The following is a 144179-nucleotide window of genomic DNA, read 5'->3' as shown; positions in this document are numbered from 1 at the left end:
ATCTCATCGCTGCAACTCCCCAACGGACTCGGGACAGGCCAAGGTCAAGTCATGCGTCCTCGAAACATGACCCGCCAAACTGCACTTCTTAACATCCGCCCGCTAAACCTGGAAGCCAGCTGCACCAATGTGTTGGAAGAAACACCACTCAACTGACAACCGCAGTCAGCCTGCAGGCACCTGGCCTGCCACAAGGAGTCGTTATTGCATGACAAGCCAAGTAAAGCCCCCCCCTGGCCAGAACCTCCCCTAACCCGGACAACGCTGGCCCTATTGCCGGTGGTGACACAGCCTGGGATCAAACTCTGTAGTGACGCCTCAAGCACTGCGATGCAGTGCCACTCGGGAGGCTCCCACACTATACACTTCCATCAGTAATACTACATCCTCCCTGAGGTTTATGAGTAAGGGGACTGGTATGTCAGTATGTGGCCAAACTAGACAGGACAGAAGTACGGCACATTTGAACTACAATTTGAACAGTAAACTCAAACCTTAACTGCAGAACAAGCAGCTGATGTACTACATGCTCATCAGTTTTGACACCTTTGACCTTTCTAGCGTGGTCACCTAATGACTACTGTATAGAAGCACTGGGAGGAGCATGTAGTAAATCAGCTTATACAATATCGCATCTGAAATGTTCTGAACATTTCAACCCATTGAATACATCCATGGTGGAAGACTTGTGTCTCAGAGTGGAGGGGTGGGAGGGTGTAGGAAAGTTCTATGAGTTTATGAGAGGAGCAGATTTCCCATGCTGCACTCTAGCACAGTCACACGAGACCACTGACCTAGACCCCCTGAAACCTCACTCCCCCCTCTTCCCCTTTCTCCCTCTTCACATTTCTCCCAACCTTCGTCCTGCCTTTTTCTTCTTCCCTCTTCCCTTCTTTTCCTTGTCCTACCCATTCCCTCAGTATCTTCCTTTCTCTCCCACCCCCCTTTATCACCCCTTTCCTCCCATGTCCCTCCCTTTTCCCTCTCTCCACTCCCAGATTCAACTGCCAATTCGCTCGGTCTCCCTCCCTCTATGTGCACACATGTTCTGCACTGTATGTGTGCGCACATGTATGTGAATGTGCTTCCGCAGCATGTATGTGTGTATGTGGGTTGGAATGACAGTGTGTTGAGGGAGAGTGGGAACTCCCTGAGCAGTGATCAGGATGAGCAGGAGGGGCAAGAGGGGTTCCATGAGCGCAGAAACACATTCATGCTTCCCACATGCTGTATTGGCCATGGATCTTAAAGGCCCAAGGCAGTCAAAAATGTGATTCTGTGTTTTATATATTTCCACACGAGGTTATAATAATACTGTGAAATTGTGACACCTAGTGTAAGAGCTGTTTGTAAAGTCCACCTGAAATTTCAGCCTGTTTTAAGTGGGAGCGAGTTTTGGCCTTCCATGGTGACATCAACCAAGCAGTAAATTAGTTAGACCAATAAGACAGTTCCAAACCTCTGCCAAGAACAGCACATTGTGTTTTTCCCTCCCCACCCAAACCACTCCCAGACTGTCCTAGCGTTGCTTTACTAAGAATGTTCGTTCCATCAATTCTAGTTCTATGCTTGCAGTTGTCCCCTCCTACATACCTACAGGGACATGAGCCATAAGGAAATGGTTATGAACAACCAAGGGCTCTATTCAAGCAAAACCACTATCTAGTTGTTTCTGGGGCAGAAATTGATTTTTTTTTTGCATCGTGAAAGAGTGTACTGGAGCATAGACAGAACTTGATGCATTTAGATGAATGAGCAGTGCAAGTGTTCAGATATATATGTAATGTAGCCCACAACTGATGGTCTGTCATTATGTAGAGAATTATTTCACCTCTTGATTTCCTGATCTCTGTATTCATGTTTAGGGATTGAAATTGACTCACTAAGGTAATCTTTATTTGCTGATGTTCTTGGTTGTGCTGAGCCATATCTCTGCAGCATTAGTGGCAGCACATAAACCTCTGAAAACAGCCTTAATATAAAATGTCAGTCTTGGAAACATTGCACTTGCAGCCCTCAGTCTCTTTAAAGATTGAAAACAAAGAATCATCTTCAAGGTGGAACAATATTTTATTTTCACAACCAGACCATCACCTTTAATACATTCCTCCAAACCACTTCTCACCATCAAGAAAATATAAGGTCACTTCCGTTTCAGAGTTAAAGAGGAAGGATTGTGAGAGTCCAAGCATGAATGTACATCATAGCATGTAGGCCGATTTCAAATGTTGTTACAATTCATCAGGTGTACACACCAAGGCAAACGTATTGTCATACATAGTTACCATATATAGTTACTGTAAGTGTTCTGCTATGCAGTGTTATGTCTATATGGCTCAGAGGGCGATGATTGGTACTCACTCTCCTGCCCTGGCCACCCATCACCACATCCCTTTAGTCAACATACACTCAGAAAGAAAAGGCACGTCTGTATTACCTGGGGTCTAATCATTATTCCAAAATGGTTCGGCAACGGAAACTAGAATATCTATTGGACAATTTCAGGTAAGTCCCACCCAGTTTCATTCCGTTTGCGTACGCTTGGTTCTGTTTGGTTACTAGTGAATATATCCCAGGTCTCAGATTATCTGAGTGCTACTTCACAGTCTCCTTAAGCTGCTTAGTTTTCCCTTTAGCCTTCTCAGATCAAAGTTGTATTATTTTTTTAATGCATTTTTTTTCTGCTGCGTCTGCCTTTTTCAGAACGTCATTGTTCTGTTTATTTTTTTTATTTATTTTTTTTAAATACATTTTCTCCGCCCATCTCATATCAGCTCAGTGGACATGTCACCTTCCGGAATGTCGTCTGTATTGACGTCATTGACCATGATGTCGTCGGCCGTCAGGTCTAAGTGCTTGAAGAGTCTGCTTTGCTCAGCTCACTGCCCCTGACATCACACAGAAGCTGCTCTGCCATGGTCGCTGGCTTCTCCGGGGATTCTTTGGACTCTTCCGGGACGGAGACAGAATTCCAGGCAGCCTTTACGTTGTCGTCATAGCATTCTGCATCCCCCAGGTCTGTGGGCTGGTCTGGGGCAGATCTGTGAGAGGGGGGAGCATCGAGGGGCTCAGGGGTCAGCTCAGGGACACCCAGGTCCAGAAGATGGGCGGGGCAGAGGAAGGGCTCTGGGATAGCCTCATGTTCTATGACGACTGGCTTTGGCTCTGGGACGACTGGCTTTGGCTCTGGGACGACTGGCTTTGGCTCTGGGCCGACTGGCACGACTGGCTCTGGGCCGACTGGCACGACTGGCTCTGGGCCGACTGGCACGACTGGCTCTGGGCCGACTGGCACGACTGGCTCTGGGCCGACTGGCACGACTGGCTCTGGGCCGACTGGCACGACTGGCTCTGGGCCGACTGGCACCGGTTTGCTGACTGACACCGGTTTGCTGACTGACACCAGGGGCTCGGGTTCAGGCGGTGCTGGGGTCGGCGCTGGTGCAAGGTCTACCAGTGGGGCGCTCACCGGCTTCTCCAATGGGGGCTCCGTCTCTGGCTGCTTGGGGGGCTCTGGCTCAGCCTCCTGTACCGGTGCTGGCACTGATTCTACTACTGGTTCAGTCGCCTCTGCAACCACCACTGGCTCATCAGGTACTGCCTCCACCACAGCTTCCTGCGTGTCGATTGCCTCCTCTGCAGCCTCCTGCTCAGCTGGTGCGGTGTCCCGTCTCCTGCTGATCTTGTTTCCCATGATGCACCTAGAGACAATGAGACCGGCAGAGTGAGAGAGACCTCAACCATGAGGAGGAGAGGGCCCGACAGCGAGCAGATCAGGAGAGGGGGAAAGGCCATTTGCACACCCAAACTTTGCACCAAGATAAACAACTGGGACAAAAAGTCCTGCTTCCTAAGGGTGGCTGTATCGTCACCTGTTACAGGTTTAACAGGTCTAGTGAATCAGTAATCTAAAGAATCATATTTAGTTTGTTGTCTTGGACACAGGGACTTGCACATGAGCTAATGAACTCAATGGATAAAATACATTCACCTTTCAGTCACAGCTATTCGGTTGTGTGTGCTGGACTTTTCCTTGACCTTGTGCCTTGTTTGATTTTCCCAGCACCAGTGCCCAGTTTGGATGTGCTTATTGGATTAGTACGCCATAAATCACAGGCATCGGTGAGAGCAAGTAAACTAACTGTGGAAATTAGTGATGCACAGATTACATTTTTGGTCGATACCGATATCCAACATTTTCCTTTCGAAAAAAAAAAAACCCTGATACCGATAAGCGATATTTAAAATTTAAGCAGCCTTTTAAGCATTCTAGTACAGTTAAATAATTAACACACATGGACGCAGCGGTCTAAGGCACTGCATCTCAGTGCAAGAGGCGTCACTACAGTCCCTGGTTTGAATCCAGACTGTATCCAATCCGGCCGTGATTGGGAGTCCCATAGGGCGGCGCACAGTTGGCCCAGCGTCAACCGGGTTTGGCCGGGGTAGACCATCTTTGTAAATAAGAATTTGTTTTTAACTGACTTACCAAGTAAAGGTTACACACACACCAAAAAGTTATTTTGTTGGCATTTACGCATGTCCCCATTACCAGTAAAACCCATTTCTTTCACTTACTTGCTGTGCTGTTTCATTGTTCAGTCGTTTCATTCTCAACCAGGATTGCTACGGAACGCCGTTTGGGTCTTTGCGTGTCAAAAAAGAAAACTATGACAAGTAGAAAACACTATTTGACATGTCAAATAAGCTTGTTGACCAATCAGGACATGAATATGGCTGCATGTCACAATACTTTAACGCATTCATAATTTAACGTAGTTATTACACCATCTGTTGTATTTCATGTCACAACAATTCGATACGTATGCTATGATGCTGGTAAAGTTGTCTCGTGCACCTACAGTGCTGGTCATAAAGAAAAGCTAACTAGTTCATAGATGCAAGCAATGTTCTTCCTCAAAAACATACCAAAGCAACAATCTGTTTCAGTAGCTATAAGTTAGCTAACTATAGCTAGGTGTCATCTAAAATAACCCTAATTTATAAGAGTTTTTATTTGATTAATGTTGGTTGGACCCATTTATGTGAAGCTTGCCACAATAAGGATTAGCCACAATGTGGACATTGCGGTTAGCCTTCAAAATAAAAGTATTTGTTTTCATTTGCATCACTGTCAATTACATACTTTTATTTTGAAGGCAAACAGCAAATTCCACTATTGTGCTTAGCTTCTCAACACAACCAAGTCCGGTCAAGCCTCACTAGCCAGATGAAGCTAGCTGGCTGCTTATAACGTTAGCGTTGAGCAACAGGGTTAAGTAGCTGGATAGCTATTTGTCATTAACCTGTTAGGGCTAGGGGGCAGTATTTGCACGGCTGGATAAAAAAAATGTACCCGATTTAATCTGGTTACTAATCCTACCCAGTAACTAGAATATGCATATACTTATTACATATGGATAGAAAACACCCTAAAGTTTCTAAAACTGTTTGAATGGTGTCTGTGAGTATAACAGAACTCATTTGGCAGGCAAAACCCTGAGACATTTTCTGACAGGAAGTGGATACCTGATGTGTTGTATTACCTTGAAACCTATCCCATTGAAAAACACAGGGGCTGAGGAATATTTTGGCACTTCCTATTGCTTCCACTAGATGTCACCAGCCTTTACAAAGTGTTTTGAGTCTTCTGGAGGGAGATCTGACCGAACAAGAGCCATGGAACGATGATGTCCCATTAGACACCTGGCGCGCGAGTTCATGTTGGGTACCCTCGTTCCAATACGTTATAAAAGAGTATGCATTCGTCCACCTTGAATATTATTCATGTTCTGGTTAAAAAAGGCCCTAATGATTTATGCTATACAACGTTTGACATGTTTGAACGAACGTAAATATATTTTTTCCCCTCGTTCATGACGAGAAGTCCGGCTGGCTTAGATCATGTGCTAACAAGACGGAGATTTTTGGACATAGATGAGCTTTTTTGAACAAAACTACATTCGTTATGGACCTGTGATACCTGGAAGTGTCATCTGATGAAGAGAATCAAAGGTAATGGATTATTTACATAGTATTTTCGATTTTAGATCTCCCCAACATGACGTCTAGTCTGTATCGCAACGCGTATTTTTCTGGGCGCAGTGCTCAGATTATTGCAAAGTGTGATTTCCCAGTAAGGTTATTTTTAAATCTGGCAAGTTGATTGCGTTCAAAAGATGTAAATCTATAATTCTTTAAATGACAATATAATATTTTACCAATGTTTTCTAATTTTAATTATTTAATTTGTGGTGTTGACTTGACTGCCGGTTATTGGAGGGAAACGATTTCCTCAACATCAATGCCATAGTAAAACGCTGTTTTTGGATATAAATATGAACTTGATAGAACTAAAAATGCATGCATTGTCTAACATAATGTCCTAGGAGTGTCATCTGATGGAGATTGTAAAAGGTTAGTGCATCATTTTAGCTGGTTTTATGGTTTTGGTGACCCTGTCTTTGAATTGACAAAACATTACACACAACTCTTGTAAATGTACTGTCCTAACATACTCTAAATTTATGCTTTCGCCGTAAAACCTTTTTGAAATCGTAAAACGTGGTTAGATTAAGGAGATGTTTATCTTTCAAAGGGTGTAAAATAGTTGTATGTTTGAAAAATTTGAATTTTGACATTTATTTGGATTCAAATTTGCCGCTCTTGAAATGCACCTACTGTTGATGGAGTGCACCACGGGGGGGACGCTAGCGTCCCACCTAGCCCATAGAGGTTAACTGAAGTTCAATTTCAATAGGCTAACAACAATAGTTACTCACAAGGATTCCTTGTCATTGCTAAGAATAATGAAAATGACTAGTTTCTACTGGTCATTGTTTTCAGGCTGGTTGTATTGTTGCTAGCTAGGTACCAAGCTAAAGCTAGTTACCCCAGAAGTTGCGGTCGAACAAATGATGCTTTATTACCAACGCGGTTTTGCAAACACATCGTTTTTGGCCGGTGTTTGCAGACTTTTTTTTATAGCTTTGACAGTGCTACTGTGTCTTTTTGAAACGCAAAAGACCCAAACGGCGTTCCATAGTATGCATGTCTTGAAGCTAATAGCAGTGACGCTATTACTGTAACTCCGGTAGGGCAACATCTGAAAAATAACACACGGTAGTGTGTACCGGTGCTCGACCAGTCGGCAAACCCACGACAGAGAACGGTTGATTGTCAAGGGCAATGAATTCCATTATCTTGGCTTTAATGGATTTTGCCTTTTGAGTTGTCTCGCTGAAATGTTCTTACTCTTTCAAATGACTGCTCAATCCACACAGCAGACATTGTGGGCTAGGTTAAGTATGCAGTGTTGCACGTGTAGCGCAAAATGTAATTACGGGATGCATCTACATTATATTAGGTATGCACGTCAGCTTTGACATCGGTTTTTCACATCGGCACTTTTCGCTAATATTGGCCGATTCCGATATGTTCCCCAATATATTGTACATCCCTAGTGGAAATAAGTGTTTGGTTACCAACTGAACACCGCTCTCATCGCCACAAGCTAAACCAGTGAGGAGAAGGTGTAGAGAGACAGTAATATCTGAATCAACTTGTCTTATGCTGTCAGGGGTGGGAGGAGATGCAGCATTTAGTCTACTTCTCAAAGTGGTTTATCTGCTCTGTCACCAACAATGAACTGTGGATTTCGAGTTGGCTTATCATCATCTAACCATGGTGAGACTTGGCTGTCACATTACTGGTTCATCAGGGACACATCAGAATCACTGGCAGTTGCATTATCATTCTATTGTACGTGGTATGATTAGTGTGAACTGTCCATGTCACTGAACTTCTGAGTAGTGGAACCCTTTGTTTCTACATGCATTTTTGGACTTAGAAAATGAATGATATATATATATCCACTGATTCTTAAAGAACATAACTTATAAATGCCTTGAGGTTAGTTCAACTGTCATACACCATTTAAAACCCAAAATACAAGCTTGTTTTACTTCAATGTTTGTAAACCATGTAAACAAACACTGTATAGCCTAAAAACATGGTTAAAACTATCCTTTTGATATCATGGATGGTCATCAGTCCTTACATCCTCAGCCCATTCTATGAATTTGAGAGTGGTTTCATTTCTCCAGGCCCATCCCTAAGCTTTGTACCAAAACACAGGTGGGGTGACGTTTGTTATCATTTCAATTAAGGATTCTAGCTTTAACCCATCCTCCCTTCACAAATGACCCATGTCCATTTACTTCAAACAACTTCACTATTCTGCAAGTGGTTGATGCAATTCTGCAGAGACAAAAATGGTAAACTACTATGATCATAAATATTAGGATCATACAGGTTAAGAGGCACTATTGACCTCGATGCATTGGAACATAATGTTCCTTCCCGTGCAGGATCACGTGTTCGCTCTATGGAGCGTTTAGTGTGTGTGTGCCCCCCCCCCCCCCCCCCCCCCCCCGGGGTGGGCGCGCCGAGCTGCAAGCGCACGTGCGTGGTATGTAGGCTACATGTCCATGGGCACCGCGGGTGCATGCGACGATTTAAAACAATCCCCAAACGCGTTGGAGTGAAACTATGCGCTACGAAGAAACAATCGATTCACACACACACACACACTGCTACACACTTGTTTTGCGCTCCAAATAAAGTGCACGACGGATGCGCAAACAGTGAACTTGATTGTCTCAAATAATGCGCGCAGTAAGATTATTTGGGGTTTATACCGTTAAATATTCGTCAAACTGAACATGCACAAAAGCCACTTAACTTAATCAAAGTTATTTATGACCATCAATGTTTCTCTTAGGGTAATCTCATTAACCTAATTACCACCCAAACCACACCTTCCTCCAGCTGCTGTTTACTAGGCAGCACAAAAATGGGTCCCAGTCCGACATCGTCTAAACACAGACAGCCCTCTAAACTCACCCATCACCAAAGTAACCCGAACACCACACTGAGACATCCACGGCTGCGCATAATCATACAACAAATTAGCATTAATCAACGGGGAATGAGCGGACCTTGTGTTCGGGAGATGAAATTGAACGGAGAAAGAACAAAAGAGAGCTGATGAGGTAGGCGGGGTCGCCGATTGCTGAACAAGCTGAAACAGCCTCGAGTGAAAAGCACACTTACATAAAACAGCAGGCTAATCTAAAAATAACAAAACATACATAAACACAATAACTTTTCGACATTGTAGAGAATATATTTACCAACCTTGGTAGCGGAATTAAAACGCGTGCTAGAGAGCGGGGAGTTCTTCTTGCGCTCTCACGACTTGGCGAGGCACGCACAGACTGACGAGAAGGGGAGGAAAGTTTAGTCCGTGTTGTCTGGGATGTGTGTATTTGTGCGCGCGCCCACTGTCGCTCGTACGCCCCGAGACTGTGACCATGTTCCAACAGATAAATGTATCCTTCCTTCCCTCCATCCTTCCTTCCTTATTTCATCCCTACCTTCCACTCCTTCTTGAATGGTCCACTGGTCTGGATGTATGAAAGCTATAAAGTGGAATCTTTCCTTTCACCTGGCCAATCACTTGAGATCAGTGATTTCTCCAGGGAGCTGTTGGAAGGATGCATTATAAAAGTATTGTAAGAACTATATATGTTTTTTTCTCTCAAATAGACAACCTCCTCCTAATGAATGTGATGGAGTGGGCACTAGGCAGTGCATTTTCTTTCTAGCCTCTAGTTTTGCTGAAGGCTTACTGTAAGTAGCTTAGGGTATTGAAAATCAATACATTTACTGGGATGTTTGTCTCTCTCAATTTTTCAAATTTCAATTTAAGGCGCTTTATTGGCATGGGAAACATATGTTTATGCTATACACCAAGTCACTTGGCTCTGTCATATCCTCACATGGTCTCTCCTATCATTGCTATGCAGACGACACACAATTAATCTTCTCCTTTCCCCCTTCTGATAACCAGGTGGCGAATCGCATCTCTGCATGTCTGGCAGACATATCAGTGTGGATGACGGATCACCACCTCAAGCTGAACCTTGGCAAGACGGAGCTGCTCTTCCTCCCGGGGAAGGACTGCCCATTCCATGATCTCGCCATCACGGTTGACAACTCCATTGTGTCCTCCTCCCAGAGTGCTAAGAACCTTGGCGTGACCCTGGACAACACCCTGTCGTTCTCCACTAACATCAAGGCGGTGACCCGATCCTGTAGGTTCATGCTCTACAACATTCGCAGAGTACGACCCTGCCTCACACAGGAGGTGTGGATGTGGCTGGTGGTGCTGTGGTCTGGATGTAGGTCCTCTCGGCGTGGGTCCTCTATGTGTAGGTCTCTCTCTCTTTCGCTCCTCTCTCTCTCACCCCTCTTTCTCTCTCTTTCTCGCTCCTCTCGCTCTCTGTCTCTAGCCTCCTCACACATTTAGGACATGGGTTTCATAAGTTGGTTTGGCCTGTCTCCTGGCGAGCAGTGAACCTATTGCAGGAGATTTTTCTCACGCCGAATGGAATGAATGAAACATAAACATTTGGACTGGCTTGTAATACCCTGGAATGATTGGTCTGAGTTGACAACACTAATTCTCCAGTGCTGTATTTACTATAGTTTGGCCCAGTGTGGTTGGCCCTAACAATCAGAGACATTTGCAGAATGTGACCAACAGGTTTAAACCCAGGACATCTGAGCACCACAACATTGTGTAGTTCACTGAGCTAAGCCGCCATTACCTTGGGGGAGCTAACCCAAGTCTTCATGTCTGAAACAAGGTTACTCATCATTCGACGTAGTTCACCGAAACACCTTTGTTACATACACTATGTTAGACACCAGTGGTTGTGGTTGCAGGGTAAGTTTTTTAACTTCCATGTTAATGCTGTGCCTCTAAGTGAGCGTACCAGAATATTGCCCTGAACCCCTGAGGCCTGCCTTCCTGATACAAAGTACGCTCAATCACAATCTCACTTCCTGTTTGTCCTGGTATCTATTTCCTGGTTCTAGAAGATGGTTAACTTGTTATCAGAGAGGAAGAGGTGAAGTGAGAGGGTTATCTCTTGCCAAAATAAGGCCAATGTGTTTCTATCGGCTTAAGCAGACCTACTCTTGCTGTCTGCCAGGACAACGACTCCCATTGTTAGGGCAGAGACTCCAAGGCTGCCATATTACTATGGCTGACCCAGTAAAGCAATACATTTCACTGCACCTATCCGGTGTATGTGACAAAAAAATTAATTATGAGCACCTTCTTATTATATACAGATCTGTTATCATGTCTGAATGAAAACATGGAAACTGGTAGTAATATCTATTTCCTTGCGCAATAATGTGGTTACTGCAGTAAGGTTAATCATCAGTTCCCATCCTAACACCTTTTACTCAGTATCCATGACTTACAGTCCTCACCATATGTATGCTGAACAAAAATATAAACGCAACATGCAACAATTTCAATGATTTTACTGAGTTACAGTTCATATAAGGAAATCAGTCAATTGAAATAAATTCATTATGCCCCACTCTATGGATTTCACATGACTAGGCTGGGCCTGGAAGGACTTTGAAGCCAGGCCCACCCACTGGGGAGCTGGCCCAGCCAATCCCCACAAAAGGTCTTTATTACAAACAGAAATACTCCTCAGTTTCATCAGCTGTCCGGGTTGCTGGTCTCATACGATACTGCAGCTGAAGAAGCCGGATGTAGAGGTCCTGGCCTGGCGTGGTTATATGTGGTCTGAGTTTGTGATGCCGGTTGCACGTACTGCCAAATTCTCTAAAACGATGTTGGAGGCGGCTTATGGTAGAGGAAGGAACATTACATTCTCTGGCAACAGTTCGCATGGACATTCCTGCAGTCAGCATGCCAATTGCATGCTCCCTCAAAACTTGAGACATCTGTGGCATTGTGTTGTGTGACAAAACTGCACATTTTAGAGTGGCCTTTTATTGTCCCCAGCACAAGTTGCACCTGTGTAATGATCATGCTGTTTAATCAGCTTCTTGATATGCCACACCTGTCAGGTGGATGGATTATCTTAGAAAAGAAGAAATGCTCAATAAGAGGGATGAAAACAAATTGGTGCACAACATGTGAGAGAAATCATTTTTTTGTGCGTATGGATGGGGGAACTTTTATTTCATGGGACCAACACTTTACATGTTGCGTTTATATTTTCGTTCAGTATAGATATTAGTTTGATACAATTTTATGCAATCCATGACTATGGGTGTGTGAGTGTGGTTTAAACATGCATGAAACATAGGAGACTGAATGGGAGAAGAAAAGGTATGACGAGTCAAACTTACGTTCAACACTCCTGTGCTAACTGTTTTTACAATTATGATTTAAATTATATTCATATATTAGTATTTCTGATAACCAGGATTCCCCCTTTTCTTTTTACTTCAGAAAACTAATAATGAAGTGCCACTAGCAACCACCAGTCAGAGACTATATCATGAGCCTACATATGACTCTAGCTTGCTTTCACTATGTCTTCCTATTCCTATTCCAATATGTCTTTCTAAAGTCTTCGAAAGCCAAGTTAACTAACAGATCACCGACCATTTCGAATCCCACCGTACCTTCTCTACTACGCAATCTGGTTTCAGCGCTGGTCATGGGTGCACCTCAGCCACGCTCAAGGTCCTAAACGATATCATAACCGCCATCGATAAAAGACAATACTGTGCAGCCATATTTATCGACCTGGCCAAGGCTTTCGACTCTGTCAATCAATGCATTCTTATCGGCAGACTCAACAGCCTTGGTTTCTCAAATGACTGCCTCGCCTGGTTAACCAACTACTTCTCAGATAGAGTTCAGTGTGTCAAATCGGAAGGCCTGTTGTCCGGACCACTGGCAGTCTCTATGGGGGTGCCACAGGGTTCAATTCTCGGGCTGACTCTTTTCTCTGTATACATCAATGATGTCGCTCTTGCTGCTGGTGATTCTCTGATCCACCTTTACGCAGACAACACCATTTTGTATATTTCTGGCCCATCTTTGGACACTGTGTTAACAAACCTCCAGACGAGCTTCAATGCCATACAACATTCCTTCCGTAGCCTCCAACCACTCTTAAATGCAAGCAAAACTAAATGCTCTTAGAATCACTACTCTGGACGGTTCTGACTTAGAATATGTGGACAACTATAAATACCTAGGTTTCTGGTTAGACTGTAAACTCTTTTCCAGACTCACATTAAGCATCTCCAATCCAAAATTAAATCTAGAATCGGCTTCCTATTTCGCAACAAAGCCTCCTTCACTCATGCTGCCAAACATACCCTGGTAAAACGGACTATCCTACCGATCCTTGACTTCGGCGATGTCATTTACAAAATAGCCCCCAACACTCTACTCAGAAAATTGGATGTAGTCTATCACTGTGCCATCCGTTTTGTCACCAAAGCCCCATATACTACGCACCACTGCGACCTGTATGCTCTCGTTGGCTGGCCCTCGCTTCATACTCGTTGCCAAACCCACTGGCTCCAGGTCATCTATAAGTCTTTGCTAGATAAAGCCCCAGCCTTATCTCAGCTCACTGGTCATCATAGCAGCACCCACCTGTACCACGTGCTCCAGCAGGTATATTTCACTTGTCACCCCCAAAGCCAACTCCTCCTTTGGCCGCCTTTCCTTCCACTTCTCTGCTGCCAATGACTGGAACGAATTGCAAAAATCACTGAAGCAGGAGACTTACGTATATATCTCCCTCACTAACTTTAAGCATCAGCTGTCAGAGCAGCGTACCGATCATTGCACCTGTACATAGCCCATCTGTAAATAGCCCACCCAACTACCTCATCCCCATGTTGTTATTTATTTTTTGCTCCTTTGCACCCCAGTATCTCTACTTGCACATTCATCTTCTGCACATCTATCACTCTAGTGTTTAATTGCTAAATTGTAAATATGTTGTCACTATGGCCTATTTATTGCCTTACCTCCCTAATCTTACTACATTTGCACACACTGTATATAGACCTTTCTATTGTGTTATTGACTATGTTTGTTTATCCCATGTGTAACTCTGTGTTGTTTGTGTCGCACTGCTTTCCTCTATCTTGGCCAGGTCACAGTTGTAAATGAGAACTTGTTCTCAACTGGCCTACCTGGTTAAATAAAGTTGAATTAAAAAAATAGACCAGTAACCCATCCCCTAATTCTGTGTGGTGACCACATCTCTGAGTGGAGATATGAAGTGTTGTTTATTGAGTTCAGAGCCTGTGGAATGATAGGAATCACATCTGGAGAAGAACAGGCTGCTGGTCTGACTGTTGTTGTGTCTTTCAGATCTAGGATAAGCTCTATGATGATGTTACCCTCTCCAGATCCTATCCTTAATCATCATGGATGAAACACAAAACTGACCAATGGACGTGTATGTGTGTGTGGGCACAAGTTATGTCCTCAAACTTTTAATGTTCTGTAATATGTCATGTTTCATGTCTTGTGTGGACCCCGAGAAAAGTAGCTGCTGCTTTCGCAATAGCTTATGGGGATCCAAATAAAATACCAAAATACCCTCACTGACCTAGTCTGCACTGTCATAAGGGAGAGACTGGGGGAGCGATGTGGGGTGTATTCAGTGAGTAAACTGTTCAGAACTTTGCAGATAGAAATGTAATGAATAGATCTGACCTGATTCTCGATTCTACATTAAAAACAATTATATTGGTTCTACACAATACGTTTCTATCTGTTCATTAATGCTGCATCCTCCCTGAGGTTTATGAGTCAGGAAGATCTTGGCAAAGGACAAATGCTCACTAACAGGGATGTAAATACATTTGTGCACAACATTTGAGAGAAATAAGCTTTGTGTGTATGGAACATTTCTGGGATATTTTATGGGACCAACACTTTACATGTTGCATTTATATTTTTGTACAGTATATTTGAACAGTGAAGCTAAAATTCAAATTTTGGCTCTATACTCCAGTACTTTGGATTTGAGATCAAATGTTTAATGTGAGGTGACAGTACAGAATGCCACCTTTCATTTGAGAGTATTTACATACATGCAGTTGAAGTCGGAAGTTTACATACACCTTAGCCAAATACATTTAAACTCAGTTTTTCACAATTCCTGACATTTAATCCTAGTAAAAATTCCCTGTCTCAGGTCAGTTAGGATCACCACTGTCACAGCTGTCTTCAGAAAGGGACCAAAATGCAGCAGAGTTAGTGTTCAGCATCATTTAATTCAAAAAAAGATCACTGGAACACTACAAACCAAGACAATACCGACAGCTCAACAGTACTGCCAGCATAACACACTGAACAGAAACAATTACCCACAACCCCAAAGAAAAACACACACTCCTATATAGGACTCCCAATCAAAGGCAACTCAACACACCTGCCTTCAATTGGGAGTCCTAATCACCAACAACCATTCACACACACAAAACCCCTGCCACATCCTGACCAAAACTAATCCAATTGCTCCCTCTGCTGGTCAGGATGTGACAACCACTTTATTTTAAGAATGTGAAATGTCAGAATAATAGTAGAGAGAATGATTTATTTCAGCTCTTATTTCTCTCATCACATTCCCAGTGGGTCAGAAGTTTACATACACTCAATTAGTATTTGGTAGCATTGCCTTTAAATTGTTTAACTTGGGTCAAACGCTTCAGGTAGCCTTCCACAAGCTTCTCACAATAAGTTGGGTGAATTTTGTCCCATTCCTCCTGACAGAGCTGATGTAACTGAGTCAGGTTTGTAGGCCTCCTTGCTCACGCACACTTTTTCAGTTATGCTCACAAATCTTCTATAGGATTAAGGTCAGGGCTTTGTGATGCCCACTCCAATACCTTGACTTTGTTGTCCTTAAGCCATTTTGCCACAACTTTGGAGGTATGCTTGGGTTTATTGTCCATTTGGAAGACCCATTTGCGACCAAGCTTTAACTTCCTGACTTATGTCTTGAAATGTTGCTTCAATATATCCACATAATTTTGCTCCCTCATAATGCCATCTATTTTGTGAAGTGCACCAGTCCCTCCTGCAGCAAAGCACCACCACAACATAATACTGCCACCCCCGTGCTTCATGGTTGGGATGGAGTTCTTCGGCTTGCAAGCCTCCCCCTTTTTCCTCCAAACATAACGATGGTCATTATGGCCAAACAGTTCTATTTTTTGTTTCATCAGACCAGAAGACATTTCTCCAAAAAGTACGATCTTTTGTCCCCATGTGCAAACCGTTGTCTGGGTTTTTTAATGGCGGTTTTGGAGCAGTGGCTTCTTCCTTGCTGAGCGGCCTTTCAGGTTATGTCGATATAGGACTCGTTTTACTGTGGATATAGATACTTTTGTACCGGTTTCCTCCAGCATCTTCACATGGTCCTTTGCTGTTGTTCTGGGATTGATTTGCACTTTTCGCACCAATGTACGTTCATCTCTAGGAGACAGAACGTGTCTCCTTCCTGAGTGGTATGACGGCTGCGTGGTCCCATGGTGTTTATACTTGCGTACTATTGTTTGTACCGATGAACATGGTACCTTCAGGCATTTGGAAATTGCTCCCAAGGATGAACCAGACTTGTGGAGGTCTACAATCTTTTTTCTGAGGTATTGTCTGTTTTCTTTTGATTTTCCCATGATGTCAAGCAAAGAGGCACTGCGTTTGAAGGTAGGCCTTTAAATACATCCACAGGTACACCTCCAATTGACTCAAATGATGTCAATTAGCCTATCAGGAGCTTCTAAAGCCATGACATAATTTTCTGGAATTTTCCAAGCTGTTTAAAGGCACAGTCAACTTAGTGTATGTTAACCTCTGACCCACTGGAATTGTGATACAGTGAATAATAAGTGAAATAATCTGTCTGTAAACAATTGTTGGAAAAATGACTTGTGTCATGCACAAAGTAGATGTCCTAACCGACTTGCCAAAACTATAGTTTATTAACAAGAAATTTGTAGAGTGGTTGAAAAACGAGTTTTGATGACTCCAACATAAGTGTATGTAAACGTCTGACTTCAATTGTGCATTATATGTCTTACCATTTAGAAATAATAAAAGCATAATAAAAAGCATTTTATGTATCTGGTCCCCCCATTTGAACAAGTCAGAAGTATTTGTAGTATGGTGGTGGGAAAAGTACCCAATGATGATGTAAAAGTAAAGATACCTTAATTAATAAAAATGACTCAAGTACAAGTCACCCAGTAAAATACTACTTGAGTAAAAGTCTAAAAGTATTTTGTTTTATACAGTGCATATACAGTGCATTCGGAAAGTTTTCAGACCCCTTGACTTTTTCCACATCTTGTTACATTATAGCCTTATTCTAAAATTTACTAAATATATATATTTTTCTGCTCATCAATCTACACACAATACCCCATAATGACAAAGCAAAAAAAAAAGTTTTTTACATTTTTGCAAATGTCTAGCAGGTGTCAGTAAAGCACCTTTTATGTGCTTGCTATGTTTCATGCATGAGTCCCTCACTAAATAAATAGCAGTGCTCTGTGCACTGTGAAGGTATGGAATACTTTGAACCAGGAAACTACTCTGTGTAAACAAACAGGCCTAGAACTGAACAGTGGCATAAAACTGCTAAGGTAACGGAAAAAGACAGAATAACTAGCTGTCTGACTTTGATAAAGATAGAATATTACTTGTTAGATACTACTGCACTGTTGGAGCTAAAAACACAAGCATTTCCTTACACCTGTGATAACATCTGCTAAACACGTGTATGTGACCAATAACATTTTATTTTATTTGAATTTTGTTCTCAAAATGTGTTTAGTAGAATTCAGGTTGAGTCTGCATGTAGATGGGGTTAGTTTTTCCTTGTGTAGCAAGTTTTCTTTAATTGCTGCAATGTTATCTAAAGGCCTTTGCAGACTGTATGATATTAGCCATCTTGCGGCAATATTTTTTCCATCGCAAACAAAATATATACGTCGAGGGCAAATTCTTAGGTCGTAAACAATTGCCGAACGTCTTGGCTCGTTCAGTGTGTCAGGGTCTAGGTCTGCCGATATAAATGCAGTGTAGCACATATTTCTCAATGCCAGAAATGCATATAATAGTAACTTTACAGTAAGAGAAAAAAGTATTTGATCCCCTGCTGATTTTGTATGTTTGTCCACTGACAAAGAAATGATCAGTCTATAATTTTAATGGTAGGTTTATTTGAACAGTGAGAAACAGAATAACAACCAAAAAATCCAGAAAAACGCATGTCAAAAATGTTATAAATTGATTTGCATTTTAATGAGGGAGATAAGTATTTGACCCCTCCTCAATCAGAAAGATTTCTGACTCCCAGGTGTCTTTTATACAGGTAACGAGCTGAGATTAGGAGCACACTCTTAAAACCTGTTGGGGATAGGGGGCAGTATTTGCACGGCCGGATAAAAAACGTACCCGATTTAATCTGGTTATTACTACTGCCCAGAAACTAGAATATGCATATAATTATTGGCTTTGGATAGAAAACACCCTAAAGTTTCTAAAACTGTTTGAATGGTGTCTGTGAGTATAACAGAACTCATATGGCAGGCAAAAACCTGAGAAGATTATGTACAGGAAGTGCCCTCTCTGACCATTTCTTGGCCTTCTACACTCTCTTTATTGAAAACAAAGGATCTCTGCTGTAACGTGACACTTCCTAAGGCTCCCATAGGCTCTCAGAAGGCGCCAGAACGTTGAATGATGACTTTGCAGCCCATGGCTGAAAAACAGTAGCGCATTTGGATTGTGGTCGATCTGAGAACAATGAGACGGTTGCGCGGGTGCACGTGAAGAGTCCATTTTAGATTTTGAGTCTTTGAACGGAAAGGACGTTTCCTGGTCGGAATATTATCGCTTTTTTACGAGAAAAATCGCATAAAAATTTATTTTAAACAGCGTTTGACATGCTTCGAAGTACGGTAATAGAATATTTAGAATTTTTTTGTCACGATACGCGTCCACGCGTCACCGTTCGGATAGTGTCTTGAACGCAAGAACAAAACAGAGGATATTTGAACATAACTATGGATTATTTTGAACCAAAACTACATTTGTGGATGAAGTAGAAGTCCTGGGAGTGCATTCTGATGAAGAACAGCAAAGGTAATCCAATTTTTCTTATAGTAAATCTGAGTTTGGTGAGTGCCAAACTTGGTGGGTGTCAAAATAGCTAGCCCGTGATGGCGAGCTATCTACTCAGAATATTGCAAAATGTGCTTTTGCCGAAAAGCTATTTTAAAATCGGACACCGCGATTGCATAAAGGAGTTCTGTATCTATAATTCTTAAAATAATTGTTATGTTTTTTGTGAACGTTTATCGTGAGTAATTTAGAAAATTCACCGGAAGTTTGCGGTGGGTATGCTAGTTCTGAACGTCACATGCTAATGTAAAAAGCTGGTTTTTGATATAAATATAAACATGCATGTATTGTATAACATAATGTCCTAGGAGTGTCATCTGATGAAGATCATCAAAGGTTAGTGCTGCATTTAGCTGTGGTTTTGGGTTTTGTGACATTATATGCTAGCTTGAAAAATGGGTGTCTGATTATTTCTGGCTGGGTACTCTGCTGACATAATCTAATGTTTTGCTTTCGTTGTAAAGCCTTTTTGAAATTGGACAGTGTGGTTAGATTAACGAGAGTCTTGTCTTTAAAATGGTGTAAAACAGTCATATGTTTGAGAAATTGAAGTAATAGCATTTCTAAGGTATTTGAATATCGCGCCACGGGATTCCACTGGCTGTTGAGTAGGTGGGACGATTTCGTCCCACATACCCTAGAGACGTTAAAGGGAGTGCTCCTAATCTCAGTTTGTTACCTGTATAAAAGACACCTGCCCACAGAAGCAATCAATCAATCAGATTCCAAACTCTCCACCATGGCCAAGACCAAAGAGCTCTCCAAGGATGTCAGGGACAAGATTGTAGACCTACACAAGGCTGGAATGGGCTACAAGACCATCGCCAAGCAGCTTGGTGAGAAGGTGACAACAGTTGGTGCGATTATTCGTTAATGGAAGAAACACAAAAGAACTGTCAATCTCCCTCGGCCTGGGGCTCCATGCAAGATCTCACCTCGTGGAGTTTCAATGATTATGAGAACGGTGAGGAATCAGCCAAGAACTACACGGGAGGATCTTGTCAATGATCTCAAGGCAGCTGGGACCATAGTCACCAAGAAAACAATTGGTAACACACTACGCCGTGAAGGACTGAAATCCTGCGCCCGCAAGGTCCCCCTGCTCAAGAAAGCACATATACATGCCTGTCTGAAGTTTGCCAATGAACATCTGAATGATTCAGAGGACAACTGGGTGAAAGTGTTGTGGTCAGATGAGACCAAAATGGAGCTCTTTGGCATCAACTCAACTCACCGTGTTTGGAGGAGGAGGAATGCTGCCTATGACCCCAAGAACACCATCCCCACCGTCAAACATGGAGGTGGAAACTTTATGTTTTGGGGGTGTTTTTCTGCTAAGGGGACAGGAAAAATTCACCGCATTAAAGGGACGATGGACGGGGCCATGTACCGTCAAATCTTGGGTGAGAACCTCCTTCCCTCAGCCAGGGCATTGAAAATGAGTCGTGAATGGGTATTCCAGCATGACAATGACCCAAAACACACGGCCAAGGCAACAAAGGAGTGGCTCAAGAAGAAGCACCTTAAGGTCCTGGAGTGGCCTAGCCAGTCTCCAGACCTTAATCCCATAGAAAATCTGTGGAAGGAGCTGAAGGTTCGAGTTGCCAAACGTCAGCCTCGAGACCTTAATGACTTGGAGAAGATCTGCAAAGAGGAGTGGGACAAAATCCCTCCTGAGATATGTGCAAACCTGGTGGCCAACGACAAGAAACGTCTGACCTCTGTGATTGCCAACAAGGGTTTTGCCACCAAGTACTAAGTCATGTTTTGCAGAGGGGTCAAATACTTATTTCCCTCATTAAAATGCATGTCATTTTATAACATTTTTGACAAGCGTTTTTCAGGATTTGTTTGTTGTTATTCTGTCTCTCACTGTTCAAATAAACCTACCATTAAATTTATAGACTGATAATTTCTTTGTCAGTGGGCAAACGTACAAAATCAGCAGGGGATCAAATACTTTTTTCCCTCACTGTACCTTTACCTTCTCCTTTGTTTCCCATCAGCTTTACGCTCATTTGATCTAAAACCACCGGTCAACACAGTATCAGCACAGGGAGAGGAGCTACCAGTTAACCTAGCTTCAAGATGAGTAGATAGAGGAGCTACCAGTTGACCTAGCTTCAAGACGAGTAGATAGAGGAGCTACCAGTTGACCTAGCTTCAAGATGAGGAGATAGAGGAGCTACCAGTCGACCTAGCTTCAAGATGAGGAGATAGAGGAGCTACCAGTCGACCTAGCTTCAAGATGAGGAGATAGAGGAGCTACCAGTCGACCTAGCTTCAAGATGAGGAGATAGAGGAGCTACGAGTCGACCTAGCTGCAAGATGAGTAAATACTGGAGCTACCAGTCAACTAAGCTTCAAGACGAGGAGATAGAGGAGCTACCAATCCACCTAGCTTCAAGATGAGGAGATAGAGGAGCAACCAGTCGACCTAGCTTCAAGATGAGGAGATAGAGGAGCTACCAGTCGACCTAGCTTCAAGATGAGGAGATAGAGGAGCTACCAGTTGACCTAGCTTCAAGATGAGGCGATAGAGGAGCTACCAGTTGACCTAGCTTCAAGATGCGGCGATAGAGGAGCTACCAGTCCACCTAGCTTCAAGACTAATACACACACAAACGTATGCATGCACACACACACTTACACACATATGTAACGTAAGCAAATGGTCATCAACTTCTGGCCATGTAAGAGTGCAAGCGACAACAGATGTACACCAGCTTCTAATATCACATTTTCTCTCTCCTCTCTCCAGGAGTCGGACAATCAAATCAAACTTTATTTGTCACATGCGCCGAATACAAGTGTAGACCTTACCGTGAAATGCTTACTTACAAGCCCTTAACCAACAGTGCAGTTCAAGAAGAGTTAAGAAAATATTTACCAATAAACTAAAGTAAAAAAAAAGAACACAATAAAATAACAATAACAAGGCTATATACAGGGGGTACCGGTACCGAGTCAATATGTGGGCGTACAGGTTAGTCGAGGTAATTTGTACATGTAGGTAGGGGTGAATTGACTATGTACATATATATATATATATATATATATATATATATATATATATATATATATATATATATATATATATAGATAACAGCGAGTAACAGCGAGTAGCAGCAGTGTACAAAACAAATGGGGGGGAGGGGGGTGTCAATGTAAATAGTCCGGTGGCCATTTGATTAATTGTTAAGCAGTCTTATGAGAGTTCAGCAGTCTTATGAGAATGTTGCTGTGTTCAGTCTGTTGATGATGGTGGCTGTGAGGAGTGTTGTAGCCAACTATAGAGCTACGGATGCAGACATACACTACCGGTCCAAAGTTTTAGAACACCTACTCATTCAAGGGTTTTTCTTTATTGTTACTATTTTCTACGTTGTAGAATAATAGTGACGACATCAACACTATGAAATATATATGGAACCATGTAGAAACCAAAAAAGTGTTAAACAAATCAAAATATATTTTGATGGCAGCTTTGCACACTCTTGGCATTCTCTCAACCAGCTTCATGAGGTAGTCACCTGGAATGCATTTCAATTAACAGGTGTGTCTTCTTGAAAGTTAATTTGTGGAATTTCTTTCCTTATTAATGCGTTTGAGCCAATGAGTTGTGTTGTGACAAGGTAGGGGTGGTATACAGAAGATAGCCATATTTGGTAAAAGACCAAGTCCATATTATGGCAAGAACAGCTCAAATAAGCAAGGTGAAATGACAGTCCGTCATTAGTTTTAGACATGAAGGTCAGTCAACACGGAAAATGTCACAAACTTAGAAAGTTTCTTCAAGTGCAGTCGCAAAAAACATCAAGATCAATCATGAAACTGGCTCTCATGAAGACCGCCACTGGTAAGGAAGACCCAGAGTTTCCTCTGCTGCAGAGAATAAGTTCATTAGAGTTACCAGCCTCAGAAATCGTAGCCCAAATAAATGCTTCACGGGAGTTCAAGTAATAGACATGTCAACATCAACTGTTCAGAGACTGTGTGAATCAAGCCTTTATGGTGGAATTGCTGCAAAGAAATCACTACTAAAGGACACCAATAAGAAGAAGAGACTTGCTTGTGCCTAGAAACACGAGCAATGGACATTAGACCGGTGGAAATTTGTCCTTTGGACTGGAGTCCAAATTGGAGATTTTTGGTTTCAACCTCTGTGCCTTTGTGAGATGCGATGTGGGTGAATGGATGATCTCCGCATGTGTATTTCCCACCGTAAAGCATGGAGGAGGAGGTGTTATGGTGTGGGGGTGCTTTGCTGGTGACACTGTCAGTGATTTATTTAGAATTCAATGCACACTTAACCAGCATGGCTACCACAGCATTCTGCAGCGATACGCCATCCCATCTGGTTTGGGCGTAGTGGGACTATCATTTGTTTTTCAACAGGACAATGACCCAACACAATTCCAGGCTGTGTAAGGGCTATTTTACTAAGAAGGAGAGTGATGGAGTTCTGCATCAGATGATCTGGCCTCCACATTCCCCCGACCTCAACCAAATTGAGATGGTTTTGGATGAGTCGGACCGCAGAGTGAAGGAAAAGCAGCCAACAAGTGATCAGCATATTGTTGGAACTCCTTCAAGACTGTTGGAAAAGCATTCCATGTGAAGATGGTTGAGAGAATGCCAAGAGTGTGCAAAGCTGTCATCAAGGCAAAGGGTGGCTATTTGAAAAATATAAAATATAAAATATATTTGAACACTTTTTTGGTTATAACATGATTCAATATGGGTTATTTAATAGTCTTGATGTCTTCACTATTAAAATTGCAAGAATAAAGAAAAACCCTTGAATGAGTAGGTGTTCTAAAACGTTTGACCGGTAGTGTAGGTCGCAAACAGAGTGTGATGAAGCACATATAGGACCACACACACACACACACACACACACACACACACACACACACACACACACACACACACACACACACACACACACACACACACACACACACACACACACACACACACACACACACACACACACACACACACACACACACACACACACACACACACACACACACACACACACACACACACACACACACACACACACACACACACACACACACACACACACACACACACACACACACACACACACACACACACCAGTTGTGGTCAGGTGTATTGGGGTGGCAGGTAGCCTAGTGGTTAGAGCATTTGGCCAGTAACTGAATGGTTGCTAGATCAAATCCCCGAGCTGACAAGGTAAAAATCTGTTGTTCTGAACATGGCAGTTAAGCCACTGTTCCTAGGCTGTTGTTGTAAATAAGAATTTGTTCTTAACTGACTTGCCTAGTTAAATAAAGGTTCAATTAAAAATAAAAGGAATGTTCACACTGCCCACAAAATGAGATGGAAACTGAGCTGCACATTGTAACCTACTGCCAAATGTATGACCATATTAGAGACACACAGACCCACAAAGAATTAGAAAACAAATCCAATTTTGATAAACTCCCATATATATTAGGTGAAATACCAGTGTGCCATCACAGCAGCAAAATTTGTAACCTGTTACCACAAGAAAGGGGCAATCAGTGAAGAACAAACACCATTGTTGTCAAGCCTGCTCTCGCTCTTCCCCCCTGGCGCTCGAGGACTCCCCGACATTACATTTGCTCAGTACATTGTTTTCACTGAGGAAATGTACAAGTCTGCTGTTAATGATAATGCAGAGGATTTTCCCAAGGTTGCTGTTGACGCATATCACACGGTAGTTATTGGGGTCAAATCAGGAGACGTGGAGGAGGCCGTAGGAGGGCAACAACCCAGCAGCAGGACCGCTACCTCCGCCTTTGTGCAAGGAGGAGCACTGCAAAATGACCTCCAGCAGGCCACAAATGTGCATGTGTCTGCTCAAACGGTCAGAAACAGACTCCATGAGGCTGGTATGAGGGCCCGACGTCCACAGGTGGGGGTTGTGCTTACAGCCCAACACCGTGCAGGACGTTTGGCATTTGCCAGAGAACACCAAGATTGGCAAATTCGCCACTGGCGCCCTGTGCTCTTCACAGATGAAAGCAGGTTCACACTGAGCACATGTGACAGACGTGACAGTCTGGAGACGCCGTGGAGAACGTTCTGCTGCCTGCAACATCCTCCAGCATGACCGGTTTGGCGGTGGGTCAGTCATGGTGTGGGGTGGCATTTCTTTGGAGGGCCGCACAGCCCTCCATGTGCTCGCCAGAGGTAGCCTGACTGCCATTAGGTACCGAGATGAGATCCTCAGACCCCTTGTGAGACCATATGCTGGTGCGGTTGGCCCTGGGATCCTCCTAATGCAAGACAATGCTAGACCTCATGTGGCTGGAGTGTGTCAGCAGTTCCTGCAAGAGGAAGACATTGATGCTATAGACTGGCCCGCCCGTTCCCCAGACCTGAATCCAATTGAGCACATCTGGGACATTATGTCTCGCTCCATCCACCAACGCCACGTTGCACCACAGACTGTCCAGGAGTTGGCGGATGCTTTAGTCCAGGTCTGGGAGGAGATCCCTCAGGAGACCATCCGCCACCTCATCAGGAGCATGTCCAGGCGTTGTAGGGAGGTCATACAGGCACGTGGAGGCCACACACACTACTGAGCCTCATTTTGACTTGCTTCAAGGACATTACATGAAAGTTGGATCAGCCTGTAGTGTGGTTTTCCACTTTAATTTTGAGTGTGACTCCAAATCCAGACCTCCATGGGTTGATAAATTGGATTTCCATTGATTATTTTTGTGTGATTTTGTTGTCAGCACATTCAACTATGTAAAGATAAAAGTATTTAATAAGATTATTTCATTCATTCAGATCTAGGATGTGTTATTTTAGTGTTTCCTTTATTTTTTGAGCAGTGTATAATTACTCCTGTCTAGACATAAATAAATAAAATAATACTTCACCAAGGAGCATGACTAAGCCACAGAGGATCATTAGCTTTTTTTAAGCTGTGGATCGTTTCAAATCACAAGCGTGTAGGCCTATATACCCAGTTTGGGAAGCGTGCGTGGCAATAGGGGAAAGGGCTTGGCTGATTATTGAGATGTGGCTGCCAGTGAAAAGCAATGCATCTAAAATATGTGTAAAGATAGTGTCTTCAGTATAATTTGAAATGTTGAGACAAGAAGAACGGGAGGGGGGTGAATGGCAAAGATATAGGCTCATCTCGCTCCAGAATGCGCTCTGCTCTCCATAATGCGCTGCGTTGTCTCCCACCAATTCTTGCACAGTGTCACGTCCTGACCAGCAGAGGGCGTATTGCTTAGTCTAGGTCAGGATGTGGCAGGGGGTTTGTGTTTGTTAAATGTTGGGTTGATGATTGGGACTTCCAATTGAAGGCAGGTGTGTATAGTTGCCTTTGATTGGAAGTCCTATATAGGTGTGTGTGTGTTTGTCTTTGGGGTTGTGGGGAATTGTTCTGTGTTGAGCCTATGCTTTGCCAGACTGTTGGTTGTTCGTTCATTCTCGTGAGTTCTTTGTTATTTTGGGTGTTCATTTTTGATAGTTAATAAAAGTCAAGATGAGCCTGCACATACCTGCGTTTTGGTCCTCTTCTCTCCAGTACGACATTTTCAAGGATGAGTACGACTTATTTTATGACAGAATTCCCCACCAACAAAGGACCAAGCAGCGGAAGAAGGCTGGCGAGGTAAGGGAGACCGAGAGACACCCCCAATAATTTTTTAGGGGGGGGCACAAGGGCTGTTTGACGGGGCAAGAGCTGCCCGCCAGTCAACAGTCGCCAGAGCTGCCCGCCAGTCAACAGTCGTCATCAGAGCTGCCCGCCAGTCAACAGTCGTAATCAGAGCTGCCCGCCAGTCAACAGTCGTCATCAGAGCTGCCCGCCAGTCAACAGTCGTCAGAGCTGCCCGCCAGTCAACAGTCGTCAGAGCTGCCCGCCAGTCAACAGTTGCCAGAGAGGTCAGACTGCGCTGAACTGCCGGAGTGGCCAGACTGCGCTGAACTGCCGGAGTGGCCAGACTGCGCTGAACTGCCGGAGTGGCCAGACTGCGCTGAACTGCCGGAGTGGCCAGACTGCGCGGAACTGCCGGAGTGGCCAGACTGCGCGGAACTGCCGGAGTGGCCAGACTGCGCGGAACTGCCGGAGTGGCCAGACTGCCCGGACCTGCCGGAGTGGCCAGACTGCCCGGACCTGCCGGAGTGGCCAGACTGCCCTGATCTGCCGGAGTGGCCAGACTGCCCTGACTGTCCCCAGTTGCCAGACTGCCCAGACTGTCCCGAGCTGCCAGACTGCCCAGACTGTCCCGAGCTGCCAGACTGCCCAGACTGTCCCGAGCTGCCAGACTGCCCAGACTGTCCCGAGCTGCCAGACTGCCCAGACTGTCCCGAGCTGCCAGACTAACCCAGACTGACCCGAGCTGCCAGACTGCCCCGACTGCCTGGAACGGCCTGCACCTGAGCCACCGTCCAGGATAGGTGGGTTGGGGAGGGAGGGTGTAGCACAGTGCCGTCGTGGACGGCAGCCACCCTCCCTTCCCTCCCTTATGGTTTAGGGGTTATTGTTTGTTGGGTTTTTGTTGGGGTATTGGGGATTTTCTTGTTTTTCTTTTTTAGGTGCATCCTGGAGTCTGCACCTTGAGGGGGGGGGGGGTACTGTCACGTCCTGACCAGCAGAGGGCGTATTGCTTAGTCTAGGTCAGGATGTGGCAGGGGGTTTGTGTTTGTTAAATGTTGGGTTGATGATTGGGACTTCCAATTGAAGGCAGGTGTGTATAGTTGCCTTTGATTGGAAGTCCTATATAGGTGTGTGTGTTTGTCTTTGGGGTTGTGGGGAATTGTTCTGTGTTGAGCCTATGCTTTGCCAGACTGTTGGTTGTTCGTTCGTTCATTCATTCATTCTCGTGAGTTCTTTGTTATTTTGGGTGTTCATTTTTGATAGTTAATAAAAGTCAAGATGAGCCTGCACATACCTGCTGCGTTTTGGTCCTCTTCTCTCCAGTACGACATTTTTAAGGATGAGTACGTCTTATCCCTTGACACACAGTCATTGTTTTATAGTGTTAATTGTTTGCCCTTTGATTGTTTATTTTCCCCATTACATTAACCACATGCAATGATTTTGAGAAACAAAAACATTATTATTGAAATTGAATTGTTCAACAAATATGCGCATATGAAAATCTCAACTGGCAGGTAGATCGGTAGAAATGGTAAAACCAATTGTAAGCTTCCTCAAACTTGAAACTCACTCACTAGGAACAGACCATTGTGAACAGAGAGCACATTGCTTTGTACTGCATAATTACAATGGGTGTGTGTGAGAGAGATAAGGAGAAGGTGTGTTGTCACTAAGATTGTGCCTATTAAAACTGTGCACAAATAGTCAGCTATGCGTCTTGCTTGCTATGGGCATGAGCAGGCCTGCAAGCCGAGGGCAACAGAATGCTATGTTCCTTATTTTATATTTTTCCCGTTCCCTTTACACCAAGTTTAGAATTGTAAACTAATAGAAAAAAGTGAAGAACTAATTGCAAGCACTGTTCCAGATCACTTGATATCCACCACAAGTGGGAGAGAAGAGAAAGGGAAGAGGGACAGATAGAGAGAGAGACCTGACCTAATTCAAACTAAACTGTCTAAACAGCAGAGAGAGTGTCCGACTCCAAACCCCCACAACTGAATAGATAAGAGCATATCATGTGCACACCGCTTAAAAAACAGAGCTGAGAGCTCTCCATGCACAATGGGGCCCATATATAAATATTCTATGTTTTTTTTCTCTCCCCTACCCCAATCCCATTATCATTTAGATCAATAATGCAACACTAATTGTTACAGTTTTAGCACATCACCACCATGGAGTACTGCAGCACCTTCAGCACCCATACTTCCTGTGGCTATGTACGACTGGAGATAATTCTATTTGGATAGTAGGGTTATAGAAATGTCATCTGAATTGCAAGGGATGGGTAACCTGTTTTGCTGAAAAGCAGGAAGTACCAGTGACTTTCTCAATACGGAAGTGGTCAGATGACACGGATGCTATGCTACAGGTCTGTTTTGATAGCACAGACTGGAATATGTTCCGGGATTCATCCAATGGCATTGAGGAGTATACCACCACAGTCATCGGCTTCATCAATAATTGCATCGACGACGTCGTCCCCACAGTGACCATACGTACATATACCAACCAGAAGCCAAGGATTACAGGCAACATCTGCATCGAGCATAAGGCTAGAGCTGCCGCTTTCAAGGAGCGGGACACTAATCAGGACGCTTATAAGAAAGCTCGCTATGCCCTCAGACAAACCATCAAACAAACAAAGCGTCAATTCAGGATTAAGATTGAATCCTACTTTGACACTCGTCGGATGTAGCAGGGCTTGAAAACTGTTACGGACTACATTTTTACATTTTACATTTTAGTCATTTAGCAGACACTCTTATCCAGAGCGACTTACAGTAGTGAATGCATACATTTCATATATTTTTTTTCTTCCATACTGGTCCCACATGGGAATCAAACCTACAACCTTGGTGTTGCAAACACCATGCTCTACCAACTGAGCCACATGGGAAACCCATATGCGAGCTTCCCAGTGATGCGAGCCTACTAGACGAGCTAAATGCCTTTTATGCTCGCTTTCGAGGCAAGCAACACTGAAGCATGCATGAGAGCACCAGCTGTTCTGGACGACTGTGTGACAACGCTCTCGGTAGCGAATGTGAGCAAGACCTTTAAACAGGTCAACATTCACAAAGCCGTGGGGCCAGACGGATTACCAGGATGTGTCCTCAAAGCATGCGCAGACCAACTGGCATGTGTCTTTACTGACGTTTTCAACCTCTCCCTGACCGAGTCTGTAATACCTACATGTTTCAAGCAGACTCCCATAGTCCCTGTGCCCAAGGAAGTGAAGGTATCCTGCCTAAATGATTACCGCCCCGTAGCGCTCACGTCGGTAGCCATGAAGTGCTTTTAAAGGACTTTGAAAGGCTGGTCAACAGCATCTTCCCGGATACCCTAGACCCACTCCAATTCGAATACCACCCCAACAGATCCACAGATGACGCAATCTCAGTTGCACTCCACACTGCCCTTTCCCACCCGGACAAAAGGAACACCTACATGAGAATGCTGTTCATTGACTACAGCTCAGCGTTCACACCATCGTGCCCACAAAGCTCATCACTAAGCTAAGGACCCTGAAACTAAACACATCCCTCTGCAACTGGATCCTGAACTTCCTGACGGGCCGCCCCCAGGTGGTAAGGGTAGGCAGCAACACGTCTACCATGCTGATCCTCAACACTGGGGCCCCTCAGGGGTGTGTACGTAGTCCCCTCCTGTACTCCCTGTCCACCCACGACTGCGTGGCCAAACACGACTCCAACACCATCATTAAGTTTGCTGACGACACAACAGTGGTAGGCCTGATCACCGACAACAATGAGACAGCCTATAGGGAGGAGGTCAGAGACCTGGCAGTGTGGTGCCAGGACAACAACCTCTCCCTCAATGTAAGCAAGACAAAGAAGCTTATTGTGGACTACAGAAAAAGGAGGGCCGAACAAGCCCCATTAACATCGACAGGGCTGTAGTAGAGCGGGTCGAGAGTTTCAAGTTCCTTGGTGTCCACATCACCATTACGAACTATCATGGTCCAAACACACCAAGACAGTTGTGAAGAGGGCACGACAACACCTTTTCCCAAGCCATAAGACTGCTGAACAATTAGTCAAATGGCCACCGGACTATTTACATTGACACCCCCCCCATTTGTTTTGTACACTGCTGCTACTCGCTGTTTATTATCTATACATAGTCACTTCACCCCTACCTACATGTACAGATTACCTCAACTAACCTGTACCCCCGCACATTGACTCGGTACCGGTACCCCCTGTACATAGCCTCGTTATTGTTATTTTATTGTGTTACTTTTTATTATTATTTACTTTAGTTTATTTGGTAAATATTTTCTTAAATCTTTCTTGAACTGCACTGTTAGTTAAGGGCTTATAAGTAAGCATTTCACGGTAAGGTCTACACATGTTGTATTCGGCGCATGTGACAAATAAAGTTTGATTTGATTTGATGACGAAGCCGGCCACCTTCTCACCTGTTTATCATGTTTCAACAATAACTGCCTGTATGTGTTCATTCCTGCTCTTGGATAAAATGAAAAAAGGATCGGGGAAACACAGAGACGCATGAGTTATCTTGATTTATAATTGTATTGTTGTAGAATGATGACTCCTAGTGCCTGTACACTTTAAGAACTTTATTCTCTATCTCTATTTTTTATCATCTGCTCTGTAACTCTGGATGTATAAATACAGAGTATATGTATATTATTTTTAGGAAACTGTAATTTATAATGTACCTGTGAATGTAATGAGGTGTCCTGTTAGAGGCCCTCATTGTCGTAAACCCTCAGTACCAGGTCATAAAGGCCCACCTTTAGAGATTACCTCATACTCAGAATGACACTGCTCTCTGACAACACATAAAACCCCACAAAGTTGAATGCCAGTTTTTATATGGCAATACCCAAAACCCACAACACAACAGTTACAATAAAATCAGACACACATGCACTCGCTCAGTCACTCACTCAGTCATTCACTCATGGCTGTCGTTCATGCGGGCGCTCCAGTATTTCTGGGACAGACCCACTTGCTCTGTTTTGAAGGGCTGGGCCCGTCGGGGTCTCTGACGGAGATGTCCTGCGACTGGGGCTGCCGGCTGCAGAGGGTCAATGGTCGGAGCATTGTCGTTTACATCCTCCAGCTTAATCACTAGGGACCATGTGCCTGTGGCTGGGACCTCACCTGGAAGAGAGAGAGACAGTAAGGGAATGTGTGTCTGTGAGAGTTGCTGCCAGCATCCATCTATTACTGTATCTATTATAATAAATGTCTGACTAGATGTCTGCATAGAAGATATTGTGTGAATATTTCCGTACCATTATCAATGGCTAGGATGAGAGCTGTGTATGTGCCATCTGTAACAAAAGGAGACTCTCTGTCCATAGGATTCCTGATCTGGAGCTGACCAGTGGTCTCGTTGAGGCTCAGCCACCCACTACGTTCACTGGCCATCCTGTACCTGAAACACACATGCACGCATACGCATACGCACACGCACACGCACACACTAAAATAGAGATAGGCTTTAGCTCAGTGGATTTATAGTCTTGTGTAGCCCAGACGACCCATGTTCAAACCCAGTTGTTCACATATATTATATACCTGACTGTCTGTGTCATGGTGGTGTCTGGGTCAGTGGCTGTATAGAGGACCAGGTCACTGTCCACATGCAGATCACTGTCTACAAGAGACCACCACCTCATTCTCCACCACCACCAACAGACTGAACACAGTAACACTCTCATAGTCCAAATCCTGAGAGACATAAAAAGAGAGAAAGAATTGTCTAAATGACCACATAGGGCATACCTTTCAGAATGAATAAATAATGAATAAATAACCGGTCATAGAACATTGTTATATAACATTGTTATCCTTGGCGGTGGTGATGATTCCCTGGTCTCCAGTGGGTCCAGTGGAGTTGTTGAACTTGCCATCGGTGTCTCCCTGTACAGTTCTGAACCGGCTCCTCCAGGATGGTGAATGGGGTAGTCAGCATCTGTCACTGCCATCACCACCACTAAGGCAGGCATCTGGTTCTCTGGGACTGAGGATGTGTACTGGCAAATAGATGGGAGACAGGGTGGGTGATTAACAGGAGAGTTTCTTGAATGCAAGCAGATGATGATAATCCCAGGAAATTCTAATTGGGTAAACTGATTTGTCCCAGTGTTGTTGGACTTGTACACTTACAGAGTTATATAAATTAATATCTGTGCAGCCTCAGCGACGCTGCCCAGAAAGGGACAGCATCCCGGAGTCGCCTCTTCACTGTTGACGTAGAGACTGATGTTTTGCGGGTACTATTTAATAAAGCTGCCAGTTTAGGACTTGTGAGACGTCTGTTTCTCAAACTAGACACTCTAATGTACTTGTCCTCTTGCTCAGTTGTGCACCGGGGCCTCCCACTCCTCTTTCTATTCTGGTTAGAGACAGTTTGCGCTGTTCTGTGAAGGGAGCAGTACACAGCGCTGTACGAGATCTTCAGTTTCTTGGCAATTTCTCGCATGGAATAACCTTCATTTCTCAGAACAAGAATAGACTGATGAGTTTCAGAAGAAAGTACTTTGTTTCTAGACATTTTGAGCCTGTAATCGAACCCACAAATGCTGATGCTCCAGATACTCAACTAGTATAAAAGAAGGTCAGTTTTATTGCTTCTTTAATCAGGACAACAGTTTTCAGCTGTGCTAACATAATTGCAAAAGGGTTTTCTAATGATAAATTAGCCTTTTAAACTTATAAACATGGATTAGCTAACACAACGTGCCATTGGAACACAGAAGTGATGGTTGCTGATAATGGGCCACTGTACGCCTATGTAGATATTCCATAAAATAATCTGCCGTTTCCTGCTACAATAGTCATTTACAACATTAACAATATCTACACTGTATTTCTGATCAATTTGATGTTATTTGAATGGACAAAAAAATGGGCTTTTCTTTCAAAAACAAGGACATTTCTGGGTGACCCCAAACTTTTGAACGGTAGTGTATATCTACATGATACATACATCACACTTTACACAAATATCTAAACATCCATGCTACATTAACTGGCATACTGTAAGTACTGTATGTCTGGTCCCAAGTCAAATAGATGGGAGTACGGAAAAAAAAAATTTTATGAAATGTATGCATTCACTACTGTAAGTCGCTCTGGATAAGAGCGTCTGCTAAATGACAAAAAATGTAAAAAATGTAAATGTAAGTCTATATCAGTCAGTATCACTCATACTGTGAAGGTCTACACAGTCAGTACACTACATCAGTCACAATACACTACTGCCATTACTGTCACTGTCAATACTGTCACACTGATGAAAGTAAATGGGATTCCTCCATTTTGTTTTCCTATAACAGAGTGCCATGGTGTTACCATACGGTCTGTTTGGCCTTTTGCTCCCGGTCCAAGGGTTCCGTGACAGACAGCCAACCAGTGTTCCTCTCAATCCTAAATTGGCCAATTGGAGGCTGGTCTGCCCCCTGGTCTGTGATCTTAAAACCTCTTAAGGATCGGACCCTTTTTACAGTTATTTTGCCTAAAATGACATACCCAAATCTAACTGCCCGTAGCTCAGGACCTGAAGCAAGCATATGCATATTCTTGATACCATTTGAAAGGAATCACTTTGAAGTTTGTGGAAATGAATGTAGGAAGATATAACACATTAGATCTGGTAAAAGATAATACAAAAGAAAAAAACATGATTTTTTTTCATCATCTTTGAAATGCAAGAGAAAGGCCACAATGTATTATTCCAGTTTAGGTGCAATTTAGATTGTGTCCACTAGATGGCAGCAGTATATGTGCAACGTTTTAGATGGATCCAATGAACCATTGCATTTCTGTTCAAAATGTTGTTTCAAGTCTGCCCAAATGTGCCTAATTGGTTAATTGATACATTTTCAAGTTCATAACTGTGCACTCTCCTCAAACAATAGCATGGTATTCTTTCACTGTAATAGCTACTGTAAATTGGAGAGTGCAGTTAGATTAACAAGAATTTAAGCTTTCTGCCCATATCAGATATGCCTATGTCCTGGGAATTTTTCTTGTTACTTACAACCTCATGCTGATCACATTAGGCACGTTAGCTCAACTGTCCCGTGGGGGGGGTTCACCGAAAAAGCATTTCCACTGCCTTATCGTTACTGGACCTGATCTGAACAACACAAGAAACACACAGCAGTGTGTGTTTGTGTGTGTGCAACAGACACATACCTGCACTATAGGATTGGGGAAATCTTGACAAGTTCGCTCAGTGTTGGATTAAGATCGGGAAAAAATGTTTTGGGGGGGAATGTGTTTGATTGTACCTTTATATTAAAAATATTGGTATAAAAAATGTACCATTGTACCAGAGGCTTTCCTAGTCGATCAGCAAACATTTCTGTAAAATGCCCAACAATAAAGCCTTGTTTTCCTATTTTTTTTATTTGGTTCACGTTGTTTGCATTAGGTGCATTATTTATTTTTAATTTAACCTTTATTTAACCAGGTAGGCTAGTTGAGAACAAGTTCTCATTTACAACTGCGACCTGGCCAAGATAAAGCAAAGCAGTTTGACACAAACAACAACACAGAGTTACACATGGAATAAACAAACATACAATCAATAACACAATAGAAAAATCTATATACAGTGTGTGCAAATGAGGTAAGATAAGGGAGGTAAGGCAATACAATTGGCCATAGTGGCGAGGTAATTACGATATAGCAATTAAACACTGGAGTGAGAGATGTGCAGAAGATGAAAGTGCAAGTAGAGATACTGGGGTGCAAAGGAGGAAAATAAATAAATAAATACAGTATGGGGATGAGGTATTTGGATTCAGCTGAAGTGGTTGGTGTTCCCATTTTGAACTATTTCATGCGTCTGAAGGTACAAACTCTGCCTACCCGGCGGGCATGGAGAGCAATCAAGTGCACTTATAGGCCTACCGCTGGCCAATCAGATAGCTCAGATCACTGTGTCTGCAGCTTCCACGAGCCCACTGCGAAGTTAATTGTCAACTCACTGTGTGAGATTTCAAATCTTTAAGACTGTCAACAAATACAGAAAATATCTGCTGTTTTTATGAGTGAGTTAATGTATAAGATTTTATTCAGCACTGTCAACACTTTATTCAACACTTTTATAAGCCATAAAACTCCTTCTCCCTATCCACTCGTGATACAATGTGTATCGATAGACTTGTGTTGTTATTAGCGACGTTCTCTGGTCATACGAATTGGTGCACGAGTCAGAAGTAACGAAGTGTGGCTCGAGTTTCGGCATCAGCTGGAAGGTGTCGCTTTTTGTTTAGTTAGCGGAGGAAGAGCTTAGGGATGTTGAGAGGCAGCCAATAAGGTTCTCTCTCTCTCTCTCTCTCTCTCTCTCTCTCTCTCTCTCTCTCTCTCTCTCTCTCTCTCTCTCTCTCTCTATCACTGGTCTAAGTTAGTGCAAGAGGCTGCAAATCAAATCAAATCAAATCTATTTGTCACATACACATGGTTAGCAGGTGTTAATGCAAATGTAGCGAAATGCTTGTGCTTCTAGTTCTGACCATGCAGTAATATCTAACAAGTAATATAACCTAACAAATCCACAACAACTACCTTGTACACACAAGTGTAAAGGAATGAATATGAATATGTACATAAAAATATATAAATGAGTGATGGCTGAACGGCATAGGCAAGATGCAGTAGATGGTATGGAGTACAGTATATACATATGAGATGAGTAATGTAGGGTATGAAAACATATAAAGCGGCATTGTTTAAGGTGGCTAGTGATACAATACATCAGGATGGCAAGATGTAGTAGATGGTATAGAGTACAGTATATACATATGAGATGAGTAATGTAGGTTATGAAAACATTGTTTAAAGTGGCTAGTGACATCTGGCTGTGATTGGGAGTCCAAATTGGCCCAGCGTCATCTGGGTTTGGCCGGGGTAGGCTGTCATTGTAAATAAGAATTTGTTCTTAACTGACTTGCCTAGTTAAATAGAAAAAATCAGTCCAGTGCAATAAAAAAAATGCAAAGGATTTATATTTATGCTTCACAAGTAATACAACAAATGATCAATTACCATTGTGATCATAGACCTCACATTTTGAAACATTGGCAGGGCAATTCAAGAATTGCCAATATGCAGTGGTAACGTATTGAGCCTATAGCCTACTGCACAAACTTCATTGCAACATAAATATTTTAATAGGTTAAGGTTGCATAGGCTTAAGTTTTTTAAGTAATGTTTTTTTTTTAAGTCTGAGCGGTAGAATGGAATCTTGGCTCAGAAAAGGTTGATGACCTCTGTACTAGATTATCCGTACATGTTCCCTAAAAGGTACTGAACAGTACCATGAGAGATCATATGTGTACCTCTGAAGGAACATTATGTGCATTTTGATATTTTTGTACACAGCGAACAATTTTGTAACCTAACCTATCCCTTTATTCTCAGAGTGTAGCATGTCAAGTTACAACAAGACACCACATAAACATTAAGATACATTATGCTTTGGGGTGGCAGGTAGCCTAGTGTTTAGAGCATTTGGCCAGTAACTGAATGGTTGCTAGATTGAATCCCCGAGCTGACAAGGTAAAAATCTGTCGTTCTGCCCCTGAACTAGGCCGTTAACCCACTGTTCCTAGGCCGTCATTGTAAATGAGAATTTATTCTTAACTGACTTGCCTAGCTAAATAAAGGTAGAAATAAAATGCTACAAACATGAAAGAAAATCACACCTGAACTGGACCAGGCAATCTGCCCACTTTTCCATGGTGATGATGATCACAATGATCCTCAGGGTTATAGGTCACCAGTATCTGGGCTGCAGTGACCCTTTGACCCCAGGAGGTAGACCCTGACTGGGTTTGTCCCCCAGTTTCAGAGCTCTGTGAACTCTGACACAACCTTGAAGTGGATGTCTGAGGAGCTGAATTCCTGACAGTAGGAAAGACCCACTCTACAATGTTGTGGATAGCTGAGGGATCTGACTATGCCTGATGGACTACTCAGACCTTGACATGAATGATGACTGAGTAGGCTTTAGTATTGACGAGGACTTCTGACTTGAAATTGATATAATACTCAAATAATCCCTTCCCTTCTAACCTTTATCTGTTTTAGCAGACCTGTTAGACCATAAACATAATTTCCACCAATTAGGGAGCGTGTCCATAACATTCAAATCCTGTGCTCATTCAAACACCATTCATATTCATTTAACTTTTTATTGTGAATAAACTCTTACCACGATGACTCTCTATGTCATTAAACTAATGGCGTTGAGTTCTATAAAGTCTGCTTTTATGAAGTTTAAATACAATTTTCACCAAGTTATGACCAGTTATTCTTATTATTAGTGTCTGTAATGGATGTCACTGTTTGATTTGATTTGACCTTTGCCAAGAGCTCTGTCTCTGGGGAGGTGTCTGGTGTCCACTCTAAAGATGAAGTGTTCTGAACTGAAATCTGCCCTACAACGCTTGTCCTTTCCACACAGTCCTGGGGGGATGATAACCTAAAAGGGTGACAGCAGCATACGCACATCCAGTACATTTAACAGGGGCAAAGTGTCTGAAATAGTAGGTTGTGATGGAAATTTCCTCAATATCTGCTATTTGGCAGTACGCCCAGACCCTTGTTTTGAGAACAAAAGATATCTCCGTTTCAAGGTCTTAGCTGAGAGAAGAAGCCTTGTGAGGTATTGGTCTGTCACATAGATGACCCAGTATTGGTTGGTCACGTGTCACGTTCGTCAAAAGGAGCAGACCAAGGCGCAGCATGCGTATAGTTCCACATACTTTATTACAAAGTGAAACTTAACAAAAACAACAAAGAATAAACAAACGTCCAGTACAGAGCGCACTTAGGCACTAACTGAAAACAATATCCCACAACACAGGTGGGAACAATGGTCAACTTAAGTATGATCCCCAATTAGAGACAACGATAATCAGCTGGCTCTAATTGGGAACCATACAAATACCAACATAGAAATAGAAACGCTAGAAAGCCCCTAGTCACGCTCTGACCTATACACCATAGAGAACCCAGAGGGCTCTCTATGGTTAGGGCGTGACAACATGAATGAAGCAAACGTTAATGATGAATTACTTATGAAAAAGCTAAATCATGCAAATATGACCTGTCTGCAGTATATAAAGGAACTAACGGGACTGCCCCGGAAGAGCTCCTGACAGACGTTCACTATGGTGCATCAACTTTGTTGGAACCTCTCCAGCATGCTTACAATAAACAATGATTAAGGTTGACTTTGAGTGTCCCTGTGCAAGACTTTCCATGACAATGTGATGAGAGAAGAATACCTACACAGTGCACACCAATTAAAACTCAGTGGTTGAAACTTGACCAAAATAAAGGATTACAAGTGTAGAAATATCAAAACTCTGGGAAGTTTAATACGACCCTCACAGAATTAAGAGGAACCACAACAGGTGACAAGTGGGCAAACATGCATTTAGGAACAAATATTTCTAAAAGCACAACTCCACACCAGTTACAATTTAAAAAAAAGCTTATGAGATCAACAGTGACTTGTAAATGATTACTCTGGCCTTACCTGCAACAAGAAGAAGCTAAATCCAAACTGTGATCTGGCAAATTGCAACATTTAATTTACGCATGAATTACCCTTTTAGTGTCAAAGTGTCTTGGCTGATAACGTTGACAATGTTGATAAATGCTGATAGGGTAACTGCCAAGGTAACATATAGTTCCTGTAGTGCAGAAATGATGACGCTGTCCTAGTTATTCTCTGTGTTACTGCTCCAAGGAAAGTCTAATCTCTTGGGGCGGGGACTACCTTGTTTACTGGACACATACTGTATACTGTAGTTGTAATGGTTAACTAGTGTTAACCTTTAACTAGCCTAGGAGGAGCAATTCAGAGAAACCCTTCACTCTGTTTGTGCCAGCATAATTGCCTAACATTAGCACACTGCCTAGCCTTCTCACTGTTAATACATACATACATATGGCACTGATGCTTTGCTTACTCACTCCACCACAAGTTGTTGACAAGCTTTCGGAGTGTAATATTCAGTCGGGTCTTTTGAGATATAAAGTTGAAGTCGGAAGTTTACATACACTTAGGTTGGAGTCATTAAAACTCGTTTTTCAACCACTCCACAAATTTCTAGGTTAACAAACTATAGTTTTGCCAAGTCGGTTAGGACATCTACTTTATGCATGACACAAGTAATTTTTCCAACAATTGTTTACAGACAGATTATTTCACTTATTATTCACTGTATCACAATTCCAGTGTGTCAGAAGTTTACATATACTAAGTTGACTGTGCCTTTAAACAGCTTGGAAAAGTCCAGAAAATGATGTCATTGTTTTATCATGATGTCATGATAGGCTAATTAACATCATTTGAGTCAATTGGGGGTGTACCTGTGGATGTATTTGAAGGCCTACCTTCAAACTCAGTGCCTCTTTGCTTGACATCATGGCGAAATCAAAAGAAATCAGCCAAGACCTCAGAAAAAAGATTGTAGACCTCCACAAGTCTGGTTCATCCTTGGGAGCAATTTCCAAACGCCTGAAGGTACCACGTTCATCTGTACAAACAATAGTACGCGAGTATAAACATCATGGGACCATGCAGCCATCATACCGCTCAGGAAGGAGACGCGTTCTGTCTCCTAGAGATGAACGTACTTTGTTGCGAAAAGTTCAAATCAATTCCAGAACAACAGCAAAGGACCTTGTGAAGATGCTGGAGGAAACAGGTACAAAAGTATCTATAGCCACAGTAAAACGAGTCCTATATCGACATAACGCTCAGCAAGGAAGAAGCCACTGCTCCAAAACTGCCATTAAAAAAGCAAGACTACAGTTTGCAACTGCACATGGGGACAAAGATCGTACTTTTTGGAGAAATGTCCTCTGGTCTGATGAAACAAAAATAGAATTGTTTGGCCATAATGACCATCGTTGTGTTTGGAGGAAAAAGGGGGAGGCTTGCAAGCCAAAGAACACCATCCCAACTGTGAAGCACGGGGGTGGCAGCATCATGTTGTGGGGGTGCTTTGCTACAGGAGGGACTGGTGCACTTCACAAAATAGATGGCATCATGAGGATGCAAAATTATGTGGATATATTGAAGCAACATCTCAAGACATCAGTCAGGAAGTTAAAGCTTGGTCTGAAATGGGTCTTCCAAATGGACAATGACCTCAAGCATACTTCCAAAGTTGTGGCAAAATGGCTAGATGTTCCGCTAGCGGAACACCTGCTCCAATATCCAATGATAGGCGTGGCGCGAATTACAAATTCCTCAAAAATCCAAAAACTTCCATTTTTCAAACATATGACTATTGTACACCATTTTAAAGACAAGACTCTCCTTTATCTAACGACACTGTCCGATTTCAAAAAGGCTTTACAGCGAAAGCAAAACATTAGATTATGTCAGCAGAGTACCCAGCCAGAAATATTCAGACACCCATTTTTCAAGCTAGCATATAATGTCACAAACAACAAAACCACAGCTAAATGCAGCACTAACCTTTGATGATCTTCATCAGATGACACTCCTAGGACATTATGTTATACAATACATGCATGTTTTGTTCAATCAAGTTCATATTTATATCAAAAACCAGCTTTTTACATTAGCATGTGACGTTCAGAACTAGCATTCCCACCGAACACTTACGGTGAATTTACTAAATTACTCACGATAAACGTTCACAAAAAACATAACAATTATTTTAAGAATTATAGATACAGAACTCCTTTATGCAATCGCGGTGTCCGATTTTAAAATAGCTTTTCGGTGAAAGCACATTTTGCAATATTCTGAGTAGATAGCCTGGCCATCATGGCTAGCTATTTTGACAGCCACCAAGTTTGGTACTCACCAAACTCCGATTTACTATAATAAAAATTGGATTACCTTTGCTGTTCTTCGTCAGAATGCACTCCCAGGACTTCTACTTCAATAACAAATGTTGGTTTGGTTCCAAATAATCCATAGTTATATCCAAATAGCGGCGTTTTGTTCGTGCGTTCAAGACACTATCTGAAGGGTGACGAAGGGTTACGTGCCTGACGCGTTTCGTGACAAAAAAAAATCGAAATATTCCATTACCGTACTTCGAAGCATGTCAACCGCTGTTTAAAATCAATTTTTATGCGATTTTTCTCCTAAAAAAGCGATAATATTCCGACCGGGAAACCCTGTTTTCGTTCAAAGACGAAAAAATAAAAACATGGTGTCGCCTCGTGCACTCGCCCCAGTCTCATTGTTCTCTGATCGACCACTATCCAAATGCGCTACTGTTTTTCAGCCAGGGCCTGCAAAGCCATCATTCAACATTTTGCCGCCTTCTGAGAGCCTATGGGAGCCGTAGGAAGTGTCACGTTACAGCAGAGATCGTCAGTTTTCAATAAAGAGAGTGTAGAAGGCCAAAGAATGGTCAGAGAGGGCACTTCCTGTAAGGAATCTTCTCAGGTTTTGGCCTGCCAAATGAGTTCTGTTATACTCACAGACACCATTCAAACAGTTTTAGAAACTGTGGAGTGTTTTCTATCCAAATCTAATAATTATATGCATATTCTAGTTTCTGGGCAGGAGTAATAATCAGATTAAATCGGGTACGTTTTTTATCCGGCCGTGAAAATACTGCCCCCTATCCATAACAGGTTAAGGACAACAAAGTCAAGGTATTGGAGTTAATTTGTATAATTTCTTTCCTTCTTAATGCCTTTGAGCCAATCAGGTGTGTTGTGACAAGGTAGGGGTGGTATACAGAAGATAGCCCTATTTGGTAAAAGACCAAGTCCATATTATGGCAAGAACAGCTCAAATAAGCAAAGAGAAACAACAGTCCGTCATTACTTTAAGACATTAAGGTCAGTCAATCAGGATAATGTCAAGAACTTTGAAAGTTTCTTCAAGTGCAGTCGCAAAAACCATGAAGCGCTATGATGAATCTGGCTCTCATGAGGACCGCCACAGGAAAGGAAGACCCAGAGTTACTCTGCTGCAGAGGATAAATTAATCAGAATTACCAGCCTCAGAAATTGCATCCCAAATAAAAGCTTCACAAAGTTCAAGTAACAAACACATCTCAACCTCAACTGTTCAGAGACTGCATGAATCAGACCTTCATGGTCGAATTGCTGCAAAGAGACCACTACTAAAGAATACCAATTTGAAGAGACCTGCTTTAGCCAAGAAACACGAGCAATGGACATTAGACTGGAGGAAATGTGTCCTTTGGTCTGTTGAGTCCAAATTTGAGATATTTGGTTCCAACCGCCATGTCTTTGGGAGACGCAGAGTAGGTGAACGGATGATCTCCGCATTTGTAGTCACCACCTTGAAGGAGGAGGAGGTGTGATGGTGTGGGGGTGCTTTGCTGGTGACACTGTCAGTGATTTTTTTTTAATTCAATGCACACTTAACCAGCATGGCTACCACAGCATTCTGCAGCGGTACGTCATCCCATCTGGTTTGCCCTAAGTGGGACTATCATTTGTTTTTAAACAGGACAATGACTCAACATACCTCCAGGCTGTGTAAGGGCTATTTGACCAAGAACGAGAGTGATGGAGTGTTGCATCAGATGATCTGGCCTCCACAATCACCCTACCTTTACCCAATTGAGATGGTTTGGGATGAGTTGGACTGCAGAGTGAAGGAAAAGCAGCCAACAAGTGCTCAGCATATGTTGGAACTCCTTCAAGACTGTTGTAAAAGCATTCCAAGAGAAGCTGGTTGAGAGAATGCCAAGAGTGTGCAGAGCTGTTTTCAAGTCTACTTTGAAGAATCTAAAATCTAAAATATATTTTGATTTGTTTAACACTTTTTTCGTCACTACATGATTCCATATGTGTTATTTCATAGTTTTGATATCTTCACTATTACTCTACAATGTAAAAAAACGTACAAATAAAGATAAACCCTTGAATTATAGGTGTGTCCAAACTTTTGACTGTTGTTTGAATTTTCAAACTAGTTTTCATTGGAAAGGCAATTAATCCTAATCATTACTCCACATGTTTAATTATATTCTGAGCTGACTTTGCCATGGGTTTTGAAGTGAGCACCTGGCTCACACCCTGGAGCCAGCCCGGTTCCAAAAGGAATGCAATCAACTTTCACCAGGTGCAAAACGCGCCCAACCGGGCGTCCTGGCCAGATTAATCAGATCCCCTCATTGATCAAGTCTCTCTCTCTCTGTGGCCAATCAGAACACATTATCCCTTCCTTAGAGGTGGGCCATATCAGCCTGGAAGTAAACTATGCTTCAGGTGAACTTTGACCGTGTCAGTCTGTGGTGGTGAGGGCGGAAGAGTGAGACGCTGTGAATGACTGACCAACACAAAGCCTTTATGATTTCAGGTCCCTCTCTTTTTTCCCTCTATGAGGTTTAGATGGCTGATTCTATTCTTTGTGGATATGAAAGTTGTTCATGAGGAAGCCAGGCTGTGGACCCATTGCTGCTGAAGGTAAGATAGAGAGAGAAAGGCTGTGATCAGAGTGTGTCTGAATGTGACAGTGTGTGTGTGTGTGTGTATGGGTGTGTGTATGTGAATGTGTGTGTGTGTAGCCTTATATGCCCATTAGATGGGATACGTTTTCCTAATATCTTCAGCTGAAGCTATTACATCATCAAACAGCGACATGTCTCTTACATCATCAGACTGCAACATATGTTTGTTGTCTGCCTTTCTCAGATGACTCAGAACATGTTCCAAGAGGGTCTGTACCATGTTTTTTTTAAGGACCGCACCTCGGGCCACCCACTCACTGTAACCACCAATCAGGAAGAATTTAAAGATGTGCGGATTGGACGCTGGTTTGGGACAGTCGTTAACACCCGCCTCCTTGTCACTGGGGTGAGATGAGGAAAACAAAAAACAACCCTGTGGTTCCTAATCAGTGCCCTGTGACCAAATACTGTTATTAATCAGTTATTATGATTTTACCATGTAGTTTCGTAAATACGTTACCATTTCCTGTGAAATAAAGTGTTACCCAAAACCATCCCTCTAAGGTACTTCTCCTGTCTCTGTCTCTGCCGCACCCCCCTCTCTCTCTGTCACTCTAAGGTTTTGCAGGTCTTTGGTGCCCTGGCCTCCATCCTAACCACAGTAACCTACGCCTGCGTGAGCTTCAACTGTTCCGTCTCCTTGACTACACCAGTCTGGTCTGGCCTGTTTGTGAGTCCTCACTTTTCACTGTCTTATGCAAGACTGTGTTAGCCCACTGAGGTAATGCCTAGGCATCCCCGGTTGACACTGTCTATGTTGTCACTACCTGTTTCAAAATGTTTTTCCCATGATGTGCCCACTGAACACGACCCTGGTATAGATGATGTCACTAGGCTGGTTATTGTGTTGTTACAGTATCTGGCCACTGGAGGGCTGGCAATGGAAGTTCAGAGGAAACCCAACAAACTCAATGTGAGTATATATAGTTCTATTTATTTTTGATTTAACTAGGCATATATAACACAAGTGCTTTATTCAATGAGCGATCTGATTAATAAAAAAATGTACGATATACTTTTTGGATTCATTATCCCAATTTTGAAGTCTCACCCTAGTGAATCTTTTGTGTTGTTCGCCACAGTTAGTAGTGAGTCGCTAAATTCATTGCTTCTGTGATTGTGAAGTGTTTCACCATTTTTTATTTTAAGTTAAGTTGTTATGCTCACTGTTCTGTTAATGTGTTGAACAGGTGACCACATTGATAGGCCTGAACATCTTCAGCCTACTGCTGGGGTGCTGTGCTCTGTTGGCCTACAGCCTCATCACTTCACAGGCTAAAGCACTCTACACAGACCAACAGGTGTGTTGTACTGTCTGTCTGTGTGTGTGTGTGTGTGTGTGTGTCTGTCTTTCTCTCTGTGTGTAACCCCCTCCTTTCTTTGTCTCCCTCCGTCGTCTCCCTTTCAGCGTGCAGGTGTGTACATAGCGAAGGGCAGCTCTATCATGTTCACAGTACAGTGTCTGCTGGCCTCTGTCTACACTCTCTTCCTGTCCTGGAGAGGTCTACGACGGTACAGCGGCCCCCACACTCAGACCTACAACCGTCTAGCACAGGCAAGATAAAATGCACGCAAATGCCAGCACACGCACACACACAACAGCAGCAGCATATACAAACACTAGCACATACGCATGGACGCACATATGCACCTGGCCGAATACACTCACACAATCAAATACATATTGACATGGTCACATGTTTAGATGCACTGGACTTACTAAACAAACATTGAGCTGAACTGGACTCACTAAACAAACACTCTTTTTCACAGGGCCTGGATGAAGACACTAATGAGCCCCTAATGGAAACAGGAGAATTCAGCCTCTGAACCAGCAGACCTATGAGTGTGTGTGCACATGTGTGTATGACACACTATCTTAAGACATTCATTTGATGAGGATGTCAAAGAATATGCAAAATGATGTACCATACTAACATTGTATTTCATTCCTATGACATAAAATAGAGCATCGACAATCAATCCCATTTTGTCTTAGTCACTGAGTTTCAACAAAACCAATTGAATTGTAAATATGTGCAACGGTTGTCGTCTGGAATAGAGGACCAAAACACAGCAGGAATGTGGATGCTCATCTTGTTATTTATTTTAAATAAAAAGAACACAAATAACAAAACAGTCTTGTCAGGCTCACACAGGCAAAACAAGAAACAATCTCCCACAAACACTACACCAAACAAATACCCATATATAGGACTCCCAATCAGAGGCAACGAGAAAACACCTGCCTCCAATTGAGAGTCCAACCCTAATAAACCAGATATAGAAATACAAAAGACCAGAGACCACATAGAAATACAAACAGAACATTACCCAAAAACCCAGAAATAATAAATCAAACGCCCTACTAAATAAACCACCACCCCGAACCACATAAAACAAATACCCTCTGCCACGTCCTGACCAAACTACAATAACAAATAACCCTTATACTGGTCAGGACATGACAATATGTACACATCTATCCAGGAAAAAGATAGTCTATATAAAGTACCAGTCAAAAATTTGGATGCACCTACTCATTCAAGGGCTTTTCTTTATTTTTACTATTTTCTACATTGTAGAATAATAGTGAAGACATCAAACATATGGAATCTAGTAACCAAAAACGTGTTAAATCAAAATACATTTTAGATTCTTCAAATCAAAATAGATTTCACATTCTTCAAAATAGCCACTTTTTGCCTTGATGACAGCTTTACACACATGGCATTCTCTCAACCAGCTATATGAGGTAGTCACCTGGAATGCATTTCAATTAAGAGGTGTGACTTGTTAAAAGTTCATTTGTGGAATTTCTTTCCTTTTTAAATGCGTTTGAGCACATTGTGACAAGGTAGGGGTGGTATACAGAAGATAGCCCTATTTGGTAAAAGATGAAGTCCATATTATGGCAAGAACAGCTCAAATAAGCAAATAGAAATGACAGTCCATCATTACTTTAAGACATGAAGGTCAGTCAATGCAGAACACTTCAAGAACTTTGAAAGTTTCTTCAAGTGCAGTCGCCCAAAACATCAAGCGCTATGATGAAACTGATGAAGACCCAGAGTTACCTCTGCTGGAGAAGATAAGTTCATTAGCGTTACCAGCCTCAGAAATTGAAGCCCAAATAAATGCTTCAGAGTTCAAGTAACAGACACATCTCAACATCAACTGTTCAGAGGAGACTGCATGAATCAGGCCTTCATGGTTGAATTGCTGCAAAGAAAACACTACTAAAGGACACCAATAATAAGAGACTTGCTTGGGCTAAGAAGCATGAGCAATGGAAATCTGTCTTTTGGTCTGATGATTCCAAATTTGATATTTTGGTTCCTACCTCCGTTTCTTTGTGAGACGCAGAGTAGGTGAACGGATGATCTCCGCATGTGTGGTTCCCACCATGAAGCATGGAAGAGGTGGTGTGATGGTGCTTTGCTGGAGACACTGACAACCCAATTGAGATGTTTTGGGATGAGTTGGACCGCAGAGTGAAGGAAAAGCAGCTGACAAGTGCTCATCATATATGGGAACTCCTTAAAGACTGTTGGAAAGCATTCCAGGTGAAGCTGGTTGAGAGAATGTCAAGAGTGTGTAAAGCTGTCATCAAGGCAAAGGGTGGCTACTTTGAAGAATCTAAAATGTATTTTGATTTGTTTAACACTTTTTTGGTTACTAGATGATTCCATATGTTTGATGTCTTCACTATTATTCTACAATGTAGAAAATAGCAAAAATAAAGAAAAACCCTTGAATGAGTAGGTGTGTCCAAACTTGACTGGTACTGTATTTTTCAAAGATCAGTACTGTACTACATACACATGCACTACATTTGTAAAGTAGGTGTTGAGGGTCTTCAAAATGATAAATCATAATGAAAAAGTGTATTAATATCACTTGTTTTTAATGCTACGCTGCATCTGTTTGGTCTATTTGGTCTACACACAGCATGTTTTCAGTTCAGTGGTTTCAAGAACGGTTGAGCACTGCGTCCACGTCACTTCTTGACTGTCTCTTCAGAATGCGGCTGATTACTATGTCCTGTACGAAGATGGCTCTTTCACATTGGGACCAATCTAAAAGAAAGGATTTTGCAGAACAATAATGAGTCGTATGTATACAGGAGAGCTAAATACAGGATCATCGGAAAGAAACATACGGTGTAATAAAGAGTGCAACACAAGCTCTTTATCATTTTACTGTGCCACTATTAAGGTATATTTGTTTTCAGTCACCTTGCATTATCAATGAAACTCAATGACTTGCAATATTAACAAACACAAACACATATTGAATGACATTTGTGATACTCTTGACACTATACCACAACTATACCACTCACCCCACTTTCTCTAGTTTACAGTGTGGATCCTTCTGCAGTGCTTTGAGCAAGGCTTTTCCACGCCCATACCTGTTCTGGTTCAGATCGAGCTCTGTCAGGTGGAAGGGGTTGGAGCTTAGAGCTGAGGCCAGAGCAACACAGCCATCCTCTTTGAACTTACAGTTTGCTACCCTACAGGAAGAGAATCCAGTTATTCCATGTCAGATCAAAAATGATTGTATAAAACTTTTCAGTATAAAGCCCACATCTGCATTGGCTAAGGCTAAGCCATGTAAACCTACTTCAGTGTCTCCAGTTTACACTGTGTTTTCTTCAGTCCAGCTGAGAGTAGCTGTACTCCTGAATCATATAGGTTATTGTCACTCAGGTTCAGGTTTTTCAGACTACAGGAGTTTGAGCTGAGAGCAGTGGCCAGTGCTGCACAGCAATTCTCGGTGAGGTTACAGTTATGCAGACTGGAGGGAAAACAAAAAACACTGAAACTTAGGATGACAACTGTAATATGATAGGAATGACTTTCTAGTTTGTATAATACATCTATAACCATAGCGTTAAATAAATCAAACCCACAACATGGAATAAGCAAATTGCAGTGATTGTAATGTCACAAAGGTTTGTCATGATTAATCACGTCAAAATCTCCAGTTTACAACAGGGATCCACTAGCACAGCAAAGAGCAGATTCATTCCTGGGTCTCCTGGAGAATTGAAACTCAGGTCCAGATCTTTCAGGTGAGAGGGATTTAACCTCAGCGCTGTGGCCAGAGAAGCACAGCCTTCTTCTTTCATACCACAATTACAGAGCCTGCAGAGGATGAAAGTAATTCACTTAGCCATTTCTGAAATTCAATTCAAAGGTTGAGAAAATCTAAAATAAGACAAATAATTGGTGACTTTAAAATCAATAAAAATGGTTCAATTAAATCCAATACCTCAGAATCATCAGTTTACAGTGAGGATTGCCTAATCCTGCAGAGAGCATCATCACTCCTGAATTCCCCAGATAATTGTGATTCAGGTCCAGCTCTCTCAGACTTGAGGTTGAGCTGAGAGCTGCTGCCATTGCCTCACAGCATTCCCAACTCAGTTTACAACAAAACAGGCTGGTAAAAATGTCAACAGATAATGAGAAACAGAATTCTCTCTTAACCACAGTAATTAGTTAAACACTGCCGATTATAAAACTCACCTCAGTTTCTCCAGTTTACAGCATGGATCCTTCAGTCCAGCACAGAGCAGCTTCACTCCTGAGTCTCCTCCATTATTCCTGGTCAGGTCCAGCTCTCTCAGGTGTGAGGGGTTTGATTTCAGGGCTGAAGCCAGAGAAACAAATGCTTCCTCTGAAATGTAACAGTCTGTAAGCCTGCAGAAAGAAATATAATGTTATAACGTCAAAGGATTGGCTGCATTGCTGAATTCTCTGGAATGCTCTTCCCGATAGGAAAAAAGGTTTCTGTGCATGTGCCGGATTTTCTGTACACAGATTCAAATATTATTTTATTTTATTTGTCACATTAGCCGAATACAACAGGTATTACCGTGAAATGCTTACTTACAAGCCCTTAACCAAGAATGCAGTTCAAGAAATATAATTAAGAAAATATTTACTCAATAAACGAAAGTAAAAATAAAAATGAACACAATAAAATAACAATAGCGAGGCTATATACAGGGAGTACCGGTACCGAGTCAATGTGCGGGGGTACAGGTTAGTCAAGGTAATTTGAACATGTAGGTAAGGGTAAAGTGATTATGCATTGATAATAAACAGCGAGTAGCAGCAGAGTTAAAACAAAGGGGGAGGGGGGGGGGGGGGGTATCAATGTAAATAGTCTGTGTGGCAATTTGATTAATTGTTCAGCAGTCTTATGTCTTGGGGGTAGAAGCTGATAAGGAGCCTTTTGGACGAAGACTTGTCGTTCCGGTGCCGGTTGTCGTGCGGTAGCAGAGAGAACAGTCCATGACTTGGGTGACTGGAGTCTGACCATTTTTTGGGCCTTCCTCTGACACCGCCTAGTATACAGGTCCTGCATGGCAGGAAGCTTGGCCCCAGCGATTTACTGGGCCATATGCAATGCCCTCTGTAGCGCCTTACGGTCAGACACCAAGCAGTTGCCATACCAGGTGGTGAGAATACTCGATGGTGCAGCTGTAGAACATTTTGAGGATCTGGGGACCCATGCCAAATCTTTTCAGTCTCCTGAGGGGGAAAAGGCGAGTTGTGGACACCAAGGAACTCGAAACTCTTGACCCGCTCCACTACAGCCCCATCGCAGTGAATGGGGGCGTGTTCGGCCGTCCTTTTCCTGTAGTCCACGATCAGCTCCATTGTTGTCCTGTCTCTGTCCTCCTCCCTATAGGCTGTCTCATCATTGTCGGTGATCAGGTCTACCACTGTTGTGTTGTCAGCAAACTTAATGATGGTGGTGGAGTCGTGCTTGACCACGCAGTTGTGGGTGAACAGGGAGTACAGGAGTGTACTAAGGATGCATGCCTGAGGGGATGATGGTGTTGATGTGAGTCATGACCAGCCTTTCAAAGCACTTCATGGCTACCCACGTGAGTGCTACGTGGCGGTAGTCATTTAGGCAGGCTACCTTCGCTTTCTTGGGCACAGGGACTATGGTGGTCTGCTTGAAACATGTACAGTTGAAGTCAGAAGTTTGCATATACTTAGGTTGGAGTCATTAAAACAGTTTTTCAACCACCACAAATTTCTTGTTAACAAACTATAGTTTTGACAAGTGGGATAAGACATCTACTTTGTTCATGACCAAGTAATTTTTATAACAGTTGTTTACAGACAGATTATTTGACTTATAATTCACTGTATCACAATTCCAGTGGGTCAGAAGTTTACATACACTAAGTTGACTGTGCCTTTAAACAGCTTGGAAAACTCCAGAAAATGATGTCATGGCTTTAGAAGCTTCTGATAGGCTAATTGATATAATTTGAGTCAATTGGAGGTGTACCTGTGGATGTAGTTCAAGGCCTACCTACCTTCAAACTCAGTGCCTTTTTGCTTGATATCATGGGAAAATCAAAAGAAATCAGCCAAGACCTCAGAAAACAAATTGTAGACCTCCACAAGTCTGGTTCATCCTTGGGAGCAATTTCCAAATGCCTGAAGGTACCACATTCATCTGTACAAACAATAGTACGGAAGTATAAACACCATGGGACCACGCAGCCATCATACCACTCAGGATGTAGAGACGTACTTTGGTGCAAAAAGTGCAAATCAATCCCAGAACAACAGCAAAGGACCTTGTGAAGATGCTGGAGGAAACAGGAACAAAAGTATCTATATCCACAGTAAAACGAGTCCTATATTGACATAACCTGAAAGGCCGCTCAGCAAGGAAGTAGCCACTGCTCCAAAACCGCCATAAAAAAGCCAGACTACGGTTTGCAACTGGACATGGGGACAAAGATCATACTTTTTGGAGAAATGTCCTCTGGTCTGATGAAACAAAAATAGAACTGTTGGCCAAAATGACCATCGTTATGTTTGGAGGGAAAAGGGGGAGGCTTGCAAGCCGAAGAACACCATCCCAACCGTGAAAGCACGGGGGTGGCAGCATCATGTTGTGGGGGTGCTTTGCTGCAGGAGGGACTGGTGCACTTCACAAAATAGAGGAAGGAAAATTATGTGGGTTTATTGAAGCAACATCAAGACATCAGTCAGTAAGTTAAAGCTTGGTCGCAAATGGGTCTTCCAAATGGACAATGAACCCAAGCATACTTCCAAAGTTGTGGCAAAATGGCTTAAGGACAACAAAGTCAAGGTATTGGAGTGGCCATCACAAAGCCCTGACCTCAATCCTATAGAACATTTGTGCAGAACTGAAAAAGCGTGTACGAGCAAGGAGGCCTACAAACCTGACTCAGTTACACCAGCTCTGTCAGGAGGAATGGGCCAAAATTCACCCAACTTATTGTGGGAAACTTGTGGAAGGCTCCCCAAAATGTTTGACCCAAGTTAAACAATTTAAAGGCAATGCTACCAAATACTAATTGAGTGTATGTAAACTTCTGACCCACTGGGAATGTGATAAAAGAAATAAAAGCTGAAATAAATCATTCTCTCTACTATTATTCTGACATTTCACATTGTTAAAATAAAGTGGTGAGACTAACTGACCTAAGACTGGGAATTTTTACTCGGATTAAATGTCAGGAATTATGAAAATCTGATTTTAAATGTATTTGGCTAAGGTGAATGTAAACGTCTGACTTCAACTGTAGGTATTACAGAAAATGTCAGTGAAGACACTTGTCAGTTGGTCTGCGCATGCTCTGAGTACACGTCTTGGTAATCTGTCTGGCCCTGCAGCCTTGTGAAAGTTGACCTGTTTAAAGGTCTTGCTCACATCGGCTACGGAGAGCTTAATCACACAGTCGTACGGAACAGCTGGTGCTCTCATGCATGCTTCAGTGTTGCTTGCCTCGAAGCGACAATAAAAGGCATTTAGTCCGTCTGTTAGGCTCACATCACTGGGCAGCTCGCGGATGGGTTTTCGCCTGTAGTCTGTAATAGTTTGCAAGCCCTGCCACATCTGACGAGCGTCAGATCCGGTGTAGTAGGAGTCAATCTTAGTCCTATAATGACGGTTTGCCTGTTTGATGGTTCGTCTGAGGGCATAGCGGGATTTCTTATAAGCGTCCGGATTAGTGTCCCTCTCCTTGAAAGCAGCAGCTCTAGCCTTTAACTCGGTGAGGATGTTGCCTGTAATCCAAGGTTGGGATACGTACGTACGTTCACTGTGGGGACGACGTCGTCGATGCAGTTATGGATGAAGCCCGTGACTGAGGTGGTATTCTCCTCAATGCCATTGGATGAATCCTGGAACATATTCCAGTCTGTGCTAGCAAAACAGTCCTGTAGTGAAGCATCCGCTTCATCTGAACAATTCCGTATTGAGCGTGTCACTGGTCCTTCCCGCTTTAGTTTTTGCTTGTAAGCTGGAATCAGGAGGATAGAATTATGGTCAGATTTGCCAAATGGAGGGCGAGGGGGAGAGTTTTGTATGCGTCTCTGTGTGTGGTGTAAAGGTGGTCTAGAGTTTTTTCCCCTCTGGTTGCACATGTGACATGCTGGTAGAAATGAGGTAAAAAGGATTTAAGTTTGCCTGCATTAACCTCTTGTCGTTCGCCTAGGATAGGGGGCGCTACAGCGATTTTTGAAAAAAATTCGCACCCATTTTAAACGGCCTCCTACTCAAACTCAGAAGCTAGGATATGCATATAATTAATACTTGTGGATAGAAAACACCCTAAAGTTTCTAAAACTGTTTGAATGGTGTCTGTGAGTATAACAGAACTCATATGGCAGTCAAAACCCCGAGACCGATCGTAACAGGAAGTGGAATTCTGAATTGCGGACTCAACTTCATCAGTTTGCCTGTAAATCACACAGTGAGCAATGGTTCATAGAGCATTTCCTATTGCTTCCACTAGATGTCCCCAGTCTTTACAAAGTGATTTGAGCCTTCTACTGTGAAAACTGAATGAATGAGACGCAGTGGAACGTGATCACACGGAGAGGGCCATCACCATTTTGACGCCGGCGCCCCTGGCTACCCTCCCCTTTCGAAACGTTTTGAAACACAATGCAATCGTCCCCTTTGAATCTTATTGGAGCTCTGGTTGAAAAAGGCCCTAAAGATTTATGTTATACAACGTTTGACATGTTTGAACGAACCTAAATAAAAAAAAAATGCATTTTTTCAAAAGTGGAGTCCCGCGCACGACAGAACTTTTGGTGCAGCCTTCAGAACGCGCTAACAAGAACAAGCTATTGGAACATAAAGGATTAACTTTTTCGAACGAAAATACATTTGTTGTGGACCTGGGATTCCTAGAAGTGCTTTCTGATGAAGATAATCAAAGGTAAGGGATTATTGACAATAGTATACAAGACTAGATTTGATATGCGATTGTTCCAAGATGGCGCTGACCTGTAACGGTAGCCTATTTTCTGAGTATCGCAAAGTGTGATTACCCAGTAAAGCTATTTTTAAATCTGGCATTACAGGTGCTTTCAAGAGATATTCATCTATAAATCTTAGAATGACAATATTACATTTTAAAAATGTTTTCGAATAGTAATTTAGTAAATTGTAGCGCTGTTTCACCGGATGCATTTGAGGGGAAATAGTTAGTCAACGTTACGCACCGATGTAAAATGCTGTTTTTATATATAAATATGAACTTTATCGAACAAAAGAATGCATGTATTGTGTAACATGATGTCCTAGGGGTGTCATCTGATGAAGATTGTCAAAGGTTAGTGCTGCATTTAGCTGTTTTTTGGTTATTTGTGATGCATGTGGTTGGTCGGAAAATGGCTACTTTTACGATATACTCCTCTAACATAATCTAATGTTTTGCTTTTGCTGTAAAGCCTTTTTGAAATCGGACAACGTCGTTCGATTCAGGAGAGGTGCATCTATAAAACGATATAACATAGTCCTATATTTGAAAAAATATAAAAATAAATCGTTATGCTAATGGCGATAGGATTTTTCGCTGGTTGTCCGTCTCGCATACGGGACGGAGCCCGACCAGGGGTTAAAGTCCCCGGCCACTAGGAGTGCCACTTCTGGATGAACATTTTCTTGTTTGCTTATGGCCTTATACAGCTTGTTGAGTGCGGTCCTAGTTCCAGCATTGGTTTGTGGTGGTAAATAGACGGCTAAGAAAAATAGATGAAAACTCTTGGTAGATAGTGTGGTCTACAACTTAACATGAGGTACTCTTTCTCAGGCGAGCAATACCGCAAGACTTCTGTTATGGGACATTTTAATTGTATGTGTCCACATAACTGAGTATGTGACTAACCTTGTGAAACTGTAATATTATAATCTCCTGTTTTTCTGAGTATAACTGGGTTGCAAACCAGCTTGCTCCTATGTCCTTGTATAGATAAAAGGAGAACTGAAATTCCTCAAAAGAACAGGGAACTGTAGAGATTTGTGCTTATCACCCAATGCTTCGGAATTCAGAATGTCTGCACTGCACTGCACAGTGTAACTATGTTATTCTCCTGAGCTCAGAAAAATATAGAATATTAGTTTGACTTGGACTCCAGCAAATCCTTAAATTATAATATCCACCACACTTCCTTAATATTAGACATTGAGCACCAGCAGTTATTGACAAATAAACACAGAACAGCTACGTTCTGTCTTGAGGATGCATGGAAAACCCAGCCAACTGCATATTATCTGTGTCGTCATTCAGCCACGACTCGGTGAAACACAAGATGTTACAGTTTAATGTCCCGTTGGTAGGATAGTCTTGAAAGGAGCTGATCCAGGTCATTTTCCAGTGATTGCACGTTGGCCAATAGAACGGATGGTAGAGACGGGTTACCCACTCGCTGATGAATTCCCATAAGGCACCCCAATCTCCGCCCCCTGTACCTCCGTCTTTTTTTCACATGAATGGCGGGGATTTGGGCCTGGTCTCGGAGAAACAGTATATCCTTTGTGTGGACTCATTAAAGAAAAACACTTTGTCCAGTTCGAGGTAATTAATTGCTGTTCTGCTTTTCAGAAGCTATTTTGGGTCATAAGAGATTGTAGCAGCAACCTTATGTACAAAATAAGTTAGAAACAATGCGAAATAACACAATAGCACAGTTGGTTAGGAGCCCGAAAAACAGCGGCCATCCCCTTCGGGGGCATTTTCTTTGGTCAGGCATTTTTGTCTGGTATAGCCTATACATTTCGACATGTTGCACAAAAGACACAATCGACATGTTGTACAACAAACTTCTTTGTCTGTGGGCTATTACAACCTAAGCTCAACACAGACAGGCAGTCTAAATAGATATTTAATGGTCGTAACACATGCATAGACTAATTTGGTTCTTTAGCTCTGGGGAAGATGCTTCCAGTGGTGCTGGATGAGGAAGAACAGGGCAATTAACTACGGTCACACAGCCTCATCCTAATTTTAAACGCATAGCTTAGAGCCACAGAACTTCACAGTTTGACTCTTTCCAAATATAATAAGGAATTATATGAATGAAGTATTGTTGTAAGTCGTATAACTGTACCTCAGTGTCTTGATTTCACAGTGTGGGTCCTCCAGTAAAGCAGAGAGCAGCTTCACTCCTGAGTCTCCTAGGAAATTGTAACTCAGGTCCAGCTGTCTCAGGTGTGTGGGGTTTGACCTCAGAGCTGAAACTAGGGAACAGCAACCGTCCCCGTGGACACTACAGAATGACAGCCTGCACAAAGGAAGGGAAGAGGCCTTCACTCCATCTTGATACCAGCTGTGACAGTAACTTTAGCTAAAAATCTAAACCCCTTTCCTGTTTAGTTACAAATTGTTACAAAAAGACTAACCTCAATTTCAATAGTTCACAACCTGGATGCTCCAGTGCAGCAGAGAGAAGCTTTGCTCCTGTGTCTCCTGCTTTATTGCTGCTCAGGTCCAGCTGTCTCAGGTGTGAAGGGTTGGACTTCAGAGCAGAGGCTAGTGAAGAAAAGCCTTCTTCTGTGACTCCACAGGTTTCAAGCCTTCAGATAAGAGAGGGATATGTTTTTTCTGTTTCAGCTGAGTCTGTACAGTTTGAGTGTCAACCATCAGTATCTCAACTATCTGAAACTCAGATGGTGTCTCCAGGAACAAGATTTAACAACACTATTCTTTATCAGCACTTGCCTCAGTGACTCCAGATTACAAAGTGGATTCCCCAGTGCAGCAGAAAGATTGGCCACTCCTGCATCCTGCAGGTTATGATTGTAGCTCAAGTCCAGTTCCCTCAGGTGTGAGGGGTTTGACCTCAGAGCTGAAGCCAGAGAAGCACAGCCTTTCTCTTCGATTTCACAGTTTGACAGCCTGCAGAGAAGTAGAAAAGAGTTCCACTCTTTCAGCATACATACCGAAGAGCTGAGAAGCTACACAATAATTTGTTTTACTCAACATGTCTACCACAACCAAGTTTATCGTGTTTAATAACAGAAAGGGTCATGTACAGAAATCAATCAATTATAATTAATGAAAAGGCTTAAAATAAAGAGAATCTTAGACTGAGTCATTCATTCTGCTTTGTGAAATATCATCTTCTGTAATTATTTAAAAGAGATTTTTTTACAATGTTTACAATTTATGAAATACAAACGATTAAACATAATTATCACCTCAGCGTTTCTAGGTTACAATTGGTGCTTCTCAGTCCAGCAGAGAGCAGCTCCAGCCCAATACTGTGCAGGTCATTGCGACTAAGATCCAACTCTCTCAGACTTGAAGAGCTTGAGCACAGAGCTGAGGCCAGGGCTTCACAACATGTCCCAGTTAAGCTGCACTCAAACAGACTGAAAAAAGAACATTGGTCCTGTATATTTAATCAAATATTACTCTAAAGTTAACAACGTAACCTGTTGAGTGGAGAGAATACTTACCTCAGTGTCTCCAATTTACAGTGTTGAACCTCCAGCGCAGCAGAGAGCTGCTTCACTCCTGAATCTCCTAGGTTATTGGAACTCAGATCCAGCTCTCTCAGGTGTGATGGGTTTGACCTCAGAGCTGAAGCCAGAGAAGCACAGCCTTCCTCTTGGACTTTACAGCCTGACAGCCTGCAGATAAGTACAAAGGGTTTTACTCTTTCAGGACACACAACAAATAGCTGAGAAGTTACACAATAATTTGTTTTACGAGACAGAATTAATAAATTGGATATAGATGTGTTACCTAAATAACAATAATATCATGTAATAGTCATAATACTCACTTCAGTGTTTCCAATTTACAGAGTGGATTGCCCAGTCCAAGACAGAGCAGTTCCACCCCTGAATCAGTCAGGCCATTGTGACTCAGGTCCAGCTTTCTCAAACTTGAGGTACATGATCCGAAAGACAAGGCCAGATTCTCACAACATCTCCAAGTGATATTGCAAGAATTCATCCTTGGGGAAATAAGGAACATTTGAAAATACCACTCTGTTTTAGTCCAGTGTTTCTCAACTTTAGTCCATAGCCCAGCCCAGGTTTGTATGTTTTGAACATGTATCTGAATCTGAGATAGGACTACCTGTCACTTGTTGAATGTTTATGGGAAGTAGAGGGAGGGAGAGACAAAAAGCAGAGTACTTACAGAGCTGTTTTAGAGGCTTTGATCACTGGCAACAGCCTCATAACGCCTTCGTCTGATCTGACAAATTTATTCAGCTCAAATACATCCAGCTCCTCATCTGAGGACAACATAACAAAGGCCAGAGCAGACCAATGAGAATATGAGAGTTCAACCTCCGAAACACCTCCTGACTTCAAGTAGATTTGGATTTCCTCCACCAGAGAATTGTCGTTCAGCTCATTCAGACAGTGAAACAGGTTGATGCACCTCTCTGGAGAGGGATTTTTCCTGATCCTGTCCTTAATGAAGTCGACTGTGCCCTTGTTGCTCTGTGAGCTGCCTTCTGTCTGTGTCAGTAGGCCTCGAAGGAGTGTCTGGTTGGACTTCAGTGAGAGGCCAAGAAGAAAGCGCAGGAACAGGTCCAGGTGTCCACTCTGACTCGTTAAGGACTTATCCACTGCGCTCTTGTAGATGTTGTCAGGACGAATTTCTTCATACAAGACAATTCCAGTTGAGGAGGATGGTAGTTGGGGTGTTATAACATCCTCATTGTTGTCTTCAAATGAAAGAAACACATACAAAGCAGCAATGAACTCCTGAAGGCTCAGATGAACAAAGCTGTAGACCACCTCCTGGAACATACACTCTTCTCTTAACATCTGTGTGAACACTCCTGAGCACAAAGAAGCTTGTCTGATATCAATGCCAAACTCTTTCAGATCTTTCTCATAGAAGATCAGGTTGCCTTTTTCAAGATGTTCAAAGGCCAGTTTTCCAAGTTTCATAATGATCTCTTTATCCCAGTGGAGATTTGTGTCAGGGTCTTCATGATACTTCCTCATTGTCTGTATTATCTGGAAGATCAGAAACTGTAAGAACATTTGTGTCAGAGTCTTGGGCAAGTCTCCACTTTCTGCTTTACTCAACAGTTTCTCTAGAACAGTGGCTGAGATCCAACAGAACACTGGTATGTGGCACATGATGTCAAGGCTCCTTGATGACTTTATATGTGCAATGATTCTTTCAGCTAGTTTCTCATCACTGACTGTCTTCATGAAGTATTTCTCCTTCTGTTCATCCCTAAACCCTCGTACCTCAGTCACCTGGTCAACACACTCAGGAGGGATCCGATTGGTAGCTGCTGGTCGTGAAGTTATCCAGAGAAGAGCAGAAGGAAGCAGATTCCCCTTTATGAGGTTTGTCAGAAGTACATCCACTGTGGTTGACTTTGTGACATTACAGCAGATCTCATTTCTGTTGAAATTCAGAGGAAGTTGACACTCATCCAACCCATCAAAGATAAACAACACTTTGACTTTTTTAAAGTTGGAAAGTCCTGATTCTTTGATGTCGTCAAAAAAATCATGAAGTAGGTCAATCAAACTGAGCGTCTTTTCCTTCATCAAATTCAGCTCCCGAAAAGGAATTGGAAATATGAATTGTATATCCTGATTAGCATCTCTATCAATCCAGTCCAGAATGAATTTCTGCACTGAGACTGTCTTTCCAATGCCAGCGACTCCCTTTGTGAGTACAGTTCTGATAGTCATGTCCTGTCCAGGTAAGGGTTTAAAGATGTCGTTGCACTTGATTGGTATCTCTTGTGTTGCTGGTCTTCTTAATACTGCCTCAATTTTCATCACCTCATGTTCTTTGTCGACCTCACCACTTCCACCCTCTGTGATGAAGAGCTCTGTGTAGATCTTATTTAGGAGTGTAGGACGTCCTTGTGTAGCTATTCCTGGAAATATTCTTTCAAATGTTCTCTTCAGGTACGATTTCAATTCTGTTTGGCACATTTCAATATTCTCATCTGAAAAATAATAACATTGGTGAATAACGCAAAACATATTTGTTCGTTTTAAACAATTTTAACACAGGTCACAGTTTAATCTTGTAGGAAGTCAGTCAATCAAGTGTTGATGATCGCGAAGCCAATATTTCATGTAATTTACCTTTGTCTTTAGAATTCAGAGTTGTGCTGACATGGACTGCAGAGGGTTCACCTGGGATGAGAGAGCAACAGATCATTAATAGTAACCAATGCCTTCTCATCAGTGTTTTTGTTTTTTGGTGTGGATGTAGAGAGACTCAGCATTGTTTACCATTGCCTGTAGTGTCTTAATTGATGCATAATCAACTGATCCTTACATATGGTAAGCATTATCCTAACCCGCAGCAATGACATTGCATCTGGGCTGAGCTGCGATTGAGGTACTGTCTTTGATTTAACTCATGGGACAGTGATGAATAGCAAACGTGTAAAAAGCCAAGATATCCCAACTTTATACATTGTATTTCTGCAGCACACAGAGGGAGATAGATTATCTTACCTAGATCTTGGACTAGTTGAGGTTGTTGTTCCAGTAGAATCCTGTAAAAGGCTGATTTCACCTTTACCCCTCCAGAATTCAGGGCCTCATACAGCAGTCTCATTTGTTCCTGGCTGGTCCTGGTAGCATGGATATTAGAGTACACCTCCTCATGGATCAGGCACCTCTGGAGTAGGTCATCTGCTATGGGCATCACTATGATAATCCTCTGAATGAGCTCAGCCCTGTGCTTATCCACAAACTGGGCATCTGGGAGTGATGTTAGATATGAGAGATGCAAAGTTATCAAGCCAAGTTATCACATCATCTCTGTGAACCTGCTCCTAAGTGGGTAGGACTAGGAGGGAAGCTTTAAAGATTAGAATATCACGTTTCACAAATATGACTTTACAAACATCTGTCAACGTATCTGGTATGGTCTCTGTGATTGACATTGCAGGGCATCATTCCTGACAGTTTATAACAACTGTGGTCCCCCGGGAACTCTACCCTGGCGGTTGGTAATAGAGGGGAGGTATGTCCTGCGACGTTGGCTCCCTCTGCTGGGAGTACACGGGCTGGGCACCCTGACACGCATGGCTCCAAGTGGAGGTAATACGGGAAAGTGCCAACCAGCCGTGGAGGCACATAAAAGGAGCATTGTGGGGGAGAACAGAGGGACCGACACAGAGCAGATGCTGAGAAGAGCCGAGCCAAACCTACGTGATTTCGTTGTTATGTGTATTTTATTGCCTAGTAAAGCCGTGTTTGCTGACTAGAACCTCCCTGTCTCTGTGTTAATCTCTGTACACTCAACCCAACACCCCACGGTTTACTGCACAACGTTAATCTTTAAGGACAATCATTGCTTTGATTTTGTACAAAACATGGTAGCATTTAACTGTATTTACAATGTATAGACGTATTCTTACAGCTAACCCAAGATAGTTCATATGGGCTATTTAAAATGGAAATCGTTGTCATGTTGTGGGAAAAAGAGGCAAGGTGGGCATAGCCAAGCTCCACTCAGAGCTAGCAATATCCTATTGGCATATTTTAACATGCATTTGCATATTTACTTCAGGGAACGCCTACTCTCTGTATGAGTTTGTACGCCAGAACTTGAAACTACCGTTGCACTCCTTCTAAATAACATTATTTCTAGAGAGTTTGGCAATGACCCAAGTCTAAAAAATTTGTGCACTCTGTTCATAACACATTCTAGTTTTGGGAACGGCAAATTGTGTCGCGATCCGATGTTTCATTTATGAGAAAATAAGCAGAATGTCAACCCAGTTTTATCGTGCTGCATCTTCTCCCTCTGCTTTGCCGCTGGACTTCCTCTCTTTATCAAATAGCGAAAGTGAAATCTTTTCCCTTTGTCTTTTCCCATATACCATTCTTGGAGAAACATGATAAAATCATTCAATATTTGGATAAATGTTATGTCCTTTGCCATATGAAAATAGTTCAGTATCATTTGTGAGTTAAGAGTTGATCACAAAGCCAGTATGTCACATACCATCTGAAATCAAGGCTGCAGACTCAGCCATGCTAGTAGTTTAACCTGGGGAGAGAGAAAGATACATTTTCTTCATCCTCTTTAGCTGTGCTACCAGGACTATTCAACACGGCCCTCAAGTACTGCAGTCATCTGCAGTTTCACAAAGGCTACTCTGTCAGCATGCATAGCTCAACATTGTTAAAACATGGGAAACTGTCCAAAAGCCTTCCGTGTTAAATTAGGCTATTTCCTTACCGTAGTCCCAGGATGTGAGATTTGGAAGCTAAATCGTGTCTGTCTATGGATATCTCCTTGAATGTAAATCTGTTATGCAATGAAACAGTACACCGTCTGTGACTGTATCCAAAATGGCTGCTTAAGTAGTGTTTCTTTTTCTCCAGTCATTTGTTTCTGTTGCCCCTCCCCGTTCAGAAGTTCAGATGCAGGGTGTGTAAATCGAGATAAAGGCTGACTGCTGAAAAGCTGAAGTCAGCCAACCAGTTTTGGAGTATGCCGTTGAAATGATGCTAAGATTTGCCTTCCCCCCTCTTTTGGACATGATCTTACTGTCAGTAATGTAAGAATTTGTAAGATTTTCTACTTAGTGTGCCTCTAACATGCACCAAGCTAACAAACGTTATTACCATGAATTGCAGCTATTACACATGTTTTCCACTAACCAACTAGTTATGTCTCAATGCAGCTTACACAAGCAAACTGATGTTTCCACTTGCAGCACATAACAGGAACTGGCCCAACCACAAGCCTACGGGGGCCCCATCTCGTGATAACAGCAACAGTGTCTGGCATGCTCGACCCTGTGAAAACAGGAACACACACACACACATATATGCCATAGCTTATCCAAGGCACTCACACCCAGATTTAGAGCTTTGATAGAAACTCAACATCATCAGAACATTGCGCAAGATCGCAGGAAGACGCATGAACAGATGGAGCCAATCGACGGTGACAACACCTGGACCTGAGCCAACCAGAGGACCAGGACTTCAAGACTCAACCTACTTTCTGTGTTGTATAAAACATGTAAACAAACTGTTTTAGGGGCTCTCTTCCGCTGGCTCCCTCAGAGCTACTGGAACGAGTCCGTGCACGCTGTACCAAATATCTTCACTCTGAATAAACTATCGCTTGTCATATAATTTAGCGCCTTGTCCGAATCAGTCCTTGACCGACTCTCCCTTCTACTCATTCCATTTACCAACAGAAACTTGGTAGCAGAGGATGGTTCACTAAACAATTGAACCAGACTGGTTGGAGTGGATGAGAGAGGGCGAATTGAGGCAAGGACGGTTCGTGGAGGACGGGTGAAATTACGGGGGAGGACAACCATTCTACTCAACTCGGGAAACTGATCACCTGGCCAGCTTAAAACAAAGGTAAGCAAAACCTGTTAAATCAAACTTTGCATATTGTCGAATAGATATATCTAAATTTTGATCAGTGGTACCGAGTATGGGTAAGAATTCTTGTTTAAATTTATGCATGAAATGACAATGTGATAGTGAAGTAAGGATATCGGGTCAAAATTTTGTGTTGACGTTAGATACGTCCTGGGGTTAGAGACGCCAGTATTATGTGTTGACGTTAGATACGTCCTGGGGTTAGAGACGCCAGTATTATGTGTTGACGTTAGATACGTCCTGGGGTTAGAGACGCCAGTATTTTGTGTTGACGTTAGATACGTCCTGGGGTTAGAGACGCCAGTATTTTGTGTTGACGTTAGATACGTCCTGGGGTTAGATACGCCAGTATTTTGTGTTGACGTTAGATACGTCCTGGGGTTAGATACGCCAGTATTTTGTGTTGACGTTAGATACGTCCTGGGGTTAGATACGCCAGTATTTAGGATGCACTATTCCATATAGTTCGGCTGTGACCGATGAGGAATAGACTCAATTTGGACAAAAATTATTCCATATAGTTCGGCTGTGACCGATGAGGAATAGACAAAATACATGTTAAGAAGTGTTTAAACTGATGTAACTGATAAAATGTATGTGTAAAAATGTTAAATTGATGTAATATGTTGAATAACTGTGGAAATGTATGAGAGTGAGGGTAAATTGCATGCTCCATAACGTCTGCCTCTAACAATTAACACCACATAAATTCTGAATGCACGAGGGAGGAGCTCTGAGCTAAGGCAGAGTAATTGTCTCCAAGGATACATCGCTGAAATAACTTCCAGTGACGGGCTAAGTGTAGTCAGATAGTCTAACATATATACTGATATCACATCCACACCGAAATTAATTAAATATGGCGATCCCTAATACTCCTAAACTGAAATTTAATGATTTTCTGGATCAGAAAATGCAGGACAGGTCAGGGGGAAAAGAACAGTGGAAGTCGATAAAGAAGGTTAGGGAGGGGTTGAAGTTGAAGTGGACGCAGGCAGGTTATCTAGGAGGGGGGCCAACGACTAGGGTCCAGTTGAGCACGATGGAGAGTGGGTTGAGAGAGGCAGTGCAGGAAGCCAGAGACGGGGAGGTAGAGAAGAACAAGAGTCATTTGTTTAAAAAGGAAGGGTTATGCCAGGCCCACCAAGAGAGGGAGGTCATATGCCCCCTCTTGATGTGCACCAGATAGGTATGACAGACTATGTGAGGAAATTGACGGAATTGTCTGCAGCTCTCTCCAAACAGATACACCGTGTCCAAGAGGGGGAGCTGTCGGGAGAGCCGGAACCACCAAGGGTAAAAGTTGGTGACTGGGTAAGGATCAAGGTCCACAAGAGAAAGTGGCAGGATCCCAGGTGGACTGGACCGTACGAAGTGAAGGAGGTTACTTCACACTCAGTCCAGGTCAAAGGTAAATCAGGCGCACCTTGGCACCACCTGACACATTGCACACCAGCCCCAACCCCTTCCAGAACTTTGACTGAAACCAGGGCCGACTTAAGCGCCCTTAATTCGACCCCAACCACTGATCCAGTAGACGAGGGAAATGGGGCCACAGCCCCCTTTTCCACGTCCTAAGGCGTCTAGCCCAGGGAAGGGGTACCTTACTCCCTGGGAGCGGCTGGGGATATCAGCTCCCCTGTTTGTTATTTTTATAATAATTACTGGAGTATCCTTAGGAAATCTCACATGGCTGGTGCAACAACCCACCAACCACAGGATCCACAAACGCTCCACTGACTACACTGACAAACCATGCACTCCAACACAGCAATCACGGTGAAGGACAACATTTCATCTCCTGAGGCAGCGCCTAGGAAGGATGGAGCATGGGGTCCGGTTTGGCTACCTCCCCGCCAACTGTGGATGATACCATCCAGATAGCTACCGGTATCTCCGGGTCCTCTAACAACTGGCTCCTGTTGGCTGAGGAAACTGGGAAGGCAACCCGACGCGATAGCCGAAGGGGAGAGGGAGGACTATGATGATCTGGGAAGTGGGGACGAATCTGCGTACCATGGTGTGGGGGACTCAGACGTCTAACTTTATGTCACGTCTCGGTTGAGACGTGAAGAGAGGGAATCTAAAACTTTTTCCCTAAGAAAAAGTTCCCTTATATTGGCCATGGGCTTCATTGTTTCTGTCACGCCTCAGAAAAGTTACCTTATACTGGGCATTAAATGAATGTTGGCTCTCCTCAATGTGAAGGTTTTAAGTTCCCGGGTGATAACGAGCCCACCTGGTACAATAGTTTAGACTGGGAAGAGCCTGAGGGTTTTTACTTATAGCTGCTTATGTCACGTCTCTTTGGAGACGTGAAGAGAGGGATTTGTAAGAATTTGTAAGATTTTCTACTTAGTGTGCCTCTAACATGCACCAAGCTAACAAACGTTATTACCATGAATTGCAGCTATTACACATGTTTTCCACTAACCAACTAGTTATGTCTCAATGCAGCTTACACAAGCAAACTGATGTTTCCACTTGCAGCACATAACAGGAACTGGCCCAACCACAAGCCTACGGGGGCCCCATCTCGTGATAACAGCAACAGTGTCTGGCATGCTCGACCCTGTGAAAACAGGAACACACACACACACATATATGCCATAGCTTATCCAAGGCACTCACACCCAGATTTAGAGCTTTGATAGAAACTCAACATCATCAGAACATTGCGCAAGATCGCAGGAAGACGCATGAACAGATGGAGCCAATCGACGGTGACAACACCTGGACCTGAGCCAACCAGAGGACCAGGACTTCAAGACTCAACCTACTTTCTGTGTTGTATAAAACATGTAAACAAACTGTTTTAGGGGCTCTCTTCCGCTGGCTCCCTCAGAGCTACTGGAACGAGTCCGTGCACGCTGTACCAAATATCTTCACTCTGAATAAACTATCGCTTGTCATATAATTTAGCGCCTTGTCCGAATCAGTCCTTGACCGACTCTCCCTTCTACTCATTCCATTTACCAACAGTAAGCTCATTGTCAAATAAAATAAAATAAAATAAAATGTTATTCGTCACATGCTCCGAATACAAGAGGTGTAGACCTTACAGCAATATGCTTACGTACAAGCCCTTAACCAACAATGCAGTTCAATAAATAGAGTATTTAGTAAATTAACTAAAGTAAAACATTTTTTAAATAACACAAGAAAATTACATAACAATAACGAGGCTATATACAGGGGGTACCGGTACCGAGTCAATGTACCTGGGTACAGGTTAGTCGAGGTAATTTGTAAAGTCACTTTGCATAGATAATTAACAGCAAGTAGCAGCAGTGTAAAAACAAAGCCTGGGGGGTCAATGTAAATAGCCCATGTGGCCATTTGATTAATTGTTCAGCAATCTTATGGCTTGAGGGTAGAAGCTGTTAAGGAGCCTTTTGGTCCTAGATTTGGCACTCCGGTACTGAATGCCGTGCGGTAGCAGAGAGAACAGTCTATGACTTGGGTGATGGAGTCTTTAAACATTTTTGGGGCCTTCCTCTGACATCGCCTAGTATATAGGTCCTGGATGTCAGGAAGCTTGGCTCCATGATGTACTGGGCCTTACACACTACCATCTGTAGCGCCCTACGGTCACATGCTGACCAGTCCGCTCGTGTGCGTCTGCGTGCGCCATCGCGCGCATTTTGATTTTTGTCTCCCCACACCAGAGGTGATCAGGAAACGCAGGTTGAAATATCAAAGCAAACTCTGAACCAATTATATTAATTTGGGGACAGGTCAAAAAGCATTAAACATTTATGGCAATTTAGCTAGATAGCTAGCTTGCTGTTGCTAGCTAATTTGTCCTGGGATATAAACATTGGGTTGTTATTTTACCTGAAATTCACAAGGTCCTCTAATCCAACAATTTATCCACAGATAAAACGGTAAACCAAATTAGTTTCTCATCATCTCTCCACTTTCCTTCAGGCTTCTTTTTCTTCTTTAGACTTTATATGGCGGTTGGCAACCAACTTTACGGCGCATTACTACAACTGACTGGAGTGTGGACCTCATATTTCAATCACCCACGTGGGTATATGCTCCTACAAACTAATGAGGAGATGGCACGTGGGTGTATGCTTCTAAAAACCAATGAGGAGGTTTGAGAGGCAGGACTTGCAGGCGTTGAGCGTCACAAATATAACAAAGTTTGACGTGAGCTGTGTGGCCAGCTTGTCAGATGCCGAGCAGTTGCCATACCAGGCGGTGTGCAACCGGTCAGGATGCTCTCAATGGTGCAGCTGTAGAACTCTTTGAGGATCTGGGGACCCATGCCAAATCTTTTCAGTCTCCTGAGGGCGAAAAGGTGTTGTTGTGCCCTCTTTACAGCTGTTTTGGTGTGTTTGGACCATGATAGTTCATTGGTGATGTGGACACCAAGGAACTTGAAACTCTCGACCCGCTCCACTTCAGCCCTGTCGACGATAATGGAGGCCTGTTCGGCCCTTTTGTTTCTATAGTCCACGATCAATCTTGCTCACATTGAGGGAGAGGTTGTTGTCCTGGCACCACACTGCCAGGTCTCTGACCTCCTTATAGTCTGTCTCATCGTTGTCGGTAATCAGGCCTACCACTGTTGTGTCGTCAGAATACTTAATGATGGCGTTGTAGTCGTGTTTGCCCACGCAGTCGTGGGTGAACAGGGAGTACAGGAGGGGACTAATCACGCACCCTGAGGGGCCCCTGTGTTGAGGATCAGCATGGCAGATGTGTTGTCGCCTACTCTTACCACCTGGGGGCGGCCCGTCAGGTTGTCCAGGACACAGTTGCAGAGGGAGGTGTTCAGTCCCAGGGTCCTTAGCTTAGTGATGAGCTTTGTGGGAACTATAGTGTTGAACGCTGAGCTGTAGTCAATGAGCAGCATTTTCACATAGGTGTTTATTTTGTCCAGGTGGGAAAGGGCAGTGTGGAGTGCAATTGAGATTGCGTCATCTGTGGATCTGTTGGGGCGGTATGCGAATTGGAGTGGGTCTAGGGTTTACAGTGGTGTTGATGTGAGTCATGACCAGCCAAATTGACTGTGAATGATTCTGTCGTTTGATTGGTTTGTTTCCAAATGTCATTGGGTCCATGATGTACTGCCAATCTGGAAGTTTCCAAAACTCACAGAAATGTTTACAGCTTCAGTTTAAACTAAGTGTAAGTTTAGGGGTCAACAAGATTGACCTACATATGGCCAATGCTATAACCAGTACATTTTTAGATTAACCTTTTTAAATGTATTTTTTCTCAAGCGCAGCCAATGTGATAAGACAACTCGCGACTGGATCAAGATGTTATGAGTGCCTGTTATTGCAAAATGTGATATGTAAACAACGCTCCAGTGGGAGGAGCTAGGCATGTTGACGTTTGAGCACTGGGACACATATTATTATTGAGACAGGTCTTTCATTTTTCCACGATGGTTCTGTGTAGTTAATTTAGTCTATGACTAAGTAAAATATGTTTGAGTAGCGAACAGGGAAACAACAGATTCCAGACAGTTCTCAATATAATATTTTTTTTCCTGAGGGGGGTGTTGTTTACCTGCATTCTTTGGATGTTTTACTGACCAACTACAGTGCTTGAAATACATTGTGATTCTTTACACCAATGCAATGCTTACACCAATCCATGAGTAGAGAGATGGACCATCGGTATGCAGCCATCAGGGGACTTCAGTGACAGGCGGGATGCATCCCAAATGGCACCCTATTCCCAATAGATATTGCACTCATTTTAACCATGGCCCACTGGGCTTCGGTCAAAGTAGAACATTATATAGGGTGCCTTTAGGGACACATTAGTCTGCAGATAGTCATTGTGATTGATTAGTTGCATTGCAGTTGTGTGTGGTTTTGTTGCCATCAAGCCTCATCTATTCTTGGTATGGAAAAACTGATGACGAAATGCCTAAAACTTTACGAAATCATTTGGGAAAGAAGTCACACTTCCAGTTCGCATGAACCTTTAAGTTACTGTCCAACACAGATACAATGGTCACATCAGACTGTACAAAAGCATACATTAATTCTCAATGTCTTAACCTGTCTGGGCTAGGGGGCAGTATTTTCACGGCCGGATAAAAAAGGTACCCGATTTAAACTGGTTACTACTCTTGCCCAGAAACGAGAATATGCATATTATTAGTAGATTCGGATAGAAAACACTCCGAAGTTTCTAAAACTGTTTGAATGGTGTCTGTGAGTATAACAGAACTCATATGGCAGGCAAAAACCTGAGAAAATTCCAAGCAGGAAGTGGCCTGTGTGACAATTTGTAGTTCTCCTTTTGCTTTTCTATCAAAACTACAGGATCTGTGGGGTTACGTGACACTTTCAAAGGCTTCCATTGACTCTCTAAAGCCTTCTGAAACCAGATTGAGGCATCTCCTGTCTCTGGGCAGAGTATATCAACTCAGTTTGTCAGTGGTCTGCCTGGTGACTAAGAGATTGGAAATGCGCATTCACGAGACCACGCCATTTTTTATTTTCCTTTTTGAATGAATACACTATTGTCCGGTTGGAATATTATCGCTATTTTACGAGAAAAATACCATAAAAATTGATTTTAAACAGCGTTTCACATGCTTCTAAGTACGGTAATGGAACATTTAGATTTTTTTTGTCTTGATATGCGCTTGCGCGTTACCCTTTGGATAGTGACCTGAACGCACAAACAAAACTGAGGTATTTTGACATAACTACGGATTATTTGGAACAAAAACAACATTTCTTGTCGAAGTAGCAGTCCTGGGAGTGCATTCTGACGAAGAACAGCAAAGGTAATAAAATGTTTCTAATACTAATTCTGAGTTTAGTGTGCCCCGAACTTGGCGGGTGTCAAATTAGCTAGCCATGATGGCTGAGCTATGTACTCAGAATATTGCAAAATGTGCTTTCGCCGAAAAGCTATTTTAAAATCTGACATAGCAATTGCATAAAGGAGTTATGTATCTATAATTCTTAAAATAATTGTTATGTATTTTGTCAATGTTTATCATGAGTAATTTTGTAAATTCACCGGAAGTTTTTGCTGGGAATGCATGTTCTGAACATCACACGCCAATGTAAAAAGCTGTTTTTGGATATAAATATGAACTTGATTGAAAAAAACATACATGTATTGTATAACATAATGTCCTAGGAGTGTCATCTGATGAAGATCATCAAAGGTTAGTGCTGCATTTAGCTGTGTTTTGGGTTTTTGTGACATATATGCTTGCTTGGAAAATGGCTGTGTGGTTATTTGTGTCTATGTACTCTCCTAACATAATCTAATGTTTTGCTTTCGCTGTAAAGCCTTTTTGAAATCGGACAATGTGGTTAGATTAACGAGAGTCTTATCTTTCAAATGGTGTAAAATAGTCGTATGTTTGAAATATTGAAATTATTGCATTGAAACTGCCAAAGGTCCAAAAGTATACAGAATGGTGTCGTCTGCGTAGAGGTGGATCAGAGAATCACCAGCAGCGGGAGCGACATCATTGATGTATACAGAGAAGAGAGTCGACCCGAGAATTGAACCCTGTGGCACCCCCATAGAGACTGCCAGAGGTCCGGACTGGCATTCTCTATGGGGGTGCCACAGGGTTCAATTTCTTTAAATTACGGATTGCCTCTTATCCGCTTGTTGTCCTCTTACGCCATAGTTTGTAAAAAAAAAATGTTGGACCCACAAAGATTTACATGTTAAAATCGCCACTGCAGCTGTATACTTTTGAGTAACATATCAGAGAGACCGAGGGGTAAAACGAGTGTAATTTGTAATAGTGAAATAGTGTAGTCTGTGAATCACTTTGTATTGAATAAGTTGGTGTTGGGAGTTTATAGAAAAGTATTGTCAGTTAGTGGGGGGGGGGGGGGGGGGGGGCATGGTTATGGCAAATAGGAGTACAGACAGAGGTCTCCGGAAGACCGAATGTTTTCCTTATTTGATAAAAAAATTTTATGATTTTTTTTTGCATGAAGTTGTTGGCAGTAATACCTGTAGGGGATTTAGTTGATGAAAAGAGAAGTGCTGGAAGAAAGGTGTTGTGTATTATCTTGTTCAATAGCGAGCCATGAATTGGTGGAGGGATCTACCACGCCAGGGTATGCATCCTGCCAATAAACTCTGGCTTCCATCCTAACCACAGTAACCTACGCCTGCGTGAGCTTCAAATGTTCCGTCTCCTTGACTACAACAGTCTGGTCCGGCCTGTTTGTGAGACCTCACTTTTCACTATCTTATGCAAGACTGTGTTAGCCCACTGAGGTAATGCCTAGGCATCCCCGGTTGACACTGTCTATGTTGTCACTACCTGTTTCAAAATGTTTTTCCCATGATGTGCCCACTGAACACGACCCTGGTATAGATGATGTCACTAGGCTGGTTATTGTGTTGTTACAGTATCTGGCCACTGGAGGGCTGGCAATGGAAGTTCAGAAGAAACCCAACAAACTCAATGTGAGTATATATAGTTGTATTTATTTTTTATATAACCTTTATTTAACTAGGCATATATCACAAGTGCTTTATTCAATGAGCGATCTGATTAATCAAAAAATGTATGATATATTTTAGAATTTATTATCCTAATTTTGAAGTCTCACCCTAGTGAATCTTTTGTGTTGTTCGCCACAGTTAGTAGTGAGTCGCTAAATTCATTGCTTCTGTGATTGTGAAGTGTTTCACCATTTGTTATTTTAAGTTAAGTAGTTATGCTCACTGTTCTGTTAACGTGTTGAACAGCTGACCACACTGATAGGCCTGAACATATTCAGCCTACTGCTGGGGTGCTGTGCTCTGCTGGCCTACAGCCTCATTCCTACACAGGCTACAGCACTCTACACAGACCAACAGGTGTGTTGTACTGTCTGTGTATGTGCGTGTGTCTCTATCTCTGTGTATAACCCCCTCCTTTCTTTTTCTCCCTCCGTCGTCTCCCTCAGCGTGCGGGTGTGTACATAGTCAAGGGCAGCTCTATCATGTTCACAGTAGTGTCTGCTGGCCTCTGTCTAGACTCTCTTCCTGTTCTGGAGAGGTCTACGACGGTACAGCGGCCCCCCACACTCAGACCTACAACCATCTAGCACAGGCAAGATCAAATGCACGCAAATGTCAGCACACGCACACACACACACACAGCAGCATATACACATATACAAACACTAGCACATACGCATGGACGCACATATGCACCTGGCCGAATACACACTCACACAATCAAATACATATTGACATGGTCACATATCTAGCTGCACTGGACTTACTATACAAACAGTCTCTTTTTCACAGGGCCCGGATGAGGACACTAATGAGGCCCCTAATGGAAACAGGAGAATAAAGCCTTTAAACCAGCAGACCTGTGTGTGTGTGTGTGTGTGCGCGCGCATGTACGTCAAACTATCTTAAGATATTCATTTGATGAGGATGTCTAAGAATATGCACAATGATGTACCATTCTAACATTGTATTTTATTCCTATGACATTAAATAGAACATTGACAATCAATCCCCTTATACAATGTGTATAAAACCTTGTAAATATGTACACATATATCCAGGAAAATACATACGCCTATATATTTTTCAAAGATCAGTACTGTACTGCATACAAATGCATTATATTTGTAAAGTAGGTGTTGAGCGTCTTCAAAATGATAAAGCATAATCAAAAAGTGTATTAATCTCACTTGTTTTTAATGCTACGCTGCATCTGTTTGGTCTATTTGGTCTACACACAGCATGTTTTCAGTTCAGTGGTTTCAAGAACGGTTGAGCACTGTGTCCACGTCACTTCTTGACTGTCTCTTCAGAATGCGGCTGATTACTATGTCCTGTACGAAGATGGCTCTTTCACATTGGGACCAATCTAAAAAAAGAAAGGATTTTGCAGAACAATAATGAGTCGTATGTATACAGGAGAGCTAAATACAGGATCATCGGAAAGAAACATACGGTGTAATAAAGAGTGCAACACAAGCTCTTTATCATTTTACTGTGCCACTATTAAGGTATATTTGTTTTCAGTCACCTTGCATTATCAATGAAACTCAATGACTTGCAATATTAACAAACACAAACACATATTGAATGACATTTGTGATACTCTTGACACTATACCACAACTATACCACTCACCCCACTTTCTCTAGTTTACAGTGTGGATCCTTCTGCAGTGCTTTGAGCAAGGCTTTTCCACGCCCATACCTGTTCTGGTTCAGATCGAGCTCTGTCAGGTGGAAGGGGTTGGAGCTTAGAGCTGAGGCCAGAGCAACACAGCCATCCTCTTTGAACTTACAGTTTGCTACCCTACAGGAAGAGAATCCAGTTATTCCATGTCAGATCAAAAATGATTGTATAAAACTTTTCAGTATAAAGCCCAAATCTGCATTGGCTAAGGCTAAGCCATGTAAACCTACTTCAGTGTCTCCAGTTTACACTGTGTTTTCTTCAGTCCAGCTGAGAGTAGCTGTACTCCTGAATCATATAGGTTATTGTCACTCAGGTTCAGGTTTTTCAGACTACAGGAGTTTGAGCTGAGAGCAGTGGCCAGTGCTGCACAGCAATTCTCGGTGAGGTTACAGTTATGCAGACTGGAGGGAAAACAAAAAACACTGAAACTTAGGATGACAACTGTAATATGATAGGAATGACTTTCTAGTTTGTATAATACATCTATAACCATAGCGTTAAATAAATCAAACCCACAACATGGAATAAGCAAATTGCAGTGATTGTAATGTCACAAAGGTTTGTCATGATTAATCACGTCAAAATCTCCAGTTTACAACAGGGATCCACTAGCACAGCAAAGAGCAGATTCATTCCTGGGTCTCCTGGAGAATTGGAACTCAGGTCAAGAGCTTTCAGGTGAGAGGGATTTAACCTCAGCGCTGTGGCCAGAGAAGCACAGCCTTCTTCTTTCATACCACAATTACAGAGCCTGCAGAGGATGAAAGTAATTCACTTAGCCATTTCTGAAATTCAATTCAAAGGTTGAGAAAATCTAAAATAAGACAAATAATTGGTGACTTTAAAATCAATAAAAATGGTTCAATTAAATCCAATACCTCAGAATCATCAGTTTACAGTGAGGATTGCCTAATCCTGCAGAGAGCATCATCACTCCTGAATTCCCCAGATAATTGTGATTCAGGTCCAGCTCTCTCAGACTTGAGGTTGAGCTGAGAGCTGCTGCCATTGCCTCACAGCATTCCCAACTCAGTTTACAACAAAACAGGCTGGTAAAAATGTCAACAGATAATGAGAAACAGAATTCTCTCTTAACCACAGTAATTAGTTAAACACTGCCGATTATAAAACTCACCTCAGTTTCTCCAGTTTACAGCATGGATCCTTCAGTCCAGCACAGAGCAGCTTCACTCCTGAGTCTCCTCCATACGTCCTGGTCAGGTCCAGCTCTCTCAGGTGTGAGGGGTTTGATTTCAGGGCTGAAGCCAGAGAAACAAATGCTTCCTCTGAAATGTAACAGTCTGTAAGCCTGCAGAAAGAAATATAATGTTATAACGTCAAAGGAGTGGCTGCATTGCTGAATTCTCTGGAATGCTCTTCCCGATAGGAAAAAAGGTTTCTGTGCATGTGCCGGATTTTCTATACACAGATTCAAATAAAATAAAATAGTATGTCACATTTGCCGAATACAACAGGTATTACCGTGAAATGCTTACTTACAAGCCCTTAACCAAGAATGCAGTTCAAGAAATATAATTAAGAAAATATTTACTCAATAAACGAAAGTAAAAATAAAAATGAACACAATAAAATAACAATAGCGAGGGTATATACAGGGAGTACCGGTACCAAGTCAATGTGCGGGGGTACAGGTTAGTCAAGGTAATTTGAACACGTAGGTAAAGGTAAAGTGATTATGCATTGATAATAAACAGCGAGTAGCAGCAGAGTTAAAACAAAGGGGGGGGGGGGGGGGGGTATCAATGTAAATAGTCTGTGTGGCCATTTGATTAATTGTTCAGCGGTCTTATGTCTTGGGGGTAGAAGCTGTTAAGGGCCTTTTGGACAAAGACTTGTCGCTCTGGTGCCGGTTGTCGTGCGGTAGCAGAGGGAACAGTCCATGACTTGGGTGACTGGAGTCTTTGACCATTTTTTGGGCCTTCCTCTCACACCACCTAGTATACAGGTCCTGCATGGCAGGAAGCTTGGCCCCAGTGATGTACTGGGCCATATGCAATGCCCTCTGTAGCGCCTTACGGTCAGACACCGAGCAGTTGCCATACCAGGCGGTGAGAATACTCGATGGTGCAGCTGTAGAACATTTTGAGGATCTGGGGACCCATGCCAAATCTTTTCAGTCTCCTGAGGGGGAAAAGGCGAGTTGTGGACACCAAGGAACTTGAAACTCTTGACCCGCTCCACTACAGCCCCATCGCTGTGAATGGGGACGTGTTCGGCAGTCCTTTTCCTGTAGTCCACGATCAGCTCCATTGTTGTCCTGTCTCTGTCCTCCTCCCTATAGGCTGTCTCATCATTGTCGGTGATCAGGTCTACCACTGTTGTGTTGTCAGCGAACTTAATGATGGTGATGGAGTCGTGCTTGACCACGCAGTCGTGGGTGAACAGGGAGTACAGGAGTGTACTAAGGATGCACGCCTGAGGGGATGATGGTGTTGATGTGAGTCATGACCAGCCTTTGAAAGCACTTCATGGCTACCCACGTGAGTGCTACGGGGCGGTAGTCATTTAAGCAGGCTACCTTCGCTTTCTTGGGCACAGGGACTATGGTGGTCTGCTTGAAACATGTACAGTTGAAGTCGGAAGTTTGCATATACTTAGGTTGGAGTCATTAAAACAGTTTTTCAACCACTCCACAAATTTTTTGTTAACAAACTATAGTTTTGACAAGTGGGATAAGACATCGACTTTGTTCATGACCAAGTAATTTTTACAACAGTTGTTTACAGACAGATTATTTGACTTATAATTCACTGTATCACAATTCCAGTGGGTCAGAAGTTTACATACACTAAGTTGACTGTGCCTTTAAACAGCTTGGAAAACTCCAGAAAAAGATGTCATGGCTTTAGAAGGTTCTGATAGGCTAATTGATATCATTTGAGTCAATTGGAGGTGTACCTGTGGATGTAGTTCAAGGCCTACCTTCAAACTCAGTGTCTTTTTGCTTGATATCATGGGAAAATCTAAAGAAATCAGCCAAGACCTCAGAAAACAAATTGCAGACCTCCACAAGTCTGGTTCATCCTTGGGAGCAATTTCCAAATGCCTGAAGGTACCACATTCATCTGTACAAACAATAGTACGGAAGTATAAACACCATGGGACCACGCAGCCATCATACCACTCAGGATGTAGAGACGTACTTTGGTGCAAAAAGTGCAAATCAATCCCAGAACAACAGCAAAGGACCTTGTGAAGATGCTGGAGGAAACAGGAACAAAAGTATCTATATCCACAGTAAAACGAGTCCTATATTGACATAACCTGAAAGGCCGCTCAGCAAGGAAGTAGCCACTGCTCCAAAACCGCCATAAAAAAGCCAGACTACGGTTTGCAACTGGACATGGGGACAAAGATCATACTTTTTGGAGAAATGTCCTCTGGTCTGATGAAACAAAAATAGAACTGTTGGCCAAAATGACCATCGTTATGTTTGGAGGGAAAAGGGGGAGGCTTGCAAGCCGAAGAACAACATCCCAACCGTGAAAGCACGGGGGTGGCAGCATCATGTTGTGGGGGTGCTTTGCTGCAGGAGGGACTGGTGCACTTCACAAAATAGAGCAACATCAAGACATCAGTCAGTAAGTTAAAGCTTGGTCGCAAATGGGTCTTCCAAATGGACAATAAACCCAAGCATACTTCCAAAGTTGTGGCAAAATGGCTTAAGGACAACAAAGTCAAGGTATTGGAGTGGCCATCACAAAGCCCTGACCTCAATCCTATAGAACATTTATGCAGAACTGAAAAAGCGTGTACGAGCAAGGAGGCCTACAAACCTGACTCAGTTACACAAGCTCTGTCAGGAGGAATGGGCCAAAATTCACCCAACTTATTGTGGGAAACTTGTGGAAGGCTCCCCAAAATGTTTGACCCAAGTTAAACAATTTAAAGGAAATGCGACCAAATACTAATTGAGTGTATGTAAACTTCAGACCCACTGGGAATGTGATAAAAGAAATAAAAGCTGAAATAAATCATTCTCTCTACTATTATTCTGACATTTCACATTCTTAAAATAAAGTGGTGAGACTAACTGACCTAAGACTGGGAATTTTTACTCAGATTAAATGTCAGGAATTATGAAAAACTGAGTTTAAATGTATTTGGCTAAGTTGAATGTAAACTTCTGACTTCAACTGTAGGTATTACAGAAAATGTCAGTGAAGACACTTGTCAGTTGGTCTGCGCATGCTCTGAGTACACGTCTTGATAATCTGTCTGGCCCTGCAGCCTTGTGAACGTTGACCTGTTTAAAGGTCTTGCTCACATCGGCTACGGAGAGCTTAATCACACAGTCGTCCGGAACAGCGGGTGCTCTCATGCATGCTTCAGTGTTGCTTGCCTCGAAGCAACAATAAAAGGCATTTAGTCCGTCTGTTAGGCTCACATCACTGGGCAGCTCGCGGATGGGTTTTCGCCTGTAGTCTGTAATAGTTTGCAAGCCCTGCCACATCTGACGAGCGTCAGATCCGGTGTAGTAGGAGTCAATCTTAGTCCTATAATGACAGTTTACCTGTTTGATGGTTCGTCTGAGGGCATAGCGGGATTTCTTATAAGCGTCCGGATTAGTGTCCCTCTCCTTGAAAGGAGCAGCTCTAGCATTTAGCTCGGTATGGATGTTGCCTGTAATCCAAGGTTGGGATACGTACGTACGTTCACTGTGGGGATGACGTCGTCGATGCAGTTATGGATGAAGCCGGTGACTGAGGTGGTATTCTCCTCAATGCCATTGGATGAATCCTGGAACATATTCCAGTCTGTGCTAGCAAAACAGTCCTGTAGTGAAGCATCCGCTTCATCTGACCAATTCCGTATTGAGCGTGTCACTGGTACTTCCCGCTTTAGTTTTTGCTTGTAAGCTGGAATCAGGAGGATAGAATTATGGTCAGATTTGCCAAATGGAGGGCGAGGGGGAGAGTTTTGTATGCGTCTCTGTGTGTGGTGTAAAGGTGGTCTAGAGTTTTTTCCCCTCTGGTTGCACATGTGACATGCTGGTAGAAATGAGGTAAAAAGGATTTAAGTTTGCGTGCATTAACCTCTTGTCGTTCGCCTAGGATAGGGGGCGCTACAGCGATTTTTGAAAAAAAAAAGCGCCCATTTTAAACGGCCTCCTACTCAAACTCAGAAGCTAGGATATGCATATAATTAATACTTGTGGATAGAAAACACCCTAAAGTTTCTAAAACTGTTTGAATGGTGTCTGTGAGTATAACAGAACTCATATGGCAGTCAAAACCCCGAGACCGATCGTAACAGGAAGTGGAATTCTGAATTGCGGACTCAACTTCATCAGTTTGCCTGTAAATCACACAGTGAGCAATGGTTCATTGAGCATTTCCTATTGCTTCCACTAGATGTCCCCAGTCTTTACAAAGTGATTTGAGCCTTCTACTGTGAAAACTGAATGAATGAGACGCAGTGGAACGTGGTCACACGGAGAGGGCCATCACCATTTTGACGCCGGCGCCCCTGGCTACCCTCCCCTTTCGAAACGTTTTGAAACACAATGCAATCGTCCCCCTTGAATCTTATTGGAGCTCTGGTTGAAAAAGGCCCTAAAGATTTACGTTATACAACGTTTGACATGTTTGAACGAACCTAAATAAAAAAAAATGCATTTTTTCAAAAGTGGAGTCCCGCGCACGACAGAACTTTTGGTGCAGCCTTCAGAACGCGCTAACAAGAACAAGCTATTGGAACATAAAGGATTAACTTTTTCGAACGAAAATACATTTGTTGTGGACCTGGGATTCCTAGAAGTGCTTTCTGATGAAGATAATCAAAGGTAAGGGATTATTGACAATAGTATACAAGACTAGATTTGATATGCGATTGTTCCAAGATGGCGCTGACCTGTAACGGTAGCCTATTTTCTGAGTATCGCAAAGTGTGATTACCCAGTAAAGTTATTTTTAAATCTGGCATTACAGGTGCTTTCAAGAGATATTCATCTATAAATCTTAGAATGACAATATTACATTTTAAAAATGTTTTCGAATAGTAATTTAGTAAATTGTAGCGCTGTTTCACCGGATGCATTTGAGGGGAAATAGTTAGTCAACGTTACGCGCCGATGTAAAATGCTGTTTTTATATATAAATATGAACTTTATCGAACAACAGAATGCATGTATTGTGTAACATGATGTCCTAGGGGTGTCATCTGATGAAGATTGTCAAAGGTTAGTGCTGCATTTAGCTGTTTTTTGGTTATTTGTGATGCATGTGGTTGGTCGGAAAATGGCTACTTTTACGATATACTCCTCTAACATAATCTAATGTTTTGCTTTTGCTGTAAAGCCTTTTTGAAATCGGACAACGTCGTTCGATTCAGGAGAGGTGCATCTATAAAAACGATATAACATAGTCCTATATTTGAAAAAATAAAAAATAAATCGTTATGCTAATGGCGATAGGATTTTTCTCTGGATCTCACATATGGGACGGAGCCCGACCAGGGGTTAAAGTCCCCGGCCACTAGGAGTGCCACTTCTGGATGAACATTTTCTTGTTTGCTTATGGCCTTATACAGCTTGTTGAGTGCGGTCCTAGTTCCAGCATTGGTTTGTGGTGGTAAATAGACGGCTAAGAAAAATAGATGAAAACTCTTGGTAGATAGTGTGGTCTACAACTTAACATGAGGTACTCTTTCTCAGGCGAGCAATACCGCAAGACTTCTGTTATGGGACATTTTAATTGTATGTGTCCACATAACTGAGTATGTGACTAACCTTGTGAAACTGTACTATTATAATCTCCTGTTTTTCTGAGTATAACTGGGTTGCAAACCAGCTTGCTCCTATGTCCTTGTATAGATAAAAGGAGAACTGAAATTCCTCAAAAGAACAGGGAACTGTAGAGATTTGTGCTTATCACCCAATGTTTCGGAATTCAGAATGTCTGCACTGCACTGCACAGTGTAACTATGTTATTCTCCTGAGCTCAGAAAAATATAGAATCTTAGTTTGACTTGGACTCCAGCAAATCCTTAAATTATAATATCCACCACACTTCCTTAATATTAGACATTGAGCACCAGCAGTTATTGACAAATAAACACAGAACATCTACGTTCTGTCTTGAGGATGCATGGAAAACCCAGCCAACTGCATATTATCTGTGTCGTCATTCAGCCACGACTCGGTGAAACACAAGATGTTACAGTTTAATGTCCCGTTGGTAGGATAGTCTTGAAAGGAGCTGATCCAGGTCATTTTCCAGTGATTGCACGTTGGCCAATAGAACGGATGGTAGAGACGGGTTACCCACTCGCTGATGAATTCCCATAAGGCACCCCAATCTCCGCCCCCTGTACCTCCGTCTTTTTTTCACATGAGTGGCGGGGATTTGGGCCTGGTCTCGGAGAAACAGTATATCCTTTGCGTGGACTCATTAAAGAAAAACACTTTGTCCAGTTCGAGGTAATTAATTGCTGTTCTGCTTTTCAGAAGCTATTTTGGGTCATAAGAGATTGTAGCAGCAACCTTATGTACAAAATAAGTTAGAAACAATGCGAAATAACACAATAGCACAGTTGGTTAGGAGCCCGAAAACAGTGGCCATCCCCTTCGGGGGCATTTTCTTTGGTCAGGCATTTTTGTCTGGTATAGCCTATAAATTTCGACATGTTGCACAAAAGACACGATCGACATGTTGTACAACAAACTTCTTTGTCTGTGGGCTATTACAACCTAAGCTCAACACAGACAGGCAGTCTAAATAGCGATTTAATGGTCGTAACACATGCATAGACTCTAATTTGGTTCTTTAGCTCTGAGGAAGATGCTTCCAGTGGTGCTGGATGAGGAAGAACAGGGCAATTAACTTCAGTCACGCAGCCTCATCCTAATTTTAAACGCATAGCTTAGAGCCACAGAACTTCACAGTTTGACTCTTTCCAAATATAATAAGGAATTATATGAATGAAGTATTGTTGTAAGTCGTATAACTGTACCTCAGTGTCTTGATTTCACAGTGTGGGTCCTCCAGTAAAGCAGAGAGCAGCTTCACTCCTGAGTCTCCTAGGATATTGTTACTCAGGTCCAGCTGTCTCAGGTGTGTGGGGTTTGACCTCAGAGCTGAAACTAGGGAACAGCAACCGTCCCCGTGGACACGACAGAATGACAGCCTGCACAAAGGAAGGGAAGAGGCCTTCACTCCATCTTGATACCAGCTGTGACAGTAACTTTAGCTAAAAATCTAAACCCCTTTCCTGTTTAGTTACAAATTGTTACAAAAAGACTAACCTCAATTTCAATAGTTCACAACCTGGATGCTCCAGTGCAGCAGAGAGAAGCTTTGCTCCTGTATCTCCTGCTTTATTGCTGCTCAGGTCCAGCTGTCTCAGGTGTGAAGGGTTGGACTTCAGAGCAGAGGCTAGTGAAGAAAAGCCTTCTTCTGTGACTCCACAGGTTTCAAGCCTTCAGATAAGAGAGGGATATGTTTTTTCTGTTTCAGCTGAGTCTGTACAGTTTGAGTGTCAACCATCAGTATCTCAACTATCTGAAACTCAGATGGTGTCTCCAGGAACAAGATTTAACAACACTATTCTTTATCAGCACTTGCCTCAGTGACTCCAGATTACAAAGTGGATTCCCCAGTGCAGCAGAAAGATTGGCCACTCCTGCATCCTGCAGGTTATGATTGTAGCTCAAGTCCAGTTCCCTCAGGTGTGAGGGGTTTGACCTCAGAGCTGAAGCCAGAGAAGCACAGCCTTTCTCTTCGATTTCACAGTTTGACAGCCTGCAGAGAAGTAGAAAAGAGTTCCACTCTTTCAGCATACATACCGAAGAGCTGAGAAGCTACACAATAATTTGTTTTACTCAACATGTCTACCACAACCAAGTTTATCGTGTTTAATAACAGAAAGGGTCATGTACAGAAATCAATCAATTATAATTAATGAAAAGGCTTAAAATAAAGAGAATCTTAGACTGAGTCATTCATTCTGCTTTGTGAAATATCATCTTCTGTAATTATTTAAAAGAGATTTTTTTACAATGTTTACAATTTATGAAATACAAACGATTAAACATAATTATCACCTCAGCGTTTCTAGGTTACAATTGGTGCTTCTCAGTCCAGCAGAGAGCAGCTCCAGCCCAATACTGTGCAGGTCATTGCGACTAAGATCCAACTCTCTCAGACTTGAAGAGCTTGAGCACAGAGCTGAGGCCAGGGCTTCACAACATGTCCCAGTTAAGCTGCACTCAAACAGACTGAAAAAAGAACATTGGTCCTGTATATTTAATCAAATATTACTCTAAAGTTAACAACGTAACCTGTTGAGTGGAGAGAATACTTACCTCAGTGTCTCCAATTTACAGTGTTGAACCTCCAGCGCAGCAGAGAGCTGCTTCACTCCTGAATCTCCTAGGTTATTGGAACTCAGATCCAGCTCTCTCAGGTGTGATGGGTTTGACCTCAGAGCTGAAGCCAGAGAAGCACAGCCTTCCTCTTGGACTTTACAGCCTGACAGCCTGCAGATAAGTACAAAGGGTTTTACTCTTTCAGGACACACAACAAATAGCTGAGAAGTTACACAATAATTTGTTTTACGAGACAGAATTAATAAATTGGATATAGATGTGTTACCTAAATAACAATAATATCATGTAATAGTCATAATACTCACTTCAGTGTTTCCAATTTACAGAGTGGATTGCCCAGTCCAAGACAGAGCAGTTCCACCCCTGAATCAGTCAGGCCATTGTGACTCAGGTCCAGCTTTCTCAAACTTGAGGTACATGATCCGAAAGACAAGGCCAGATTCTCACAACATCTCCAAGTGATATTGCAAGAATTCATCCTTGGGGAAATAAGGAACATTTGAAAATACCACTCTGTTTTAGTCCAGTGTTTCTCAACTTTAGTCCATAGCCCAGCCCAGGTTTGTATGTTTTGAACATGTATCTGAATCTGAGATAGGACTACCTGTCACTTGTTGAATGTTTATGGGAAGTAGAGGGAGGGAGAGACAAAAAGCAGAGTACTTACAGAGCCGTTTTAGAGGCTTTGATCACTGGCAACAGCCTCATAACGCCTTCGTCTGATCTGACAAATTTATTCAGCTCAAATACATCCAGCTCCTCATCTGAGGACAACATAACAAAGGCCAGAGCAGACCAATGAGAATATGAGAGTTCAACCTCCGAAACACCTCCTGACTTCAAGTAGATTTGGATTTCCTCCACCAGAGAATTGTCGTTCAGCTCATTCAGACAGTGAAACAGGTTGATGCACCTCTCTGGAGAGGGATTTTTCCTGATCCTGTCCTTAATGAAGTCGACTGTGCCCTTGTTGCTCTGTGAGCTGCCTTCTGTCTGTGTCAGTAGGCCTCGAAGGAGTGTCTGGTTGGACTTCAGTGAGAGGCCAAGAAGAAAGCGCAGGAACAGGTCCAGGTGTCCACTCTGACTCGTTAAGGCCTTATCCACTGCGCTCTTGTAGATGTTGTCAGGACGAATTTCTTCATACAAGACAATTCCAGTTGAGGAGGATGGTAGTTGGGGTGTTATAACATCCTCATTGTTGTCTTCAAATGAAAGAAACACATACAAAGCAGCAATGAACTCCTGAAGGCTCAGATGAACAAAGCTGTAGACCACCTCCTGGAACATACACTCTTCTCTTAACATCTGTGTGAACACTCCTGAGCACAAAGAAGCTTGTCTGATATCAATGCCAAACTCTTTCAGATCTTTCTCATAGAAGATCAGGTTGCCTTTTTCAAGATGTTCAAAGGCCAGTTTTCCAAGTTTCATAATGATCTCTTTATCCCAGTGGAGATTTGTGTCAGGGTCTTCATGATACTTCCTCATTGTCTGTATTATTTGGAAGATCAGAAACTGTAAGAACATTTGTGTCAGAGTCTTGGGCAAGTCTCCACTTTCTGCTTTACTCAACAGTTTCTCTAGAACAGTGGCTGAGATCCAACAGAACACTGGTATGTGGCACATGATGTCAAGGCTCCTTGATGACTTTATATGTGCAATGATTCTTTCAGCTAGTTTCTCATCACTGACTGTCTTCATGAAGTATTTCTCCTTCTGTTCATCCCTAAACCCTCGTACCTCAGTCACCTGGTCAACACACTCAGGAGGGATCCGATTGGTAGCTGCTGGTCGTGAAGTTATCCAGAGAAGAGCAGAAGGAAGCAGATTCCCCTTTATGAGGTTTGTCAGAAGTACATCCACTGTGGTTGACTTTGTGACATTACAGCAGATCTCATTTCTGTTGAAATTCAGAGGAAGTTGACACTCATCCAACCCATCAAAGATAAACAACACTTTGACTTTTTTAAAGTTGGAAAGTCCTGATTCTTTGATGTCGTCAAAAAAATCATGAAGTAGGTCAATCAAACTGAGCGTCTTTTCCTTCATCAAATTCAGCTCCCGAAAAGGAATTGGAAATATGAATTGTATATCCTGATTAGCATCTCTATCAATCCAGTCCAGAATGAATTTCTGCACTGAGACTGTCTTTCCAATGCCAGCGACTCCCTTTGTGAGTACAGTTCTGATAGTCATGTCCTGTCCAGGTAAGGGTTTAAAGATGTCGTTGCACTTGATTGGTATCTCTTGTGTCGCTGGTCTTCTTAATACTGCCTCAATTTTCATCACCTCATGTTCTTTGTCGACCTCACCACTTCCACCCTCTGTGATGAAGAGCTCTGTGTAGATCTTATTTAGGAGTGTAGGACGTCCTTGTGTAGCTATTCCTGGAAATATTCTTTCAAATGTTCTCTTCAGGTACGATTTCAATTCTGTTTGGCACATTTCAATATTCTCATCTGAAAAATAATAACATTGGTGAATAACGCAAAACATATTTGTTCGTTTTAAACAATTTTAACACAGGTCACAGTTTAATCTTGTAGGAAGTCAGTCAATCAAGTGTTGATGATCGCGAAGCCAATATTTCATGTAATTTACCTTTGTCTTTAGAATTCAGAGTTGTGCTGACATGGACTGCAGAGGGTTCACCTGGGATGAGAGAGCAACAGATCATTAATAGTAACCAATGCCTTCTCATCAGTGTTTTTGTTTTTTGGTGTGGATGTAGAGAGACTCAGCATTGTTTACCATTGCCTGTAGTGTCTTAATTGATGCATAATCAACTGATCCTTACATATGGTAAGCATTATCCTAACCCGCAGCAATGACATTGCATCTGGGCTGAGCTGCGATTGAGGTACTGTCTTTGATTTAACTCATGGGACAGTGATGAATAGCAAACGTGTAAAAAGCCAAGATATCCCAACTTTATACATTGTATTTCTGCAGCACACAGAGGGAGATAGATTATCTTACCTAGATCTTGGACTAGTTGAGGTTGTTGTTCCAGTAGAATCCTGTAAAAGGCTGATTTCACCTTTACCCCTCCAGAATTCAGGGCCTCATACAGCAGTCTCATTTGTTCCTGGCTGGTCCTGGTAGCATGGATATTAGAGTACACCTCCTCATGGATCAGGCACCTCTGGAGTAGGTCATCTGCTATGGGCATCACTATGATAATCCTCTGAATGAGCTCAGCCCTGTGCTTATCCACAAACTGGGCATCTGGGAGTGATGTTAGATATGAGAGATGCAAAGTTATCAAGCCAAGTTATCACATCATCTCTGTGAACCTGCTCCTAAGTGGGTAGGACTAGGAGGGAAGCTTTAAAGATTAGAATATCACGTTTCACAAATATGACTTTACAAACATCTGTCAACGTATCTGGTATGGTCTCTGTGATTGACATTGCAGGGCATCATTCCTGACAGTTTATAACAACTGTGGTCCCCCGGGAACTCTACCCTGGCGGTTGGTAATAGAGGGGAGGTATGTCCTGCGACGTTGGCTCCCTCTGCTGGGAGTACACGGGCTGGGCACCCTGACACGCATGGCTCCAAGTGGAGGTAATACGGGAAAGTGCCAACCAGCCGTGGAGGCACATAAAAGGAGCATTGTGGGGGAGAACAGAGGGACCGACACAGAGCAGATGCTGAGAAGAGCCGAGCCAAACCTACGTGATTTCGTTGTTATGTGTATTTTATTGCCTAGTAAAGCCGTGTTTGCTGACTAGAACCTCCCTGTCTCTGTGTTAATCTCTGTACACTCAACCCAACACCCCACGGTTTACTGCACAACGTTAATCTTTAAGGACAATCATTGCTTTGATTTTGTACAAAACATGGTAGCATTTAACTGTATTTACAATGTATAGACGTATTCTTACAGCTAACCCAAGATAGTTCATATGGGCTATTTAAAATGGAAATCGTTGTCATGTTGTGGGAAAAAGAGGCAAGGTGGGCATAGCCAAGCTCCACTCAGAGCTAGCAATATCCTATTGGCATATTTTAACATGCATTTGCATATTTACTTCAGGGAACGCCTACTCTCTGTATGAGTTTGTACGCCAGAACTTGAAACTACCGTTGCACTCCTTCTAAATAACATTATTTCTAGAGAGTTTGGCAATGACCCAAGTCTAAAAAATTTGTGCACTCTGTTCATAACACATTCTAGTTTTGGGAACGGCAAATTGTGTCGCGATCCGATGTTTCATTTATGAGAAAATAAGCAGAATGTCAACCCAGTTTTATCGTGCTGCATCTTCTCCCTCTGCTTTGCCGCTGGACTTCCTCTCTTTATCAAATAGCGAAAGTGAAATCTTTTCCCTTTGTCTTTTCCCATATACCATTCTTGGAGAAACATGATAAAATCATTCAATATTTGGATAAATGTTATGTCCTTTGCCATATGAAAATAGTTCAGTATCATTTGTGAGTTAAGAGTTGATCACAAAGCCAGTATGTCACATACCATCTGAAATCAAGGCTGCAGACTCAGCCATGCTAGTAGTTTAACCTGGGGAGAGAGAAAGATACATTTTCTTCATCCTCTTTAGCTGTGCTACCAGGACTATTCAACACGGCCCTCAAGTACTGCAGTCATCTGCAGTTTCACAAAGGCTACTCTGTCAGCATGCATAGCTCAACATTGTTAAAACATGGGAAACTGTCCAAAAGCCTTCCGTGTTAAATTAGGCTATTTCCTTACCGTAGTCCCAGGATGTGAGATTTGGAAGCTAAATCGTGTCTGTCTATGGATATCTCCTTGAATGTAAATCTGTTATGCAATGAAACAGTACACCGTCTGTGACTGTATCCAAAATGGCTGCTTAAGTAGTGTTTCTTTTTCTCCAGTCATTTGTTTCTGTTGCCCCTCCCCGTTCAGAAGTTCAGATGCAGGGTGTGTAAATCGAGATAAAGGCTGACTGCTGAAAAGCTGAAGTCAGCCAACCAGTTTTGGAGTATGCCGTTGAAATGATGCTAAGATTTGCCTTCCCCCCTCTTTTGGACATGATCTTACTGTCAGTAAGCTCATTGTCAAATAAAATAAAATAAAATAAAATGTTATTCGTCACATGCTCCGAATACAAGAGGTGTAGACCTTACAGCAATATGCTTACGTACAAGCCCTTAACCAACAATGCAGTTCAATAAATAGAGTATTTAGTAAATTAACTAAAGTAAAACATTTTTTAAATAACACAAGAAAATTACATAACAATAACGAGGCTATATACAGGGGGTACCGGTACCGAGTCAATGTACCTGGGTACAGGTTAGTCGAGGTAATTTGTAAAGTCACTTTGCATAGATAATTAACAGCAAGTAGCAGCAGTGTAAAAACAAAGCCTGGGGGGTCAATGTAAATAGCCCATGTGGCCATTTGATTAATTGTTCAGCAATCTTATGGCTTGAGGGTAGAAGCTGTTAAGGAGCCTTTTGGTCCTAGATTTGGCACTCCGGTACTGAATGCCGTGCGGTAGCAGAGAGAACAGTCTATGACTTGGGTGATGGAGTCTTTAAACATTTTTGGGGCCTTCCTCTGACATCGCCTAGTATATAGGTCCTGGATGTCAGGAAGCTTGGCTCCATGATGTACTGGGCCTTACACACTACCATCTGTAGCGCCCTACGGTCACATGCTGACCAGTCCGCTCGTGTGCGTCTGCGTGCGCCATCGCGCGCATTTTGATTTTTGTCTCCCCACACCAGAGGTGATCAGGAAACGCAGGTTGAAATATCAAAGCAAACTCTGAACCAATTATATTAATTTGGGGACAGGTCAAAAAGCATTAAACATTTATGGCAATTTAGCTAGATAGCTAGCTTGCTGTTGCTAGCTAATTTGTCCTGGGATATAAACATTGGGTTGTTATTTTACCTGAAATTCACAAGGTCCTCTAATCCAACAATTTATCCACAGATAAAACGGTAAACCGAATTAGTTTCTCATCATCTCTCCACTTTCCTTCAGGCTTCTTTTTCTTCTTTAGACTTTATATGGCGGTTGGCAACCAACTTTACGGCGCATTACTACAACTGACTGGAGTGTGGACCTCATATTTCAATCACCCACGTGGGTATATGCTCCTACAAACTAATGAGGAGATGGCACGTGGGTGTATGCTTCTAAAAACCAATGAGGAGGTTTGAGAGGCAGGACTTGCAGGCGTTGAGCGTCACAAATATAACAAAGTTTGACGTGAGCTGTGTGGCCAGCTTGTCAGATGCCGAGCAGTTGCCATACCAGGCGGTGTGCAACCGGTCAGGATGCTCTCAATGGTGCAGCTGTAGAACTCTTTGAGGATCTGGGGACCCATGCCAAATCTTTTCAGTCTCCTGAGGGCGAAAAGGTGTTGTTGTGCCCTCTTTACAGCTGTTTTGGTGTGTTTGGACCATGATAGTTCATTGGTGATGTGGACACCAAGGAACTTGAAACTCTCGACCCGCTCCACTTCAGCCCTGTCGACGATAATGGAGGCCTGTTCGGCCCTTTTGTTTCTATAGTCCACGATCAATCTTGCTCACATTGAGGGAGAGGTTGTTGTCCTGGCACCACACTGCCAGGTCTCTGACCTCCTTATAGTCTGTCTCATCGTTGTCGGTAATCAGGCCTACCACTGTTGTGTCGTCAGAATACTTAATGATGGCGTTGTAGTCGTGTTTGCCCACGCAGTCGTGGGTGAACAGGGAGTACAGGAGGGGGCTAATCACGCACCCTGAGGGGCCCCTGTGTTGAGGATCAGCATGGCAGATGTGTTGTCGCCTACTCTTACCACCTGGGGGCGGCCCGTCAGGTTGTCCAGGACACAGTTGCAGAGGGAGGTGTTCAGTCCCAGGGTCCTTAGCTTAGTGATGAGCTTTGTGGGAACTATAGTGTTGAACGCTGAGCTGTAGTCAATGAGCAGCATTTTCACATAGGTGTTTATTTTGTCCAGGTGGGAAAGGGCAGTGTGGAGTGCAATTGAGATTGCGTCATCTGTGGATCTGTTGGGGCGGTATGCGAATTGGAGTGGGTCTAGGGTTTACAGTGGTGTTGATGTGAGTCATGACCAGCCAAATTGACTGTGAATGATTCTGTCGTTTGATTGGTTTGTTTCCAAATGTCATTGGGTCCATGATGTACTGCCAATCTGGAAGTTTCCAAAACTCACAGAAATGTTTACAGCTTCAGTTTAAACTAAGTGTAAGTTTAGGGGTCAACAAGATTGACCTACATATGGCCAATGCTATAACCAGTACATTTTTAGATTAACCTTTTTAAATGTATTTTTTCTCAAGCGCAGCCAATGTGATAAGACAACTCGCGACTGGATCAAGATGTTATGAGTGCCTGTTATTGCAAAATGTGATATGTAAACAACGCTCCAGTGGGAGGAGCTAGGCATGTTGACGTTTGAGCACTGGGACACATATTATTATTGAGACAGGTCTTTCATTTTTCCACGATGGTTCTGTGTAGTTAATTTAGTCTATGACTAAGTAAAATATGTTTGAGTAGCGAACAGGGAAACAACAGATTCCAGACAGTTCTCAATATAATATTTTTTTTCCTGAGGGGGGTGTTGTTTACCTGCATTCTTTGGATGTTTTACTGACCAACTACAGTGCTTGAAATACATTGTGATTCTTTACACCAATGCAATGCTTACACCAATCCATGAGTAGAGAGATGGACCATCGGTATGCAGCCATCAGGGGACTTCAGTGACAGGCGGGATGCATCCCAAATGGCACCCTATTCCCAATAGATATTGCACTCATTTTAACCATGGCCCACTGGGCTTCGGTCAAAGTAGAACATTATATAGGGTGCCTTTAGGGACACATTAGTCTGCAGATAGTCATTGTGATTGATTAGTTGCATTGCAGTTGTGTGTGGTTTTGTTGCCATCAAGCCTCATCTATTCTTGGTATGGAAAAACTGATGACGAAATGCCTAAAACTTTACGAAATCATTTGGGAAAGAAGTCACACTTCCAGTTCGCATGAACCTTTAAGTTACTGTCCAACACAGATACAATGGTCACATCAGACTGTACAAAAGCATACATTAATTCTCAATGTCTTAATTGACATTGAAAGCATAGTCTTCCCTTTATACACCATTTCAATAAGGAAAGAGAAAGTCAGTTTCCCATCCAGTATTAAATTATGGCTTAGACAATATCCATGGCTATAGAGGGAACAACATCCCCGCTCCTCTCGATTCAATTCAATTCAAGGGGCCTCTCTCTCTCCCCCACCAGAGTTTTATGACTTAACCAGTCTGGGCTAAGGGGCAGTATTTTCACGGCCGGATAAAAAACGTACCCGATTTAAACTGGTTACTACTCTTGCCCAGAAACGAGAATATGCATATTATTAGTAGATTCGGATAGAAAACACTCCGAAGTTTCTAAAACTGTTTGAATGGTGTCTGTGAGTATAACAGAACTCATATGGCAGGCAAAAACCTGAGAAAATTCCAAGCAGGAAGTGGCCTGTGTGACTATTTGTAGTTCTCCTTTTGCTTCTTTATCAAAACTACAGGATCTGTGGGGTTACGTGACACTTTCGAAGGCTTCCATTGGCTCTCTAAAGCCTTTTGAAACCGGATTCAGGCGTCTCCTGTCTCTGGGCAGAGTATAGCAACTCAGTTTGTCAGTTGTCAGCCTGGTGACTAAGAGATTGGAAATGCGCTTCACGAGACCACGGCATTTTTTCTTTTCCTTTTTGAATAATACACTATTGTCCGGTTGGAATATTATCGCTATTTTACGAGAAAAATACCATAAAAATTTATTTTAAACAGCGTTTGACATGCTTCTAAGTACGGTAATGGAACATTTAGAATTTTTTGGTCTTGATATTCGCTTGCGCGTTACCCTTTGGATAGTGACCTGAACGCACGAACAAAACTGAGGTATTTTGACATAACTATGGATTATTTGGAACAAAAACATTTCTTGTCGAAGTAGCAGTCCTGGGAGTGCATTCTGACGAAGAACAGCAAAGGTAATAAAATGTTTCTAATACTAATTCTGAGTTTAGTGTACCCCGAACTTGGCGGGTGTCAAATTAGCTAGCCGTGATGGCTGAGCTATGTACTCAGAATATTGCAAAATGTGCTTTCGCCGAAAAGCTATTTTAAAATCTGACATAGCAATTGCATAAAGGAGTTCTGTATCTATAATTCTTAAAATAATTGTTATGTATTTTGTCAACGTTTATCATGAGTAATTTTGAAAATTCACCAGAAGTTTTTGCTGGGAATGCATGTTCTGAACATCACACGCCAATGTAAAAAGCTGTTTTTGGAAATAAATATGAACTTGATTGAACAAAACATACATGTATTGTATAACATAATGTCCTAGGAGTGTCATCTGATGAAGATCATCAAAGGTTAGTGCTGCATTTAGCTGTGTTTTGGGTTTTTGTGACATATATGCTTGCTTGGAAAATGGCTGTGTGGTTATTTTTGTCTATGTACTCTCCTAACATAATCTAATGTTTTGCTTTCGCTGTAAAGCCTTTTTGAAATTGGACAATGTGGTTAGATTAACGAGAGTCTTATCTTTCAAATGGTGTAAAATAGTCGTATGTTTGAAATATTGAAATTATTGCATTTTTGAGGTTTTTATATTTCGCGCCACGCTCTTCCACTGGCTGTTGAATAGAGTGATGTCCCACCTAGCCCAGACAGGTTAACAACCGGATCGTAAATACCTGGCAGAAATCCTCCTTTCTGCTCTGTAGTATTGAGTTAAAAATCCTTTGTGGGTAGAGAGACTCTGGCCTAAAATACTTTAACATCAAAAGATTGGACATTGAAACAATATTTCTAACTGAAATAATGTAGGAAATGGTCTGGAGGGACTTAAAGAACAATCATGTCAGATCAGTTATTGTTCTGTGATATCATTAACCTCTTACATCTAGATGTTCCGCTAGCGGAACACCTGCTCCAATATCCAATGATGGGCGTGGCGCGAAATACAAACTCCTCTAAAATCCGAAAACTTCCATTTTTCAAACATATGACTATTTTACAGCATTTTAAAGACAAGACTCTCGTTAATCTAACCACACTGTCCGATTTCAAAAAGGCTTTACAGCGAAAGCAAAACATTAGATTATGTCAGCAGAGTACCCAGCCAGAAATAATCAGACACCCATTTTTCAAGCTAGCATATAATGTCACAAAAAACAAAACCACAGCTAAATGCAGCACTAACCTTTGATGATCTTCATCAGATGACAACCCTAGGACATTATGTTATACAATGCATGCATGTTTTGTTCAATCAAGTTCATATTTATATCAAAAAACAGCTTTTTTACATTAGCATGTGACGTTCAGAACTAGCATACCCCCCGCAAACTTCCGGTGAATTTACTAAATTACTCACGATAAACGTTCACAAAAACATAACAATTATTTTAAGAATTGTAGATACAGAACTCCTCTATGCACTCGATATGTCCGATTTTAAAATAGCTTTTCGGTGAAAGCACATTTTGCAATATTCTGAGTAGATAGCCCGGCATCACAGGGCTAGCTATTTAGACACCCAGCAAGTTTAGCCTTCACCAAACTCCGATTTACTATTAGAAAAGTTTGATTACCTTTGGTGTTCTTCGTCAGAATGCACTCCAGGACTTCTACTTCAATAACAAATGTTGGTTTGGTCCAAAATAATCCATAGTTATATCCAAACAGCGGCGTTTTGTTCATGCGTTCAAGACATTATCCGAAGTGTAAATAAGGGTCACGAGCATGGCGCATTTCGTGACAAAAGATTTCTAAATATTTCATTACCGTACTTCGAAGCATGTCAACCGCTATTTAAAATAAATGTTTATGCCATTTTTCTCGTAAAAAAGCGATAATATTCCGACCGGGGAAGCGTGTATACGTAAAAGAGAGAGAAAATAAAAGCATGGGATCCCCTCGTGCATGAGCCTGAGTCTCATAGTACTGTTACTGGCCACTATCCAAACGCGCTAATGTTTTTCAGCCAGAGCCTGCAAAGCCACGATTCAGCTTTTTGCCGCCTTCTGAGATCCCATGAGAGCCGTAGGAAGTGTCACGTAACAGCAGAGATCCCCTGTAATGGATAGACATAATCAAGAAGGGCAAGAAATGGTCAGACAGGGTACTTCCTGTACAGAATCTTCTCAGGTTTTGGCCTGCCAAATGAGTTCTGTTATACTCACAGACACCATTCAAACAGTTTTAGAAACTTTGGAGTGTTTTCTATCCAAAGCTAATAATTATATGCATATTCTCGTTTCTGGGCAGGAGTAATAATCAGATTAAATCGGGTACATTTTTTATCCGGCCGTGAAAATACTGCCCCCTAGCCATAACAGGTTAAGGACGGTATAACCAAATAACGGTAACTCTGCAAATGTATACGTCCCACAACTAAATGTTGTGGAACTTATATGATTAAATATGAAACTATTTGTGAGAAGAATTAATGTGATTTTAGCCTTCGAAACGAGATAATTGTTTTTCATGTAAAGTTTTACCCAGTCAGTAACCCCGCGAGCACAGACATTATGCCAAAAGTTTTTTCCCCAGTGTTTTTAAAAAGACTCCTAATGAAATATACATTAGACCAGACAGCTACACGGCTGAGAAATTGTTTAAAAGTAGAGACCAGTATACGGACGGTAAGCCGTACGTCACAAATTGTTTAACCTCTCTAGGGTATGTGGGACGAAATCGTCCCACCTAATCAACAGCCAGTGGAATCCTGTGGCGCAATATTCAAATACCTTAGAAATGTTATTTCTTCAATTTCTCAAACATATGATTATTTTACACCATTTTAAAGACAAGACTCTCGTTAATCTAACCACATTGTCTGATTTCAAAAAGGCTTTACAACGAAAACAAAACATTAGATTATGTCAGCAGAGTACCCAGCCAGAAATAATCAGACACCGATTTTTCAAGCTAGCATATAATGTCACATAAACCCAAACCACAGCTAAATGCAGCACTAACCTTTGATGATCTTCATCAGATGACACTCCTAGGACATTATGTTATACAATACATGCATGTTTTGTTCAATCAAGTTCATATTTATATCAAAAACCAGCTTTTTACATTAGCATCTGACATTCAGAACTAGCATACCCACCGCAAACTTCCGGTGAATTTACTAAAATACTCACGATAAACGTTCACAAAAAACATAACAATTATTTTAAGAATTATAGATACAGAACTCCTTTATGCAATCGCTATGTCCGATTTTAAAATAGCTTTTCGGCAAAAGCACATTTTGCAATATCCTGAGTAGATAGCTCGCCATCACGGGCTAGCTATTTTGACAGCCACCAAGTTTGGCCCTCACCAAACTCCGATTTACTATAAGAAAAATTGGATTACCTTTGCTGTTCTTCGTCAGAATGCACTCCCAGGACTTCTACTTCAATAACAAATGTTGGTTTGGTTCAAAATAATCCATAGTCATGTTCAAATATCCTCTGTTTTGTTCGTGCGTTCAAGACACTATCCGAAGGGTGACGAAGGGTTACACGCCCGACGCGTTTCGTGACAAAAAATTCTAAATATTCCATGTCAACCGCTGTTTAAAATAAATTTGTATGCGATTTTTCTCGTAAAAAAGCGATAATATTCCGACCGGGAAACCCTGTTTTCGTTCAAAGACGAAAAAATAAAAACATGGTGTCGGCTCGTGCACGCTCTCCCAGTCTCATTGTTCTCTGATCGACAACTATCCAAATGCGCTACTGTTTTTCAGCCTGGGCCTGCAACGTCACCATTCCCCGTTCTGCCGCCTTCTGAGAGCCTATGGGAGCCGTAGGAAGTGTCACGTTACACCAGAGATCCTCAGTTTTCAATAAAGAGAGTGTAGAAGGCCAAGAAATGGTCAGAGAGGGCACTTCCTGTAAGGAATCTTCTCAGGTTTTTGCCTGCCAAATGAGTTCTGTTATACTCACAGACACCATTCAAACAGTTTTAGAAATTTTAGGGTGTTTTCTATCCAAATCAAAATTATATGCATATTCTAGTTACTGGGCAGGAGTATTAACCAGATTAAATCGGGTACGTTTTTTATCCGGCCGTGCAAATACTGCCCCCTATCCCCAACAGGTTAAAACTACTAGACCAGAAAGCGTGGAGCTGTGGCTACACGTGTAAAATGGTTAGACTCTACCAGACCAGAAAATGGTAAGACCCTCTGAAACTCAACAGAGAAGAAGAAAACTTGACGTGCACCGCCTGCAGGTCTGCATGTAACATAGTCTAGGAAACTCGATCGAAGACGAGAAAAGAACATTTCCTATCAAACGATGTATCCATTCTAACAGACACTTCCAAAACATAGGAAACCTACTACAACTACTAAGGACATGGTGACTTACACAACCAGAGACTTTCTGTCTAACTATTCGTCACAGACTGATCGGGCGATTTCAACGGAGTGAGACGACAAAGACATACAAGCGTAAATATGTACATTGCATTTCGAGATCCGAATGAGCAGTTGTTAGGGTGCTAAATATCCATATTTACGATGAGCGTATTATTCAACTATATGTACGATAGTGGAATTCTATTGTCTCTCCTTCTCCTGCACTTCTTTTCTCACCCCTTTTCTTGTGTAACCAGCCGTCATATCGGGTTAGCCCACTAGGGACTTTTCATTGCATTATGTAGTAATTAATGTATAATCTATCATGTGTGTTTGTTTATGTAATTATGTGTGATTATTTAGTTAGTTAGTAAATATATAATTAAGACAGTTTGTGTATCGCTGAGTCATTATGTAGACTAGGGTTCGTGCAGATTTAACGGATAATGCGATGTTCAGAATGAGACTGATATGAGGTAAAAATACATTAATAAGTGACTGTTATCTATAGATATGAATATATTTTATAAGAGTTTAATTCGGGAGATAGTAACTCGTTAAATTCGTTTTTCCGTGGTGCCCCAAGTTACTGAGTTAATTGTTACATGAAGAATTGAATCACGTAATCAATTAAACATAGTTAATTGATTTGAATAAAATAACGGTCAACAAAAAAATAAATGGTAGTCACATCACAACACTGGGGTAAGTGACTTGAGGGGGAGACAGAACCAGTGGAGCAACAGGCAGGTTGCAGGTAGAGGGCTGCCTCAGCCATGGTCCTAGAGCCTCAGGCAGGGGAGAAAGAGAAAGAGATAAGGGGGGGTTAGTGAAAGCATGCGCAAGACCTCAGTACACCTCAAGCACTGGTCGAGAATAATAAATAGTGTGGCTGTAAACACTCAATAACAATAAACAATACCAGAGTTTTCATTTTTATTTATTGATTATTATTTTTCCCCTTTATTTAACCAGGTAGGCTAGTTGAGAACAAGTCCTCATTTACAACTGCAACCTGGCCAAGAAAAAGCACAGCAGTTAGACACATACAACAACACAGAGTTACACATGGAATAAACAAACATACAGTCAATAATACAGTAGAAAAAAGAAAATTCTATATACAGTGAGTGCAAATTAGGTAAGATAAGGGAGGCCATGGTGGCGAAGTAATTACAATATAGCAATTAAACACTGGAATGGTAGATGTGCAGAAGATGAATGTGCAAGTAGAGATACTGGGGTGCAAAGGAGCAAGATAAATAAATAAATACAGTGTGGGGATGAGGTAGTTGGATGGGCTGTTTACAGATGGGCTATGTACAAGTGTAGTGATCTGTGAGCTGCTCTGACCGCTGGTGCTTTAAGCTAGTGAGGGAGATAAGAGTCTCCAGCTTCAGTGATTTTTGCAGTTCATTCCAGTCATTGGCAGCAGAGAACTGGAAGGAAAGGCGGCCGAAGGAGGAATTGGCTTTGGAGGTGACCAGTGAGATATACCTGCTGGAGTGCGTGCTACGGGTGGGTGCTGCTATGGTGACCAGTGAGCTGAGATAAGGCGGGGCTTTACCTAGCAGAGACTTGTATATGACCTGGAGCCAGTGAGTTTGGCGACGAGTAAGGAAGCAATGGCCAGCCAACGAGAGCGTACAAGTCTCCGTGGTGGGTAATATATGGGGCTTTGGTGACAAAACGGATGGCACTGTGATAGACTGCATCCAATTTGTTGAGTAGAGTATTGGAGGCTATTTTATAGATGACATCGCCGAAGTCGAGGATCGGTAGGATGGTCAGTTTTACGAGGGTATGTTTGGCAGCATGAGTGAAGGATGCTTTGTTGCGAAATAGGAAGCCGATTCTAGATTTAATTTTGGGTTGGAGATGCTTAATGTGAGTCTGGAAGGAGAGTTTACAATCTAACCAGACACCTAGGTCTTTGTAGTTGTCCACATATTCTAAGTCAGAACCGTCCAGAGTAGTGATGCTGGACAGGCGGGCAGGTGCGGGCAGTGATCGGTTGAAGAGCATGCATTTAGTTTTACTTGCATTTAAGAGCAGTTGGAGGCCACGGAAGGAGAGTTGTATGGCATTGAAGCTCGGAGGGCCTGTTGAATCACCAGCAGCGAGAGCGACATCATTGATGTATACAGAGAAGAGAGTCGGCCTGAGAATTGAACCCTGTGGCAACCCCATAGAAACTGCCAAAGGTCCAAAAGTATACAGAATGGTGTCGTCTGCGTAGAGGTGGATCAGAGAATCACCAGCAGCGAGAGCGACATCATTGATGTATACAGAGAAGAGAGTCGGCCCGAGAATTGAACCCTGTGGCACCCCCATAGAGACTGCCAGAGGTCCGGACTGGCATTCTCTATGGGGGTGCCACAGGGTTCAATTCTTGGGCCGACTCTCTTCTCTGTATACATCAATGATGTCGCTCTCGCTGCTGGTGATTCAACAGGCCCTCCGATTTGACACACTGAACTCTATCAGAGAAGTAGTTGGTGAACCAGGTGAGGCAATCATTTGAGAAACCAAGGCTGTTGAGTCTGCCAGTAAGAATGTGGTGATTGACAGGGTTGAAAGCCTTGGCCAGGTCGTTGAATACGGCTGCACAGTAATCTCTCTTATCGATGGCGGTTATGATATCGTTTAGGACCTTGAGCGTGGCTGAGGTGCACCCATGACCAAATCTAAAACCAGATTGCATAGCGGACAATGTACGGTGGGATTCGAAATTGTCGGTAATCTGTTTGTTGACTTGGCTTTTGAAGACCTTAGAAAGGCAGGGTAGGATAGATATAGGTCTGTAGCAATTTGGGTCTAGAGTGTCTCCCCGATGACCGCGGCAGCTTTCCAATCTTTGGGAATCTCAGACAATATGAAAGAGAGGTTAAACAGGCTAGTAATAGGGGTTGCAGCAATTTCAGTAGATCATTTTAAAAAGAGAGGGTCCAGATTGTCTAGCCCGTCTGATTTGTAGGGGTCCAGGTTTTGCAGCTCTTTCAGAACATCAGCTATCTGGATTTTGGTGAAGGAGAAATGGGGGAGGCTTGGGCGAGTTGCTGTGGGGAGTGAAGGGCTGTTGACCGGGGTACGGGTAGCCAGGTGGAAAGCATGGCTAGCCGTAGATAAATGCTTATTGAAATTCTCAATTACAGTGGATTTATCGGTGGTGACAGTGTTTCCTAGCCTCACTGCAGTGGGCAGCTGGGAGGAGGTGCTCTTATTCTCCATGGACTTTACAGTATCTGTCAATAATCCCACCGAAGGTGGCTCCCCTGCCTGCTCGGGCGGCGCTCGGCGGTCGTCGTCGCCGGCCTACTAGCCGCCGCTGATCCCTTTTTCCTTTTCGGTTGGTATGTCTTATTTTTTGCACCTGTTCCTTATTTGTGTATCTTGATTTGTGGTTATTTAAGCCTGTTTAGCCCGCCCAGGTTTGTGCGGGATTATTTTCGTCAGTGTGCTTTTTTTTGGATGTGCTGGCGATCTGCTTGAGTTGTTTTCTTTCCGAACTGTGGACCCGTTGTGTATGGGTTGGGCACTTAGTTCTCACGCCTGTAGTGTTGGCATCGACCGTTGTCAAACCAGAGAAAAATAAAACTCATTTTTCTTACCTCTGCTCTCTGCACCTGACTCCTACCACCACTCCTAGCAATCGTGACAGTATCCCAGAACGTTTTTGAGTTTGTGCTACAGTATGCAAATTTCTGCGTGAAAAAGCCAGCCTTAGTTTTGTGGTTTGTGGTGGTAAATAGACGGCTAAGAAAAATATAGATGAACACTCTCTTGGTAGATAGTGTGGTCTACAACTTAACATGAGGTACTCTTTCTCAGGCCAGCAATACCTCGAGACTTCTGTTACTGGACATTTTAATTGTATGTGTCCACATAACTGAGTATGTGACTAACCTTGTGAAACTGTCCTATTATAATCTCCTGTTTTTCTGAGTATAACTCTGGGTTGCAAACCAGCTTGCTCCTATGTCCTTCTATAGATAAAAGGAGAACTTATTTTATAATATCCACCACACTTCCTTAATATTAGACATTTCCTAACTGCCTGTGTATATTTGTTCCTAACTTCCCTGAAAAGTTGCATATCACGGGGGCTATATGATACTAATGCAGAACGCCACAGGATGTCTTTGTGCTGGTCAAGGGCAGTCAGGTCTGGAGAGAACCAAGGGCTATATCTGTTCCTGGTTCAACATTTTTTGAAAGGGGCATGCTTATTTAAGATGGTGAGGAAGGCAATTTTAAAGAATGACCAGGCATCCTCTACTGACGGGATGAGGTCAATATCCTTCCAGGATACCCGGAACACAACTTATTTCATGCCCTAGTCGAGCAAAAATGAATAGTGTTGTTCTGGACATCCAAAGATTTCAGCTAAACAGCGCCACACTCGGGCAGAAAAAAACAGAATGTTCTATCCTCTGTGAGAACAAGTTGTTTTGTACTTTTTATATCCATTCCCTCCCGGCTTTAGCTACCTACCCTGGCAATTTGCTAATTTCCATGTGAACGTATTGTCATTGCAACAAAGCAAACAGCTATAAGTTTTAGTTATGAACCACACCTAAGAGTGTTCCTTAGAGCAAAGCAAGAAACAGATCTTGAGCCAAGTTACGTGACACAGAGCGCCCGCTCCCTCTCGTCAGAAAATATACAAACAAATATCACAAGTCCACTACTAGTTACTTTCACTGACTCAACTGCACCCAACTCCTTTCCCACCTACTATGAAACCACAAATGGATCTGCCAAAAAGGCGAGGATCCACTTTCTCCAAAAATGCCACTTCTACTGGACCAGATTCTTATTTATCATGTCCATTGATGTCAGTCTTGGGTTCCAAGATCTTCCCCACACCTTCCACCTCATATTATATATACAGTACATATTATATATGTAGCAGTGGAGGCTCCTCAGAGGAAGAAGGGGAGGACCATCCTCCTCAGTGAATTTCAATTTAAAAAAAAGTAAAACATTTAAATTCGTTTTAATGCTTGTCATGTGAAGAGAAATAATGAAGAGAAATTATAGATTAAACGTATATGTGTTCATTGGCCATTGGACATAAACATTACACAACAAGTTGGAAATAGAAAATTCAACAATGAGTGATTTGGTTTGGAAGGAATCAGTGGCTAACTGCAAGCATTGCAAAGCAATCACTAGCCTGCTATTCACTGGAGTGGGTGTGTGGTCTGAAATCTGGCTTTAACGGTCTCTTTTCCAAGTCAACATTGGCCATACTGTCAATCCATCCTGATTTCTGCCGCGCTCAAAGCAACTGCTAACTCGGAACAGGGAAATCTGATTTCAGTGAGTTCAAAGACAACTGGGAACTTGGGAAAAAACGAGCTCCGACTGGGAAAATATGTTGTGAACGGTTATCCAACTCGGAATTGTAAGTCGGGAACTCGGGCCTCTTTCTAGAGCTATGACCTGAAGATCACTGACGTCTTCATGATTCGACTTGGTTTTTTTCTGAGTTCCCACTTGTCTTGAAAGCATCATAAATCCAGAGAATGACAGACTTTGACGACAAAGTTTGATGACAAAATTTGCTCACGAAGGACCTCCGTGCCACCTTCCTGTTCAAGTGAGCACAGCACAAAAAGTTGAGTCCAAAAATGCATCGTATGCTGCTGCCAGGGAGATATGTATACTGTAGCCATGAAAGTAATACTAAGTAAGTAATACTAAGTGTAAGAACGTCCCATGTTCTGAATTCGCTGTACATTTCAAAAGTGCTGAACAAATAGTTATAATGACTACGTCCAACCTAGCTCGCTCATTAATGTCTTTAAATTACGGATTGCCTCTTATCCGCTTGTTGTCCTCTTACGCCATAGTTTGTCAAAAAAATGTTTTGGACCCACCAAGATTTACATGTTAAAATTGCCACTGCAGCTGTATACTTTTGAGTAACTCTCAAAAATATCATGCCAGAACGTGTGCAGTTTGGGGCATGACCAGAAGAGGTGACCTAGGGTACCCTCGGCAGACTTGCACTTAGGGCATATCAGAGAGACCAAGGGGTAAAACGAGTGTAATTTGTAATAGTGAAATAGTGTAGTCTGTGAATCACTTTGTATTGAATAAGTTGGTGTTGGGAGTTTATAGAAAAGTATTGTCAGTTAGTGGGGGGGGGGGGGGGGGGGGGGGGGGGCATGGTTATGGCAAATAGGAGTACAGACAGAGGTCTCCGGAAGACCGAATGTTTTCCTTATTTGATAACATTTTTTAACTATTTTTTTTGCATAAAGTTATTGGCAGTAATACCTGTAGGGGATTTAGTTGATCAAAAGAGAAGTGCTGGAAGAAAGGTGTTGTGTATTATCTTGTTCAATAGCGAGCCATGAATTGGTGAAGGGATCTACCACGCCAGGGTATGCATCCTGCCAATAAACCCTGGCCTCCATCCTAACCACAGTAACCTACGCCTGCGTGAGCTTCAACTGTTTCCGTCTCCTTGACTACACCAGTCTGGTCCGGCCTGTTTGTGAGTCCTCACTTTTCACTATCTTATGCAAGACTGTGTTAGCCCACTGAGGTAATGCCTAGGCATCCCCGGTTGACACTGTCTATGTTGTCACTACCTGTTTCAAAATGTTTTTCCCATGATGTGCCCACTGAACACGACCCTGGTATAGATGATGTCACTAGGCTGGTTATTGTGTTGTTACAGTATCTGGCCACTGGAGGGCTGGCAATGGAAGTTCAGAGGAAACCCAACAAACTCAATGTGAGTATATATAGTTGTATTTATTTTTTATATAACCTTTATTTAACTAGGCATATACCACACAAGTGCTTTATTCACTGAGCGATCTGATTAATCAAAAAATGTATGATATACTTTTTGAATTCATTATCCCAATTTTGAAGTCTCACCCTAGTGAATCTTTTGTGTTGTTCGCCACTGTTAGTAGTGAGTCGCTAAATTCATTGCTTCTGTGATTGTGAAGTGTTTCACCATTTGTTATTTTAAGTTAAGTAGTTATGCTCACTGTTCTGTTAACGTGTTGAACAGCTGACCACACTGATAGGCCTGAACATCTTCAGCCTACTGCTGGGGTTCTGTGCTCTGCTGGCCTACAGCCTCATTCCTACACAGGCTACAGCACTCTACACAGACCAACAGGTGTGTTGTACTGTCTGTGTGTGTGCGTGTGTCTCTATCTCTGTGTATAACCCCCTCCTTTCTTTTTCTCCCTCCGTCGTCTCCCTCAGCGTGCGGGTGTGTACATAGTCAAGGACAGCTCTATCATGTTCACAGTAGTGTCTGCTGGCCTCTGTCTAGACTCTCTTCCTGTTCTGGAGAGGTCTACGACGGTACAGCGGCCCCCCACACTCAGACCTACAACCATCTAGCACAGGCAAGATCAAATGCACGCAAATGTCAGCACACGCACACACACACACAGCAGCATATACACATATACAAACACTAGCACATACGCATGGACGCACATATGCACCTGGCCGAATACACACTCACACAATCAAATACATATTGACATGGTCACATATCTAGCTGCACTGGACTTACTATACAAACAGTCTCTTTTTCACAGGGCCCGGATGAGGACACTAATGAGGCCCCTAATGGAAACAGGAGAATAAAGCCTTTAAACCAGCAGACCTGTGTGTGTGTGTGTGCGCGCGCATGTACGACAAACTATCTTAAGATATTCATTTGATGAGGATGTCTAAGAATATGCACAATGATGTATCATTCTAACATTGTATTTTATTCCTATGACATTAAATAGAACATTGACAATCAATCCCCTTATACAATGTGTATAAAACCTTGTAAATATGTACACATATATCCAGGAAAATACATACGCCTATATATTTTTCAAAGATCAGTACTGTACTGCATACAAATGCATTACATTTGTAAAGTAGGTGTTGAGCGTCTTCAAAATGATAAAGCATAATCAAAAAGTGTATTAATCTCACTTGTTTTTAATGCTACGCTGCATCTGTTTGGTCTATTTGGTCTACACACAGCATGTTTTCAGTTCAGTGGTTTCAAGAACGGTTGAGCACTGCGTCCACGTCACTTCTTGACTGTCTCTTCAGAATGCGGCTGATTACTATGTCCTGTACGAAGATGGCTGTTTCACATTGGGACCAATCTAAAAGAAAGGATTTTGCAGAACAATAATGAGTCGTATGTATACAGGAGAGCTAAATACAGGATCATCGGAAAGAAACATACGGTGTAATAAAGAGTGCAACACAAGCTCTTTATCATTTTACTGTGCCACTATTAAGGTATATTTGTTTTCAGTCACCTTGCATTATCAATGAAACTCAATGACTTGCAATATTAACAAACACAAACACATATTGAATGACATTTGTGATACTCTTGACACTATACCACAACTATACCACTCACCCCACTTTCTCTAGTTTACAGTGTGGATCCTTCTGCAGTGCTTTGAGCAAGGCTTTTCCACGCCCATACCTGTTCTGGTTCAGATCGAGCTCTGTCAGGTGGAAGGGGTTGGAGCTTAGAGCTGAGGCCAGAGCAACACAGCCATCCTCTTTGAACTTACAGTTTGCTACCCTACAGGAAGAGAATCCAGTTATTCCATGTCAGATCAAAAATGATTGTATAAAACTTTTCAGTATAAAGCCCACATCTGCATTGGCTAAGGCTAAGCCATGTAAACCTACTTCAGTGTCTCCAGTTTACACTGTGTTTTCTTCAGTCCAGCTGAGAGTAGCTGTACTCCTGAATCATATAGGTTATTGTCACTCAGGTTCAGGTTTTTCAGACTACAGGAGTTTGAGCTGAGAGCAGTGGCCAGTGCTGCACAGCAATTCTCGGTGAGGTTACAGTCATCCAGACTGGAGGGAAAACAAAAAACACTGAAACTTAGGATGACAACTGTAATATGATAGGAATGACTTTCTAGTTTGTATAATACATTTATAACCATAGCGTTAAATAAATCAAACCCACAACATGGAATAAGCAAATTGCGGTGATTGTAATGTCACAAAGGTTTGTCATGATTAATCACGTCAAAATCTCCAGTTTACAACAGGGATCCACTAGCACAGCAAAGCGCAGATTCATTCCTGGGTCTCCTGGAGAATTGGAACTCAGGTCAAGATCTTTCAGGTGAGAGGGATTTAACCTCAGCGCTGTGGCCAGAGAAGCACAGCCTTCCTCTGTCATATCACAATTACAGAGCCTGCAGAGGATGAAAGTAATTCACTTAGCCATTTCTGAAATTGAATTCAAAGGTTGAGAAAATCTAAAATAAGACAAATAATTGGCGAGTTTAAAATCAATAAAAATGGTTCAATTAAATCCAATACCTCAGAATCATCAGTTTACAGTGAGGATTGCCTAATCCTGCAGAGAGCATCATCACTCCTGAATTCCCCAGATAATTGTGACTCAGGTCCAGCTCTCTCAGACTTGAGGTTGAGCTGAGAGCTGCTGCCATTGCCTCACAGCATTCCCAACTCAGTTTACAACAAAACAGGCTGGTAAAAATGTCAACAGATAATGAGAAACAGAATTTTCTCTTAGCCACAGTAATTAGTTAAACACTGCCGATTTATAAAACTCACCTCAGTTTCTCCAGTTTACAGCATGGATCCTTCAGTCCAGCACAGAGCAGCTTCACTCCTGAGTCTCCTCCATTATTCCTGGTCAGGTCCAGCTCTCTCAGGTGTGAGGGGTTTGATTTCAGGGCTGAAGCCAGAGAAACAAATGCTTCCTCTGAAATGTAACAGTCTGTAAGCCTGCAGAAAGAAATACAATGTTATAACGTCAAAGGAGTGGCTGCATTGCTGAATTCTCTGGAATGCTCTTCCCGATAGGAAAAAAAGCGTTTGTGCATGTGCCGGATTTTCTATACACAGATTCAAATAAAATAAAATTGTATTTGTCACATTAGCCGAATACAACAGATGTAGACCTTACAGTGAAATGCTTACTTACAAGCCCTTAACCAACAATGCAGTTCAAGAAATAGAATTAAGAAAATATTTACTCAAAAACTAAAGTAAAAATAAAAATGAACACAAAATAAAATAACAATAACGAGGCTATGTACAGGGAGTACCGGTTCCGAGTCAATGTGCATAGTTAAAACAAAGGGGAGGTTGGGGATCAATGTAAATAGTCTGTGTGGCCATTTGATTAATTGTTCAGCAGTCTTATGGCTTGGGTGTAGAAGCTGATAAGGAGCCTTTTGGACAAAGACTTGTCGCTCTGGTGCCGGTTGTCGTGTGGTAGCAGAGAGAACAGTCCATGACTTGGGTGACTGGAGTCTTTGACCATTTTTTGGGCCTTCCTCTCACACCACCTAGTATACAGGTCCTGGATGGCAGGAAGCTTGGCCCCAGTGATGTACTGGGCCATATGCAATGCCCTCTGTAGCGCCTTACGGTCAGACACCGAGCAGTTGCCATACCAGGCGGTGAGAATACTCGATGGTGCAGCTGTAGAACATTTTGAGGATCTGGGGACCCATGCCAAATCTTTTCAGTCTCCTGAGGGGGAAAAGGCGAGTGGTGGACACCAAGGAACTTGAAACTCTTGACCCGCTCCACTACAGCCCCATCGCTGTGAATGGGGGCATGTTCGGCCGTCCTTTTCCTGTAGTCCACGATCAGCTCCATTGTTGTCCTGTCTCTGTCCTCCTCCCTATAGGCTGTCTCATCATTGTCGGTGATCAGGTCTACCACTGTTGTGTTGTCAGCGAACTTAATGATGGTGGTGGAGTCGTGCTTGACCACGCAGTCGTGGGTGAACAGGGAGTACAGGAGTGTACTAAGGATGCACGCGTGAGGGGATGATGGTGTTGATGTGAGTCATGACCAGCCTTTCAAAGCACTTCATGGCTACCCACGTGAGTGCTACGGGGCGGTAGTCATTTAGGCAGGCTACCTTCGCTTTCTTGGGCACAGGGACTATGGTGGTCTGCTTGAAACATGTACAGTTGAAGTCGGAAGTTTGCATATACTTAGGTTGGAGTAATTAAAACAGTTTTTCAACCACTCCACAAATTTCTTGTTAACAAACTATAGTTTTGACAAGTGGGATAAGACATCGACTTTGTTCATGACCAAGTAATTTTTACAACAATTGTTTACAGACAGATTATTTCACTTATAATTCACTGTATCGCAATTCCAGTGGGTCAGAAGTTTACATACACTAAGTTGACTGTGCCTTTAAACAGCTTGGAAAACTCCAGAAAAAGATGTCATGGCTTTAGAAGCTTCTGATAGGCGAATTGATATCATTTGAGTCAATTGGAGGTGTACCTGTGGATGTATTTCAAGGACTACCTTCAAACTCAGTGCCTTTTTGCTTGATATAATGGGAAAATCAAAAGAAATCAGCCAAGACCTCAGAAAACAAATTGTAGACCTCCACAAGTCTGGTTCATACTTGGGAGCAATTTCCAAATGCCTGAAGGTACCACATTCATCTGTACAAACAATAGTACGCAAGTATAAACACCATGGGACCACGCAGCCATCATACCACTCAGGATGTAGACACGTACTTTGGTGCAAAAAGTGCAAATCAATCCCAGAACAACAGCAAAGGACCTTGTGAAGATGCTGGAGAAAACAGGAACAAAAGTATCTATATCCACAGTAAAACGAGTCCTATATTGACATAACCTGAAAGGCCGCTCAGCAAGGAAGTAGCCACTGCTCCAAAACCGCCATAAAAAAGCCAGACAACGGTTTGCAACGGCACATGGGGACAAAGATCATACTTTTTGGAGAAATGTCCTCTGGTCTGATGAAACAAAAATAGAACTGTTGGCCAAAATGACCATCGTTATGTTTGGAGGAAAAAGGGGGAGGCTTGCAAGCCGAAGAACACACTCCCAACCGTGAAACACGGGGGTGGCAGCATCATGTTGTGGGGGTGCTTTGCTGCAGGAGGAACTGGTGCACTTCACGAAATAGAGGAAGGAAAATTACGTGGGTTTATTGAAGCAACATCTCAAGACATCAGTCAGGAAGTTAAAGCTTGGTCGCAAATGGGTCTTCCAAATGGACAATGAACCCAAGTATACTTCCAAAGTTGTGGCAAAATGGCTTAAGGACAACAAAGTCAAGGTATTGGAGTGGCCATCACAAAGCCCTGACCTCAATCCTATAGAACATTTGTGCAGAACTGAAAAAGCGTGTACGAGCAAGGAGGCCTACAAACCTGACTCAGTTACACCAGCTCTGTCAGGAGGAATGGGCCAAAATTCACCCAACTTATTGTGGGAAGCTTGTGGAAGGCTCCCCAAAATGTTTGACCCAAGTTAAACAATTTAAAGGCAATGCTGCCAAATACTAATTGAGTGTATGTAAACTTCTGACCCACTGGGAATGTGATAAAAGAAATAAAAGCTGAAATAAATCAATCTCTCTACTATTATTCTGACATTTCACATTTTTAAAATAAAGTGCTGAGACTAACTGACCTAAGACTTGGAATTTTTACTCGGATTAAATGTCAGGAATTATGAAAAACTGAGTTTAAATGTATTTGGCTAAGGTGAATGTAAACTTCTGACTTCAACTGTTAGTATTACAGAAAATGTCAGTGAAGACACTTGTCAGTTGGTCTGCGCATGCTCTGAGTACACGTCTTGGTAATCTGTCTGGCCCTGCAGCCTTGTGAACGTTGACCTGTTTAAAGGGCTTGCTCACATCGGCTACGGAGAGCTTAATCACACAGTCGTACGGAACAGCTGGTGCTCTCATGCATGCTTCAGTGTTGCTTGCCTCGAAGCGACAATAAAAGGCATTTAGTCCGTCTGTTAGGCTCACATCACTGGGCAGCTCGCGGATGGGTTTTCGCCTGTAGTCTGTAATAGTTTGCAAGCCCTGCCACATCTGACGAGCGTCAGATCCGGTGTAGTAGTAGTCAATCTTAGTCCTATAATGACACTTTGCCTGTTTGATGGTTCGTCTGAGGGCATAGCGGGATTTCTTATAAGCGTCCGGATTAGTGTCCCTCTCCTTGAAAGCAGCAGCTCTAGCCTTTAGCTCTGTGTGGATGTTGCCTGTAAACCATGGTTGGAAAATGTACGTACGTTCACTGTGGGGACGACGTCGTCAATGCAGTTATGGATGAAGCCGGTGACTGAGGTGGTATTCTCCTCAATGCTATTGGATGAATCCTGGAACATATTCCAGTCTGTGCTAGCAAAACAGTCCTGTAGTGAAGCATCCGCTTCATCTGACCAATTCCGTATTGAGCGTGTCACTGGTCCTTCCTGCTTTAATTTTTGCTTGTAAGCTGGAATCAGGAGGATAGAATTATGGTCAGATTTGCCAAATGGAGGGCGAGGGAGAGATTTGTATGCGTCTCTGTGTGTGGTGTAAAGGTGGTCTAGAGTTTTTTCCCCTCTGGTTGCACATGTGACATGCTGGTAGAAAAGAGGTAAAAAGGATTTAAGTTTGCCTGCATTAAAGTCCCCGGCCACTAGGAGTGCTACTTCTGGATGAACATTATCTTGTTTGCTTATGGCCTTATACAGCTTGTTGAGTGCGGTCTTAGTTCCAGCATTGGTTTGTGGTGGTAAATAGACGGCTAAGAAAAATATAGATGAAAACTCTCTTGGTAGATAGTGTGGTCTACAACTTAACATGAGGTACTCTTTCTCAGGTGAGCAATACCTCGAGACTTCTGTTATGGGACATTTTATTTGTATGTGTCCACATAACTGAGTATGTGACTAACCTTGTGAAACTGTCCTATTATAATCTCCTGTTTTTCTGAGTATAACTGGGTTGCAAACCAGCTTGCTCCTATGTCCTTGTATAGATAAAAGGAGAACTGAAAAGATGCTTCCAGTGGTGCTGGCCCAAGAACAGGGAACTGTAGAGATTTGTGCTTATCACCCAATGCTTCGGAATTCAGACTGTCTGCACTGCACAATGTAACTATGTTATTCTCCTGAACTCAGAAAAATAAAGAATCTTAGTTTGACTTGGACTCCAGCAAATCCTTATTTTATATTATCCACCACACTTCCTTAATATTAGACATTGAGCACCAGCAGTTATTGACAAATAAACAAAGAACAGCTACGTTCTGTCTTGAGGATGCACGGAAAACCCAGCCAACTGCATATTATCAGTGTCGTCATTCAGCCACGACTCGGTGAAACACAAGATATTACAGTTTAATGTCCCGTTGGTAGGATAGTCTTGAAAGGAGCTCATCCAGGTAATTTTCCAGTGATTGCATTTTGGCCAATAGAACGGATGGTAGAGAGGGGTTACCCACTCGCCGATGAATTCCCATAAGGCACCCCAATCTCTGCCCCCTGTACCTCCGTCTTTTTTTCACATGAATGGCGAGGATTTGGGACTGGTCTCGGAGAAACAGTATATCCTTTGCGTGGACTCATTAAAGAAAAACACTTTGTCCAGTTTGAGGTAATTAATCGCTGTTCTGCTTTCCAGAAGCTTTTTTGGGTCATACGAGATGGTAGCAGCAACCTTATGTACAAAATAAGTTAGAAACAATGCGAAATAACACAATAGCACAGTTAGTTAGGAGCCCGAAAAACAGCGGCCATCCCCTCCGGGGGCATTTTCTTTGGTCAGGCATTTTTGTCTGGTATAGCCTATAAACTTCGACTTGTTGCACAAAAGACATGATCGACATGTTGTACAACAAACTTCTTTGTCTGTGGGCTATTACAACCTAAGCACAACACAGACAGGCAGTCTAAATAGCGATTTAATGGTCGTAACACATGCATAGACTCTAATTTGGTTCTTTAGCTCTGGGGAAGATGCTTCCAGTGGTGCTGGACGAGGAAGAACAGGGCAATTAACTACGGTCACACAGCCTCATCCTAATTTTAAACGCATAGCTTAGAGCCACAGAACTTCACAGTTTGACTCTTTCAAAATATAATAAGGAATTATATGAATGAAGTATTGTTGTAAGTCGTATAACTGTACCTCAGTGTCTTGATTTCACAGTGTGGGTCCTCCAGTAAAGCAGAGAGCAGCTTCACTCCTGAGTCTCCTAGGAAATTGTTACTCAGGTCCAGCTGTCTCAGGTGTGTGGGGTTTGACCTCAGAGCTGAAACTAGGGAACAGCAACCGTTCCTAAGGACACTACAGAATGACAGCCTGCACAAAGGAAGGGAAGAGGCCTTCACTACATCTTGATACCAGCTGTGACAGTAACTTTAGCTAAAAATCTAAACCCCTTTCCTGTTTAGTTACAAATTGTTACAAAAAGACTAACCTCAATTTCAATAGTTCACAACCTGGATGCTCCAGTGCAGCAGAGAGAAGCTTTGCTCCTGTGTCTCCTGCTTTATTGCTGCTCAGGTCCAGCTGTCTCAGGTGTGAAGGGTTGGACTTCAGAGCAGAGGCTAGTGAAGAAAAGCCTTCTTCTGTGACTCCACAGGTTTCAAGCCTTCAGATAAGAGAGGGATATGTTTTTTCTGTTTCAGCTGAGTCTGTACAGTTTGAGTGTCAACCATCAGTATCCCAACTATCTGAAACTCAGATGTTGTCTCCAAGAACAAGATTTAACAAAACTATTCTTTATCAGCACTTGCCTCAGTGTCTCCAGATTACAAAGTGGATTCCCCAGTGCAGCAGAAAGATTGGCCACTCCTGCGTCATGCAGGTTATGATTGTAGCTCAAGTCCAGTTCCGTCAGGTGTGAGGGGTTTGACCTCAGAGCTGAAGCCAGAGAAGCACAGCCTTTCTCTTCGATTTTACAGTTTGACAGCCTGCAGAGAAATAGAAAAGAGTTTCACTCTTTCAGCATACATATCGAAGAGCTGAGAAGCTACACAATAATTTGTTTTACTCAACATGTCTACCACAACCAAGTTTATCGTGTTTAATACAGACAGTAACAGAAAGGGTCATGTACAGAAATCAATCAATTATAATTAATGAAAAGGCTTGAAATAAAGAGAGTATCTTAGACTGAGTCATTCATTATGCTTTGTGAAATATCATCTTCTGTAATTTTTTACAAGAGATTTTTTTTACAATATTTACAATTTCTGAAATACAAACGATTAAACATAATTATCACATCAGCGTTTCTAGTTTACAATTGGTGCTTCTCAGTCCAGCAGAGAGCAGCTCCATTGTCCTGATCAGTAAAGGGGTATTTTGTTATTGTAGTTTGGTCAGGACTGGCAGGGGGTGTTTGTTTTATGTGGTTCGGGGTTTGTTGGTCTATGTGTTTATGTAAAGGGGTGTTTGTTTAGAGTGTTCCGGGGTTTAGGTTAATGTTCAATGTTAGTATATTTCTATGTTCTAGTCTAGTCTTTCTATTTCTATGTTTAGTTTATGGGTTTGACCTTCAATTGGAAGCAGCTGCTCCTAGTTGCTTCTAATTGAATATCTTATTTAAGAGGGGTGTTTTTTCTATGGGATTTGTGGGTAGTTGTCTCCTGTTTAGTGTCTGAGCACCTGATAGAACTGTTAGTGTCGTTAGTTTTGTATACATGATTTGTTTGTATTCCTTCTTCAACGTTAAAAAGAAGATGAGTATACACGTTCCCGCTACGTTTTGGTCTGATCATTATGACACCCGTTACATACAGCCCAATACTGTGCAGGTTTATGAAATACAAACGATTAAACATAATTATCACCTCAGCGTTTCTAGTTTACAATTGGTGCTTCTCAGTCCAGCAGAGAGCATCTCCAGCCCAATACTGTGCAGGTCATTGCGACTAAGATCCAACTCTCTCAGACTTGAAGAGCTTGAGCACAGAGCTGAGGCCAGGGCTTCACAACATGTCCCAGTTAAGCTGCACTCAAACAAACTGAAAAAAGAACATTGGTGCTGTATATTTCATCAAATATTACTCTAAAGTTAACAACGTAACCTGTTGAGTGGAGAGAATACTTACCTCAGTGTCTCCAATTTACAGTGTTGAACCTCCAGCGCAGCAGAGAGCTGCTTCACTCCTGAATCTCCTAGGTTATTGGAACTCAGATCCAGCTCTCTCAGGTGTGATGGGTTTGACCTCAGAGCTGAAGCCAGAGAAGCACAGCCTTCCTCTTGGACTTTACAGCCTGACAGCCTGCAGATAAGTACAAAGGGTTTTACTCTTTCAGGACACACAACAAATAGCTGAGAAGTTAATCAATAATTTGTTTTACGAGCCAGAATTAATAAATTGGATATAGATGTGTTACCTAAATAACAATAATATAATGTAATAGTCATAATACTCACTTCAGTGTTTCCAATTTACAGAGTGGATTGCCCAGTCCAAGACAGAGCATCTCCACCCCTGAATCAGTCAGATCATTGTGACTCAGGTCCAGCTTTCTCAAACTTGAGGTACATGATCCGAAAGATAAGGCCAGATTCTCACAACATCTCCAAGTGATATTGCAAGAATTCATCCTTTGGGAAATAAGGAACATTTGAAAATACCACTCTGTTTTAGTCCAGTGTTTCTCAAACTTTAGTCCATAACCCAGCCCAGGTTTGTATGTTTTGAACATGTATCTGAATCTGAGATAGGACTACCTGTCACTTGTTGAATGTTTATGGGAAGAAGAGGGAGGGAGAGACAAAAAGCAGAGTACTTACAGAGCCGTTTTAGAGGCTTTGATCACTGGCAACAGCCTCATAACGCCTTCGTCTGATCTGACAAATTTATTCAGATCAAATACATCCAGCTCCTCATCTGAGGACAACATAACAAAGGCCAGAGCAGACCAATGAGAATATGAGAGTTCAACCTCCGAAACACCTCCTGACTTCAAGTAGATTTGGATTTCCTCCACCAGAGAATTGTCGTTCAGCTCATTCAGACAGTGAAACAGGTTGATGCACCTCTCTGGAGAGGGATTTTTCCTGATCCTGTCCTTAATGAAGTCGACTGTGCCCTTGTTGCTCTGTGAGCTGCCTTCTGTCTGTGTCAGTAGGCCTCGAAGGAGTGTCTGGTTGGACTTCAGTGAGAGGCCAAGAAGAAAGCGCAGGAACAGGTCCAGGTGTCCACTCTGACTCGTTAAGGCCTTATCCACTGCGCTCTTGTAGATGTTGTCAGGACGAATTTCTTCATACAAGACAATTCCAGTCGAGGAAGATGGTAGTTGGGGTGTTATAACATCCTCATTGTTGTCTTCAAATGAAAGAAACACATACAAAGCAGCAATGAACTCCTGAAGGCTCAGATGAACAAAGCTGTAGACCACCTCCTGGAACATACACTCTTCTCTTAACATCTGTGTGAACACTCCTGAGCACAAAGAAGCTTGTCTGATGTCAATGCCAAACTCTTTCAGATCTTTCTCATAGAAGATCAGGTTGCCTTTTTCAAGATGTTCAAAGGCCAGTTTTCCAAGTTTCATAATGATCTCTTTATCCCAGTGGAGATTTGTGTCAGGGTCTTCATGATACTTCCTCATTGTCTGTATTGTCTGGAAGATCAGAAACTGTAAGAACATTTGTGTCAGAGTCTTGGGCAAGTCTCCACTTTCTGCTTTACTCAACAGTTTCTCTAGAACAGTGGCTGAGATCCAACAGAACACTGGTATGTGGCACATGATGTCGAGGCTCCTTGATGACTTTATATGTGCAATGATTCTTTCAGCTAGTTTCTCATCACTGACTGTCTTCATGAAGTATTTCTCCTTCTGTTCATCCCTAAACCCTCGTACCTCAGTCACCTGGTCAACACACTCAGGAGGGATCCGATTGGTAGCTGCTGGTCGTGAAGTTATCCAGAGTAGAGCAGAAGGAAGCAGATTCCCCTTTATGAGGTTTGTCAGAAGTACATCCACTGTGGTTAACTTTGTGACATTACAGCAGATCTCATTTCTGTTGAAATTCAGAGGAAGTTGACACTCATCCAACCCATCAAAGATAAACAACACTTTGACTTTTTTAAAGTTGGAAAGTCCTGATTCTTTGATGTCGTCAAAAAAATCATGAAGTAGGTCAATCAAACTGAGCGTCTTTTCCTTCATCAAATTCAGCTCCCGAAAAGGAATTGGAAATATGAATTGTATATCCTGATTAGCTTCTCTATCAATCCAGTCCAGAATGAATTTCTGCACTGAGACTGTCTTTCCAATGCCAGCGACTCCCTTTGTGAGTACAGTTCTGATAGTCATGTCCTGTCCAGGTAAGGGTTTAAAGATGTCGTTGCACTTGATTGGGATCTCTTGTGTCGCTGGTCTCCTTAATACTGCCTCAATTTTCATCACCTCATGTTCTTTGTCAACCTCACCACTTCCACCCTCTGTGATGAAGAGCTCTGTGTAGATCTTATTTAGGAGTGTAGGACGTCCTTGTGTAGCTATTCCTGGAAATATTCTTTCAAATGTTCTCTTCAGGTACGATTTCAATTCTGTTTGGCACATTTCAATATTCTCATCTGAAAAATAATAACATTGGTGAATAACGCAAAACATATTTGTTCGTTTTAAACAATTTTAACACAGGACACAGTTTAACCTTGTAGGAAGTCAGTCAATCAATTGTTGATGATCGCGAAGCCAATATTTCATGTAATTTACCTTTGTCTTTAGAATTCAGAGTTGTGCTGACATGGACTGCAGAGGGTTCACCTGGGATGTGAGAGCAACAGATCATTAATAGTAACCACTGCCTTCTCATCAGTGTTTTTGTTTTTTGGTGTGGATGTAGAGAGACTCAGCATTTATTACCATTGCCTGTAGTGTTTTAATTGATGCATAATCAACTGATCCTTACATATGGTAAGCATTATCCTAACCCGCAGCAATGACATTGCATCTGGGCTGAGCTGCGATTGAGGTACTGTCTTTGGTTTAACTCATGGGACAGTGATGAATAGCAAACATGTAAAAATCCAAGATATCCCAACTTTATACATTGTATTTCTGCAGCACACAGAGGGAGATAGATGATCTTACCTAGATCTTGGACTAGTTGAGGTTGTTGTTCCAGTAGAATCCTGTAAAAGGCTGATTTCACCTTTACCCCTCCTGAATTCAGGGCCTCATACAGCAGTCTCATTTGTTCCTGGCTGGTCCTGGTAGCATGGATATTAGAGTACACCTCCTTATGGATCAGGCACCTCTGGAGTAGGTCATCTGCTATGGCCATCACTATGGTAACCCTCTGAATGAGCTCAGCCCTGTGCTTATCCACAAACTGGGCATCTGGGAGTGATGTTAGATAAGAGAGATGCAAAGTTATCAAGCCAAGTTATCACATCATCTCTGTGAACCTGCTCCTAAGTGGGTAGGACTAGGAGGGAAGCTTTAAAGATTAGAATATCACATGTTTCACAAATATGACTTTACAAACATCTGTCAACGTATCTGGTATGGTCTCTGTGACTGACATTGCAGGGCATCATTCCTGACAGTTTATAACAACTGTGGTATCCCGGGAACTCTACCCTGGCGGTTGGTAATAGAGGGGAGGTACGTCCTGCGACGTTGGCTCCCTCTGCTGGGAGTACACGGGCTGGGCACCCTGACACGGATGGCTCCAAGTAGAGGTAATTAGGGGAAAGTGCCAACCAGCCGTGGAGGCACATAAAAGGAGCACTGTGGCACACCGTGGGGGAGAACAGAGGGACCGACACAGAGCAGATGCTGAGAAGAAGAGCTGAGCCAAACCTACGTGATTTCGTTGTTATGTGTATTTTATTGCCTAGTAAAGTCGTGTTTGCTGACTAGAACCTCCCTGTCTCTGTGTCAATCTCTGTATGCTCAACACCCCACGGTTTACCGCACAACGTTAATCTTTAAGGACAATCATTGCTTTGATTTTGTACAAAACATGGTAGCATTTAACTGTATTTACAATGTATAGACGTATTCTTACAGCTAACCCAAGATAGTTCATATGGGCTATTTAAAATTGAAATCGTTGTCTCGTTGTGGGAGAAAGAGGCAAGGTGGGCATAGCCAAGCACCACTCAGAGCTAGCAATATCCTATTGGCATATTTTAACATGTATTTGCATATTTACGTCAGGGAACGCCTACTCTCTGTATGAGCTTGTACGCAAGAACTTGAAACTACCGTTGCACTCCTTCTAAATAATATAATTTCTAGAGAGTTTGGCAATGACCCAAGTCCAAAAACTTAGTGCACTCTGTTCATAACACATTCTAGTTTTGGGAACGGAAAATTGTGTCGCGATCCGATGTTTCATCTATGAGAAAATAAGCAGAAGGTCAACCCAGTTTTATCGTGCTGCATCTTCTCCCTCTGCTTTGCCGCTGGACTTCCTCTCTTTATCAAATAGCGAAAGTGAAATCTTTTCCCTTTTTCTTTTCCCATATACCATTCTTGGAGAAATGTGATAAAATCATTCAATATTTGGATAAATGTTATGTCCTTTGCCATATGAAAATAGTTAAATATCATTTGTGAGTTAAGAGTTGATCACAAAGCCAGTATGTCACATACCATCTGAAATCAAGGCTGCAGACTCAGCCATGCTAGCAGTTTAACCTGGGGAGAGAGAAAGATACATTTTCTTCATCCTCTTTAGCTGTGCTACCAGGACTATTCAACACGGCCCTCAAGTACTGCAGTCATCTGCAGTTTCACAAAGGCTACTCTGTCAGCATGCATAGCTCAACATTGTTAAAACATAGGAAACTGTCCAAAAGCCTTCCGTGTTAAATTAGGCTATTTCCTTACCGTAGTCCCAGGATGTGAGATTTGGAAGCTAAATCGTGTCTGTCTATGGATATCTCCTTGAATGTAAAACTGTTATGCAATGAAACAGTACACCGACTGTGATTGTATCCGAGATGGCTGCTTATGTAGTGTTTCTTTTTCTCCAGTCATTTGTTTCTGTTGCCCCTCCCCGTTCAGAAGTTCAGATGCAGGGTGTGTAAATCGAGATAAAGGCTGACTGCTGAAAAGCTGAAGTCAGCCAACCAGTTTTGGAGTATGCCGCTGAAATGACGCTAAGATTTGCCTTCCCCCCTCTTTTGGACATGATCTTACTGTCAGTAAGCACACTGTCAAATAAAATAAAATGTTATTAGTCACATGCGCCAAATACAACAGGTGAAATGCTTACTTACAAGCCCTTAACCAACAATGCAGTTCAAGAAATAGAGTTAAGAAAATATTTAGTAAATTAACTAAAGTAAAAAAAATTACAATTAAAGGTAACACAAGAAAATTATGTAACAATAAGGAGGCTATATCGGTACCGAGTCAATGTGCTATGGGGAACAGGTTAGTCAAGGTAGCAGAAGTTTAAATTGATGAATTGTTCAGCAGTCTTATGTCTTGGGGGTAGAAACTGTTAAGGAGCCTTATGGTCCTAGACTTGACACTCCGGTACAGCTTGCTGTGCATTAGCAGAGAGAACAGTCTATGACTTGGGTGACTGGAGACCGTTTTTTGGACATTCCTTTGACACCGCCTAGTATTTACAGTACCAGTCAAAAGTTTGGACACTGTAATGGCTTGGTAGTCATGGTGAAGGAATGAGGCACAGGAAGCAGCGAGCACAGGGTAGTGGCGTATTTAATGTACACTCACACACAAAACAAATATTCCCAAACACAGGGGAGAAAACACACACGGCGTAAAACAGCGCCGACACGAACATGAGCCGTCAGTAACGAAATAATCCCGCACAACACGGAAGCGGACCAGCTAAATTAAATAGCCCCGCTAATTACACAAACTAAACACAGGTGCACAAAACCAAAAAAAGGGAATCAGTGGTAGCTAATAGGCCGGTGACGACGACCGCCGAGCGCCACCCGAGCAGGAGGGGGCGCCACCGTCGGTGGGAATCGTGACAGTACCCCCCTCCTGACGCGCGGCTCCCGCAGCGCGCCGACACCGGCCTCGAGGATGACCCGGAGGGGCGATGGAAATCCTTCAACATGGATGGGTCCAAGACGTCCTCCGCCGGCACCCAGCACCTCTCCTCTGTGCCGTACCCCTCCCAGTCCACGAGGTACTGCAGGCCCCTCGCCCGGCGTCTCGAGTCCAGAATGGCCCGTATGCTGTACGCCGGGGACCCCCCGATGTCCAGAGGGGGTGGAGGGACCTCCGGCACCTCACCTTCCTGCAGGGGACCAGCTACCACCGGCCTGAGGAGAGACACATGAAACGAGGGGTTAATACGGAAATAGGAAGGGAGTTGTAACCGATAACACACCTCGTTTATCCTCCTCAGGACTTTAAAGGGTCCCACACACTGCGGCCCCAGCTTCCGGCAGGGCACGCGGAGGGGCAGGTTCCGGGTCGAGAGCCAGACCCTGTCTCCGGGTACAAACACGGGTGCCTCACTGCTGTGGCGGTCAGCACTCCTCTTCTGCTGTCCACTGGCCTCCTTCAGGGAGTCCTGGACGGCTCTCCAGGTCTCCTTGGAGTGCTGTACCCAGTCCTCCACCGCAGGAGCCTCGGTCTGGCTCCGGTGCCATGGTGCCAGGACCGGCTGGTAACCCAAAACACACTGAAACGGTGACATGTTAGTAGAGGAGTGGCAAAGTGAGTTCTGGGCTAACTCAGCCCAAGGAATGTACCTCGCCCACTCCCCTGGCAATACGACCTCAGAAACCTGCCCACTTCCTGGTTCACCCTCTCCGCCTGCCCATTGCTATCGGGGTGATAACCGGAGGTCAAACAGACCGATACCCCCAGCCGCTCTATAAACGCTTTCCAGACCCTGGATGTGAACTGGGAACCTCGATCAGAGACAATGTCCTCCGGCACCCCGTAGTGCCGGAAGACGTGGGTAAATAGGGCCTCCGCAGTCTGCAGGGCCGTAGGGAGACCGGGCAACGGGAGGAGATGGCAGGACTTAGAGAACCGATCCACAACCACCAGAATCGCAGTGTTCCCCTGAGAGGGGGGAAGATCTATCAAGAAATCTATAGACAGGTGCGATGGCCGTTGTGGAACGGGGAGGGGCTGTAACTTCCCTCTCGATAGATGCCTAGGAGCCTTACTCTGAGCGCACACCGAACAGGAAGAGACATAGGACCTCACGTCCTTAGCCAAGGTGGGCCACCAGTACTTCCCCCTGAGACTCCGCACTGTCCTCGCCACCAGCCTAGACGCTGGAATGATGGGAGTTGGATCGATGGGCCGGTCCTCTGTGTCATAGAGACGGGACAGCGCGTCGGCTCTAGTGTTCAGGGAACCCGGTCTATAGGAGATAGTGAAACTAAACTGGGCGAAGAACATGGCCCACCTTGCCTGATGTGGATTCAGTCTCCTCGCTGCCCGGATGTACTCCAGGTTTCGGTGGTCGGTCCAGATGAGAAAGGGGTGCTTAGCCCCCTCAAGCCAGTGCCGCCACACCCTCAAGGCTTTTACCACCGCTAGCAACTCCTTGTCCCCCACATCATAGTTACGCTCCGCCGAACTGAGCTTCTTCGAAAAGAAAGTGCAGGGGCGGAGTTTCGATGGCATACCCGAGCGCTATGATAGCACGGCACCCACCCCAGCCTCGGATGCGTCCACCTCCACTATGAATGCTAGAGACGGGTCCGGGTGCGCCAACACGGGTGCGTCGGTAAACAGCGTCTTCAACTTCTTGAAGGCTCCGTCCACCTCCGTCGACCATCGCAAACGCACTGGCCCCCCCTTCAGCAGTGAGGTAATGGGAGCCGCTACCTGGCCAAAACCCCGGATAAACCTTCACCGTGGTTGGAGTCGGCCAATTACGCACAGCCTTAAGGCGGTCACACTCCATCACCACCCCCGTGGTGGAAATGCGATAACCCAGAAAGGAAACGGCTCGTTTGGAAAACACACATTTCTCAGCCTTAACGTATAGGTCATGCTCCAGCAGTCTACCAAGCACCTTGCGCACCAGGGACACATGCGCGGAGCGGGTGGCGGAATATATCAGAATGTCATCGATATAGACAATCACGCCCTGCCCGTGCAGGTCCCTGAGAAAAACGTCAACAAAGGATTGAAAGACGGCTGGAGCATTTTTCAACCCATACGGCATGACGAGGTACTCATAATGGCCTGATGTGGTACTAAAGGCGGTTTTCCACTCGTCTCCCTTATTGATACGCACCAGGTTATACGCGCTCCTGAGATCCAGTTTTGTGAAGAACTTTGCTCCGTGAAATGATTCCACCGCCATAGCGATGAGGTAGTGGGTAACTAAACCCCACCGTGATAGCGTTTAGACCTCTGTAATCAATGCACGGACGCAGACCTCCCTCCTTTTTCTTCACAAAAAAGAAACTCGAGGAGGCGGGTGAGATGGAGGGCCGAATGTACCCCTGTCCCAGGGATTCCGTGACATATGTCTCCATTGCCGCCATCTCCTCCTGTGACAAGGGGTACACGTGACTCTTGGGAAGCGCAGCGTTAACCTGGAGATCTATCGCACAGTCCCCCTGTCGATGAGGTGGTAATTTAGTCGCCCTCTTTTTACAGAAGGCGATCGCCAAATCGGTGTATTCAGGGGGGATGCGCACGGTGGACACCTGGTCTGGACTCTCCACCGACGTGGCACCTATGGAAACTCCTAGACACCTCCCTGAACACTCCTCTGACCACCCCTGGAGAACCCCCTGGTTCCACGAAATACGGGAATTGTGACCAGCCAGCCAGTGGACCCCCAGCACCACCGGAAACGCAGGCGAATCAATAAGGAAAAAACGAATGCGTTCCTTATGATTCCCCTGCGTTACCATGTCCAGTGGCACCGTAGACTCCCTGACTAGCCCTGACCCTAATGGTCGGCTATCTAGGGAGTGCACGGGGAAGGGGGAATCTATCGGCACCCGCGGAATGCCCAGCTTAATGGCAAGTTCACGATCCATAAAGTTCCCAGCTGCGCCTGAATCGACTAGCGCCCTATGCTGGGAAGAGGGAAATAATTTAGAAAACAAAACAGGTAAGAACACGTGACCAACAGGGGGTTCTGGGTGAATCTGGTGCTGACTCACCTGGGGTGACCGAGAAGTGTTCTGCCTGCCCTCTCGACTCCCAGACTGGCTCCTCCAGCACCGGTCGGCCGTGTGTCCTCTCCGACCACAGCTGGTGCAGGAGGAGCCACCTCCTCCGGTGCCCCTTGGCACGGCCCCCCCTACCTCCATAGGGGTAGGGACGGGGGTGCACTGAGGTGGAACGGGCAGGACCCTCTCCGAACGCCCGCGGGCAGCCAGCAGATTGTCCAGACGAATGGACATGTCGATGAGCTCGTCCAGGGATACAGCGGCATCTCAACAGGCCAGCTCCCTGCGGACGTCCGCCCGGAGACTGCATCTGTAGGTAGGGCCCTATGAGGGCCCTGTCGTTCCACCCCGCCCCAGCAGCCAAGGTCCTGAACTCCAACGTGAAGTCCTGAGCACTCCTCGTCTCCTTCCTGAGGTGGAACAGCCGTTCACCCGCCGCTCTTCCTTCCGGAGGGTGGTCAAACACGGCCCGAAAGCGGCGGGTGAACTCTGGATAGTGGTCCCTCGCCGAGTCTGGGCCATTCCAGACCGCATTAGCCCACTCCAGAGCTCGGCCCATCAGGCAGGAAACGAGGGCACTCACGCTCTCCTCTCCCGAGGGTGCAGGTCTGACGGTGGCCAGGTACAGCTCGAGCTGGAGCAGAAATCCCTGGCACCCAGCCGCCGCCCCATCATACTCCCTCGGGAGCGCCAAACGAAGCGCGCCAGAGCCAGACGTAGTGGGAGGAGGAGGTGGCTGCATCGGAGGAGCCGGAGGTGGAGAGAGGAGACCACTTCTCTCCCATCAGTCCATCCTCTCCATCATCTGGTCCATCACGGATCCGATGCGGTGGAGGACCGTAGTGTGGTGGAGTACGCGTTCCTCCATCAAGGGAAGAGGGGTGGCCGCTGCTTCTGCTGATTCCATGCCTTTTCGTGGTGCGGGATTCTGTAAAGGCTTGGTAGTCGTGGTGAAGGAATGAGGCACAGGAAGCAGCGAGCACAGGGTAGTGGCGTATTTAATGTACACTCACACACAAAACAAATATTCCCAAACACAGGGGAGAAAACACACATGGCGTAAAACATCGCCGACACGAACATGAGCCGTCAGTAACGAGATAATCCCGCACAACACGGGAGTGGACCAGCTAAATTAAATAGCCCCGCTAATTACCCAAACTAAACACAGGTGCACAAAACCAAAAAAAGGGAAAACCAAAAAAGGGAATCAGTGGTAGCTAATAGGCCGGTGACGACGACCGCCGAGCGCCACCCGAGCAGGAGGGGGCGCCACCGTCGGTGGGAATCGTGACAGACACCTACGCATTCAAGGGTTTATCTTTATTTTTTTACTATTTTCTACATTGTAGAATAATAGTGAAGACATCAACACTATGAAATAACACATATGGAATCATGTAGTAAGCAAAAAAGTGTTAAACATATCAAAAATTAAATTAGATTTTAGATTTTTCAAAGAACCCACCCTTTGCCTTGATGACAGCTTTGCACACTCTCGGCATTCTCTCAACCAGCTTCAACTGGAATGCTTTTTCTACAGTGTTGAAGGAGTTCCCACATATGCTGAGCACTTTTTGGCTGCTTTTCCTTCACTCTGCGGTCCAAATCATCCCAAACCATCTCAATTGTGTTGAGGTCTGGTTATCGTGTAGGCCAGGTCATCTGATGCAGCACTCCATCACTCTCCTTCTTGGTCAAACAGCCCTTACACAGCCTGGAGTAGTGTTGGGTCATTATCCTGTTGAAAAACAAATGATAGCCCCACAAAGCGAAAACCAGATGGGATGGCGTATCGCTGCAGAATGCTGTGGTAGCCATGCTGGTTGTGTGCCTTGAATTCTAAATAAATTACTGACAGTGTCACCAGCAAAGCACCCCCACACCAAAATACCTCCTCCTCCATGCTTCATGGTGGGAACTACACATTCGGAGATCATCCGTTCACCAACTCTGCGTCTCACTGCGGTTGGAACAAAAAATCTCACATTTTGACCAAAATCAGACCAAACGACAGATTTCCGCAGGTCTAATGTCCATTGCTGTGTTTATTGGCCCATCCAGTCTCTTCTTCTTATTGGTATCCTTTAGTTCTGGTTTCTTTGCAGCAATTCGACCATGAAGGCCTGATTCACGCAGTCTCTGAACAGTTGATGTTGAGATGTGTCTGTTACTTGAATTCTGTGACGCATGTATTTGGGCTGCAATTTCTGAGGCTGATAACTCTTATGAATTTATCCTCTGCAACAGAGGTAACTCTGGGTCTTCCTTTCCTGTGCCGGTCCTCATGAGAGCCAGTTTCATCATAGCACTTGATGGTTTTTACGACTGCACTCGAAGAAACTTTCAAAGTTGTTGAAATTTTCCAGATTGACTGACCTTCATTTCTTAATCATGTCTTAAAGTAATGATGGACTGCCGTTTCTCTTTGCTTATTTGAGCTGTTCTTGCTATAATATGGACTTGGTCTTTTGCCAAATAAGGCTATCTTCTGTATACCACTCCTACCTTGTTACAACACAACTGATTGGATCAAACGCATTAAGAAGGAAAGAAATTTGACAAATTAACTTTTAACCAGGCACACCTGTTAATTGAATTGCATTCCAGGTGACTACCTCATGAAACTGGTTGAGAGAATTCCTAGAGTGTCCAAAGTTGTCATCAAGGCAAAGGGTGGCTACTTTGAAGAATCTCAAATATATAATATATTTTGATTTGTTTATCACTTTTTTTTGGGTTACTACATGATTCCATATGTGTTATTTCATAGTTTTGATGTCTTCACTATTATTCTACAATGTAGAAAATAGTCAAAATAAAGAAAAACCCTGGAATGAGTAGGTGTGTCCAAACTTTTGACTGTACTGTATATATTTTTTATCCAGTCATATAAATACTTCAAACAGCCTAACTGACCGCTCGGAGGCCTCCGCATGTTCTTTAAGCACACCGTTGCCTCATTTTGTATCACATTCTAATGATAAAACTGGGGGAGACAAATGCAATTTCAGAATGTGGGTGTGACATGTCCCCCCGTCCCCAGTTAAAGTTGCGCACCTGGCTGGAGACATACCACAGGCCCAATCCAACTGCGAATTATTCTGTATTTTGATTGGTTTGGTTTCCAAATGTCATTAGGTCCATGATGTGCTGCCAATCTGGAAGTTACTGAAACTCACACAAGATTTTACAGCTTCAGTCTAAACTAAGTTTAAGGTTAGGGGTTAAGAAGATTGACCTACATAAGGCCAATGCTATAACCCGACTATTCCCTGGGGTACGCGCAATGCCGTCGGGGCTATGCCAAATAAAAATGTGATTCACATTTTCAAACAGTCCATTTAGATTTTCCAATGGGGATATACATTTGGGTGATGTTTTTTTTCTCACCTGAGTAGCCTCGTTTCTCTGCTAAAAATACAATTAAACCATCTAGTGTTCAGTGAAATAACAACACAAAGTCAACCACAGGTAGTCTAGTCAAATAATTAACATCCAATCACATTAACTGTTCCTCTCTAGCGGGAATTCCACTACTGGTCCTTATGTAGCCAAACGTAGCTGCTGCTCATTCCGTTTGCCCGAAAATGGATAAATGGTTCAAAAAAGTAAGGCCCACGTCCATAGAGACACGCTACTACCAGCAGTACTACATCTGCACCTGTCGACAACAGAAGTTGTTCTACTTCCACGAGCACATCCAATACTAGCATCAGTAGTTTTACATTTGTTGTTAGCCAAGCTAGCATGGACACTGACAGTTGTGAATCTGATGCAGCCGAAGAGCTACTGCCCCCTTACCCGGGAAAGCACCGAACAACAGACAGGGACGTTGGACCATCGAAGAGGCACAAATATGATGAGAACCACATTGATTTTAGGTTCACTTATATTGGGAGTAGTGCCTTTCCTCGGCCACAGTGTGTTATATGTGTAAAAGTATCTCACAACTCAATGAAACCTTCACTCTTGCGCAGACATTTAGAAATGAAACATGCCAATTTGAAAAATAATCCACAGCAGTTTTTTGAGCGAAAATTAAGATGACTTTTGAGAACTAAGACATGTATAAAAGCAACAGATACCATTAATAAGAAGGGGCTAGAAGTGTCTTATATGGTGAGCTACCAAGTGTCTAGGACAGGCAAGCTCCATACTATTGTGGAGGACTTAATTCTTCCTGCTGCCGCGGATATGGCTTGAACAATGCTCGGGGAAAAGGCCAAAAAAACTATACAGACAATGCCTCCATCTAACAACACTGTTTCACGATGCATCAGTGACATGGCAGGAGATGTTTTGAAACAATTACTGCTTTGCATAAAAGCCAGTGAATTCTACAGCTGGATGAGTCAACAGACGTGGCGGGCCTGGCACAGATCCTGGTATATGTCCATTACGTTTATGGGGGGGGTCAATTAAGGAAGTGTTGTTGAATTATTGTAATCAAAAGGAGACACTTTTACATTTATTTAAAACAAGTAAACTTTATTCGTTAATTACTACAATAATGGAGCTTTTCAACAAGCCCCCCGTAGGTGATTCATTGAGAGCCTAACCAGCAGGACTAAGCCACAGCATTTTAAAGAAAAGCATCCTCCTGGATGTTCATGATAAATCACAGATGAGAGAATTCATACAAAGGCACATTTTGCTCTCATGCAACAGACATGAAGATTTACATGGCGCCAAATATCTGCCTCTAGTTCATTTACTGCTTGCTTGTACAAAAATGCTAACGCAACCTAGAATACTAAATCCTTTCTTTAAAGAAACTGGAGATTGTTTCGCACTGTTACCGACAGACAGGCACACAGACACTAATCATGGAATGGAATGTTGTCTCCATTCCATCGTAAATCCGCTGTTAGTGTTAAATCTCCCAGAGGCCCACTCAGTCTACACACACAGATGAGAGTGTTCTAAAAAAACTATTATGTTGCATAAAACAACCATTTTATGCAATAACAGTACCATAACATAATCGTGTAATTTCTGTTCTGACATTTCCCCATTTTGAGAGTCCTCTCAACTTAAAAGAAATTTACAAGATGTAATATATAGAAAACGTAGAAAATGCATACATTCTTCATAAAACAAGAAGCATAAAATCAATAATTCATTGCATGGATTCATGTACGTGACCGGCTGCTATAGCACTGGCTCAGCCTCCTCCCAAGAAAATTAACACTGTCTCCCATTTCAACCTCCAACACATATTCTAAGCATTCAACCAATTTGTCTGGGAAGGTCATGATACACAGTCACCTGCACGTACCCATGAAGAAAAACAAAAGATGCATACAGTTTATATGATTCAAGGCTATATCTTCATAGACAGTGAAAATCAAATATTTAATGCATAATGCAGTGCATGCAACAATGGAGTTTAATAAAATCATCTTTAGTTATCTATCACACTCCAATGGATCAGCATGGTGGAAATATCTATTTCCATCCAAGAAACTAAAATGAGCATATCTTGTTGGACAAATCCAGTTAGTGACTCCTGGTTTAAGTAAAATGTATTCCGTTGGTGCCTAATGAACATGACCCAAGACAAGCATCATGATTCCACTATTTATAAGGCAACTCCTATAGTCTCTATGTGCCATTAACACCATACCTGCTATAGTTCCTGAGTGTTATCACTATCATCAAAAATGTCATTTGGTAATGGAAATAAGTAAAATAGATTAGGATCAGTTTTACTCTCCCCATTCACCAATCAATCCATCAGTTTTAACAATCATTCAGTTTCCAAATCATAATCAAAACCCAATTAATTATCCAACCAAAATTTTAAATGACTTAGGACCAATCACTCAAATCCCTCAATTTAACACACATCAACATTGGCAGAATGTACATTTATATTAACATACAGTAAAATGATCAGATAATTCAAGTATTAACTTTATTATCATAATTATAATTACAGATCAGTATCCTAATGCATTCTTAATCTAGATTACTACAATTTTAGCACTGTGTAGACCTCTACAATCAACCTGATACCCCAAAATAAATGATTTTAGACAAGTCTAAATCAATTTTGGGCACAGTTTAAAAAAAAAAAAAATTCACCTTTATTTAACCAGGTAGGCAAGTTGAGAACAAGTTCTCATTTACAATTGCGACCTGGCCAAGATAAAGCAAACATACAACACATACAACAACACAGTAACACATGGAGTAAAACAAACATACAGTCAACAATACAGTAGAAAAATAAGTCTATATACAATGTGAGCAAATGAGGTGAGATAAGGGAGGTCAAGGCAAAAAAAGGCCATGGTGGCGAAGTACAAAGTATTTGAAAAGTATTTAAAAAGTATTTGATCCCTTGCTGATTTTGTATGTTTGCCCACTGACAAAGAAATGATCAGTCTATCATTTTAATGGTAGGTTTATCTGAACAGTGAGAGACAGAATAACAACCAAAAAATCCAGAAAAACGCATGTAAAAAATGTTATAAATTGATTTGCATTTTAATGAGGGAAATAAGTATTTGACCCCTCTGCAAAACATGACTTAGTACTTGGTGGCAAAACTCTTGTTGGCAATCACAGAGGTCAGACGTTTCTTGTAGTTGGCCACCAGGTTTGCACACATCTCAGGAGGGATTTTGTTCCACTCTTCTTTGCAGTTCTTCTCCAAGTCATTTAAGGTTTCGAGGCTGACGTTTGGCAACTCAAACCTTCAACCTCCACAGAGTTTCTATGGGATTAAGGTCTGGAGACTGGCTAGGACACTCCAGGACCTTAATGTGCTTCTTCTTGAGCCACTCCTTTGTTGCCTTGGCCGTGTGTTTTGGGTCATTGTCATGCTGGAATACCCATCCACGACCCATTTTCAATGCCCTGGCTGAGGGAAGGAGGTTCTCAATCAAGATTTGACGGTACATGGCCCCGTCCATCGTCCCTTTGATGCGGTGAAGTTGTCCTGTCCCCTTAGCAGAAAAACACCCCCAAAGCATAATGTTTCCACCGCCATGTTTGACGGTGGGGATGATGTTCTTGGGGTCATAGGCAGCATTCCTCCTCCTCCAAACATGGCGAGTTGAGTTGATGCCAAAGAGCTCCATTTCGGTCTCATCTGACCACAACACTTTCACCCAGTTGTCCTCTGAATCATTCAGATGTTCATTGGCAAACTTCAGACGGGCATGTATATGTGCTTTCTTGAGCAGGGGGACCTTGCGGGCGCTGCAGGATTTCAGTCCTTCACGGCGTAGTGTGTTACCAATTGTTTTCTTGGTGACTATGGTCCCAGCTGCCTTGAGATCATTGACAAGATCCTCCCGTGTAGTTCTGGGCTGATTCCTCACCGTTCTCATGATCATTGAAACTCCACGAGGTGAGATCTTGCATGGAGCCCCAGGCCGAGGGAGATTGACAGTTCTTTTGTGTTTCTTCCATTTGCGAATAATCGCACCAACTGTTGTCACCTTCTGACCAAGCTGCTTGGCGATGGTCTTGTAGCCCATTCCAGCCTTGTGTAGGTCTACAATCTTGTCCCTGACATCCTTGGAGAGCTCTTTGGTCTTGGCCATGGTGGAGAGTTTGGAATCTGATTGATTGATTGCTTCTGTGGACAGGTGTCTTTTATACAGGTAACAAACTGAGATTAGGAGCACTCCCTTTAAGAGTGTGCTCCTAATCTCAGCTCGTTACCTGTATAAAAGACACCTGGGAGCCAGAAATCTTTCTGATTGAGAGGGGGTCAAATACTTATTTCCCTCATTAAAATGCAAATCAATTTATAACATTTTTGACATATTTTTATTTTTTGTTGTTATTCTGTCTCTCATTGTTCAAATAAACCTACCATTAAATTATAGACTGATCATTTCTTTGTCAGTGGGCAAACGTACAAAATCAGCAGGGGATCAAATACTTTTTTCCCTCACTGTACAATATAGCAAGTAAAACACTGGAATGGTAGATTTGCAGTGGAAGAAAGTGCAAAGTAGAAATAGAAATAATGGGGTGCAAAGGAGGAAAATAAATAAATACAGTAGGGGAAGTGGTAGTTGTTTGGGCTAAATTATAGATGGGCTATGTACAGGTGTAGTAATCTGTGAGCTGCTCTGACAGCTGGTGCTTAAAGATAGTGAGGGAGATAAGTGTTTCCAGTTTCAGAGATTTTTGTAGTTCGTTCCAGTCATTGGCAGCAGAGAACTGGAAGGAGAGGTGGCCGAAGGAGGAATTGGCTTTGGGGGTGACCAGTGAGATATACCTGCTGGATGGCGTGCTACAGGTGGGTGCTGCTATGGTGACCAGAGAGCTGAGATAAGGGGGGACTTTACCTAGCAGGGTCTTGTAGATGACCTGGAGCCAGTGGGTTTGGCGACGAGTATGAAGCGAGGGCCAGCCAACGAGAGCGTTCAGGTCACAGTGGTGGGTAGTATATGGGGCTTTGGTGACAAAACGGATGGCACTGTGATAGACTGCATCCAATTTATTGAGTAGGGTATTGGAGGCTATTTTGTAAATGACATCGTCGAAGTCGAGGATCGGTAGGATGGTCAGTTTTACGAGGGTATGTTTGGCAGCATGAGTGAAGGATGCTTTGTTGCGAAATAGGAAGCCGATTCTAGATTTAATTGAATTGGAGATGTTTGATGTGAGTCTGGAAGGAGAGTTTACAGTCTAACCAGACACCTAGGTATTTGTAGTTGTCCACATATTCTAAGTCAGAACCGTCCAGAGTAGTGATGCTGGACGGGCGGGCAGGTGCAGGCAGCGATCGGTTGAAGAGCATGCATTTAGTTTTACTTGTATTTAAGAGCAGTTGGAGGCCACGGAAGGAGAGTTGTATGGCATTGAAGCTCGTCTGGAGGGATGTTAACACAGTGCCCAAAGAAGGGCCAGAAGTATACAGAATGGTGTCGTCTGCGTAGAGGTGGATCAGAGACTCACCAGCAGCAAGAGCGACATCATTGATGTATACAGAGAAGAGAGTCGGCCCAAGAATTAAACCGTGTGGCACCCCCATAGAGACTGCCAGAGGTCCGGACAGTTGACCAACCCCCCCATTCAGGCATTGATTCTTCTAGCGTCTTTGTCATTGCATTCAGATAGCTTTACAGTTCAATGTGGATGGCCCATGATAATGTTCCAATTTCAATGTCTCACCTGAACCACCACCACCTTGACCACCCATTATGTCTTGTCCATTTGTCAACGAGTATACCAGCAACATAAGAGAAGTTTGGAACATATTTCTCCCCATGCTCACTCCACGTGGACTCCTGTCACACTCCTGAGAGAAAAGACATGAGAGAAAAAACAGCTTAGATTGGATGCTGTACACCGGTTGCTGGCTCAGACTCAGGTCTCTCATAGAAGTGGTGCGGACAGGGCCGTATCGAACGCCTTTGTCACTTTTCTTCATCCAGTTAGAGGGGGTTTTAAGGTTCACACCGTTCTCGTGGTCAAATTATCCCTTTCATGCATTGAGACACCGACTGTGACCTAGAGAGAGGAAAGATTAGGACAACAGTTTAGTTCAGTTAATTTTTGATTCAGGAAATCCAGACAAGCATTGACTATATTATTATTATTATTATAACTTTTGACAATTATTCTTAATAACAATGTCTAAATATATGTCAAAGAGAATAACAACACATTCTATTGAAACATGTTTTTCAAATTGGCTTATACTCCCCATCACACTATCAAGTCCATCGCAGAGCCACAGGATTAGGAAGTTAGACCACATCCCAACAATCCAGCAGACCTAATCTGTTTTGTATCGAATTAGAATCATAACCCTTAATAACTGCATAAAGAAAAATAATTGTACCCATTGTCATGTCCTGACCATAGTAAGTTGTTATTTTCTATGGTAGAGTAGGTCAGGGCGTGACAGGGGGTGTTTGTCTGTTTTTGTATTTCTATGTTCAGGTTCTAGTTTTGTATTTCTATGTTGGTTTTGTTTGGTATGATCTACAATTAAAGGCAGCTGGTTGTCGTTGTCTCTAATTGGAGGTCATATTTAAGTTGATGTTTGTCCCACCTGTTTTTGTGGGTGATTATATTTTGAGTAGTGTGTTTTCCTCTCTGCGTCACGGTTTGTTGTTTTCGTTATTTCAAGTTTTGGTGTTTTGCATTATGTTTCACGGTTAAATAAAATATGTGGAACTACGAACACGCTGCGCTTTGGTCCGATCATTCAGACAGCCATGACACCCATACGATCATAGTAAAATAGACTTAAGACAGCCTACCCTTAGTTAAAGGTAACGCCCGCTCCTTCTTCCCGTAAGTCCAAATCACAAATATGGCTAAGAACTATAAACTTCAACATAATTATCAATATTACAAATGACCTTCAAATCAGTATTACAAATGACCTTAACTTCATTATCCACATGGCTTTCCAGTGAGGGTGATCAAACCGCACTGGAAAATCAGGACAAGAGGTCACACAAACCCTTCAAAGAAGTGTTTCTTGCTATATTAGACTAATGAAAAACAGTCAAACATTTCATACATTTTGTATCCCAGGTTTCCAGTAAATTTCCAGTATGTCTTATAAAAATAATTTGGGTGTTCAATTAAAACTCAGAAAATAAAATATTCCGAAAATTCAATGTATGTGTGTGTCGCCCCTTTAAGATACCTTGGCACGAAGACAAATGGAAAACTCACTAAACCCAAATGAAAGAACACTTAACAAATAAATCAAACAGTATTTTAAAAACACCAACAAATAGTCATAACAAGTGTGTTGTGTGTGGGTATTTGCAAACCTTAAGGTAAAAACAAACAATAAATGGCCAGGCCTTATATAATTTGGTAGTTTACGGTCTCAATCTCACTCACTTCTCTCCCCAAGACCATAGAAACATTTCAAAGAGACAAAATTACCACCCCCATTCTCCTCCGAGAGAAAGTGTACAATTCATCAATATTCACTATACTACATCTTAATCAGCACCCCAAAGTTGTAACTACAAACAAAACATAATAATGATAAGTCCACTGTACTCCCTCAAATCATTAATCATTTGTTTTAATCTACCCCAACGTTTATGTGCGTTTCATTTTGCATGTGCTACCCTTAGACACAGCAAAATGTATCTCGCCACCGAGTCTAACAATTCCCTCCAATATGATATATGACTGGCCTCTCTTTACCATAACCATATAACAATATCCTGGTATCGTTACTAAATGTAATACTTTTTTTTCTGTCGCAAATGTAGTCAATTTCTCAGCATAAGGAATCAGTGATATTTGATCCCAGGCATCTATTAAAAAGTTGTTTGCGACGTGGTCTCCTACGTCTCCCTTAACATACATACTGCTTGACTAGTTGGGGCAAAGCTTGCTGTACAACATTAAAACCCATTCAGTCTGTATACAAACAGGCTCTCAAAGTGCTTGATAGGAAGCCCAATAGCCATCCTCACTGTTACATCCTCAAAAAGCATGAGTTCCTGATTTGGAAAAATCTTGTGCAATACACCAATGCATGTATTGTATTCAAGATCCTAAATGGCCTGGCTCCCCCTCCACTCAGTACTTTTGTTAAACAGAAAACCCAAACCTACGGCAGCAGATCCACAAGGTCTGCCATGAGAGGTGACTGTATCGTTCCCTTAAGGAAAAGTACCTTAAATCAATCTGCTTTCTCTGTGAGAGCTTCCCATGTCTGGAATACACTGCCATCAGACACACACAATTGTACCACTTATCACACCTTCCCCAAAAACATGAAGACATGGCTAAAAGATAATCAGATTAGTGAACATAATCCATAGTTGTGTATTTCCACTTTCATTGTTGTCTGTGTGATGACCCTCCCATTCAGTCTGCCGTATTTTCTCTCTTTGCTCTTGTTTCCTGATTAGGATGCCGGTGGGTGGAGTTGGGAGGGTCGTCAGCTACATGGGAAACACCTGGGCCCGGGTGTGTCCCAGGATAAATAGACCTCTTCCACAGTCATTGTGGAGATTCTCTCCATGCAGACATTTGTGTTGTGGCAGTGTTGATTTGTGTTGTGGCAGTGTTGATTTGTGTTGTGGCAGTGTTGATTTGTGTTGTGGCAGTGTTGATTTGTGTTGTGGCAGTGTTGATTTGTGTTGTGGCTTTTTGGTTGTTTGCTTTGACACCCTTCAACACCCTGCATTATTACATTTATGCATACGAAACACTCCCTTACATTACTGACTACACACACACACACACACCATTGTTTATTGTTCTTAGTTTAGTTAATAAATATATATTTTGATATTCCTTGTCTCCATGTTGTCTCCCTTTTGTTGTGAACTCTGAGCCGGTTCGTAACAAGTGGGGGCTCGTCCGGGATCTTGAACGGATTGTGTTTGGGAGAAAACGTAGAGGTATGTTAAATTCTATAGGTGCTTTGTTTGTATAGTTTGGTGCTCAGTACTGGTTGTCTTTGTTTGTGTGCTGTGTTGGAGAGAGTACATTGGTTAGTTTCCAGGCCCCTGCCCAGCCTGGAAACGCTTGTTCTACTCGCTGTTGGGACATCGGTCTGAGGAGGTGAGTACAATCAGCTGTGTACCTCAGTGGGAGATTTGGATAGGGTAGTGAAACTTACTACCCGGAACTATAATCTTTTTCCCCTGATGGGCTTAGCGATGTGTTTAATTTTTGGAATATGTTGGGCATTGTTAATGTTTTATTTTTGTGTGGTGTCTGGATTGAGCAGTTGTCTCAGGGGCACATCCGTGGCTTGGTGGTATCTGCCAGCGAGCTGGGGGGTTACTTTCTTGCCAGCGGGCTACAGTGCATAATTACCCACTGCAAATCTGCATGAAGACTAGGGTTGAGTTATTGTAGGTTTTGGGGAAGCTCCATATCATCTCTCTTCTGTGGTGCCCAGAGGATTGTCACTTCTCTCGCGGTCTGGTGTGTTCCGCAGAGGGTAAGAGTGATGTATTTTCTTCTGACTATGGCATCTAATGTAGATGAGTTTATTCGCTTTCCATCAGAGGAACTGTTAGAATGATGTACTAAAGAACAGCTGTTGAAGGTTGCTGAACACTACAAGGTTGAAATTAGTGATAAATGTCTAAAATTCTATTAGGTTAATATTGAAGGCCAATCTGATGAGTGGTATTCTTGAAGTTACCACTGGGGCAGCCTCTGCTGAGGACTCGCCGTCTCCCCAATATGTTACAATGGCCGCTCCATCGGTTAGTTCTAGTGGTCGTCTTTTTGAACAGCAAAAATAACTGCTTTTGTTACAGCTAGAGCACGATCGTGAGAAGCTAGAGCATGATAATGTAAAGTATGAAATAATTGGCTGCTGATCGGTTAAAATATGAAATGGAATTGGAATTAAAACAGGATATGGAACGTGCTAAAATCACGCTGCGACTAGAGCTGGATAGGGAAAGAACTCTCAGGGGAGAGTTTGCTCTGGGAAGGTGACCCAGATTTACCTAGGGGACGTTCCTCTTTTGGTCGTGCCCCAGACACATTTGATTTGTTTGACCGTGTTGCTAACGCTAGGAGTTGGCCTGATTCTGACCGCACTTTAATGTTGCAGTGTGTGCTGACTGGTAAAGCGCAGGAAGCATATTCAGCTCTTAGTGTAGCCGACAGTGTCAGTTATGATAAGGTTAAAACGGCTGTGTTACAGATTTATGAATTGGTCCCTGAGGCTTACCGCCAACGATTTAGAACTTTAAAAAGGGATGATAAGCAGACTCATGTTGAGTTTGCGCAATAATTATCTTCAGTTTAATTGCTGTTCCACCTCTGCAGTTATGACTTTTCAAGGGCTGTGTGATCTGATTATGTTAGAGCAATTTAAGTACACAATCCCTGATTGTATAGCGACGTACATTAACGAACGTAAAGTTAAAACTGTCGCTGAAGCTGCAGTTTTGGCGGACGAATATGTTTTGACTCAACTGTTTTTGCAGAACCCCGTATTCGGAGTGAGTGGAGGCGTTCGGAGAGATTTGGGCCTCGCTCACCGAGAATCTGGTTCACGTGCTGAGTTTTATTCAACTAGGGTTGAGCCTGACTCCCGTAGTAAAACTGACTTTGGTCAAGAGTCACTACTGTCAAGGCTCAGGTCATTGGAAAAACGAAAGTCCGGTTCTTAGGTCTAAGGATAAATTCAGTACAGGTGCTTTTGTTAAATCTAAGCCTACTGTGTTAGCTACGTGTGTTCCACATCAGTTTGCTCCTGACACATTGTCTCATGCCCAGGGGCATGTGAAAGTCCATATTGATGCAGACTTTACCTTTCATTATGGAGGGTTTTGTGTCTCTGTTAGGAAGTAAGAATCTAGTGCCAGTGACGATCCTAAGACACAGGTGCCTCTGAATCATTTGTGTTGGAATCTGTTACCCTTCTCTGCTGAGACTGATTCTGGGAATAGGTTTGAACACTGTCAGTTCCATTGCATAGACTAATGATGGATTGTGGACTGGTGAAAGATGAGGTTGTTGGGGGGGTGCGTCCTTCATTGCCTATTGAGGGTATCGACGTTATCCTTGGGAATAACTTGGCTGGTGAGCTTGTGGCCTGTCGTGTTTCCATCTCTAGTGGTTTCCACTAAGCTGTCAATTGTAGGGATTTCTGATGAGGGTGCGCAGAGTTTCCCAGAGGTGTTCTCTGTGTGTGCAGTGACGCGTTCAATGATTCTTGGCGAACTGGTCACTTCGCCGATAAATGAGAACACCACAAAGAAGTCTGTCACTGTTTCCCCCGTTATCTGTATCCCGCTCTGATTTAATCGATGCGCAACGGACTAACCCCACATTAGTTGCGTGACCAAATTGTGCCTGTGGAACAGTTGGGAGATGTTGCACATGGCTATTTTTCTCCAAGAGGATGTCCTGATGAGAAAGTGGGTGTCTATGGTAGTTGTTTTCTGGGGGAGACGATTAGTCAGGTTGTTGTACCGGTTAAGTTTCGTGAGTTGGCGTTGACAACTTCTCACAACGACGTTGCTGGACATATGGGCGTGAGGAAAACCTACAATTGTATATTAATACATTTATTTTGGCCTAGATTGAAGAGATGTTTCTGATTTCATCACCTTGACACCTGTCAGTTAACTGGTAAACCTAATCAACCTATTAAGCCGGTACCACTGTTTCCGACTCCTGTACTCAGTCAACCTTTTGAGTACCTGATTATTGATTGTGTTGGTCCTCTGCCTCGTTCCAAGAAGGGTAGTAATTATTTGTTGACTGATGTGTCAGACCACTAGGTTTCCTGCTGCCTATCCTCTCCGGTCTATCACGACTAAGTCTGTTGCAAGCTTTGACTCAGTTTCTCTCACTGTTTGGAATCCCTAAGGTCTTTCAGTGATCAAGGATCTAATTTCACCTCTAATCTTTTTGGTCAGGTTCTCCAACAGCTCCATATTAAACACATTTTGTCTAGCGCCTATCACGCGCAAAGTCAAGGAGCACTGGAACGTTTCCATCAAACACTTAAGTCTTTGTTGAGAGCTTATTGTACTGAGATGGATTGGGAGGAGGGGTTGCCTTGGTTGTTAGCCGCCAGGGAGGTTTCACAGGAGAGCACGGGTTTCAGTCCAAATGACCTGGTGTTTGGACATAGGGTGTGTGGACTTATATCTGTTCTCCAGGATGACTGGAAGTCTCCCGAGCCGCCTCAGTCCCTGTTATTGTATGTGTGATTTCTGGCGACGCTTGTATGCCGCTGGTGAAATGGCTAAACAGAAGCTATCATCTTCACAGGAGAAGATGAAGGGTACATTTGATCGCAGAACTGAGCCTCGTCACTTTAGTCCGGGTGATCAGGTTCTTGCTCTGCTGCCAATTGTTGGTTCTCCTTTTCAAGCCAAGTTTCAAGGGCCATATGCAGTGGTGCGCCAGTACACTGAGCAAAATTATCTAGTTGCCACTCCAGAACGGAGGAAAGCACCAACTGCGCCATGTACATTTGTTAACCATATTATGCACGTTCCTCTGAGACTGAACAGTGGGAGTCTACAGAGGATGGTAAACCTGTTATTTTGGCTGATACTGTTACTTCCCTTGGTTCTTGTCATGCTAGGTCTGTGCACGAGGAGGATGTTCCTGGTCCCGAAGATTGAAAAATTCAGACACTGGATATTTTGGACAGCCTTCTTACTCATCTACCTGTTGATGGGCGGAAAGAGGTGATTGGTCTGATTCAGAAATTTCCAGGTTTGTTTTCTAATACACGTACAAACTTGAGAGGGCATGATATTGACATTAGAGATGCTGATGAGATTTGTCAGCGGTTCTATAGAGTTTCTGCAGAGAAACTGCGTTGTCTGGATGCTGAGGTCAGGTACATGCAGGAGAGTAAGATAGCAGAGCCTTCTTTCTCCAGTTGGGCTTCTCCAGGTATCTTGGTCAGTAAACCGGATGGAACAATCAGATATTGTACGGACTACCATAAGGTAAACGGTGTCACTAAGCCAGATTCATTTCCTCTTCCTCGGATGGAGGACTGCGTAGATCAAGTCGGCGCAGCTAAGTTTGTGCAAATTTGACCTGTTAAAGGGCTATTGGCAGGTGCCACTGGCGAGTAGGGCACGTGAAATCTCTGCCTTTATTACACCCTCTGGTTTGTACTCGTATTTGGTTATGAGTTTCGGCCTGCGTAATGCACCTGCCACTTTTCAGCGACTTATGAACAGGGTTGTCGCCGGTCTGGCCGGGTGCGCTGTTTATCTAGACGATGTAGTGATATATGCAGATACCTGGGAGGAACATCTGTCCTGTATTCAAGCCTTGTTCGAACGTCTGGCTGTTGATTTCCGTTGTGGTAGTGTTGTGGCTTTTTGGTTTGCTTTGGCACCCTTCAACACCCTGCATTATTACATTTATGCATACAAAACACTCCCTTACACTACTGACTACACACACCATTGTTTATTGTTCTTAGTTTACTTTAGTTAATAAATACATTTTGATATTCCTTGTCTCCACGTTGTCTCCCTTTTGTTGCGAACTGAGCCGGTTCGTAACATCTGTAGCTGGTGAGGTGTAGCAACACTTTGTTGCTTTTATATATTTTGTAAGGAGTGAGCTGAGAGTCGGGAAGCAAGTTCAGGGAGTGAGTTTTTTTAATAAAATAAACGGAACATAATACAAAACAAGAAACACTAACAGCACACAGTCAAGAAACAGAAACAATGATGCCTGGGGAAGGTAATCAGGGAAGTGATGGAGTCAGGTGAGTCTGACGACGTGCAATTGCGCATAACGATGGTGACAGGTGTGCGCCATAAACGAGCAGCCTGGTGACCTAGAGGCCGGAGAGGGAGCACAACAGTTTTGTTGCTTTTTATGGTATTGCTCTGTCGGTGTGTTGCTTGTTCTTGCTTATTCTGTTGCTCTGCGTAAAAACATTCTCAACAATGTTCTGCGCTTACCTCTATCTTAAGGTTAAAAACAAACTTGACAACTTTCTCTCCTCGTTCGGCTTCACACTAATGAAATGTCCAAGACTGTAAAAGTAACATGTAATGTGCCAAATGTATAAAATACAGTCAATCCATAAGGAAAAAATACATTTCGGAATACCAGAGCCTTTTCCTGCCCACAACTTCAGTTCTTTGCAGTTGTATCTTGCAATAAGTAATACCCATGTTCCGATATCAATTATGATCATGGTCACAGCTCTATCGCAATTAGTTACTCGCTATTATTAGAATTCGTTAGATGTTAACTGTCCCTTATTCGATTCAGTTATTTAAATACGACTCCATTCTCAATGTTATTCCAGCAGACCATTTAGGCAACAGACAAAGCGTATTACATCGGAATCACCATTCATGTTGAATTGAAATAACAAAGAAATCCAGCAAATAACCCAATTACGATGGTTTGTAGTCTTAACATCTGGCACATAATGACACAATTGCCAGAAATAGCCCTACAGGTCTTATATCGGCTGAAAGATTAACAAGAATTTAAGCTGTCTGATTTACAGTAGCTATTACAGCAAACATGCGATTGAGGACGGCGCCCCACATCAAAATATTTTTCCACCGGCACAGGTTTCATACATTCACATATAACGATCAAATATTCACTTACTTTTTGAATATCTTCCTCTGATTTGTCATCCAAGGGTCCCAGCTATAACATGTAGTGTTTTGTTAGATAAAATCCTTCTTTATATCCCTTAATCAGTTTAGTTAGCGCCATCGATTTGAGTAATCCACTCGTTCAACTTGCAGAGGAAGGAATCTGAAAATCTACCCCTAAACTTTGTTTCAACAAGTCAAAATATATTTCTATGTACTCGTCAGATAACCTAAAATGTAATCAAACTATAATATTGATTTCGGAAGGAAGTATGTTCAATACGAAACCGATTTTAGCAGATGCGTAATTTCTTCATGGTGTGCGCAAACACGTATTTCCAAAACTGTCCTTCTACTAAAACGTATTTCTTATTCGTGTTTGAAGTTACAAGCCTGAAACCTTGAACATACACTGCTGGCACCCTGTGGAAGCCATAGGAATTGCATCCAGGGAGCTAATTTACAATATGACCTTTCTCTTGCATTTCTAAGAGGATGGTCTCTAAAAATATATTTGGATAGTCTCATGCCATATCTATTGTTACATTCTCCTACATTATTTTACATTTCTTCAAATTTCAAAGTATTTTCTTTCCAATGGTACCAAGTATATGCATATCCTGGCTTCAGGGCCTGAGCTACAGGCAGTTTACTTTGGGCATGTCGTTCAGACAGGAAATGGAGAAAAAGGAGCCTATCCCTATTAATTACTGCAGTAACGGAGCTTTGTCAACGAGCCCCCGTAGGCGATTCGTTGAGAGCCCAACCAGCAGGACTAAGCCACAGGACTAGAGGCCCACTTTCTGTCCACACACACATGTGTTCTAAAAAAAAATATTCTGTTGAATAAAACAACCATTTGATGCCTTAACCTGTTGGGTCTAGGGGGCAGCATTTGCACGTCTGGATAAAAAAAATGTACCCGATTTAATCTGGTTACTAATCCTACCCAGTAACTAGAATATGCATATACTTATTATATATGGATAGAAAACACTCTAAAGTTTCCAAAACTGTTTGAATGGTGTCTGTGAGTATAACAGAACTCATTTGGCAGGCAAAACCCTGAGACATTTTCTGACAGGAAGTGGATACCTGATGTGTTGTATTGACTTTAAAGCTATCCCATTGAAAGACACAGGGGTTTAGGAATATTTTGGCACTTCCTATTGCTTCCACTAGATGTCACCAGCCTTTACAAAGTGTTTTGAGTCTTCTGGAGGGAGATCTGACCGAACAAGAGCCATGGAACGGTGATGTCCCATTAGACACCTGGCGCGCTACTTCATGTTGGGTACCCTCGTTCCAATACGTTATAAAAGGCTATGCATTCGTCCACCTTGAATATTATTCATGTTCTGGTTAAAAAAGGCCCTAATGATTTATGCTATACAACGTTTGACATGTTTGAACGAACGGAAATATATTTTTTCCCCTCGTTCATGACGAGAAGTCCGGCTGGCTTACATCATGTGCTAACGAGACGGAGATTTTTGGACATAAATGATGAGCTTTTTTGAACAAAACTACATTCGTTATGGACCTGTGATACCTGGAAGTGACATCTGATGAAGAGAATCAAAGGTAATGGATTATTTACATAGTATTTTCGATTTTAGATCTCCCCAACATGACGTCTAGTCTGTATCGCAACGCGTATTTTTCTGGGCACAGTGCTCAGATTATTGCAAAGTGTGATTTCCCAGTAAGGTTATTTTTAAATCTGGCAAGTTGATTGCGTTCAAAAGATGTAAATCTATAATTCTTTAAATGACAATATAATATTTTAACAATGTTTTCTAATTTTAATTATTTAATTTCTGACGCTGACTTGACTGCCGGTTATTGGAGGGAAACGATTTCCTCAACATCAATGCCATAGTAAAACGCTGTTTTTGTATATAAATATGAACTTGATAGAACTAAAAATGCATGCATTGTCTAACATAATGTCCTAGGAGTGTCATCTGATGGAGATTGTAAAAGGTTAGTGTATCATTTTAGCTGGTTTTATGGTTTTGGTGACCCTGTCTTTGACTTGACAAAACATTACACACAACTCTTGTAAATGTACTGTCCTAACATACTCTAAATTTATGCTTTCGCCGTAAAACCTTTTTGAAATCGTAAAACGTGGTTAGATTAAGGAGATGTTTATCTTTCAAATGGTGTAACATAGTTGTATTTTTGAAAAATTTGAATTTTGACATTTATTTGGATTCAAATTTGCCGCTCTTGAAATGCACCTGCTGTTGATGGAGTGCACCACAGGTGGCACGCTAGCGTCCCACCTAGCCCCAAGAGGATAACAGTATCATAAAATGTTTTTAATTTCTGTTCTAACAGAAGACATCCTCTTGTGCAAACCACTGGAAACTAGGACAACAGGAGAGGATATTTTTCAAGTACTGGAGTGCATTGTGACATCAAATGGACTTTGGTGGTCAAGATGTGTTGGTATCTGTACTGATGGCACAAACGCCATGTCAGGGAGACATAGTGGAGTGGTAACGCAGTTGCTCCTGATGCCACTTGGGTACACTGCAGCATCCATCGAGAGGCTCTTGCTGCCAAGGGAATGCCTGACAGCTTGAAAGACGTTTTGGACACTACAGTGAAAATGGTTAGCCAAGACCTCAGAAAAAACATTGTAGACAATTTCCAAATGCCTGAAGGTACCATGTTCATTTGTACAAACAATAGTACGCAAGTATAAACACCATGGGACAACGCAGCCGTCATACCGCTCAGGAAGGAGACGCCTTCTGTCTCCTAGAGATGAACATACTTTGGTGCGAAAAGTGCAAATCAATCCCAGAACAACAGCAACGGACCTTGTGAAGATGCTGGAGGAAACGGGTACAAAAGTATCTATATCCACAGTAAAACGAGTCCTAAATCGACATAATCTGAAAGGGCGCTTAGCAAGGAAGAAGCCACTGCTCCAGAACTGCCATAAAAAAGCCAGACTACGGTTTGCAACTGCACATGGGGACAAAGATCATACTTTTTGGAGAAATGTCCTTTGGTCTGATGAAACAAAAATAGAACGGTTTGGCCATAATGACCATTGTTATGTTAAGAGGAAAAAGGGGGAGGCTTGCAAGCCGAAGAACACCATCCCAACCGTGAAGCATGGGGGTGGCAGCATCATGTTGTGGGGGTGCTTTGCTGCAGGAGGGACTGGTGAACTTCACAAAATAGATGGCATCACGAGGTAGGAAAATTATGTGGATATATTGAAGCAACATCAAGACATCAGTCAGGAAGCTTGGTCGCAAATGGGTCTTCCAAATGGACAATGACCCCAAGCATACTTCCAAAGTTGTGGAAAAATGGCTTAAGGACAACAAAGTCAAGTCCTGACCTCAATCATATAGAACATTTGTGGGCAGAACTGAAAAAG

The 144179-nt window shown here is 42.8% G+C and overlaps 5 protein-coding genes and 1 long non-coding RNA gene across 9 annotated transcripts; 2 read left to right on the top strand and 4 right to left on the bottom strand.

Moving 5' to 3' along the window:
• Window positions 1-2051: 2051 nt before the first annotated feature.
• LOC106573476 (uncharacterized) lies at window positions 2052-9351 on the bottom strand. 2 transcript variants are annotated; one of them, XM_014148563.3, is made up of 2 exons: window positions 9199-9351; window positions 2052-3701 (listed from the first exon to the last, which is right to left on the bottom strand). In XM_014148563.3, exon 2 carries the CDS (start codon window positions 3692-3694, stop codon window positions 2849-2851), a length of 846 nt encoding a protein of 281 aa, XP_014004038.3. In that variant the 5' UTR covers window positions 3695-3701; window positions 9199-9351; the 3' UTR covers window positions 2052-2848. The 2 variants fall into 2 exon arrangements, with proteins under 2 accessions (XP_014004038.3, XP_014004039.3); XM_014148564.3 differs by lacking the exon at window positions 9199-9351 and adding an exon at window positions 8905-9030.
• A 21905-nt stretch (window positions 9352-31256) lies between these two features.
• Window positions 31257-33446, bottom strand: si:dkey-30c15.12 (cadherin-1). The gene is made up of 3 exons (XM_082962663.1): window positions 32294-33446; window positions 32008-32150; window positions 31257-31873 (listed from the first exon to the last, which is right to left on the bottom strand). Exons 1-3 carry the CDS (start codon window positions 32455-32457, stop codon window positions 31665-31667), a joined length of 516 nt encoding a protein of 171 aa, XP_082818789.1. The 5' UTR covers window positions 32458-33446; the 3' UTR covers window positions 31257-31664.
• Window positions 33447-43965: 10519 nt separating this feature from the next.
• On the top strand, window positions 43966-46209 carry tmem253 (transmembrane protein 253). The gene is made up of 7 exons (XM_014148566.3): window positions 43966-44182; window positions 44411-44572; window positions 44786-44896; window positions 45083-45139; window positions 45417-45527; window positions 45635-45781; window positions 46000-46209. The coding sequence occupies exons 2-7, from the start codon at window positions 44411-44413 to the stop codon at window positions 46054-46056; spliced, it is 645 nt and encodes a 214-aa protein (XP_014004041.3). The 5' UTR covers window positions 43966-44182; the 3' UTR covers window positions 46057-46209.
• Window positions 46210-46309: 100 nt separating this feature from the next.
• Window positions 46310-88323, bottom strand: LOC106597893 (uncharacterized). The gene is made up of 32 exons (XM_082963253.1): window positions 88128-88323; window positions 87891-87935; window positions 86390-86638; window positions 86012-86062; window positions 84078-85869; window positions 83716-83889; window positions 83387-83560; window positions 83126-83299; window positions 82647-82823; window positions 82328-82501; window positions 82036-82209; window positions 75197-75370; window positions 74940-75110; window positions 74639-74812; window positions 74289-74462; window positions 74008-74178; window positions 62495-62535; window positions 60994-61242; window positions 60616-60666; window positions 58682-60473; window positions 58320-58493; window positions 57991-58164; window positions 57730-57903; window positions 57251-57427; window positions 56932-57105; window positions 56640-56813; window positions 49761-49934; window positions 49504-49674; window positions 49203-49376; window positions 48853-49026; window positions 48572-48742; window positions 46310-48305 (listed from the first exon to the last, which is right to left on the bottom strand). The coding sequence occupies exons 2-32, from the start codon at window positions 87919-87921 to the stop codon at window positions 48290-48292; spliced, it is 8094 nt and encodes a 2697-aa protein (XP_082819379.1). The 5' UTR covers window positions 87922-87935; window positions 88128-88323; the 3' UTR covers window positions 46310-48289.
• LOC123727806 (uncharacterized) lies at window positions 62981-66821 on the top strand. Its single transcript, XR_006759722.2, has 2 exons — window positions 62981-63876; window positions 65132-66821. It is a non-coding gene; the product is annotated as an uncharacterized LOC123727806 (long non-coding RNA).
• Window positions 88324-104764: 16441 nt separating the features above from the next.
• On the bottom strand, window positions 104765-118625 carry LOC106573405 (uncharacterized). Of its 3 annotated transcripts, XM_045697120.2 has the most exons (17): window positions 118471-118624; window positions 118234-118278; window positions 116722-116970; window positions 116344-116394; window positions 114410-116201; window positions 114047-114220; window positions 113718-113891; window positions 113457-113630; window positions 112398-112574; window positions 112079-112252; window positions 111787-111960; window positions 106414-106587; window positions 106156-106326; window positions 105855-106028; window positions 105505-105678; window positions 105224-105394; window positions 104765-104957 (listed from the first exon to the last, which is right to left on the bottom strand). In XM_045697120.2, exons 2-17 carry the CDS (start codon window positions 118262-118264, stop codon window positions 104942-104944), a joined length of 4050 nt encoding a protein of 1349 aa, XP_045553076.2. In that variant the 5' UTR covers window positions 118265-118278; window positions 118471-118624; the 3' UTR covers window positions 104765-104941. The 3 variants fall into 3 exon arrangements, 2 of the variants coding, with proteins under 2 accessions (XP_045553076.2, XP_014003900.3); XM_014148425.3 differs by lacking the exon at window positions 118234-118278 and having other exon boundaries at window positions 118471-118603; XR_001321339.3 differs by lacking the exons at window positions 104765-104957; window positions 105224-105394 and having other exon boundaries at window positions 105556-105678; window positions 105794-106028; window positions 118471-118625.
• Window positions 118626-144179: the final 25554 nt, after the last annotated feature.

The sequence above is a fragment of the Salmo salar genome, chromosome 16 (assembly GCF_965601325.2).
Source record: "Salmo salar chromosome 16, fSalSal1, whole genome shotgun sequence".
Lineage (NCBI taxonomy): Eukaryota > Metazoa > Chordata > Actinopteri > Salmoniformes > Salmonidae > Salmo > Salmo salar.
This window is presented reverse-complemented; position numbering and strand designations above follow the sequence as displayed.

What these genes read in the sequence shown, in the direction of transcription:
- LOC106573476 (XM_014148563.3), bottom strand. Translation starts at nt 3,694, where the DNA reads ATGGGAAACAAGATCAGCAGGAGACGGGACACCGCACCAGCTGAGCAG.
- si:dkey-30c15.12 (XM_082962663.1), bottom strand. Translation starts at nt 32,457, where the DNA reads ATGTCTCTCAGGATTTGGACTATGAGAGTGTTACTGTGTTCAGTCTGT. An exon ending in ACCATGACACAGACAGTCAG is followed by an intron (nt 32,151 to 32,293) that starts GTATATAATATA and finishes TGTGTGTTTCAG; the next exon opens with GTACAGGATGGCCAGTGAAC. An exon ending in CATCCTAGCCATTGATAATG is followed by an intron (nt 31,874 to 32,007) that starts GTACGGAAATAT and finishes TCTCTCTTCCAG; the next exon opens with GTGAGGTCCCAGCCACAGGC.
- tmem253 (XM_014148566.3), top strand. Translation starts at nt 44,411, where the DNA reads ATGACTCAGAACATGTTCCAAGAGGGTCTGTACCATGTTTTTTTTAAG. An exon ending in CCCGCCTCCTTGTCACTGGG is followed by an intron (nt 44,573 to 44,785) that starts GTGAGATGAGGA and finishes TGTCACTCTAAG; the next exon opens with GTTTTGCAGGTCTTTGGTGC. An exon ending in CACTCTACACAGACCAACAG is followed by an intron (nt 45,528 to 45,634) that starts GTGTGTTGTACT and finishes TCTCCCTTTCAG; the next exon opens with CGTGCAGGTGTGTACATAGC.
- LOC106597893 (XM_082963253.1), bottom strand. Translation starts at nt 87,921, where the DNA reads ATGGCTGAGTCTGCAGCCTTGATTTCAGATG. An exon ending in TGTAAACTGGAGATTTTGAC is followed by an intron (nt 74,463 to 74,638) that starts GTGATTAATCAT and finishes TTTTCCCTCCAG; the next exon opens with TCTGCATAACTGTAACCTCA. An exon ending in TCTGAATTCTAAAGACAAAG is followed by an intron (nt 60,474 to 60,615) that starts GTAAATTACATG and finishes ATTATTTTTCAG; the next exon opens with ATGAGAATATTGAAATGTGC.
- LOC106573405 (XM_045697120.2), bottom strand. Translation starts at nt 118,264, where the DNA reads ATGGCTGAGTCTGCAGCCTTGATTTCAGATG. An exon ending in TGTAAATTGGAGACACTGAG is followed by an intron (nt 113,631 to 113,717) that starts GTAAGTATTCTC and finishes TTCTTTTTTCAG; the next exon opens with TTTGTTTGAGTGCAGCTTAA. An exon ending in TGTAATCTGGAGACACTGAG is followed by an intron (nt 112,253 to 112,397) that starts GCAAGTGCTGAT and finishes TCTTATCTGAAG; the next exon opens with GCTTGAAACCTGTGGAGTCA.